General features: G+C 41.7%; 1 long non-coding RNA gene across 1 annotated transcript; it reads left to right on the forward strand.

The window, feature by feature from the left end:
- The first annotated feature begins 60,175 nt into the window (after positions 1 to 60,175).
- Positions 60,176 to 110,459, forward strand: LOC107983738 (uncharacterized). Its single transcript, XR_010005861.1, has 4 exons — positions 60,176 to 60,449; positions 60,711 to 60,779; positions 105,523 to 105,649; positions 108,137 to 110,459. It is a non-coding gene; the product is annotated as an uncharacterized LOC107983738 (long non-coding RNA).
- Positions 110,460 to 144,179: the final 33,720 nt, after the last annotated feature.

A 144,179-nucleotide genomic window follows, 5' to 3' on the forward strand; every position in this document is an offset into this window, starting at 1 on the left:
GTTGTCCGCAGACACCTCCAAGGTCATGTGGCCACCATGACTGCATGGAGCGCTTTTACCCTCCTGTTGGAACAGTACCTATTGATCTATTCACATTTGAATGTTTTTGAACTGCTAGGTTGGCAGAGGCTGGGGCCAACAGCAGGTGCTCACTCTGCTACACACAAACACATACAAATAGACGTATTTTGTGGAAATCCTGCTTTCACAGTCAATCTTATCAGTCCAATCTCTCTGCAAAGCAAACTGCTAGAATAGAAAGAATGAGCTGGTTAGCACACGTCAAGTTCTTGGTCCAAAACACTGGGCTGGAACAAAAGATACTGGAGGGATTATCAAGACAGAATAATGAGATGTGGAATAAATAATGGGAAAAGGACACACATTTCAATCAGGGGCAGCTAACGACTCTGAACAAAGGATTTCCCCAGGCCAGGATGTGAAGCTCAGAAGGCCATTTAATGCTAACAAAGGTGATTAATTACAACATTCACACTGGCCTCCAACAGACAAGAGTTCTTCCCCCCATCCAGGAACTTCCACATGTATATTAACCTTCCTTGCTTAGTTTCTCCATACCTCACAATCTCTGAGGATGCCTGCCATAGATGTGAGTGAAACGTCAGGAGAGAATACTTCTGGAACATGGCCATACAGCCTGGAAAACATACAACAACTCTGTGATCCCAGCCATGAAAGCCTTCGACAACACAATCTATGAATAATTAATCTTGCAAATGTGGAGGGCCAACTGCAATATCACAGATGTAAGGGAGCTAATGTAGATAGTAGATTTGTGCACAGATTCGTTTTGGCCATTTGCCATCGGCTTCTTTGGCTTCTTTGAATGCCTGTCATGGCAAGAGGTCCACTGTCATGTTTTTTTGACCAAGCCAAACCATGTGGCTGCTGGCCATAGCTCTAGCATTGAATCTTTTTTATTTTCTTTGATTTCCTTTTATTTTCTTGATTCTTTATTTAGTGGGACTGGGAATTGGAAAGTGCAGGTGGGTGGGTGACATTTGGCGACTTGTGGGTGGGTGTGCTTTCTTTTAGGTTGGCTCTGAGCTTTGAGTCACTCTTTATCCTCTAATAAAGTCTTTAGCTTCTTCTCTGATCTCTCCTCCCTCCTCTCTTTGGGAAAGTAATACTTTTAAAAGATAACTGTTATTAATAATCATAGAAATTCCAGCAAATAACAAAGCCTCATTCTCAGAAAAACTACCAACCAACCTGCCTACCTAAACTTACCACCAATACCTAATAATTTATTTCCTTTGCAATCTCATCACAAGTTATCTCTGCTTATATTTCTTTCTATGCTCTCTGCCTTCTTTATTTCATGTAATAATAATAATTTGGATGTTGCCACGGCTTCTGAGGAAGCTTTCCCAAGCAAACAGAACCCATTGTCTCTCTCTAACTTCAACCTCCATCAGCACATTGAGAATTTTCAAAAGATTTTATTTCTAGAAAGAAAAGAAAATTCCTAAAAATCAGAGGATGTCCTTATTTTGAAACTTGGTTGGGTCTGAAGTGGTAGATATGTCCTCCAAGTGTGGCCATTTTCATCTCAATAGCTTTACAAATGGTGGGAAGTGGAGTCCATTGTCGCCGATGGGCCAGATCTAGCCGCATTTTTCAGCTGCAGACCAAAAATGTCCTTTTGGACATCCACCCATTTTTGGGAGGTGCATGAAAATTGATACGTGGCTCCCCCAAATTCCAGATAGCAGAAATGATTTGAGGTTGAGCCGAAATGCACAAGCCTAGTAGATGGGTAACACAAACAAGATGCTAGCAGAAATGTTCAGCCATCTTTATTGTGCACACTCCCAGTCTTTGTTTCCCAATGATAACCTTGTGGAATGTGCATCTATTTTTGGTCCACCAGGATTGAGAATCCGTTTTTCAGGATTATGGATCTTAAACTGCCTGCAAGATATTGTTATCAAGAGCCAAGAACACACTCACATACATTTGGCTGAACTGGATTTGCAGCTCATATTGTAAAAAAATTCCACAAGTCAGCAGAAATTCTCCCCCCAACTCTGCAATAGCGCAGTTTACAGTGAACCGATTAGGTGCCTGATAAAAGTTTCTCAACAATTTCTGACCATGTTAGCTATATTTTTAAAATGTAATAACATTTTATATGCAGGGAGAATTCCAAAGTTTCTGGATGTATTGGTCACTTGTTTTATAAATCAGCAGGAAAGTTTGTTGATAGCATTTTTGTTGCACTCCAAGAAAAAAAAAAGGAGATGCTAAAATAATGAACTAGACAAAGAGCCATATTATTTTTTACCATATATAATCTCAGCTGCATTATGTCTCTGAGAGGCTAATGAATTGCTTCTTGCAGTGGGCGGTTTAAGAGAAAGCCAGCTCACTTGAGGATAGTAAATTCAATTACTTTGCCTAGGACATATTTGGGATGGTACCTGGTTTTACTGCCATTAAATTTAACTGCAATGTTTGTGTATCTTCATCCAACCCATTTTATGGAGGCCGTAAAAAGTAAGACACCACATTTTGGGTGGATGGAAAACTTTCAATTCAGGGTTCTATTTAAAGCAGCTGAAGACGTGGGGTGACATCTGGACACCTGAAACTTGGTGGGAGACAGCAAAAAGAAGGAAAGTCGCTTATTAAAAATTATTTATAACAGTTACAAAAAAGGCATTCCATTTATGACTGAGGTTAAGTCATAGAAATGAGTTACAGATGCAGTGCCATTTGGCTGGATATTTGGTTGCATGACATTGTCAATCGACACATGGTCATTCAAATACAGTTACTGTTTCTTTCTTTATTAAAAAAGAAAACTGATTCCTGTACCTTTCATGTTTGTATAGAAGAGGAGATTGTAGCAGGTGTTGTTCATAACCAATTGCATGGCAAGTAATTACTGCTGAAATTTACTTTTCTAGAGAACAATAGAAAATACAAGAGCCATATCCAACTTTTATTCTGTTTTTCTTATATGTTTTCAGCTCATTTATGATTTATGTCAACCCTAAGGTGAACCTAGCATGGGTTTTTCTTGGAAGATCTGTTCAGAGGGGTTTTGCTTTTGCCTTTGCCTTCCTCTGATGCAGAGAGACTGCCTTGCCCAAAGTCACACAGTGGCTGAGTGGGGATTCAAACCCTGTTCTCCAGAATCAGAAGGTGCATCTACACTGTAGAATTAATCCAGTTTGATGCCACTTTAATGACCTTGTGTCCATGCTATGGGATTTGCAGTTTAGTCTTTCCCCAAACTACAGTTCCCATAGTTCCATAGCATTGATCCATGGCAATTAAAGTGGTGTCAAACTGCATACATTCTACAGTGTAGATCCACTCCAATACGCAGACCGCTAAGCCAGTGTGGATTCGAACTTACAGCCTTTCAAACTCAGGAGCCAGCCTGCTTTATAGTCTGCTTAACCCATTAAGCCATTCTAACCGAAGTATACTAGTGCCTATTAAAGGCATTGGATCCTGTCTGGTTTTGGAAACTGGTTGGCTCTGTTTAATACTTGAACGGGAGACTGCCAAGGAATACCAGGTGCTGCATTTCAGAGGAAGGAATTGGCAAGACACCTCTGAGTATTGCTTGCCTAAGAAAACCTTATGAAAAAATAATGGAGTTGCCATAAGTCAACAGGTGATTTGAAAGCACACACACACACATACTTGACTCTTGGCAATAACACTTCTCAAAAGATTGGTCCCACTCCCACTCAACAGAGACCGGGTTCTCAGAAATTTTGTTTGCACACAGAGAAAGACATAAAAATTAAAATATATGGACACTGCAGGAAATTAGCAAACAAAATGAACAAAGCACCATGTAGATACAGCAGGTTTAGGACCATAACGATGGGTTTTGATCTGATCCGTGGATAAGCTGAGAGTAATTCCACAAAGAGGGAAAAGCACCAATGGGATTCAAGGGGCCAGCTATCCCTCAACGGCAAGCCCGTAGCCAAGGAGAGGAGGTTTAGTGGTTCAAACCATCCCCAAAAATTTTCAGGTCAATAAACAAAACATGGTTTCTTCAAGAATTTTAACTGGTTAACCAAATCACCATGCCAAATATATGAGAAGCAAAAATTAGAGTCCCTCCAGAACTGCAAGCACTAGCTCAACCAAATTTTGATTATTCACACTATCATCACCTAGCTTTCTATCAATTTACATTGCAATAGCAGCAATAGCTGACATAGTGAAAGCAACCAAGTTGGCCTTCCTGCAGTCGGCAGGCAAAGCCTAAGGCACAGGGCGGTGGTGGTGGTGGTGGTGGTGGTGGGGATTTAACCTGCATTGCAGGTGGAAACTGAGGAAACTGTAGAAAATGCAGTGTCTCCAACTGGTTCATCTAATCCAAGCCTTGCCAAAGAAACCATGGAACATGAGCACAGACAAGACACTTGTCTTGTTAGACCTTGGACTTTATATGAACAAGACTGTTTCTGATGACCAAGTGATGACTCAGTTACTGCAAAATCCACAGACTCCATTGCCAGGATATGTATTTTTTGTGCATAAGAAGAGGCATCTAAGTTTTCAACCCAAATGGTTCAGCAGATTTCCCTGGTTAGCCTACTCATATCATGTACAAGGTGCACTCTGTTAGAATGGTGTGGTGTTTGGAGGAGACGTTGAGGGTAAAGGTGGCCATCAGAAGCTTAGTGCATAGGTTACTAAACCATTTGTTCAATGGAAAGATGCAATAGAAAAAACAGAGCACCATCAGACCAACTTGTGCTTGGCTGAAAACTTCTTGCTAATTCACAGTGGAAAATATCCTGATGTAACATGATAAATGAAATAAAACAGAAGAAAACAGAAATAAACTTCTGTCAGTTGTGGAAACGATTGTCCTTTGTGGCTAACAACAACTGACTTAAAGAGGGAGCAATGATTCAGGACTCTATTACCTGTGAAAAACCTTTGCACAGTGATGGTAATTTAAGGGCCTTGTTGAGACCTTGTGCTAGATCAGGAGACTGGCCCGAAAAGTCATCTTGGGGGGGGGGGGGGAAGTTTCAACTCATCCTAAATTGTTGTTCTGGCTACAGGCCTGCTCAATGGTATCACTATTTTCCTCATCCATGTATTCAAAAAGGGTAGAAGCAGTAAAGAAAATAGAAAAGATCTGTGCTTTTTTAGGTTCTCTGGAGATGCACTAAGCAATTGCCTTGCACCACCTTCTACTCAGAGAAGGGAATGGCTCCTTTGTGACATGAGGGCGCATCCAGACAGCCCCTTTATTTATTTATTTATTTACAGTATTTATATTCCGCCCTTCTCATCCCGAAGGGGACTCAGGGCGGATCACATTATACACACATAAGGCAAACATCCAATGCCCATAGACACATCAAACAGAGACAGACGCAGAGGCAATTTAACCTTCTCCTGAGGGGACGTTCGATTCTGGCCACGGGGGGAACAGCTGCTTCATCATCCACTCTGACGGCACTTCCCCATTCCAAGTCGTAAATTAGTTAAACTTGCCTCCCCACTTTTATAAGTGGTACCTTATTTCCTACTTGATAGATGCAACTATCTTTCGGGTTGCTAGGTCAGCAACGAGCAGGGGCTATTTTTTTATTTTTAATTGACGGTGCTCACTCTGCCACGGGCTGGCCTCGAACTCATGACCTCATGGTCAGAGTGATTTATTGCAGCAGGCTGCTCAACAGCCTGTGCCACAGCCCGGCCCAACTCCTGCCACAAAAGGAGGCTGTCCAGATGACATCTTTAGAAAACATTAATTAATTCACCACAAACCAAGAAAACTCTGGTTTGTGGTGAATTAATTTGTTAGTGGCACATCCACCACACATTGAGGCAGAGAGTTCCACTGCTGAACAGTAGTTCTTATGGTCAGGACGTTCTTCCTAATGTTCAGATGGAATCTACTCTCCAGTAATTTGAACCCATTGCTCCGAGTCCTCGTTTCCGGGTTAGCAGAAAACAAGCCTGGTTCCCCGTCCTTATGAAATCCTTTCGGATATTTAAATATGGCTATCATGTCTCCTCTCAGTCTTCTCTTTTGCAGGCTAAACATCCCCAGCTCTTTAAGGCACTTCTCATAGAGCATGCATTCCAGACCTGAGTGATACAAGCATGAAAAAGCAAGACAGTTGAAAATCTGTTAACTCTCTTCAGTGTAAGGAGGTTAGAATTTGGAGCTAACATGTTACAACTAATAAACTTACCTGTAAGACATTATTTTATTTATTTTTGATAATGAGGGCACAGTGTTGTTGTTCAGTACTGTTTCTTGACTCATTTTTAAATAGAGAGAATCTCTAGGTCCTCTGCTTGAAGGTGACTGTACCATGTTACTGAAGGGCTTACAAGTGCCTAGAAAAGTGTTCTTATTATTATTTACTATGCTCCCAAAATGCAGACACTTCAGTCTTAGCCAATTCTCTTCCATTGGAATTTCAGAGGCAAGGTTTATATCCTTTTTAGATTCATTTGTATTAAAACTTTAGCGTGAACAATTTAATTTACAAAGTAATATGAAATCAAAAATAAAAATAAGAAAAGAGTGCACAAGAACGATATACAACAATACCCAATAGTCTCTAAACCCACCAGTCCTGGTTGCAATGAAAAGGGGGAAAACATTATTCTACTGTTACATATCCAACTAAATAATCCTATTAGAATTACTAAAAACCATGGCAACAGATTATTGCTTTCCTGGTTGCTACTAAAAAAATCCATAAATGGTTTCTAGGCTTTCAAAAAGTTTTCAATTCAAAAAGTCTTCAGTCCTTTAGAATTTAGAATTTGTGCCTATTCTGTAGCCTTCCCAAGCAATTCTTCCATTGTTGGTGCTTCCAAGCAAAAATGTCAATGCCACTGTTGTCACATATAGAAGAAGTAGCTCATATTTGCTATCCAGGTTTACACATAATGCACAACATAAACATTTCAAGGGGCATTGCAAAAATTTACCTTCAACATTAACATAGATATTGGCTGCAATCGTGTAGCATAGTCGCTCTGAGAGAAACTAAGCCAATAAGCCATTGCCACCACCAGATTTCCTGGTCTGTGGAGAATTGGCAGGATTACAGATGTATCTACATTTTAATAATTAGATGTAAAATGATTACGGCAATGCTGAAGGCTCTGAGGACTTTGGTGGATCTCAGTATCGATGGTGATCATAGAATCACAGAGTTGAACTGAATGATCGCAAAGGTCATTCAGTCCACCCTTTTGCCATGAAGGAACCTACAATCAAAGCACCTCCAACAGATGGCCATCCAGCCACAGGCTAAAAACCTCCAGAGAAGAAGACTCCAACCAAGGAATGGGGAAAATTCGACCTCTGGGTATTTTGGACTTCCACATTTCCTAACAGCCTACCGGACACCGAGGAATGGATTCAAATAGCCGGAAAAGAGATTCTGTCTAAACATTAGGAAAAACTTCTTGCTGTTAAGAGCTGTTCAACAGTGGAATAAATTGCCTGGGAGTATGGTTAGGACAGGCATGGGCAAACTGTCCCTGTATTAAAGTCAAGATATTTCCAAACCATTTTCTGTACATTTCTTTGTATCCAAATTGATCTTTTTAACAGCTCTATCAAATATGGGATTTCCTCCCTGAAGTCCCAATGGGCTCATCAGGTACTTATTTCAGAAAATGTTTCAAAATGTTTGTGTTAATCTGAGAGGAGCTTATTTATTTATTTATTTATTTATTTATTTATTTATTTATTTATCTATCATGTCAGAAGCAAATTGAGGGTAGAGCTATCATGTATTTAAAAATATAAAGTTAAAAACTTGGCATTGTACTAAATTTCCTTTGACTAGAAGCTGGCCACTTGGAGTGCTTCTGGTGTCGCTGTAAGATGGTTCTCCATTGTGCATGTGGCCAGGCTCAAATTGCATTGTAGTAAGTGGCCTGTGATTTGCTCTTCTCCACACTCTCATGTCACGGACTACACTTTGGAGCCCCATTTCTGAAGATTGGCTCTGCATCTCATGGTGCTAGAGCGCAGTCTGTTCATCACCTTCCAAGTCGCCCAGTCTTCTGTGTGCCCAGAGGGTAAGTCTCTCATCTGGTATCAACCATGGATTGAAGTTATGAGTTTTAGCCTGCCACTTTTGGACTCTCACTTGCTGAGATGTTCGTGCAAGTATCTCTGTAGATCTTAGGAAGCTGTTTCTTGATTTAAGGCATTAGCATGCTGGCTGATATCCCAACAGAGAATGGGTCAGAGATGTCACTGCCTTGGTCTTTTCATTATTGGCTATTACTTCCCGACAGATGTCAGGTGGTGCAATGCCGGCTAAACAGTATAGGTTCTCCAGTGGTGTAGGCCATAGGGCCAATGATAATGTGGCATGTCTCATTAAGAGCCACGTCCGCTGTTTTAATGTGGTGAGATGTATTCCACACTGGGCATGCGTATGCAGCTGCAGACAGAGTAGCAAACTGCAAGAGCAGATGTTTTCACTGTGTCTGGTTGTGATCCTCAGATTGTGCCAGTCAGCTTTCATGTGATATTATTTCTAACACCCACTTTTTTAATAGAAATAATATGAGAGGAGCTTTGGAAAGGGTTCCCATTTTGACTTGTGAGGATGTTGTGGTCCTTTTAGAAGAGAAACTTAATGCCCTGCAGAAAAATCCAAGGGTGGAGCACTAATCGGACTTTCCGCCCAGGATTACTTGGTGTGAACAGCATCAGGTTTCCAGGACTGATCCCAAGAAAATGGTGTGAATACACCCCGGGATGCATTAAACTTTTATAGTATTAAGACATTTCTTTTTATTTAATTGGGAGCTGCAGGCTTTGGGGCAGGAAGAATCGGGCCATGATTTCACATCCTGAATTTTACTAGGAGGGATTTTTAAAAAGGCTTACCCTTTTTTTCCCTCAGAAGGTCAATTGAAAAAGAGCAGAGAAATTTGTCACCCTTTGGGAAAATCATTTTCCAGCATGAAACTGAAAATGGCAAGAGAAGTTTCAAAGCAGCTCTAATGAGCAGGAACAGAGAAACTGTCAGGTTTATCCAGGCCCTGCAGCTCCACCTGAAAGCGGCATATCGACTCAATGTGACACATTCAACCTAAATGAAACCTTTTCCCTTTAATTTTGGCATGGAAAACTTAAGAACCTAGATAATAAGAACAAAATCATGATAGGAGATACCTAAAGTTGCATAATGCCTCTTTAGGTTCAAAAAAATCAATGACTTTTAAAAGTGCCTGATTCTAGTTATTTTCCTCGGAAATGGTAGGACTATACATCTGATTAAATAAGTTTTTCAGTTGATTGCCATTTTGTACTAATAGCACAGACTCAGGAACATTGTCAGTTTAGCAACAAGGCACACAAACCCCAACTTCCCCTTTAGCATCTCCATTGGTATACGGTGACTTTTCTTCATAATTAGGCCCCAGGGTTTTCGGTGCTCCAAGCCACATGCTATGCTTATTTTGGGCTTCAGTATGCTTATCACACAGTCTGATCATTACAATGGATGTGTCCTGACTACAAATTAATGGGTTCAGAATTGGGGGAAAAAACCCTTTTGCAATACCAGCCCAGGAACATCAGAGCCCAAAGGGAGACCTTCCTGCCAAGCACTCCCTCTTTTATTTTATTTTATTGCAAATACTGTGTCTGGTCAGGACCATCTCTGGGATCTTTTGGTCAGAGAATAATAGACTCCTCGGGGGCATACCTTTACTTGCATATATGTACATAATGAGATATCTTGGAGATGGGGCACAAGTTTAAACATAAAATTCATTTTTGTTTCATATACTGTATATACAAATAGTCTGACGATAATTTTATATACACTCTTTGTAATAGATTTGTGCATGAAACAAAGTTTGTGTACACTGAACCATTAGAAAGCAAAAGTGCCTCTATCCCAATCACTCACGTGGATAATTTTTGTTTTTTGGAGTATTTTGGATTTTGGAATTTTGTTTGCTTCTAAAAGTGCAGTCGCACTGCAGAATGAATGCAGTTTGATACTACCTTAACTATAATGGCTCAATGCCATGGAATCTTGATAAGGAACCAGAACTCTATGACAGCAAAGGAAGAAAGCCTTGTAAAACTGCAACTCCTTTGATTCCATAGCATTGTTCCATGACAGTTCAAGTGGTGTCAAACTGCACTAATTCTACAGTATAGATGCACTCCTAAAATCATGGAGTTTGAAAAAAAACTACAAGGACCATCTAGCCCAGCCCCCTGCCATGTTGGAATACACAAGCAAAATAATTTTAATAATGTCAATCCAACCTCTTATAAATATCTCCAAGGGAGATTCCACCATCCTTTAGTGGTAGTTTATTTTACTATCAAGCATTTATTATAGCAGTGGTTCTCAACCTGTGGGTCTCCAGATGTTTTGGCCTTCAACTCCCAGAAATCCTAACAGCTGGTAAACTGTTTTCTTGCCCAAACACCTGGGGACCCACAGGTTGTGAACCATTGTCTTATAGTAAGTCCATCCTAACATTTAAGTGGAATCTCTTATCTTTTCATTTGAATCTATTGGTTTGTGGAGTAGCAGGAAAAAAGACTGCTCAATTTTTACATGGGTTTACTTTAGATACTTCACATGTCCATCATGTCCTGTCTTCTCTTAATTAAGCACATGCAGCTCCTTCATAAGCCTTGGCTTTCAGAGCTTTTATCATCTTGAACACTCTTCTCTGGATGCATTTCAAGATACCAATATCCGTTTTGAACTATGGTATCCAGAACTGGATGCAGTATTCCAAGTGAGCACTGGCCAAAGCACAATATAGTGACATTACCACTTCTGGATCTGGATGCTATACTCCTGTTGACACATTTTGGAGACATCTTCCTCAAATTCTCTTTCTGTGAAGGACAACTATTTGAATTGCCTCTAGTGCCTCCAATATAATGCATTTTTAACAATCATGGGGAATGTAAATGCCTGCTCCCAAATATTTAGTGCTATTACATTCCAACATTGGTAGATAAACCTTCCATGTGTGCCTAAACCTGAAGAAGTTCCATCTTGTTTGGACACACTGTTCCGAGGCCTTAATGCATCTCCATTCCAAGGATAATACATGATCACATGTTTAAAGGAGAAGAAAAATATGTGGGTTTATATGGGGAACAGTTCCAGCTTGTTTTCCATGCAGATAAACATATTTTATTGCAGGGTGGGTAACTTCCAGGAACTGGTTGGCAAGCTTGAATCCTTCCCAAACTTTCCAGAGCACACACAATCCATGGAGATCATGTTGCCAATCCCTGTTTTAGGAGGTTTCAGGTGGAGGAATCAGTCATGTGATTTCCTCCTTAACAAATTGATATCCCCAGGAGTGCATTAGTTGTGTTCAGTTCTGGGCACAAAGGTACAGAAAGATATTGACAAGCTGGAATTTGAAGTATTATAGGATTCGAAAACCAAGACCTATGAGGAATGGCTTAGGGAGCTGGGAATGTTTAGCTTGGAGGAGGGAAGAGTGAGAAGTGACGGAATGATTCAGTGGATCTACTTCAGAATAGAATTCAGGCTGGCCTCTTTAAACATTTCAATACGGTGGGAGATGCTGAATTCCAGTTACCATCATTGCTGACCATTGGTCACCTAGATGGACTAATGTGAATGGAAGTCCAACATCTGAATAGCCATAATTCCTCACCTCTAGCATACAGCATGATGATGAGAAAGAAAGATATAAAAGAAGTTTGGAGCAATGAATTGGAAATCAAAGCCCAAAGTCATCTCAATAAGCAATTCAAAAGAGAACAGAGTGCAAGTGAGAGAGTGAAAATACATGAAGGAGATGAAAGGGATGCCAAAGATGAGAGGGAAAGGCCAATGAGGGATTAACAAAGCAGCCCTAGACATGTCTGCTTAAATGTGTGTCCACTCCTCTTTAATTCATCTAACCCTTAGGTGAGTGAATGTAGGATTGCAGAACTAAAAATTGCATTATCTTAAGTGATATACCCTTTCCCATGAATGCATCCATTTAGAGCATACATCCGCAATTACTTGCTTGCACATCAATGTCAAAATCTTTTATTTTTTGTATGGAAAGTGAGAACAAGTTACAGAATGCTTTCTTTGTGGGGTCAGCCATTTGAACCAGCACATAGCAATAAAAACAGAACACACATAAAATTTATTTAAGGGAAAGGAAATAGAACACACGTTCACGCACAAACACAAATAATTTTTTTTGTATATTAATGTTTTGTCTTTTACTGAACTGTAAATCGTTTGAACTCTATAAATTATTCTTTCAAATAACACACACACGTATTTGTATGTTTTAGATCTGTATTGTTTTTAAATAGTTTGTTAGTTGCCTTGAGTCCCAGTATTGTGGAAAAGATGGAGTATAAAATGACAGCAACAGCAAGTAAACAACAATAATACCCATCGAAGCCTCCCAATCCCGTAGTGTTCCTCTAACCCACCTTGGTGTTATGGGTCTATTACGCTTCAGTTTCAGCATGCCAGCAGTAAAGTCACATCAGGCATCAGGATTCTCATCCACTCCCACAATTGTGCTGAAATTGCAAAATGGCTCTAAAAAAATAAATAAATTACAGAACAGTGACAGTGCAGGAAGGTGTGATTATGAGGAAATACAGAAGTATAATTGTAAGCCCATGACTTGCTAAATTTGCACAATTGTGCAACTGAAGAGAAGTGTAATAAATATAATACAGTAGGTGCTCAACCTGATCTGTATTCACTATCAGTGATAGCATGTTGCAGTGAAATACTGGGTCTGTGCAATAAACTCCTTACTCACAACTTTTGCCGAGGCAGCTGGTCAGTCAAAAGTTGATAAACCTAAGATGCCACTTGGAGGCAAAAATCCAGCAGCTCTCTTGTAATAATTTCTGATCAATGGGCCAAAGAACGGATTGCTTTGCCTGACCCACCTCTTGTATGATTAAGTGAGACAGCAACCTTTCCCGGGGGGATCACTCCAACATATGCCAGGACTGGTTCCTCTCCTAAATTGTAATTTACCACGACATGCTGAGGCTTCCAGGATTTCTCACCAGACAAATTGATAGTTGGGAGGAAAGCTCACTATCAGGCACTTTAAGTTTCTACAGTCTTTGTGTTCATATTCACATCATTATTGTGAAGCCAGAGAATCTAAGTAACACCTTAAATTGAGAGAGGTGTTTTCTGTTCCCCTAAAGCATTGATTTTCCTTAATCCTAAGAATGCTTTCTACATTGATACATCTGCTGAGCAATCACCGTAGGAGCACATCTACATGTGCCACTTAATCCGAGGACAGTCTGGAGTAGCAAAGCTGGGAGGGCAGTTACACTACATGTATTCATTCCACAGAAGCAAAACCAAAGTAGTTTGATCCTGGTGGATGCTCACCTTATCTTGGGTGTCTCCTGTCAGAGTATTTGCAGCACAGCAGTAGTTGGATGGAATCAGTGGAACGCAGAACGAAAAGATATCCAGAGATGTTGGTAAAACTATATACAAGTTTTACTGTAAGCAGTAATAATCAAGACAAACAGAATTGCAGACAATGGACACAGGACTTGACTCTCACTCTAAGCAGACAGCACTCAACTCAGCTCAACTCAGAACAGAACTGAACTGATGTAATCAGTAATGCACACACTTGTGTCTAGACACTCAAGGTCATCATAGCTTCTTAGTATTTAACTCTTTCCAGACTATAGTACACTCTGGATGATGCAATCAGTATGCAATACAGACAAGACACAAATTTCATTTAAACACTACCAATACACAAATCCCACATTAACATCTCCGTCATCATTACTAGATCTCCATGGAAGTCAGAGAGAGCTCTTGCCATGATCAGGTGCCTTTGCAGACATCAAAGACAGCAAAGATACTTCTGCAACCAAGGAGAAAGAGAGGGCAATGGAAGGGTGGCCCTTATCCAATCCAATTCTCCTTTCCCTGCAACATGGAGTCCAGGAGAAAGGGAATGATGGTGCCAGCATGTGTGGACAGTGGACCAGTTTGTCCAAACTATCTCCAAAATGTGGGCCTGCTTCAAAGTTCTGCTAAAAAAACTCCAGAATATTCACCATTTTCTTGTAAAGTCGGATAAAACTGGGTTAATCCAGAAGTCAACTTCTGGTCAAAATTGAGATTTGTGGCCAGTGTAGACAAGCTGTGGGTCTGCTATGGAACTTTCACATATTCCAAGAAATTTTGGAGGTTGTTTTAGGACCTCTTCACATGGAGAAAAATAGCCCCATTTTTACACTTTTATTTGCGGCTTGGACACGGCCTGCCGAGCACCATGCACGGCAGGCCCAGCCAAAGAGAAGGGGAAGCACCAGAAGCGCACTTTTCTCCCCTTTTCTTCATATGATGGGGACAGGGTGCCAACACACCCTATCCCATACCCACCATATGATGGGAGACGGAGGGTTGTCATAAACTGCCAAGTGTGTCTTCCTTTTCACTGGCAATTGCCAGAGAAATACTATGGCCTGAAAGGGTCATGTGAAAAGGTTGCAAGAATGTCTTGCATTTTCTGGTTGATTCTGATATATTGTGCCTTCATTATCACACTGTTTTCATCAGTCCTGTTCAGACCCAAGATTGTGGCTTCCCAGACTGCTTCTATCCTCCTATAATGTTGTCTTCCTTTCCTCCTTCTGCCTTCTATCTTTCTAAGCATTATTGCCTTTTGCAGTGACAAGCCCAAAGTATGACAGCCTCAGTTTACCAATCCTAACTTCTGGAGAGAGTTTAAGTTTGATTTTCTCTTGAGTAAATTCAATTGTGTTTAGTGTTTATTTATTTATTTACAGTATTTATATTCCTCCCTTCTCACCCCAAAGGGGACTCAGGGCGGATCACAATGTACACATACATGGCAAACATTCAATGCCGTATGAACACAGAGACAGAGCAAAGACAGAGACACAGAGGCAATTTAACCTTCTCCAGCTTCCAGCTTCCTAAGGGTATGCTCTATTCCTGCCACAGGGGGAGCAGCTACTTCATCATCCACCGTAACACCGAGTCCTTGGATACTTCCTCATTCCAAACACTGCTGGATGAATTTTATGGTGTCGTAAATTAGTTAAATTAGCCTCCCCACATAAGTGGTACCTAAATTTTCTATTTGATAGATGCAACTACCTTTCAAGTTGCTTAGGTCAACAACGAGCAGGGCTATTTTTTTATTTTAATGGTTGGGTGCTCACTCCAACACAGGCTGGCCTCGAACTCATGACTTCTTGATCATAGTGATTTATTGCAGCTGGCTACTAACCAGCCTGCGCCACAGCCCGGCCCATGAATTCACATGTGTTTACTCCGAATTTCATTTGCTCATGCATATTTGCTTCCTGTTTCTTCCAGTCCATATTTAGCTATTTTCTTTATATTTTTTTCTCATCATCCCCACAAAATTTAGGATTTAAATATATGCCTGTTTTTTTAAAAATAGAGAGCTTTGGACAGAGTACACATTTCCAGACATTTTCCTCTCAATGGATGCTTATTTAATACTGTATATCCTCAATTCTAAGACACCATCAATTGTAAGAAACTTTCAGTACCACCAACAGAAAAAAGCTATCCACATACATATTCTAAGATGCACCCCATTTTAGAGATATTTATATAAGGAAAAAGCACATACTAGAATTGAAGAAATACAGTAATTGGATTCAGAATGTTGGATAGCTTCTGAAATATTTATATGAAGCCATAGTGAGATTCACTGCACCCTGATGTGGAGCCACCAGCCTCTATTACGTGAAACAGAGGGAAAAAGTGAGTTTGAAGCTTGTCAAAAGTTTTCCAAGAGTTGCAGTGAAAAAGCTGGAGATAAAAAGTACCTTTCCCTCTGGCCAGCTGAAGTATAGCAAGAAATAATTGGATTAAGCTGAAGGAGCCAAGAAGCTAAGTATTATGTTTGCTCCCCTGCTGAACTGGTCTCTAGTCATCTACTGAGGTATTTCTTCACTCAGTTTAATTGTACTTAGTTCTTTCCTTCTCCAACCAAGGTGTAACCGGCAAAGGTGGAAATCAATGCACTAACTTCATCTGCTCTCCTGGTGAAACACATGCCCATCACTGCACCATCTGCAGCGTCTCTCTTAATGAACTTTGACATGTTATTTCCCAACCTGGTGAAATTGTTGTGGCAGTTCAGAGGAAAAGTATATCTCCCAGAGAGCAGAACTACTGTGAAGGCTTTAAGGACTTTTAGAGTCATAAAGAGGAATCAGATTGCTGGAACCGTGATGAGTCCTGACATTTCTAGGTGCAAATATTCAGGATGAACTGGCCTGGACTCGATAGAGGGATAAAAAAAATGGTTTAAGGTGTATTCCATTATAAAGATTGAATATCCCTTATCCAAAAGGCTTGGGACTTGAATTGTTTGGGATTTTTCTTTATTTTTGAATACCCGCCTTTACATATATGTACATTATCTTGGAGTTGGGACTCAAATCTAAGCATGAAATTCAGTTATGTTTCTTAATATGCATTATACATATAGCTTGAAAGTAATTTTATACACAATATTTGTAATAATTTTGTGCTTGAAACAAAGTTTGTGTACACTGAACCACCAGAAAGCAATAGTGCCATTATCTCAGTCGCTTGTTTGGACAATTTTGAGTGTTGGCATGTTTCAGATTTTGAGGTTTTTGTTTGCCATAAGGGTGATCTACACAATAGAAATGATCCAGTTCAAGACTACTTTAACTACAAGGGCTCAATGTGATGAAATCCTGGGATGTTCAGTTTGATGAGACACCATCATTCTTTCACAGCAAAGGCTAGCCTTTGTGAAACTACAACTCCCAGGACGGTATTGAGCCATAGTGGAACCAAACTGCATTAATTCTGCAGTATAGATGCTTTCTGGGGTATGTGGTGGTGTTGGAGGATCTGGGCTATGGAGATTTGGAATTTGGTGCTCTTTTTTTACAAACCCAAACCAGATTGGCACAATCAAAACTTGGTAAAAGTTTCCTTTTTGGGGGAATAAAATTCCCATCATCGTCGTCATCTTGAGTTCTAATAAATGAGCAAAAGTTCTCATAAAACAAGACCAAGCCAGAAAGAGCAAAGGCATCAACAATAATTCTAAAATGGGAAGATCAGCTGGTTCTAATAAACATGCACATAACATGAAGACGCTCACATAGCTGAGGCTATCTACATTTTAAATTCAACTTGTTTTCCAATTGTATTTAGAAAAGAGCCACATTCTGTTTTGGGAATATGCTTTTAAGTAGGTTTCCAATGGCTGACATGGTAGCCACTTTCAATGGAAAAGAGGCAAAAGGCTTTCAGGTTTGCACCTACATGGCAAAATTAATGCAGTTTGACACCATTTTAATTGCCATGACTCAATGTTACGGAATCCAATCAACTGTAGGATTGCAAGTCCTTTAGCCTTCTCTACCAAAGACGGCTTATGCCTAACCAGACTACAAATCCCATGGTTCCATAGCATTGAGCTATGGACCATTTCTCCCTAGGTGTGCCTAAATGAAAGGGTGGATATGGGTCCCATGCTTACAGGAATATTACTGTACTTGCATCCGCTTGACCTACAGCTACTGCAAAAGCATTTGGCAATTGTAATAGTGTTTTCATATGGGTAAACTAACCAGCTGCTGTTCCTCCTAAATCATGTTTCTTATTATCCTGCCATTTCCATCCCCTGACTTGTTTGGGGAAAAAATACACATTGCATAGCACCTCATGAAAGTGTTTGACCTTCTGGTCTAAAAGCCTGCGCTATTCAATTAGAAAACATGAAAATGGAGCCGTCGCTACAGCCATACTTCACTGCTTGTTTGCAGCCTCCAGCTTTTTATCGCTATTTCTGTATTTTAAAACAAATACAGGTTCCTATAGCTTGTTCAAAATGTTTGGGACCAAAATTTCTTTGAATTTCAGGGGTTTTAAAAACAGAATTTCAAATATAAAAAGACTTCCATAACCACAGATCCCATATCTGCGAATTAACTTATCTGTGGATGGAGAAAAATAGTCTTTAGAATCTGCTAGGTCTTCTAGGTGATTCTATGATACACTTTCCCCCAAAGTCCCAATAGAATTGCACTGGAGGTCTGAGCAAATTATTAGAGAGGATGCCTCTCTAAAAATCTCTAGTTGAAATGTTTTCATGGACTTCCCATTCACCAACAGCCCAAAGCACTCTGTCTTCCTAGGTCTTCCCGCTCCTTCTTTCTCTTTTCAGATTTCTCATAGGAATAATTTTGGCAGCTCATAAACTTAGTTTTTTCTCTTCCATACGTTTGCTCATTATCCCAAGCCATGAATGAAAAACAATCCCTCTTCCCAGCACATCCCATCATCCAATATTACATAATACAGTAGAGTCTCGCTTATCCAACGTAAACGGGCCGGCAGAATGTTGGATAAGCAAATATGTTGGATAATAAGGAGAGATTAAGGAAAAGCCTATTAAATATTAAATTAGGTTATGATTTTACAAATTACGGACCAAAACATCATGTTATACAACAAATTTGACAGAAAAGTAGTCCAATACGAAGTGCAGTAGAGTCTCACTTATCCAACATTCGCTTATCCAACATTCTGGATTATCCAACACATTTTTGTAGTCAATGTTTTCAATACATCGTGATATTTTGGTGCTAAATTCGTAAATAGAGTAATTACTACATAGCATTACTGCATATTGAACTACTTTTTCTGTCAAATTTGTTGTATAGCATAATGTTTTGGTGCTTAATTTGTAAAATCATAACCTAATTTGATGTTTAATAGGCTCCTCCTTAATCCCTCCTTATTATCCAACATATTCGCTTATCCAACGTTCTGCCGGCCCGTTTATGTTGGATAAGTGAGACTCTACTGTAATGCTATGTAGTAATTACTATATTTATGAATTTAGCACCAAAATATCATGATGCATTGAAAACATTGGCTACAAAAATGCGGAACATTGGATAAGCGAGTGTTGGATAAGTGAGACTCTACTGTATACACAACAAAGAATCCCTCTTCTAAGCATCACCAGCAACATAGCACATCTCATCAACTAGCATTATAAAGAATGCTGTAATTCACCACATAATACTCACCACCTCAGAATCCTCACACCCCTATTTTCAGGTCCATAAATTGGTTTCTAGCCTTGGCTCGCTTAATCGTCACAAGGATAATTCTAGCCTAAAATTTTCAAGGCATGTGCATTGTCAATGTACACTCTAGCTATTATGAAGAGATGTAAGACTTATATTGAGTAAGAGCTCTGTTCTGTTTGTTTCCTCTGCAGTGTTGTCTTCCTCTATCTCTTTTGAACCCTCCCCTCCTCCCTGCTTCTCTACAGCTTCATCCATCCTCCTATTTTCCTTTTGTCCATCTGTCTATCTTTCCCTCCCTCTTCTTCCTCCCCTTTTCCTGCCCCTGATCTACTCCCATTCCTCTCTGTTGTCTCTCTGGTGACTGCCTTTGGACCTCCAGCCACCGCCTTCAGAAAATGTCCAAGCAAGGCAGCTTCTATAAGCTACTAACACCTGAACCCCATGGGCTCAGGCACAAATGGCTCCATATGGTAGGTGCACAAAAGGGAGACAAAAGAGAAGAAGGCCTGCAAAAAGACATTTTTCACTAATACTAGCACGTTTTTTAAAAAGCTTCACGTAATAGTCATACAGCTCCTTTTTTTGCAAAAAACGCACATAGATGCGACTATTATGTGGTGAAATATGGTATATGGAAAATCACTCATCTTCACAGCATCACTAGCTGTGTAGCACATCCCATCACCCAGTGTTATAAAACATATATGACAAACAATCCCTTTTCCCCAGTATCCCACCTAATAATTTGCTATGTCCACAGTGCAACTCTATAGGAACATTTGAGAGGAAGCATACCATAGAATCGCCCGGAGGACCTAGGACCTCATCCCATTTGGGGCAAATAGTGGAGGCAATATCTTATTTATTTATTTATTTATTTACAGTATTTATATTCCGCCCTTCTCACCCCGAAGGGGACTCAGGGCGGATCACATTGTACACATATAAGGCAAACATTCAATGCCATATACACATAGAACAGAGACAGGGACAGACGCAGAGGCAACTTAAACCTTCTCGAGCTTCCAGCTTCCTGAGGGTATGCTCAAGGGGAGCAGCTGCTTCATCATCCACTGTGACGGCAACTTCCTCATTCCAACGGCGGCTGGATGATTTTTATGGTGTCATAAATTAGCCTCCCCACATATAAGTGGTAACTAAATTTCCTACTTGATAGATGTGATCCGCCCTGAGTCCCCTTCGGGGTGAGAAGGACGGAATATAAATGCTGTAAATAAATAAATAAATAAATAAATAAACTATCTTTCGGATTGCTAATAATAATAATAATAATAATAATAATAATAATAATAATAATAATACTTTATTCTTATACCCCGCCCCATCTCCCCGAAGGGACTCGGGGTGGCTTACATGGGGCCGTGCCCAGACATAACAATATAAAAAGCGAACAATGCAATAAAACAAATCAATCAACAATAAAAACAACAAAATTGATAAAAACAGTCATAAAAGGTCAGCATACAAAATAGGTATTAAAAACATGAGTTGAATTCACAGATCTGGGCCAAAGTGCAAAATATGTCAAAGTCATCAGGGAGGGGTAGCTGACATAGTCATTAAAGTGCTAAGTGTAATACTGAGAAGGCATACCTATGGGTCTATGCTCAGGGGGCAAATAGGTCAAACCTACAGGGTCAATCATTAAAGGCCTTCTGGAAGAGCCAGGTTTTCAGGCTCCTCCGAAAGGAGAGGAGGGTGGGAGCCTGCCTGATCTCCCTGGGGAGTGAGTTCCAAAGCTGGGGGGCCACAACGGAGAAGGCCCTCTCCATCGTCCCCACCAACCACGACTGCGAGGGTGGTGGAAGTGAGAGGAGGGCCTCCCCCGACGAGCGAAGAGATCAACCGGGTTCATAGGGGGAGATGCGGTCTCTAAGGTAGGTGGGTCCCAAACCGTTTAGGGCTTTGTAGGTGATAACCTGCACCTTGAATTGGGCTCGGAAAATAAACGGCAGCCAGTGGAGCTCCTTGAACAGTGGCGTTGAACGCACCCTGTAGTTTGCTCCAGTTAGGAACCTTTATTTTTAATTGTCGGGTGCTCACTCCGACATGGGCTGGCCTCGAACTCATGACCTCTAGGTCAGAGTGATTTATTGCAGCTGGCTGTTAACCAGCCTGCACCACAGCCCGGCTTCTTATCATAGCATTTCGTGCCTTTCTGTTTTTGCAAAAAATTGATAATTTATTCACCCACCCACCCAATCACATTTGATGGACTCCATCCATTTCTAGACAAATCTGTTTATTGAGCTATCACACGTGTATTCTCCATGCATACCACTTTCTTTTTTGTTTTTTAATATAGCAAAGGGAAATGTCACAATAGTGGAAGTTAGAAATCAAAATTAAAATCCTCTGAAATACAGGTTACTGCTTCAAGGACTTCAAAGAACACCCTGGTATTTTATTTCCATTTTTTTTAAAGCATCCGGGGTGGGGGGAACGGGGGACAGTAATATGCTATCCCCAAATTGGGAAATGTTGTTAGCTGCCCTGAGTCCCCACAGGGAGAGGGGAGGGATACAAATAAAGTATTGATTGATTTATTGAAATCCCAGGTCTACAAAATGGGGGAGCTATAGCTGCAACAAACTGGTTATATATCGAAATGGCTCAATTCCCAAAATATAAATTATTTAATAACATTATTGTAAAAATTTCATGTAAAAAAATTAATGGCAGGAAAAGGAGCATCAAGGCCGCTATCGAGATTGCCAATAAGAACAACTACTCTTTAACATCATACAATAACAGGGGAGTCTGACAGTTCCCATCTCATCTTAAAATAAGCAATTTTAGCTGTTTCTGGACGAATTGGAAAATCTGAAGACAATTGCTCCCCAACTCCAAAAACCTCAATGTCTATACACTTTAAAAACATTTTAAAGACAGAGTCCCACAGGAAACTGCCAGAAGTACTTGTTTGATGGGCTCTATGGGATTTGTATTTTAAATGCTCTTTAAATATGTAGAACAAGGAGGAACCCTGTGTTTGATAAGATCCCTAGTCTCACTAGCTGTGTAACACATTTCATCCATCCAGTGTTATAATATATATATGAGAAACAATCCCTCTGCCCAGCATCATCAGCTGTGTGACACATCCCATCATCCAGTGTTGCAGAGCCCATATAACTGACAATCCTTCTTCTGAGCATCACCAGCAATGTAGCACATCCAGTGTTATAAAGCATATATGACAAATGATCCCTTTTCCCAGCATCATCAGCTGTGTTACACATCCCATCATCCAGCTTTACAAAACATATGCAAAAGTATGACAGCCCAGCATGATAGGACCTATAATTCTAATGTCAGATACCTTCTTGTTTGTTGCTTCTAGCAACAAAACGTCTTGGGCTAAGCCTTGAAACAATGTTTTTTCCTCGTCAAGTTAAAGGCGATTATTTTTTAAGAAACTCATCCAGCTTTGAGATCTACCAGCCTCAGCTCTGGCACAAATGGGATTTGTTTTCCCCCAATTGTTTCCTGTTTATCAGTGGGAAGAAAGTGGATGGCTTCACACACTGCCTGAACCAAATGGGCCTAAATCAATTTCTCTTGCCACGTCATTTGACATTTGAGCAAAACAACAACCAGGGCAATTAGCTATCGTTTCACCTCCCTATGCAAAGGGCAGAAAGGTGGGTTGTCCAATGAACAGCGGTGCTTCCAATTGCGCCTGGGAAAGAAATCCATAAATCCCATCTTGATTTTTGCATCGAAATGCCACTTTTGTTTTGGTTCACTCGCAGATGATGTTCCAGGCTTCTAATTAAAGCTGTTTGTTTAATTTCTACCAGAAAAGCAAAGTGAAGCAATGAAGGGAAAGTACCCTATGATTGTCATGGGCCCCATTGCGTTGCAAGTCAATAGTTATCTCTGAACGGTTAAGATAGCATTTTAGTTCAAGGGGACGGACCTCTCTGCCTTGGTAATGACCCTTCCTTTGTAATTATACATAATGGCTCGCATTTTAGGGGGGGAAAAAACCTTAATTACAGCACTTAGATATAATGGGCACATCCACTTAACTCTACTGTATCCCTCTTTTAGCTTTCCTGTGGATTCTCTTTAGCATCCAGCATAAAAAATATCATATGGTGGAAATACAACACTTTCTTATTATTCTCTTTAAAGACAAAAAAGAAATACTTGTAAACTGCCAAGACCAAACAGAACAGTAGATAGTATAATAACTTCAATTCTAAGTTCTTTTTGATATTACCACTCCTCAAACCTCCTGAATGGTATGGCCAATGTGTCTTTGGGTCAGATTAGGAATAAGATATACGAGAGCATACTGTATAGGGACTACAGTTCCCCAAATCCCCCGTCTATCATAGAAATTCATTTTTCCTACGGTCTGAAACAATTATGCTCTGAATGCAACTTAGGTCCTGGACCAGGTTATTCCAAGGTATTTCTGTCCTAGATGCAGCATAGGTAAAGGTAAAGGTTTCCCCTGACATCAAGTCCAGTCCTGTCTGACTCTGGGGGTTGGTGCTCATCTCCATTTCTAAGCCGAAGAGCCGGCGTTGTCCGTAGACACCTCCAAGGTCATGTGGCTGGCATGACTGCATGGAACACCGTTACCTTCCCCGTACCTATTGATCTACTCACATTTGCATGTTTTCAAACTGCTAGATTGTCAGAAGCTGGAGCTAACAGCAGGCACTCACTCCGCTCCCAGGATTTGAACCTGGGACCTTTCAGTCTGCAAGTTCAGCAGCTCAGCGCTTTAACACACTGAGCCACCGGCGGCTCCATAGATGCAGCATGTACCTGCTAAATATGAGGCCAATGTCCGTACAGTGCAGCCTATCCCATACTGGCTTGTCCCCTTGTTGCCACCACTGCCGATGTCAGAACAGGACACCCATAAAATCAACAAAGAACAGTGTGATTTAGCAGCTGAAAAAGCCAATACAATTCTAGGCTGCATCAGTAGGAGCATAATGTCTAGACAGAGGGAAGTAATAATCTTACTTTAATCTACTTGGTTTGACATCATCTGGAATACTGTGTCTGGTTCTGGGCACCACAATTCAAGAAGGATATTGAGAACCTGATACATGTTCAAAGAAGGACAACTAAAACGATCACAGGTCTGGAAACCAAGCTCCATGATGAACAACAAAGGAGCTGAGGATCTTTCGCCCAGAGAAGAGAAGGCTGAGAGAAGACATGAGAACTATGTTTAAATATTGGAAAGGATGTCACATTGAGGAAGGGGAAAGCTTATTTTCTGCTATTCTAGAAACTGGAACACAGGGTGATTCAAATTGCACCAAGAAAGATTCACCAGTGTGAAGAAATTCCTGACAGTAAACTGGAATATGCTATAGCCTTGGGATGTGGTGGAGTCTCCTTCTCTGGCGGTTTTAAAGCAGAGGCTGGATGGTCATCTATCAGGAGTGCTTTGACTGTGTTTTCTTGCATGGCAGAAGAAAGTGGACTAATAGTCCTTGTGGTCTCTTCCAATTTTAGGATTCTATGATTATAAAGGATATGGTAGATAGCATTCTAATCTCATCATGATTACACTCGGAAAAGTTTTCGGGGAGTTTTCACTGATACATGATAAAACTGGTTGTCCTCTTCCTTGATTCTAGACAAGGCCTTGCTCGGGTTACTGGTTATACCATCAGTGCAGTACTTTCTAACATTTTTGAAATCCTTAATATAGTGTTTCTCAACCTGGAGTCCCCAGATGTTTTTGGCCTTCAACTCCCAGAAATCCTAACAACCAGTAAACTGGCTGGGATTTCTGAGAGTTGTAGGCCAAATACATCTGGGACCGCAGGTTGAGAACCACTGACTTAGTATAACCCAGATTGAAAAATGTGATCCTTTTGAAAAGAAGGAATAACACTTTTAAAAAGTACAAATCTATGAAAATACACTCGGTTTTTGAACAGGCTGCACTCAGTATAACAGCTGGAGGCCCACTAATCTCCATTTCCAAAACAGTGCATGCATTTTCAGTTTTTCAAATCACATGGACATTTTCAAATCCCTTTCTGCATCTTCAAGTATGTACTTGTTCTTCCTATGAGCTTTCCTCAAATTTGCTTTGCCTTTCTTGCTTGGATTTATTTCAAGGCACCGTTTGCCACAGTTGCGAAGAAAGCTTGTGTTCACCCACAAGCATTTATATACATGCAATGGATTGACTTTTGGCTTGTTATTTTGGGCAGTCATTCCATTTCACTCAATCAGCTATGTTATTAAAGCATCTTACTCATCTCATTTGGGAAAAGCTCAGGTTTGATAGAAGGCTGCTGCAGAATTGCTATTTGGAGATTTCACTTACATTTGAAAACATGGCTCCCATTGTCAAAGCAAGGATATGCAATCCCAGGTACAGTAGAGTCTCACTTATTCAACATAAATGGGCCGGCAGAATGTTGGATAAGCAAATATGTTGGATAATAAGGAGAGATTAAGAAAAAGCCTATTAAACATCAAAATAGGCTGTGACTTTACAAATTAAGCACCAAAACATCATGTTATACAACAAATTTGACAGAAAAAAGTAGTTCATTACACATTAATGCTATGTAGTAATTACTGCATTTACGAATTTAGCACCAAAATATCACAATGCATTGAAAACATTGACTACAAAAATGCATTGGATAATCCAGAACGGTGGATAAGTGAGTGTTGGATAAGTGAGACTCTACTGTATTACTAGAAATCTTGCCTTGTCAGACTATACAATTGGTAAATTTTTGTAGAACATTCCAGCATTGTACCTTGCACCCACAGAAAGTCTTATGTGCTTCGGATGAAACTTCTTTTTGGCGTAAGAAGCAATTTGCTGATGAAGAACTAATAATTAAAAATCCATACATTAAAATCATAATTTAAAGATAATCTACATATACTTCCTGGAGGAGACATGGAGAAATTGATTGTCTCTCAAAGAGCAAGGGAAAATGAAAATGACACCCTCCCCCCAAAAAACTAAAAATTCAGCTAACTTAAAGCTTAAAATTAAAAATAGCGGAATTTCTTTTCGGGGAAAATTGTTCTGCTTTTGTAAAATGCACAATACGTTTAAAATAAAAGCAGTCAACTTATCATACGCAGCCTGAGAAGTAGTCAGGACTGACATTTTTATATAGTTTCTGTTATGATTGAGCCTCATGGCTCTGTTACTGACAGACGTGGGCGTAAGACTCCTCGAGAGTCAGATACTCTCGAGGAGCGAGAGAGAAAAAGACTGCGAGACATATTTGCAGCACCATCTGACGAAGAATCTTTCGAAGGGTTTACGGAGAGAATGGAGGAGGGGCTGGTTAGCTCAGAGGAGGATGAGATGGATTGGACTCGGGTAAGGGAGGAATTGGGTGCCACTGGCCATGATGGGACAGAAGATGAATGGGGACCTTCAGGATTAGACCCATGGCTTAGCTGGAGGGATGGGACGGGATCCACAGCTGGAGATGCTGTTGGGCGTAGTCAGAGGTGTTCCAGCTCTGACGAGGAAAGTGATGAGGAAACGCCCGGGTTAAGGAGGACAGCTGACAGTGATGAAGATTTGTAACTGGCATAAAATGGGGCTTGGGAGCAATTGCAAATTGCGTCGGGCAAGGTAATCTGGGCAAACGCTTGGGATCCGTGTGTGTGTGGGACGCTTCCCTGAAGACTTGTGTGCTTTCCTGTGCTGTGACGTAAGTTGATTGAAATCCAGGGTCAGACGGCGGGAGGGATTGTGTGGGCATTTGTTTGTGCAAACCTGTGCTTACTCTTATTAGCTTGACCTTCCGTCGTCTTTCTGACGGACGCCATCTCCTGCTTTGAGAACCCGGACTGAACTGACCACGGCTTGTCTTCCCCCCTTCTTGGACTTGGAAAAACTACAAACGTCTGCTTCTGGCTTTGATTTACGGAACGGAACTGGTCTACTCTACTTCTACAATCCCTGGCTGAATTGCTCGTGTTGGAGATCCTGTCTACTGTGTGTGTGTGGGAGCGACGCAAGTTACTCTAAGCACAGTGCTGGCAGCAGAGAGGAATCTGCTGCCAATTAGTTGCATTCTTTGTATCTTTTGTTCCTTGGCTTTCGTTCTGTTAATACCTAGGCTGAAGCAAGCAGTTTGTTTTTACCCGGATTAAACTCCGGTTTAATCCGGTTTATCTTTTGAACATTTACTTTTGTCCCTTTTTGCTCCTAAAGGCAAAAACTGCCTGGCCCTTGTGTTTTTACGGGCATTTTTGAGTTCTGTAATCTAATAAACTCTGTTACTTTGAATCTTGTGGCGTTCTGTCCTTGACAGATTGCCCGACGCCATTAAAAAGTTTATTGCAGCAATAAACCCGTCAGGAAGACGATGGATGAGTTAAGAGCCAAAGTAGACCAATTGCAAACGGCCTTAAGCCAAACAGCTTTTGCTGTGAAAGGACATGTTTTGACTCCTGAACGCTTTGACGGAACCAGGTGCAAGTTGCCAACCTTTTTGGCACAAGTGGAGCTTTATTTTTCTCAGCTCAGTGCTCATGCTTTTCCTACTGACACTAGCAAGGTGGCTTTTATTTTGAGTTTGTTGACCGGTCCCGCAGGACAATGGGCCACTAATTTAATTTTGGGAAATGACCCAGTCAAGGACAATTTGAATAATTTCAAAAGGTTGTTAACTGATACTTTTGGGGATCCTCTCCGCACGGAGAACGCTGGGTGGGCTCTGTATCGGTTGAAACAGGGAAAGGGGACTGTTTTGGATTACTTAAATAAGTTTAACCTGTATCGCCACCAGCTGGATTGGGGGGAAAATGCATTCATGCTTTTATTTACTGCCGGGTTAAGTGATATGCTCCAGGATGAATTAGCACGCTTGGAGCCGGCTGAAAGCTGGGACGCCTTAGTAGCTAAGGTGTTGCGTTTAGACGCAAGGTTCGAGGCTTGTAAACACTCAAAAGCAATGTGTGCGCCACCTATGCATGTAACCAGGGCACCTGTGGTGATGGGGGAAGAGCCCATGGAGCTTGGGGTCTTTAAAAAACTGTCTACAGAGGAAAAGAGCCGTAGGAGGCAGCTGGGCTTGTGTTTGTACTGTGGGAATGCTGGGCATTTTGCCAAAAATTGTAATGTGAAACCTTCCCAGCTTTCGGGAAAAGGCCAGCCCTAGTGCGACGTGAGTCCAACGCACTAGGGCTCCTCAAGCAGTCAACTGAGGGGAGGAAGCATGTTTTCGTACCCATTACATTATCTGTTGGGGGAAGGGAACTTGTTTCTACTCTGGCACTGCTGGACTCAGGAGCTACGGTCTCCTATGTAGATATTGAGTTTGCTAAGAAGCATGGCATTCCTAGAGTGCGCAAGGCATGCGACGTGTGGGTGGAGGGAGCAGATGGGAGACTGCTGGAGACTGGGGTGGTTAACCAGGAAACCTCAGCAGTAACGTGGGAGGTGCAGGGAGTAACGGGAACGTTTGTGTGGGATATTACGAGCTTGCCTAGATATGATGTGATCCTGGGGATGGATTGGCTAGCTGTAGTAAACCCACAAGTGGATTGGGCAACACGTAAAGTGATCTTAAAGAGGCAGGATTGTTGCACTCTAAACGTTACTCATGCTGATATGGAGGGAGTGCCTGCTGAGTATGGGGAGTTCTCTGATGTATTTTGTAAAAGAGAAGCGGACAAATTACCACCGCACAGGCCATATGATTGCGCCATCAAGTTGGCAGAAGGTGCGAAACTGCCAGCAGGGAGGCTGTATGCCTTGACTGTACCGGAAAGGCAAGCTTTGCGGGAGTTTTTAGATGACAATTTAGCCAAGGGGTTTATTCGCCCATCTAGTTCTCCAACTGCGGCACCAGTATTCTTTGTAGCCAAAAAGACTGGGGAACTTAGGCTGGTCTGCGACTATCGGATCCTAAACAAATACACCATTCGGGATAGGTACCCGCTCCCTTTAATCTCGGAACTGTTATCAAGGGTGCAAGGGGCTAAGGTCTTTACCAAGCTTGACCTGCGGGGGGCCTATAACTTAATCCGTATACGGGAAGGGGATGAATGGAAGACGGCATTTAACACGTGTTTCGGATGCCACGAGTTCCGAGTCATGCCTTTTGGGCTTTGTAATGCTCCTGCGGTCTTCCAGAGGTTCATGAACGATGTGTTCAGGGACCTAATTGACCAATTTTTAGTGATTTATTTGGATGATATCTTGATTTTTTCTAAGGACGAGAAAGAACATCGTCAACATGTCAAGCAGGTTCTGCACCGACTGCGGGCTAATGGGCTTTTCGCCAAGGCTTCCAAATGCGTCTTTCATGTGCCTGAAGTGGAGTTCCTAGGTCATGTAGTGTCAGGTAGGGAACTTAAAATGGACCCACATAAGGTTGACGCCGTCAACTCATGGCAGGAGCTGAAAACTAAGAAGGATGTACAAAGGTTCTTAGGTTTTGCTAATTACTACCGGGAGTTTATTCCGAATTTTGCAAAGCTCACGGTACCTTTGACGCAGCTTCTGCGCAAGAAACAGCCATTTGTGTGGGGGCGGGAAGCTCACGAGGCGTTTCTACAACTTAAGTCTAGTTTTCAATCAGACAACATACTAACCCATCCTGATGTTGACAAACCGTTCGTGGTAGAAGCGGACGCTTCTAGCTACGCGTTGGGGGCTGTATTGTCTCAGAAAGATTCCTCAGGGACCTTGCGTCCCTGTGGATTTTACTCGCGGCAACTAACACCCTTCGAGCAGAACTATACCATATGGGAGAAGGAGTTGTTGGCGATTAAGGTGGCGTTTGAGGTGTGGCGGCACTGGCTTGAAGGGGCACGGCACCAGATCGTGGTCAGATCTGATCACAAGAATTTAGAGCACTTGCAAACAGCAAAGAAGTTAAACCAGCGTCAAATCCGATGGGCTTTGTTTTTCTCCAGGTTTAACTTCAAGGTGCAGTTCGTAGAGGGGAAGGCAAACTTGCGGGCCGATGCTTTATCCCGCAAGCCGGAGTTTAAGACCAATGAGCAGGTTGTATGTCAGACCATCTTGCCTACTGCCTCTCTGTGTGTTGTAGATAATGAGCTCGGGTTACATGACCAGATCCTTGAGGCTCAGAGGGATGATGTGTGGACACAGGAGCAACTGATGCTGCTCTCAGCAGGTAATCGTACCATACTGCCGCATCTACAAGATCAAGACGGAGTATTGGTACGCAGGGGGCAGGTCTACGTACCAGTGGGGGCCCTCAGGTTGGAGGTGATTAGAGCCCACCATGACGAACCCATGGCTGGGCACTTTGGCAGATTCAAGACCGTGCAGCTCATTACCAGGAGCTATTGGTGGCCAAAGATGCGGCAAGACATTCTGCGCTTTTGTGACAGCTGCGCCGTTTGCCAGCAGAGTAAGACGCCTGTTGGGCGCCCTAGAGGGTTGTTGTCGTCTTTACCTGTTCCGGACAGGCCATGGCAAATCATTTCCATGGATTTCATTTCAGATTTGCCTAAGTCTGGGGGTTATACTTGTATTTGGGTGGTGGTGGATTTATTTAGTAAACTGGCTCATTTTATTCCTTGTTCAACCATTCCGGCGGCCCCTACGTTGGCCTTACTATTTACTAAGCACATCTATCGTTTGCACGGAGCACCCGAGGTGATTATTTCAGATAGGGCTCCGCAATTTGTGTCACGCTTTTGGAAACATTTCCATGAGTGCTTGGGGACTAAGTTAAACGTTTCTTCAGCCTTTCATCCGCAAACGGATGGACAGTCGGAACGGGTTAATGGGCTCTTAGAGCAATATCTGCGTTGTTTTTGTTTAGATCAACCCACGGCTTGGGTGAAGTGGCTACCGGTGGCGGAATTTGCTTACAACAATGCGGTGCACACATCTAGTCAGCATACGCCGTTTGAGCTAACTTATGGTTTTCACCCACGGGGAGGTGTGGCGCCGTCGACCAATGTGGTCTCTTCGGACCCTGTGTACCGCTCTACGGAAATGGCTGCATTGCATGATGTTGCCCGTCGCTTACTGCTGGAAGCTAAGGCAACGCAGAAGACTCAGGCTGACCGCCACAGGCAGGCAGGGGAGGAGTTGGAAGAAGGGGATTTGGTGTGGTTATCTTCCAAACATATTAAACAGGCTGGGGGAAAGTTTGCGCCTCGGTATTTGGGTCCCTTTCCTATCGTTAAAAAGATTTCTTCCGTTGCGTTTCGTTTGCGTTTACCGTCTAGTTTAAAGGTCCATCCAGTCTTTCATCGTTCGCTGTTGAAACTTGATACCTCTAGTCGTCGTGGTGCTATAGCGGAGGGTATCACTGCCACTTCTCCGCCATCGGGGGAGGAGGCCTTTGTGAGAGGGGATAGTGTTATGATTGAGCCTCATGGCTCTGTTACTGACAGACGTGGGCGTAAGACTCCTCGAGAGTCAGATACTCTCGAGGAGCGAGAGAGAAAAAGACTGCGAGACATATTTGCAGCACCATCTGACGAAGAATCTTTCGAAGGGTTTACGGAGAGAATGGAGGAGGGGCTGGTTAGCTCAGAGGAGGATGAGATGGATTGGACTCGGGTAAGGGAGGAATTGGGTGCCACTGGCCATGATGGGACAGAAGATGAATGGGGACCTTCAGGATTAGACCCATGGCTTAGCTGGAGGGATGGGACGGGATCCACAGCTGGAGATGCTGTTGGGCGTAGTCAGAGGTGTTCCAGCTCTGACGAGGAAAGTGATGAGGAAACGCCCGGGTTAAGGAGGACAGCTGACAGTGATGAAGATTTGTAACTGGCATAAAATGGGGCTTGGGAGCAATTGCAAATTGCGTCGGGCAAGGTAATCTGGGCAAACGCTTGGGATCCGTGTGTGTGTGGGACGCTTCCCTGAAGACTTGTGTGCTTTCCTGTGCTGTGACGTAAGTTGATTGAAATCCAGGGTCAGACGGCGGGAGGGATTGTGTGGGCATTTGTTTGTGCAAACCTGTGCTTACTCTTATTAGCTTGACCTTCCGTCGTCTTTCTGACGGACGCCATCTCCTGCTTTGAGAACCCGGACTGAACTGACCACGGCTTGTCTTCCCCCCTTCTTGGACTTGGAAAAACTACAAACGTCTGCTTCTGGCTTTGATTTACGGAACGGAACTGGTCTACTCTACTTCTACAATCCCTGGCTGAATTGCTCGTGTTGGAGATCCTGTCTACTGTGTGTGTGTGGGAGCGACGCAAGTTACTCTAAGCACAGTGCTGGCAGCAGAGAGGAATCTGCTGCCAATTAGTTGCATTCTTTGTATCTTTTGTTCCTTGGCTTTCGTTCTGTTAATACCTAGGCTGAAGCAAGCAGTTTGTTTTTACCCGGATTAAACTCCGGTTTAATCCGGTTTATCTTTTGAACATTTACTTTTGTCCCTTTTTGCTCCTAAAGGCAAAAACTGCCTGGCCCTTGTGTTTTTACGGGCATTTTTGAGTTCTGTAATCTAATAAACTCTGTTACTTTGAATCTTGTGGCGTTCTGTCCTTGACAGTTTCAGGCTTTTACACCAGAGCTAGGTAATAAACAAAGAGCTGAGGATGAAGTAAAGTAAGTGAAAATGTCATCTTTCTGGATGATTTGAAGTTGCTGCTAAATTGTTGGCTGACATTAAGAAAGGCTCTCTCTATAACTAATATAGGAACAAGACGTGGGTTGGTTCAAGGGGGACAAGCAATTTGTCAGATGGAAGAGCCTCTCAGATAGGGACGCGCTCTGAGCGGATGTGATTTGTCAAAACTTTAGTTGTTAAAAGTAGGATACAGGACTCTGCAAGATGAGTTTTGTCACTGCAATCCATATGAGAAAGGGGGAAGGGTTTCCTTAATAAAATACCCCTTTTAGGCAACTGACAAGTAGTGAACATTGAAAGTTATTGGTATCAATATGAAGGTGTTCTGCAATGGCCTTCTGTGTTTCTGGCTGCGACAGTGGATTTTTCTTTTTAGGTTCCTCCCCTCTACAACAGCATTAAATTGAAACCTGGCGCAGGATTTTACTACCAAACAAATGCTGACCGTGATGACTTGCTTGTCAAGGCCGCAGCAAATACACTCCAGTTTTTGGATAGTTTAGGAGCTGACCAAAGTGCTGAAACAGTTGGGGGAAGTGTTCAGAACTTTGGACAGCTCTTTTATAATCTACTTTAATGCCTATGGTGAGTTACCAGCTGCCACTGCTACTAATATGTGAACCTCCGCAGTTTGGATATATTTCAAGTAAGTGCCACATCCATTTATTGAGACTTGATGGAGTTTCTTTCCCATTCCCTTTGTCCTCAGCTACTGCCAAGGTTCAGCAAATTCTATTGTACTTTGCAGAATGTTGCTGTAAAGCTCAAGACTATGGCAACTCTTTTGAGCCCAATTTTAAATTGAATCTTCACCTTTCCTTAAACTTGAAAGTTAGTAGTCTCTGTTATTTCTTAAAATATTTATATGCCATTCTATTTCCAGGGATCCAAGGGCAGCAATATAAAATAAGAAGCAATGGGAAAATACCTTGCAGTCTTAAAACACATTCAATAATCTAACAAAACAGGTTGAAAACAGTTAACACTATTGTTTGCTTCCCTATGAAATAAAATGAGAAAGAGAAGCTCAAGGATTTAATATGAAACTATTTTTATGAGGCTTCAAAAAGAAGTCAATATCAATGCCAAATGGCATTCTAGGGGCACATCTACATAGGAACTATAACCCAAAGTGAGTGAGAATCAGCTCCATGGTATTTACATGATGTGAAGCCAACATGACCCTAAGCAGGACACAACCATTTAATACAGTTGTGCCCTCCCTTTAGTAAAGGCTCCAGAGCAGCCCCACACTTTGTGGTAGTGTGAACATCTGGGCTGGTTTTGATTTGGAATTGGCCTCACTGTTCACACAAGCCAGTTGTTTTAATGGTGGTAGTCACTATGACAATGTAAATACAGACCAAACTATTGCTGATGTTTTAACAGAAGCTCAAATTTTCAAGAGGGTTTTTTCATAGAATCATAGAAACCTAGAGTTGGAAGAGACCACAAGTCCAACCCCTTGCCATGCAGGAACACACAATCAAAGCACCCCCAACAGATGGCCATCCACCCACTGCTTAGAAACCTCCAGAGGAGGAGATTCCACCAAACTCTGAGGCAGCATATTCCACTGCTGAATTGCTCTTGCCTTCTGTAAGTTCTTCCTAACATTAAAATGGAATCTCTGCTCCTGCCTTTTTAATCCATTGCTCCATGTCCTAGTTTCCAAAACCAGTAGAAAACTGGTCCTGTATTGCCCAGAACAGGATACAGTGTAATTCCAGATCAGATCTGACCAAGACAGAAAAGAGTGGGACTATTATTTCCCGTGATCTGATATTATGCTTCTATTGATGCAGACTAGAACTGCATTTGGCCTCTCACTGCCACATTACACTATTGACTCATGTTCAGATGTTGATCTACCAAGATTCCTAGATCCCTTTGGTCCAGTGCTAATACTTACATTGATTTCTGGGTTTTAAAAGAAGAAATCCGCATTCAGTGTCCATTATCTGTGTATGTACATTCTGCATGGATGCATATGTGAGGGCCAGTGTGGTACAGTGGTTTTGGTGCTGGATTAGGACTCTGGACACCAAGGTTGGAATTCCTACTCAACCATATGAAGCCACTGAGTGACCTTGGTAAGTCACACTCTCCGCATCAGGGGAAAACAATAGTAAACGGCGCCCCTTCTGGACAAATTTTGCCAAGAAAACCACATCATAGGTTCTTCTTAGGGCTCCTATAAGCTGGAAATGACTTGAAGGCACACTTCTGTGAATTACATATAGATGTCCATGCTCATTTGGCCATACACTGGCATATATGCTCTCTTGGTTCACTTGTGCAATGTTGCCATCCAATGCAAATGTAGCAGAGTACAAGGAATGCCTAAATCTGCATTTACTGATTGATTGCAATCATAGAATCATAGAATCATAGAGTTGGAAGAGACCTCATGGGCCATCCAGTCCAACCCCCTGCCAAGAAGCAGGAAGATGACATTGAAAGCACCCCCGACAGATTGCCATTCAGCCTCTGCTTGAAAACCTCCAAAGAAGGAGCCTCAACCACACTCCGCGGCAGAGAGTTCCAGTGCTGAACAGCTCTCACAGTTAGGAAGTTCTTCCTAATGTTCAGATGGAATCTCCTTTCCTGTGGTTTGAAGCCATTGTTCCACGTCCTAGTCTCCAGGGGAGCAGAAAACAAGCTTTTTTCCTCCTCCCCATGACTTCCCCTCACATATTTATACACGGCCCTCATCATGTCTCCTCTCAGCTTTCTCTTCTGCAGGCTAAACATGCCCAGCTCTTTAAGCTGCTCCTCATAGGGCTTGTTCTCCAGATCCTTGATCATTTTAGTCACCCTCCTCTGGACACTTTCCAGCTTGTCAGCATCTCCAACTGCGGTGCCCATAATTGGACACAGTATTCCAGGTGTGGTCTGACCAAGGCAGAATAGAGGGGTAGTATGACTTCCCTGGATCTAGACACTATACTCCTATTGATGCAGACCAAAATCCCATTGGCTTTTTTGCCACTGAATCACATTGTAGGCTCATGTTTAACTTGTTGTCCATGAGGACTCCAAGATCTTTTTCATACATATTGCTGTCGTGCCAGTGGAGACTATGGATCAATAAAATCCTTGGGTAATAGTTCAGTGACATTTTGTTGTGCACCAAATTACATGACTAAACAGCAGCAACAACAACAACAATAATAATTTTATTTCTTACCCTCTACTCCCCAAGGCAGGTTATAACATCGCTAAAAATTACATTGTGCAATGAAGAGGAATTTTTTTAAGTCTGGCTTTGCTCATACAAGGGCTGTCACATGTCTCTACACTTCTGCTATATGTCACCTCAGGACATGTGTTTTGCCTGAGGCAAGAAGCAGATCTTGGAGTAGCAGCCAGCTCTTGTGTTTAGAGAAATGAAGACTTGTTATCAGCATTTTATCCCAGGATGCACTGCTTGGTTTGGAAAACAATCTGATACCTGCATGTTTGTTAATGGCTCATTCACTTTGCATACTGGAGGAGTCAACTTAAGTGCAGACTTCATGGCTGCAGCATCTGGCCTCATTGTGTTGACTTTGCCATTTTTCTCTCATCCTCTGTTTTTGATGCTTTCATGAAGAATTCTGGACAACTTGGAAGTTTTTACACAACTTTGTGGTATGCTGGATGCCGTTCTCAATTGTGAGCTTTTGGGGATGTGAGTCCTCCCCCCTTCCATCATTATAGAGTAGCACATACACTTGTTAAATAAAAATCACAACTTTGGTTTAAAAATTAATTTGCTACTATTGATTTTTAGCAAGCGGGAAATTAATGTATTGATGTTAATGCTGGGAAAGTGGGTGTTTAATTGGATGCATCGATCAGTAATGAATTCGCTTGGGAAGTTGTTTATTTTTAAAGATGCAATCACATTTTTGGAGTTTTTAACTTCCAGAACCTGACAGTTTCCAAAGGCATTTGCTATACCTTTCACCATCTGTTTGATGATTGGGGATAATGGGGACAACAGTGCAATGCATCTGGAAAATGCCAGATTGAGCACAGCTCAATGTAATAGTTTGTTAGAGTAGTTTTGGCCTTTGATATGCCCTGCTCTTCTTTTCCTCCAATTTCAACTCACGACTGCCAGCACATCTGTTATTCTCAACCATCCTTCAGGCACAATGGATTGTTTGTCTGGATTGGAAAAATGATGAAGGAGTGATGAGTTTGTTCCAATTACAAGACACGCTCAGCTGGTGGTCCATAGGAAAGTATATCTTCAACTATTTCATCCTTAGATGCAAGAGTAAATAATTAAAGAAGTTTTCTCTCTGCTGGCGGAGAAAATGAATACCTCTCTGTAGTATTCTTCTCATATTCATTTTTGCATGTTTTAATATTTATTGGTTTTTTAAAATATATATTTATTGTTATTGCATAGTCAACATAGGAACATTATTATGCTTCACACAGAAATAGCCCTCACACATTATGGACATCCTGTATCACCCATATCATATTTCTTTATTTTTAAAAAAGGAGAAAAAAGGAAAATAGATTCTTTTTCCTTCAGCTCCAAAATGAAAAAAAGTTTAGATTGAGTCGCTGTGAGTTTTCTGGGCTGAATGTCCATGTTCCAGAAGCATTCTTTCCTGACATTTTGCCCACATATATGGCAGGCATCCTCAGAGGTTATGAGGTCTGTGGTGCCTACCATAGATGTGGGTGAAATGTCAAGAGAGAATGCTTCTGGAAAACTCACAGCAACCCAGTGATTCTGGCCATGAAAGGCTTCAACAACATAGTTAAGATTGACCTTCCACCTACCAGGAAGTAGACTTAATTTGGAAAAACTTATACAAAATGTATGCATTCTCTCAATGATCTACTTTGCACACTGATATTCAAGGTAAACATCATTCTGAATAACTAGTTACATTTAATGATTCCAAATCTCACATGCAATGAGTGCTGTTGACTTATTAACTCTGAAGTTTGCAGGTGAAAGGAAAATAATGCATTGTCACACAAATAGTTAAATTTAATTAATTGTGTGGCAATTATATTTTTCTCCTTTCCTCTCCTAAGTTTAACTAGTTAGCTTAAAATGCTACTTTCAAAATCTTTTATGTCTTCTTTCTGGGTTTTTTTTAGGAAAGGCATGTTCATAGTCCTTGTTACTGAAAATTAAGCTTGAGAGTAACGTATGCTGGAGTTGGGATTACATGGAAGCAGGGACAGTCAGTTGCTTCTGTGTCAAAGGAATAGGGAATCTATACTGGGTTTTACATTGGACTTCAGAGGATCTATCCAAGGTACTGGAATCTGTTCTCGAAATAGGTTCAGCACTTTGGACCATGTCTTTTCCGATTTGCCACACCATTGCCAGAAAGTGCATCTAGACTGTAGAATTAATGCAGTTCAGCACTATGTTAACTGCTATAACTCAGTGCTATATAATCATGAAATGTGTAGTTTTACAAGGTCTTTAGCCTCCCCTGACAGCGTGTCTTACCAAATGGCAAATCCTAGAATTCCATCGCATTGAGCTATAGCAATTGATGTGGTGTCGAATTACATTCATTTTTCAGTGTTGATGTAGTCTGAAAGCCATTCCGCAGCTCATATATAAGGGTTGTTGAGTAGGAATAAGCTCCAAGAATGGCACCCTAATGTCATGCATAGTATTTTGCTCCTGCCAGGATTATTAGGACTATCATAGTTGTGCAAAGGAAACAGACAGCCTACTTTACTGCAAGTTCATGGAGGGAAGAGCATGTTGAAGCAAGAGATATAAACTTTTAAAACAATCCTAGATCCAGTTATCCTGATAGGAAGTTCAATTTCCTCACAAACTGCTGACGAGCAATGCAAACCCAACTTTCATTGCCTTTGATCAACTCCTGGAAGGGAAAGTATCATCTGAAAAATAATCGCTGGTGGTGGCAGTCAAAGACAAGTCAGGATGGAGTTGCTGTCGCTGATTTATCAAACAGCGGTTTTTGATGTGAATGCCAAAAATACGTTTGATCGAGACTCTTCTCTTGCTTTCAGGGCCTGCGAAGGGGAGAAGAGCAGGGAAATGTTTATCTAGCGTTATATGCAATCCATCACGTAGAGTTGCTCAGACTCCGATGCACATCTGTTTGTAGATAAAAGTGAGCAGAGACCTTTCAAGTAAACCCCCAGGATCTGGAAAACAAAAGATGATATAGGAATGAGGAATGGGCAGAAGGGGAGCTGACCTAGATCTGTTAGCATTAGATAGTGGATTGCAGAATGCAAGTATGGGAAAAACATACCAGTGCCCCAGTTCTTCGGGGCCTTCACCTTTTCACCTTGGCCTGGAGCAGAGATATGATTAAGCAACAGCCTCCGGAAATAGGCTTAGCAGCTGGAGGCTGGCTGGTGTGCAGTGAAGAGGCACGTGGAGGCATCTAAGCGCTGACACTTTGGGCGATTAACAAAGCTATTTCAGTCTTTTTCCTGCCTAACAGCAGGGCTGTGCAGACAGACTGAAAGGTTCAACAACATTTCTGTTGCATATGAGAGCCAGAGTGGTGTAGTGGTTTGAGCATTGGACTACAGCTCAGAGGACCAGGGTTTGAATCCCTGCTCAGCTTTGGAAATCCTTTGGGTGGGTGGCTCTGAGTCATGCTGTCTCAATCTTAGAGGAAGGCAAATGTGACCCCCCACCCCCAAAAGATCTCTCCAAACAAACCCATGATAGATTCACTTTGGGGCAAATATAACCTAGCATAAGTCAAAAATGACTTGAAGGCACTCAACACACAATGAAGTCCCTCGCTATGTTGGTGTGTGAAATAGGGCAATGCTAGGGTAGTAATGGATGGAACCCTGGTGGTTGTGTAATGGAAGTTCTGGAGCCCCGATGGCGAACTGTGTTAAAGCGCTGAGCTGCTGAACTTGCACACCGAAAGGTCCCAGGTTCAAATTCCGGGAGAAGAATGAGCGCCCACTGTTAGCTCCAGCTTCGGCCAACCTAGCAGTTCGAAAACATGCCAATGTGAGTAGATCAATAGGTACCGCTCCGGCAGGAAGGTAACGCCGCTCCATGCAGTCATGCCAGTGGCCACATGACCTTGGAGGTGTCTACGGACAACAGCAGCTCTTTGGCTTAGAAATGGAGATGAGCACCAACCCCCAGAGTCAGACATGACTGGACTTAACGTCAGAGGAAATCTTTACCTTTTTTAATGGAAGTTCCACAGGTGTAACCATTGCAATTTCTTGGATGAGGTAACCATTAGTGCCTTCAATATACAATTTGATTCCCTGAGCAATAGGCAAAAAATAAGCGCATTTAAGATAAAAAAAAATTAGTTGCCCAGTGCTAGTATTCAATTCAATACAAGGTTGGAGTAAATGAACCATCAGTTACACAAGTTTAATTATGCCGTCACGGTATGAAATCTCAGAGAAAATGTTACCTGTAATAGACCACCAAACCTGCTCTTGATTTATGCATGAGGTTGACGAATACACGATTACTGTATATACAGTAGTTTAATTCTGTCTTAATTTTGACCTTTTGCATGTTTTCATTAAATGAGGGTGCTGTTGGTTTTTATCTGCCTTGCACTCCAATCTCATGGAAAAGGTTTAACAATAACAACACTTCAAATTTGTAGAATGAGCAGTGATTTACATCTATTACTTGGTCAAAATGCATAATTTGTGCATTATTGAATATTGTAAACACAAAAGTGTATACCACAACATTCAAGTCCACATTCACTTCTGTTTCTTATCTGGGCAATGAACAAAGTTTTAATGGATGTACAGTAGAGTCTCACTTATCCAACACTTGCTTATCCAATGTTCTGGATTATCCAACGCATTTTTGTAGTCAACGTTTTCAGTACATTGTGATATTTTGGTGCTAAATTCGTAAATACAGTAATTACTACATAGCATTACTGCGTATTGAACTATTTTTTCTGTCAAATTTGTTGTATAACATGATGTTTTGGTGCTTAATTTGTAAAATCATAACCTAATTTGATGTTTAATAGGCTTTTCCTTAATCCCTTCTTATTATCCAACATATTTGCTTATCCAACATTCTGATGGCCCGTTTATGTTGGATAAATGAAACTCTACTGTATTTGTATGCTATCTAGACAATATATGGACTCTCTATGATCAATATGCAATTCCTTGATTTCCATGGATGTCTATCTCTGCTGACTAGGTAAATATGCAAAATCACCTGTCAATCTCCACTATGCATTTTTGTCGTCCATGTGATTGCTCCTTTATACTCAAATGGCAGCATCACAGGGTGCTTGATGTTAGACTGGCCTCCTTGTACACAACCATTCCCACTTCTTAGATTCAGAGGCTCAAAGACTGTAACCAACATCCCTGTGGAGAGGCTGGTCTGTCGGTTTCCTTTCGTGAGATGGCAGTTGTAATTAAGTGCATTTTCCATCCCATTCATTTTTCTCTGGGCACAATCACTTTCAAGCCTGATCAACCCTTGGAAATTAATTGCTAAGAGAGCTTAGAAGCCTTCACAATGAGTGATTGCTGGCAAGTGCAAAGAGCTTACAGAGATGAAGTACAAGTGATCTGGAATTCTCGCCTCACATATCCTGTACAAACAGCTTTTTATCAGAGAGTTGCAACCTCTTATCCACAGTATTTGTTGGAATGCAAAATATGTATTGACAAGAGACTCCTTGGCTTGTGTTTGCAAGCTCAAACTGAACATAATATTGTGTAGTTGCAAATCAGTCTCTACACATGCATGTCAGATTAATATTGTGGTCACTGTAATTTTATTTGTATTTCACCCGCATTAAGATTCAAGGTGGCTTACAAATTAAATCAAAAATACTGGCTGATATCTTCTTAGACATTTATAATGTCGATACCCTATAATCAACAGATTCTATTAATTTTAGAAACTAAGCAGGATCAGCTCCCATTTGCAGGGTTTGGAAATGATATCTTTTGGGGTTACTGACTCCCAAGCCAGCATGGAGATGAGAGCAAATTCTTGGTATCCACTGAGTTTGGCTCCAGGACCTTTCATGAATATCAAAATCCATGGATACCCAATTCCCATTATATACAATAGTGTGGTAAAATTGTGTTTTGTTTCGGGGGATTTTAAAATATATATTTTCAAGCTGTGGATAGCTGAACCCACTGGTGCAAAATCTTCTGATGTGGAGAGTCAACTGTACTTCAACAACAATGAGTATTTTCTCCAACATCTATTAAGCAATGTCTCCCTCCTCTTCCCATGAGACTGCACTAACTACTTTTAAAAATTTCTTATGGAAAGGAAAAGAAAAACTTCATTTGCTGAATACTCCTGCTTGCCAGACATGAGTAAATCGGCAAAAACCTTGCTTTTTTAAAAAAAGGTTGTCTGTCTTCAATTTTCTGACAAAAATAAACCAGAGATGATTTCTAGGGAGGAATACAACCATAATTCCCTGGGGCAACATTTTTGTTCAGGTGTTTATTCCTATCATCAGGTTTCAGATGGAAGGGAGAGGATTTTTCCGCAGACGTAGGAAAGTAACCTCCACAATCAACAGATCCCAGATATATCCCATGTCCCTTTTTTTGCTTCCCTCTGCAGATTAAGTTTCTTCCTGTCTTGGCAAAAAAAATCATGTAGTTCTCTGTGATTAATAAGACAAATAGGAAAAGTTCCCCTCTGTTCCTCACAGCCTTGGAAAATTTGACATATTTGGTAGTACGTGCTTTTTTCATTCCTCTTGGTGTCTCCACTGACTCAGCCCAGGAAGCAGGAAAGCAGTGAAATCTGACTCTCCCCGCATTAGCCAGGTGTTGCTTGGCTGAATATCTTCAGGATTAGACCTAGTTTATACATTCCAGCAAGAGCACAGGAATGTTACACACCCTCCAACATTTTGCAGATGAAAACCAGAAAACACATGGCTAAGCAAGATCAGTTTGTGGTCAAATCGGCAAAAGTTATTCATGAGGAAGAACGGTGAAGCCAGGAGGCAGTGCCGCAGGTTGCTTTTGCTTTAGCCTACTGGGAAAAGCAAAATTCCACTTCTCCTCTTTCCCTGCTGAATCAGAGGAGTGCAGAGTACTTTTCCACTGTGAACTCAATTTGCAGCAACTTTTTTTGCGTGTCAGGAGCGACTTGAGAAACTGCAGTTCACTTCTGGTGTGAGAGAATTGGCCATCTGCAAGGACATTGCCCAGGGGACACCTGGATTTGTTTATGTTTTTACCATCCTTGTGGGTGCTCCCACATGGAGCTGGAGCTGATAGAGGGGGCTCATCCATGCTCTCCTTGGGTTGGCTTGGACTGGCAACCTTCAGGTCAGCAAGCCAACCTTGGAGTCAGCAGTCCTGCCTGGCACAAGGGTTTAACCCATTGTGCCACCGGGTTTCCTGCAGCAACTGAAGTAAGTTGAGGATGAGGAATGGAAACGAGAAGAGAGGAGAAAAACTGGAATGTTTCAGAATTTGTATGTTTGCATATAGAGTTAACCCTCCACATTTGCAGGTGTGACTTATATGATTTGATTAATCATGGGTTCAGTGCAACTCTATAGTGTCAGTTTCTGCCAGAAGATCACCATAAAATAATGCTGGAGGAATAAAAATGTGAGACAGAATACCCCTTAAGGTAGGTAAAGGTAAAGGTTTCCCCTGACGTTAATTCCAGTCGTGTCCGACTCTGGGGCCTGGTGCTCATCTCCATTTCTAAGCAGAAGAACCGGCGTTGTCCATAGACACCTTCAAGATCATGTGGCCAGCATGACTGCATGGAATGCCGTTGCCTTCCCGCCAGAGCAGTACCTATTGATCTACTCACATTTGCATGTTTTTGAACTGCTAGGTTGGCAGAAGCTGGGGCTAATAGCAGGAGCTCACTCCGCTCTTCGAATTTGAACCTGGGACCTTTCGGTCTGCAAGTTCAGCAGCTCAGCGCTTTAACACAATGAGCCACTGGATGCTCCACCCCTTAAGGTACTCTAGTACAATTCTTTAATTAGCTTCTGGTGGAAATTGACAATGAAATTGTGCTGAAAAACCTAGAGATTTCTAGAAAGTTTTTTTCAGGTTATAAATTGGTATTTTTATTTGCAGTTTTTCACTTTCACAGCGGGCTCTATGTTTCTAACCCCAGCAATTGTGAAGGGCTGACTATACATACATGAAATAACGTTGAGATGGGACCCAAGCCTAAACATGAAATTCATTTATGTTTTACATACACCTTATACTCATTGCCTAAAAATAATTCAATGCAGTCTTTTAAATGATTTTGTGCATGAAACCAAGTTTGTTTACACTGAATCATAAGGAAGCAAAGGAGCTGCTATCTCCTCCGCCCATGTGGACACTTTCAGATTTTGGAGTATTTTAGATTTCTGAATTCCAGATAAGGGATCTCAACCTGTGCCATTACCCATGCTGGTGAAAAGGTCCTGCTGCTTTGACCCTGTGTGTCTTGGCTCCACTGTACCACAATCCCTCTTTGAACAGATACTGCCAACAACTGCCAACAGACTCTTTATCAGAATGTTTCCAGATCACGATAAACCTCACATCGGCATTGTAGCCACTGCAAAACTTCCAGCTCGTACAAGGCCTGTCACAAAGCAGCGGAAATGCTGCCAAGCCTCTGCTTCAGAAAATACGCCCAATGCTCTGTATCTGTCTCAGGTGAAAACCTAAGCTTTCTGTCTTCCTCCCACCCTGCCACTGTTCGCATCACTCATCATGTCAATTCAGGGTTCTCGTGTAATGGGAAGAGCAGAGGTCCCCTCGTACTTTCTCATGCAGGCTTCAAATCATGTCATGAGCGCCATCCGTCACCAGAGTGACAAGTAGAAAAGGGGACCTGGTTTATCCATCAAAGGTACAAGTAAACACCCATAACCTTCAAGCCGAGAGAACCCTGCATGTCCAGATCATTCGAACTGAAACCCTATTAACATTTCCCAACAAAAGCTGACACACTGTTAGTTTTTAATGCTCTCACAAGTACCCTTAAGTGATAGTATTTTTCTGCACAGAAAAGGTTATTGGCTGTACAGAAAATTGTTTTCTATATAAAACTATGATACATGAATTACGTGCTTGCTATGGACTGTATTGCACAAGGCGGACAAACCAGCATTGAAACTGGATCTTCGCCAAAATTCTGTATCACAAGATGCTTTATGTATCCTGCTGCTGGTCTGCCTTTTCCTTGCAATTGACCTGTTGCATTGCTACTGATGAAAACAAAAGGCGAATAGCTTGCAGTTTCATATCACCTACCTTGTGTTATGGATCCATTCCATTTCTGTGCTGGCAGTAAACTGACATCAGAAAGCAAAGAAAGATCTGAACAAATGGGAATTTTTACAGACAGGAACTTGGTAAAGGTAAAGGTAATGGTTTTCCTCTACATTAAGTTCAGTTGTGTCCGACTCTGGGTGTTGTGCTCATCTCAATTTCTAAACCGAAGAGCCGGCATTGTCCATAGACACCTCCAAGGTCATGTGGCCGGCATGACTGCATGCAGTGCTATTACCTTCCCGCCGGAGCGGTACCTATTGATCTACTCACATTTGCATGTTTTCAAACTGCTACCGTGTTCCCCTGCTCACTCTGCTCCCCGGATTCGAACCTGTGACCTTTTGGTCCGCAAATTCAGCATCTCAGCGCTTTCACACGCTGCCCCACTGTAGACTTATTCTTCACAAAATTCACATCTAGGTCGTTTTGTGTGTGCATGCATGCAACATACACAAAAAATAGCATTTCTTGTGAAGAAAATGCTGTTTCCTTTGCAAAAAAATCTATGTGTGATTTTTTATTTTTTGCACAATTAAGACTTTAAGAATATCCTTCAAAAATGCCATGGTTTTCTAAGACTTCCTTGCAGTAGGAATATCATTGAGAAATTTGCTTGTTACTTTCGCTGTGGCTGAAGTTAATAAAGAATGCCATCCCATATGCTGCTATAAGTGCCCCATTGTTTCCAGAGGCCCTTTTGGGTGCCTTGCAATTTTGAGGTGGGAACAGTAAAGAGGCCCTACTCTCTGACTCACTCACATTCCTGCTTTTAGAAACAGCAGTTAATGAACAGAAAGGATGATATTCATTTGTATCTGCATATACAATGCGCTTCCCATAGGACTACTGAGTAGTGGAAATGGGATGGAAATTTGGGAGATGGGAACCAAAAAGGCTGTAAACGGAGTCCGTTGGTAGATACAGCTGCTATGTAAGGTTCCCTCACAGGCTGCACTGCAGGTAAAATTACAACATAAACATTCCTTTCTGTTCATATCATCTCTCTTTCTGTGAGTATCAAACAGCCAGCGTGGAAGGCTAGGACGGAGATCAACCAAACAGTGATAGCATTGTAACCAAGAGTCTGGCTTAGGAATCCTCCAGAGCAAAGAAAGGAATGCTCAGCTATTTAATTTTTTTTAAAAAACTCCCAAAAGGGCCAAAATGCAGCTCATATTTAATAGATATGGAATGTTTAAGAGCTTTTCCAGATCTGGAATGACTTTCCAATTTTCATGGGAAAGTTTGCTCCCACGCATATTGGCTCTGTTTGCATATCATTCAGGTTTATGGGGGATGGGATGTGGGGTGCATGTAAAATGTAAAATTAATATAGTTTGATACCACTTTGATTGCCCTGGCTCAATGCTATGGAATCCTGGGAGTTGTAGTTTTACATAACCCTTAGGCTTCTCTAAGGGTTATGTAAAATGCTGTAAAATGCTCTAATGCTGGTTTCTCACTAAACTTCAACTCTCAGGAGGCCACAGCATCGAGCCAGGGCAGTTAAAGTGATGTCAAACCACATTAATTCTACAGTGCAGTAGTACCTGGGAACAATTACAATCAACAACAACAACAACAATAATACTTTATTTTAATTCTACAGTGCAGTAGTACCTGGGAACAATTACAAACAACAACAACAATAATACTTTATTTTTGTATCCTGCCACCATCTCCCCGAAGGGACTTGGGGCAGCTAACATGGGGCCAAGCCCAGAAAAACAAAGTGTAAACAAGTTAAAATATAAAATAGAACAATAAAATAGTAAGCAACAAGCAGTATAAAATCAAAAACGAATTCAAATTTATGTATTTTACAAATACATAAAACAAGATAATATTTTTAAAACAATCCTCTACCATCCCACATTTTTAGCTTTTTTTTAAAACTATCCTCTTCTCCTTCCACTTTCCCACTTTATCATTAACTTGCTTTAACTGCTGCAAAATACAAAATTAATTTCCACTCCAATCAATGGAGACAGAGAATAAAGAAAGGCAAACTCTTGCCATTCCCTGTAGACTCCGGCAAAATGCTGCAGCTTCTTTTAGCTCATGTCTTCTTCCTCATTAATATATTTTGTCATTTTGATCATTCTTTGATATTGTTTGGCCTCTCATGTCTCAGGCCCCATCTACAATGCCACATAAAATCCTGATTACCTGCTTTGTACTGGATTATATAATGGTTGGCATCCTTGAAGTGACTGGCTTGTCCTTGAAGCATCTGGGGGTGGCAGGAAGCTCTGGCATGGGCTGGTCCATGAGGTCACGAAGAGTTGGAAGCGACTGAATGAATAAACAACAACAACTGGATTATATGTCAGTGTAGAGTCATATAATCCAGTTCAAAGCAGGAATTCTGGATTATTAGCTTTGATAATCTGGATTATATGGTGATGTAGCCCCAGCCCCAGTGTTCTCTGCACAGGAATATTATTATCTGCACGTAAAAAGGTATAATTGGTGACTCATTCTATGTAAAGCCTACATGGTTGTTGTGTAGAAGATAGCATTTCCTTAATGGGAGATAAGACTTCTGAACACATTTCTGCACAAATTTATTTAAATTTTGTACAAATCCTAAACTACAGGATTTTCCGCACTGCTGCATATAAAACTATATTTTCCTCCATAGAAAAAGCTGTTTTATGTGTAAAATGGCAGTGTGCAAATTTTTGGAAAAATTAATATTCAACCTTGGAAAGTACTCTTCTCATCAGAGTTTCCCAACACTTAAGAAATGTGGTTTTGACTGTTTTTCAAATATTCTTTCCATTCCTGATTCTTCATCCAAGATTATAAATGTAAAAAAAAGGTAAAGGTTTCCTCTGACGTTAAGTCCAGTCGTGACTGACTCTAGGGGTTGGTGCTCGTCTCCATTTCTAAGCCAAAGAGCCGGCGTTGTCCATAGACACCTCCAAGGTCATGTGGCCGGCATGACTGCATGGAGCGCCGTTGCCTTCCCGCCGGAGCGGTACCTATTGAAATGTGAGTAGTCACATTTGCATGTTTTCGAACTGCTAGGTTGGCAGGAGCTAGGGCTAACAGCGGATGCTCATTCCGCTCCCGGGATTTGAACCTGGGACCTTTCGGTCTGCAAGTTCAGCAGCTCAGCGCTTTAACACACTGTGCCACCAGGGGCCCCATAATAAATGTAACTAGCGTGTTTCCCCGAAAATAAGACAGTGTCTTATATTAATTTTTGCTCCCAAAATGTTCTAGGTCTTATTTTCAGGGGATGTCTTATTTTTCCATGAAGAAGAATTCACATTTCTTGTTGAACAAAAAAATGAACATTTATTATATACTGTACAGTAGTTGTCATCACAAACCAGCATAACCAGACAAACTGTGAATCCTATCAAGAATTTCTTGTTACTACCATTATTTCCATGTACAACACTCTATGGTACGTACATTTACCGATCCTGCATGCTCTGATGTTCTGTTCCTTGGACATGCTTCCAAACAAAAACTTTGCTAGGTCTTACTTTCAGGGGAGGCCTTATATTTAGCAATTCAGCAAAACCTCTACTAGGTTTTATTTTCTGGGGATGTCTTATTTTAGGGGAAACAGGGTTGATGGAATAAAAGTCCTAGCTACGGGGATCTCTTTTTCTGACATTGTATGCCTTGAAGCCATTTCCAACTTTTGATGAGCCTTAAAGGATCTTTAAAGGGCCTTATCAAAAAGGCCCATGGATTTGCTGTGCATAAGGGCAATCCATGGGCTCCCGGCCAGGGAGGCGGTGGGGGAGAGAACCTGCCACTTCCTACCCTGCATCTCCTGCCTTACTTTCCTCCTTATCCCATGGGGCAAAGCATTGCTGTCCAGCTTCCCCTCATTGAAGGGAAGGCTCTGATATTGCCTTGGTGGGCACTGTTTCATCTTCCTTTTCAACATGGATTCCAGCTGGAAGTGCCTTGACGTTGTATGAAAGGCACCATGCCAAAAAGCTAGGTGATGCAGCCTATGATGGGCAAATTGGCCTGTTTCACGAGGTGACAAGAGAGTCTGACTCTCTTAATGTCATCAATGAGTTTCTATAGCCAGTATTACACGCTGAGTACTGTATCCCATATCTGAGTAGCTTGGGACAAGAAGTGTTTGAGTTTGGATATTTTAGAATTTTGAAATACCTGTATTTGCATATATAAACACAATGAGATATCTTGGAGAGGGAACCTAATTCTAAACATGAAATGCATGTATGTTTCATATACAGTGTTCCCTCACTACTTCGTGGTTCACTTTTCATGGATTCGCTGTTTTGCAGTTTTTCAATAAACTCTAAAAGACTGTTATAAATCATAAAAATTACAATTTACAGCCTAAAGAAGGGAGGAAGGAGAAACCAAAGGGAGAGAAAAGGAGCCCAAGTGGCAACGGGAGGAGAAGGAGGCGATTTATCAACACACAATTGGTTGATAAAGATTTAAAATAGTGTATAACTACTAAAATAATGTATAAATATTAAAATAAATATAGTGTCCCTACTTCACGGATTTTCACTTATTGCGGGTGGTCTTGGATAAGCGAAGGAGCACTGTGCACTTTATACACACAACCTGAAGAGAATTTTATGCATATTATTTTATGCATACAATTTTCAAACATTTCAGATTCCAGAATTCCAGATAAAGGATGCTCAACCTGTACCATCATGCCTGCTAATCAAACTGTCTTGGTGCTTTGAGCCCTTGTACTCTGGCTCAAACTGCATTGCAGTCTCCATCCACAGATATGGCCAACAAATGCCTACAGGCTCTTTATCATTTTTTTTCAAGATCACAACAAACCTCTTGTCCCATTGGTATTGTAGCCACTGCAAAACATTATCTTTGCAAAGGAGCAAAAACACTGTTTCACTGCCTTTTCAAGGAAGTCATTGTGGGACTCTTGTCCATACATATTTTTGTTTAACCCATTTGGAACCCTTTCCTCTCCTTTCTGGGACTGGATAAGTATGTTTGATTGCAGTTTTAAAGTTAGAGAAGAAATGTCAGAAGGCAATGGGGGATAAGACAGAGGAAGCATAAGCACAAACAAATTGCCAAATCCAAACTGCTCTGAGTGTCATGCAGCATGTCCACGCTTCTGCTTTTGCAAATGCAAGATATTAGGCTCAGGACTGCCATCCCTTTTCCTCAGAGTCAAACTTTAAAGTCTTTGCCCTGAAATTCTGAAAGGTCTTTGCAAAATTACTTTTGCGGACCATGACTCCAAGATTCAGAGAGCTGTAATGAAAAAAGGTAACTTTCTTAAAATCTGAGGCTTGAACTTTCCCCCAAGGTTCTCTTTTTGCCACTGGCCCTTTGCAAGCTGGGAAAGTGTCTGTTGTTAAACGTCTGCTCAGGGAACAATACGGTAAAGCAATCTTCTCGGTTTCCACTTGGGCAGCTTTCATCAGCATTAAGTTTTTGAGTATTTTGAAATCAAAGCCACAGGGAAAAGGAAATAAAAGCCTCCGTCACATAGAGTAGCATGAAGCATGTACACATTAGCCATAATGGGTCCATAACGCTGTCTTATTAAAGTCATCTTTATAATGGAGATTTATTATTTGGTTAATCATCCGTAATGACTCTTAGCAAGTGGATCGTAGGCTGTAGATGTTCACTTCTGTTCAGACCAGAGTCACTCTTTGGCCAGCATACTATTGTATTGATTCTCTTTCCATTATATTTCCATCCTTGGGCTCAGCTTAGATTGTCACAGGCAGTGCCATTATAAGCAAGAATACCATGGTAATGTTTCACTAACAAAGACTAATGGAACCAAAACTTCAAGCTCTCTTCTTTGCAGATCATGTCTAATGGTCACAGAAATGAATCAGTTCATGATGTCATTGGGTTCGACTGTGACCTTCTATTCAGGGATCAGAAAGAAAATGATTTATAATGAATTTATTCAGCTGTGATATGGGAGGCTATTAATGAAAGTGTGTGTTGTGCTTCAGTTTTCTGTCACATGCGGGTCAGATTCGTTCTTATTTTATTTGTAAACCATGCACACATAAATGTGCATGACCAAAACTGCATGCATGTGAAAATTCACATTTTATTGAAGTGGATTATGAAAAAATGTGAGGAACAAGTACATTTAGAGAAATGAATAAACCAGGTATAGGTTAAATACCCAACAGGGACCAAATATTAGAAGCTAAACAGGGTTAGCCTTACTTATTACTTGGATGGGATGTCGGCGAGATGCTGGTACTTGATTTATATTATTCCAATCATGAGCTCCCTGAAATGCTGCACACTGGACAAACAAAGCCACAGTAGCAAGCAAAGATAGCAGAGTCCATTCACAGCAGAGTATAGCTAAACAGCTTTTCAGCAGAATACAATTATTACTTCTGACCTTTTTCCTGCAAACTGTTTAATAAACTCACAGAGTCTGTACTTGCCATCCAAAAACAACAGATGACTTTAATCTTCAGTAGTTCCACTATTTAAAAGTAAAAGTTTTCCCTGACACGAAGTCTAGTCGTGTCCGACTCTGGGGGTTGGTGCTCATCTCCATTTCTAAGCCAAAGAGTTGGCATTGTCCATAGACACCCCCAAGGTCATGTGGCCAGCATGACTGCATGGAGCACTGTTACCTTCCTGCTGGAGCAGTATCTATTGATCTACTCACGTTTGCATGTTTTCAAATTGCTAGGTTGGCAGAAGCTGGGGCTAACAACAGGAGCTCACCCTGCTCCCTGAATTTGAACTGCCAACCTTTTGGTCAGCAAGTAGAGCAGCTCAATGAGCCACCGGGGACTCCAGTCTCACTATTTACAGCTGTACAGTTCAGGATACATCCAATCCACAATCAGGCATATACTTAAAAGATGAGATTCACTCAGCAGTGACATACAGCAATATAATCTCAGGTACAAATCACAGATCACACGAAGAGAAGAGAGAAAGAGTGAGCATTTCACTCTCCTTATATGGCCATCTGGTGACTTGTCATCAATAAGGGAGAGCCCAAAAGTACTTGTGGCTCTGAGGTTGGAGAAAGGTTAAGTGACATTTTAATGTCACACATCATATTCACAAGCCTTGTATCTAAATTCAAATTCCACTCTTTCTGACTAAGCAGAACAAACTGCAGCCTTCCACAACTCCAATTAGGTCGAGTCATGATGTCTAATGAAAAGAAATGCAGGAATTTCCATCCAGCATCTGGAGGGTCACACAAATAATACGGTGAGCTGGATTTGGTCTGCAGGCCCTTGGTTGGACATATGATATAACTAGAAAATTCCCAGTGACCATTTTATCCACGTGGCATGGGGAAATGAAACCTCAGATATGGGTTTTGCAATGATGGACACCTTTCTATGCAAGAAGGGAAAAGTTGGTATAACAATTCTGCCCATCTACCTGGTTGCTGCTGCATTTAATGTTAGTAACAGCTTCTGACTGGATTGTACCCAAAGTGGCCTGGTGGCCTTCAATGTAGTTGTGAATAGTTGTGAATACAGGGGAAAATATTTCTGTTAGTCTAGTATAGGATGGTTCATTGTGTCCTGTGATGAAAAAGATTTGGAACATTATTTCCCTTTTTCTGATCCTCTTACATGTGACAATTGTTGCGATTGCCAGATCAAGAACATCCCAGGTCTTGAGATTTCTGAATCCAGACCCTTCGGTCTATGAATGTTTCTTAGAGCTTTCGAGTGGTAGAGAAAGAGGGATGACCCCTTGAAAAGTCTACAACAGATGCTCCAAAGCAGAGACAGCAACACATAACAATATGCATATACATACAAAGACAGACAACATATTTTTCAAGGCAGTATTCTCATCCTGAAATTGTCCCCCTTCTTTATGAAGACTGAAGAACGGCCACAAGGCCCTGAGACTCCAAGGCAGGCCCTGAGATCTGGTAACCCTATTTGCAAGGCAAGTGCATGTAAGATGAATTATGCTCTTTTAGTGCTGGTAATAAATCAAATGAAAATGAATGATCTGCCTTATGCTGCATATTTTTTTTCCCAAAGTCAGCAAAATATAACCTGCTGTTTCTGGCAGAACTGTGCAACTCTGAACTTCAATCCTCCTTTTCGAGAAGACAGCCAAGGTTTGCTGCATGAGGTTGGAGAGAGGCCTTTTACCATAGTGCTAGATATCAACTAACCCTTCCTACTGAGGCCAATGGCATCTCTTGCAAAAACTTATTCTCTCAGAAACTTGACAGTTGGCTCCAGCCATATCCATCCACATTGATTTCAATGCTAAAGGCACTGCTTCTAGTTTATTTGAAGCCAAAGAAGGTCAGTCATTGGAGGAGAATTATATTTCATGCTCCAGTCCTGATCCACAGGAAACCTTCTTCAATCCCCTTCCATGTGTTGACCTGACCTTATTTCAGTGATATGATTCAAACACAGGCTTTTATTATTTTTTCATTATTTTTTCTGTTCTCTCTGTCTCCCCAAGGGATTTCAAACCAAGCATGTCCCTGCCATTGAACTATCAGTGGTTTGAAGTCTTTGCTCCACTAATAGGTGAAATGTTCCATGCAAAAAAGACGGCAGAATGTTTCATTAATTCATCTGTATAAGCCACTGAAACTTGTCCATTTTGCCAGAATTGGAATAATTCAGAAGCAAAAGGAATAGTCTGATCCTCACTAACCTAGATGTTCTCATCTTCTCTTATCATACAATGCAAACTTTTAAGAAGAGAACCCATTATTATTCTGTTTTCTTCTGGCCTGTCTTTCCATGTCCTGTTTTTCCTTCTCCTCAAGCTGTTTTTCTTACTGTCTCCTCCCTTTCCTCTGTCTCTTTCATCACATTCATTTTCCTCTTCTCTTTCACAAAGTTAAAAAAATAGAAAAGAAGGTTCATGTTAACAGTGCAATCCTAAATCAAAGATGTCAGCTGTAAATAGGATTTGACTCAAGTTTCTTCTGCCAAAAGAAATAGGTTTGTTTTCTGCCAGCAGAGCCACTCTGCCATTAGTAGATGGTAACTTCCATTTCAGTGGTGCAGCGAGTCTATTAACCTGTACCTGGGTAGGATATTTAAGGTGCTAAATCTTGTTCTCAGAAAGTGCTTACACCTTGGATTATTCAGACTATGACCCAAATCAGATTCGCTGCCTGCTGACATGGATGTCACCAATTATTAGCATCCTGCTAAACAAATTGGCAAAATAAACAAAAACAAGGGTGAGTCAAGAATGGAATCAGGATAACCCAAAGACTCAAGACACATATATGATGCTGGCAAAACATTATGTCTGGGCAAAGTCCATCCTTATCAGAGCTTAGCAAGTAATGTATTGCCACAATCTGAAAACCACCTTCTCTCATTGGTAGCCATAAATTATCTGTGTTTTCATTTCCAGCATCTGATGGAGAAAAGTCACTTAAAATCAGTCATCCTCGGAGATGTTCTAATTCATCTCACATCAGTCTATATAATATCTGCAAACAAGAATGGCTATGATTTTTCATGAGAAAGAGAGACAGAATGATGAGTTTGAGAAACGGAGGCATTTTTATATAAGCAGCACAAGACAACTTTTATTTGTAATGGTTGCTTGCCAAACTGATGTCCTTATCTGAACTTTCAAACAACTCAGAACTTTGAAAACTATCTATCAAGGGATGTTTACCAAAGCCTAAGGGGATACCTTAAATTGAAACAGAATATTTGTTGAATCATTTCTACAGGTCTCTAGGGATGCAAATCGCTGCCTGCTTTATCTTCACATGTGAGAATGAATTATATGTGCAGATTATTCCTGCTGTGGGAGAAAATTAATATTGTTGCATAGGATTCTTCCTGTACCCACCTTGTTATGAAGTGTGCTAGGGAATTATTTTTGCATGGAAATACACATGTTTTTTCATGCCAAAAATTGCAATGATTTTTGATAATGAGAACATGGTTCATGTGCAATGAAAGCATGTTTTTCTGTGCAGAAAAAATGGCTCAGATCCTGCATTCGAAATGTACTTATGATATCATAGCTAGTACACTCTATCTGGTGATAAAGCCCTGAAACCCATCTTAAAACCCAATCATGATGGAGTTCTGTAGGGTGATGTAATTAGCACTTTCCACCAGCAAACAACTATGTGGTCCTACCTGCACCATTGTTTGCAAATGGCAAGGGGCTGGTTACACAATGCAACCCACACAATGCAACACCATCACCTAGCTGGCTGGTTTTCAAGGTGCATTTCAAAGGCCTTTGCGGTTTTAGCAATGGTGCCACAACTGTAGAGCCAGTATGGTGCAGTGGTTTGGGTGTTCGAGGTCGACTCTTGGGAGCAGGATTCGATTTCCTGCTCAGTCATGAAAACCCATTGGGTGCTTTGGATGAGTCACACACTTTCAGCATCAGATAAACTCATTATAGGATTGCCCTAGGGTTGCCAGAAGTTGGAAACAACTTGAAGGTACACGATGGCAAACCACAATTGTACATATGAATAGGAAACAATTGTACATATGAATAGGAAACAACTAAAGAGTAATAAATTTAATTTATAACATTGCAATTGATAACTTCTTGGCGTAGAAAAAACATGTGTACAATTGGTCTTCTGAATCCATCATTCTGTAGTCATGAATTTCACCATCCACAACTTGAAAATTTCCAGGAAAAAAAATCCCAAAAGCAAAACCCGATTTTGTCAATTACTATAAGGAACACTTTTTACTAAATCATTGTATATGATATGTGACCTTCCATGGATTTTGGTATCTGCAGTAGGTCCTGGAAATAAAGCCACTGGACACCAAACACCCATGGACAAAAGGATTCCCTGGAATGCTTGCTAATACCAAGAAAAAAATGAAACAAAAACTGGCTGTTGTATTATCCTTTTCAACAGTCTCTTGAATGGTGGGGTTGTTGTATGTTTTCCGGGCTGTATGGCCATTGGCCAAGTTCTAGAAGTATTCTCTCCTGGCGTTTCACCCACATCTATGGCAGGCATCTTCAGAGGTTGTGAGGTATAATCCCTTGAATAGTCTCTTGAATGTCTCTTGAATGTCAGGAACAGCTTTTCTCAACCAGGAAATGAATAATAATGAATACTCTTTCCACTCTTGGCCAGTAGTGACCTTCCAGAGTCTTAAGAAGATATCTTTAACTCAACCAAGGACAGTATAATTACTAATACTACATCTGGGACCTTGTACATGCAACACATGAACTCAGCCTGCATATGCTTTGCATTCATGAAGTACGGTAAGTCACCTTGAACTAGGTAGTTAAGAGACCATCTTTTCAGAAACTGCCAAAATGTTCCAAGGGGGTGAGAAGACATTGAACATGGTCAGCAGGCACTTACTTGCTGCTTGTGAACTTGCCTTAGAAGTAGAAGCCATTGAAACGTGGTAGAATCTTTCTTCCAAGGATTCTAGTGTTTGTGGCTCTCCTCCTTACTTCCTCCTTTCAATAAACTTATGAGATAGATCAACCAATGAGTGTCATGGCTTAAAGAATGACCATCCAAAGGTCACCCAGTGAGTTTCATGACCAACTGGAAGCTTGAACCTGGATCTCCCAGGCTTTTTAAAATCATAGAGTTGGAAACAAGGACAAGGTTTCAGCCAATTCAAACCCCTGTCATGCAGGAAAAGACTACTACATAAAATTGAATTTCTCCATCATTTGCATTCTTGCACACAATGCCTGGTTCAGCCCCCAAAATCATCATCTGAAAAGGAGTGGGGAAGCAGATAGCAAGAAAGACCTCATCCTGAGACCCTGAATGTATGAGAAAGTCATTTGTCCCCTCCTTTAGTGCCATCCTCAAGGATGTTATTTTTGGAGACTGAGAATCTTGTTTTTTATAACACATCTTTCCCCATAATGAATTCATGAGCAGGTCTATTATTATTCCAACAACAACAGAAACTTTAAAGCAAAAGAAAGAGCTATTAACTGAATCCTCAAAAGAAATATAAAGAAATATATATAATCTGCTTCAGACTATCTCAATGTTCATGCTAACTCAAAACATGGCGCACATTGATGAAGTGCATTTCCTTTTCGAAATGCATGAATACACAAATGAGAAGAAAGCATAGCTACACAAAGGCTAGAGCTGAGGCAGTAAACGAAGTAAAAGTCAAGAGAAAACGAGTGGTTTTAAAAAGAAAAAAAATGTAGTATTGTGGTATCTTTAATATTAACCTTTTTTTAGTAGAACTGCTTAGATTCCCTGCATCTGAGAAACATGAGTATGAATGTTTTGCGTTTCCCTCCTGTTTCCTTTTCTTTTTGTGTCATTTCTTTTTAAGTCATACGCCTGAGGTCAGGAACTGTGTTGTTGCTTTTTGGAATGATGTATAAACCGCTCTAAGAGGCCTTCTAGGTGCTATAAATAAATTACTGCTTCTAATTTCAATGCATTTTGAAAATACATTCAGTGACTTCATAAGTACTGAGCACTCTGCTTTCTGATGGTGCATCTTCACTGTAGAATTAATGCAGTTTGACATCACTTCAACTGTTATGCCTCAATGATATGGAATTATATGAGCTTTTTTTACATGCTTTTTAACCTTCATTATGAAACAGTGTTGGCGCTCACCAAACTAGAACTTCCAGAATTCAAAACGATCGTAACAGATTAGAGAGATGGGCCAAAACTAACAAAATGAACTTAAACAGGGACAAATGCAAGATACTCTACTTAGGCAGGAAAAATGAAATGCAAAGATACAGAATGGGGACGCCTGGCTGTACAGCAGGACATGTGAAAAGGATCTTGGAGTCCTCGTGGACAACAAGTTAAACATGAGCCAACAATGTGATGTGGCAGCTAAAAAAGCCAATGGGATTTTGGCTTGCATAGATAAATAATGCCGGCCACATGATCTTGGAGGTGTCTACAGATAACTCCAGCTCTTTGGCTTAGAAATGGAGATGAGCACCAACCCCCAGAGTCGGACATGACTAGACTTAATGTCAGGGGAAAGCTTTACCTTTACCTAAATAGGAGTATAATCTCTAGATCCAGGGAAGTCATGCTAACTCTCTATTCTGCTTTGGTCAGACCATACTTGGAATCACACTGTGTCCAATTCTGGGCACCACAATTTACGGGAGATGTTGACAAGCTGGAATGTGTACAGAGGAGGGCAGCTAAAATGAGCAAAGGTCTGGAGAACAAGCCCCATGAGGAGCGGCTTAAAGAACTAGGCATGTTTAGCCTGCAGAAGAGAAGGTTGAGAGGAGACATGATAGCCATGTACAAATATGTGAGGGGAAGTCATAGGGAGGAGGGAGCAAGCTTGTTTTCTGCTGCCCTGCAGACTAGGACGCGGAACAATGGCTCCAAACTATAGGAAAGGAGATTTCACCTGAACATCAGGAAGGACTTCCTCACTATGAGAGGTGTTCAGCAGTGGAACTCTCTGCCCCGGAGTGTGCTGGAAGCTACTTTTTTGGAGGCTTTTAAATAGAGGCTGGATGGCAATGTCAAACACAATTTTCCTGCTTCTTGGTAGGGAGCTTGGTAGGTCTCGTCCAACTCTATGATTCTATGAGTCATAGCATTGTGCTGTGGCAGTTATAGCAATGTTAAATCACATTAACTCTACCTTGTAGACACATCCTAAGGGTGACTTTGTGCAAAAATAAGTCATGTAGGAATAATAATAATAATAATAATAATAATAATAATAATAATAATGAATTTATTACCCGCCTCTCCCTCTGCAGTGTTCTCATCTTGCAACCTCAGCCAATATTCCTCAGCAGCTCCATGGATTCACTTCATCCCTTTTCTGTCTATACAACATATTCAATGTCCCTTTTTATGTTCTGCGTTTCCTCATTTGTTATTCTTGGCCTGTGATCTCTGAGTATATTAATACCATCTGCTGGCTGGTTTTTTGCACAAGATATTTTAAAAGCATTTCTTTCTTCTTCTTCTTTTTTCTTCTCTTCCAAAGAACTGTTTTAATAATGGAAGCCAATGATTTACATCAGTGTGAGGAAAAACATTATTTCACAAAGGGACTGGGAAGAGTGTCCCTCCCATGTGCTCTCTTCCCAGAAATAAATCTTACATCGTAGTGACTGATGATTATGCTGCCCATTAGCAGGCACTCGATGCCCTGCGGTGACTGCACATCTTTGTTAATTTGAAGATAAAAGTGTAAGGAGGGCTCAGCTGGATCCATCCACAGCAGCATCAGATTTCTCATATAGTGTATCTACACTGTAGAATTAATGATGTTTTACACCACTTTTACACCGTTTACACCATTTACCCTTTACACCGGAGCCCCGGGATGGCTCAGCGGGTTAAACCACTGAACTGCTGAACTTGCCAACTAAAAGGTTGTCAGTTCGAATCCAGAGAGAGGGGTGAGTTCGCGCTGTTAGCTGTAGTTTCTGCCAACCTAACAGTTTGAAAACATGCAATGTGAGTAGATCAACAGGTACCACTCCAGCGAGAAGGTAACAGTGCTGCATGCAGTCATGCCAGCCACATCACCAAGGAGGTGTCTATGGATAACGCCAGCTCTGGCTTAAAAATGGAGATGAGCACCAACCCCTAGAATTGACATGACTAGATTTAATGTCAGGGTAAAACCTACTAAACACCACTTTAATTTTCATGAATTCTATGGAAATTGATCTGCCAAAGAGTGTGAGCACCTCACCAAACTATAATTCCCAGGATTTTATAGCCATGGCAATCAAAGTGGTGTCAAACTGCATTAATTCTGGTGTAGATGCACCCTAGTGGCCAGATCCTTGTTCCACAGATTGATCCTCAACTTCTCCATGGGTTCTATCAAAATTCATGATTTTGTCTGCAAAAAGATTGCCCTTGACTTCTATATGAGGTCGATTTATACACATTTATATCCTCAGCGCATTGCTGTTATTGGAGTGCATCTTGACAGGGCAGAAATGGCAATGCTGATCTGGATCAGAATTATGGGAGGCTATACTCCATGCCCCCAAGCTGACTTGGGAGCTGGATGGAGGCTAAATCGCATGGTCCCAAATCCCCCCCCCCATGGTGTCTAGATAGCCAAGTGGTGCTGGAACCAGTTTGGTGTCACACACCTAGGATCCTTACTTTGTCCCCTCAATCTGTTGTTGGCGATGCCCACCAGGCATGAAAATGGCACTCTCCTTCACTCAACACTGGGAACAATAATATCCAAACTGACAAAGTAATGTGAGAAAGGAGAGGAAAGAGAAATCTGTCAGAGTTTTATATTATTTAGGTCATTTCTTATGTGAAAATGGATAAGTGTTTGTAAGAATCATGTCCTATCCATGTATGACCAGCAGCAATCAAGACACCTGCTAAAGACTGAGTGCTATTAATAGAGACTGAGTAAATCTTGAGTTAGTGATTGTGATAGTGAATGTGATTGTGATGGTGAATATGAAGGTGATGGTGTTGCTGTTGGAGTGGAGCCGAAGAGAGTTTTGAAGACGGAGAGTCTGGAAACCAGAGAGTTAAAAAGGTTGGAGCTGAAGAAAGCTTGAAGATAACATTTTGTTTTGCCAGTTGAAAGCTGCTGATAAAAGCCAAGGACTGTTATGTTTGTATATATTTTCATATAAATCTTTCTTTACTAAAAGTCAGTTTGTTTTGGGGTTTTCTCCTTGGAGGAAGGGTGCAGCTTCCGCAGAAGGGGTTGAATGTTTGGAACCCCAGTTTGATAGCTGTGACAGAATCATTCCCCCATCCATTCACCAATTACCTGTCACTCAATTTTTTTCAGGTCCCAGGCAGTCAATGGCACCATTTTTGTCTCTAATGGACAGCACAAACAACAGATCAAGAGGACAAGGTAGGTGCCATGGCTGTGTAACTAACCATTCATGGCTGCTTCCTGAATAGGTGATGGCTTGTGATTACATGTACCCAAAGTCATGGTCTACTCTACAGCTTTGGGAAAGCTTCAAAAGCATCCTATGACCTTTGTTAGTATAGTTCAAGGCCATGTTAAAGCAAATCAACTCTGTGCATAATGTCATTGGCACAGAGAAGATTTGTCTCATCTTTGGTGTAAACTGATGGTGAATATGTGCCCTTGGTGACCCTGCAGAGTGCTATTTATTCCTCCGCTTCTGTGTGCTTTCACAGGTATGCCTGTCCTTTTTCATGAGTCATGAGCAGTGAAAGGCTTTCAAAAGCCGGTTCCAAATAACTAGGCAATGAAGGGTGGCTGGCTTTTAACCTGACAAATTACGAACTGTCTGCTCTTTCATGGCATCCATGAGACAGGAGGAGCGGAACACCAAATGGCCGGTTGCAACCATACAGCATAATCACCGCCGTCTAGTCAGTGTCCTCATTAACAAAGGTGGAGCTGGAAAAATTGGTCCCTAATGCATATTGGTCATTATTTCCCTAGAACAGCCATTTCAGACCGGATTTGACAGAGAAAATAAGTCTTAGCATTACATGTGTGTATATATGTCATAATATTTTATAATAATAAGTTACATCTCTTGGGTTGGCCTTTTTCAGAAAGTATGCTCATATTTGCTTTTATTATTTTATACCTGTAAGTACTTGCCCTACACTGAAAAAAGTCTCTATGCACCTCAGTGCTAGAGTCAGCAAGCTCTGACAATGTGGTGTAGTAGTTTCAGCATTGGATTATGACTGTAGAAATCAAGGTTCAAATCTTGACCATGAAACCCACTCCCTCAGCCTCAGAGGAAGAGAATGGCAAACCATATCTGAACAAGTCTTGCCAAGGAAACCCGGTGATAGATTTGTCTTTAAGTAGCCAAAGGGTGGGAATGACTGGAATGGACACAACAATCACCTTTGTTTATTTCTCTTCTAGACCTTGTCGGTGAGTGAGTTTTTTTAATGGTCATTATTGTTCAATTCCTGCCATTAACATTATTCTATCTTTAATATAACCAGGCACCAGATCATGTCTGCTCTTGGAAATGAAGCAGTGTCGGCCCAGTTAGTACCAATGAATACCAGGTGTTGTGGGCTTTATTTCAGAGGAGAAAAAACTGTGTATTCCTTACCAAAGAAAACCTATGAACTCAAGTGATCTCCAAAGTCCAGGGACACCATAAGTCAAGTGGTCCTTTAACACACATAAAATTACTCTGACCATGAGTAATGAGTTCAAGGCCAGCTCGGAGCCTATGTTTGTCTTGTCTTTGTTCTATGTTAAAGGCATTGAATGTTTGCCTTATATGTGTAATGTGATCCGCCCTGAGTCCCCTTCGGGGTGAGAAGGGCAGAATATAAATACAGTAAATAAATTATATGTATATATATATATACACACACACTATATATATATATATATATATATATATATATATATATATATATGGAGCCCCTGATGGCACAGTGGGTTAAACTGCTGAGCTGCTGAACTGGAATCTAGTTCAGTTTGAATCTGGGGGGGTGAGCTCCTGCTGTTAGCTCCAGCTTCTGTAAACCTAGTATTTGAAAGCATGCAAATGTGAGTAGATCAATAGTGGGGATGTAAATGGCGCTCCATGCAGTCATGCTGCCACATTACCTTGGAGGTGTCTACGGACAATGCCGGCTCTTCGGCTTAGAAATGGAGATGAGCACAAACCTGCCCAGAGTCGGACATGACTAGACTTAATGTCAGGGAAAAACCTTTACCTTTACCCCCCCCCCCCCTATATATATATGTGTGTGTGGGTGTATTTATATGTCTTTTTGCTCACAAGTAGTGCTATCTATTGTTCACATTTTGTAGGCAATTTTTTAATATTCTTAACAGTACAACTGTATTTTAAAAATAATGCTTCTGTATAACCTCATCAGTGCACAGAGAATATCACAGACTATATGTGTACATACAGCATTGTGAAATACAGTTCACAATGCTATACACATACATTGTCAACTTTTCACACATTAAAATTTGGGCACATGTGACTACTCAGCATCAGTGTGCAGCCATATTGGCAAGCTAGGGAAAGCTGCAGCAGTTTGCCTTGGCCAGATCCTACTGGGAAGAGTAAGATTTCACTCCTCCTGACCTCTCTTCCCCCAGTCAATTGAGTGCAAACTATTTTGGTACTATGAGCTTGAAGCAACAGAAATAATTTAAGTGCAGAATGGAAAGATGGGAAGGGAGAGAAAGTGGGGCATTTCAAAAGGAGCTGATCGTATAAGAGGATAAAGGATTAATTGTAACTGTCTCTTCCCTCCCAAATCAGGATTGCTGGTGGGTATGGGATCAATAAACTGAAAGTTAAAGGCGATTGGGTAAGAGCCAAGTGAGTAGGGTTGTGTCCAGCAAGGTCTTGTGAACTCAAATGAAAAGGCAATCTCTCTACGCCTCCTCCACTCATCCCGGCTTCCAAATTACATCCAGTAATTTTGTTGTTAGGGAAACGGAATGAACATAGTGTCACAGTATGGCCATTGTTATTCTGTGAGGAAGATTTCATAAAAATGACACATGGTTCACTTCACAGCACTTCTTAAACACAGGAAGTCATTTAAGCTGCCTCTGGACCATTTGGAAAGTCAAGATAAAGCCCCGAGGCAATGGACTGTCTTCAATTAACAAGTGTCTGGCCCAGCATGTGCATTTAGTTGTGCGCTTATTGACAAATATAAATGGAACTGGCTTTATTAATCACAAAAGATAATAGAATTGCCTGCTGTGATCTATGATGACTGTGTATAATGGCTGCACATGACATTGTTTGCCTGAGTAAATGAGGAGACATAAAATCATTAGATGCATTTTTCTGTTCTCTTTCTCTTGGTAACTGCATTCCATCCTTCCTATAGCAAATTTGGAATTGATCGATGCCAAAACAGACTATCTCAGACTAACTTTAAGGCAATAAGAAGGACTGAGTGATAATCTAATTTGAAACTTTCACATCTGGAAAAAGTGAAACTGAAATATTTGCCCCTTTATTTGGAGATACATACGAAGTCCTATGTTGATCAGAATTTCTTACAGTGAAAAAAAGTCAAAAGTAGGAGAAAACAAACAGATGTCCTATTGCCCATGAGATAAGATGTAATAGGGACTGTGCTGTGTATCTATTGCCATCAACAAATTGTCAAAGCTCCTTAAGAGCAGCATTCTTTTTTTCCTCTTATTGTGTGGCTCCTTATTATGTGGCAACCGCGATGAATATCTTTGATCAGATTATCTTGGACTATGGAGCTCTGAGCAGGAAAGAGAAGAATTTAGAAGGACGAGAAGTATCCTCACCAGTTTTACCAGTAAAAAATAGAGGATCACGCAAGGACAGAAAGTTCTGCTGGTGAATGACTGGGGTCTATGGTGGAGGTTTAGCTTCTGGTACCATTGTCTTGGAGCCCCCGCTGGCACAGCAGGTTAAACCATTGAGCTGCTGAACTTGCTGACCGCAAGGTTGGTGGTTCGAATCTGGGGAGTGGGTGAGCTCCCACTGTTAGCTCTAGCTTCTGCCAACCTAGCTGTTTGAAAATATGCAAATGTGGATAGATCAATAGGTACCGCTCCAGTGGAAAGGTAATGGTGCTCCATCAGTCATGCCACCCATATGATCTTGGAGGCATCTACGGTCAACGCCGGCTCTTCAGCTTAGAAATGGAGATGAGCAGCACTCCCCAGAGTTAGACGCAACCAGACTTAATGTCAAGGGGAAACCTTTACCTTTCCTTACCATTGTCTTAAATTATTAGATGGACCTATTGGCTTCAGGTGGCCTAGACCTCAGGAAAACCAGAAAGAATGTATTTTGCAAAAAAAAAATGATACATCTGGTCAAGAGGGCTTTAAATTAAAATCTTTAAAAGTTTGCGATGATTGCTTAAACATTTGTACAAAAACAAGCTCTTAACAGAAGGATGTGAAGTCCAAAGGGGAAGCTGAGGCGGAGAATATGAGCCAAAGAAAAACTCTCCATAGAATAAAATATGAGAATAAACAACATTTCAGTGCACTAAGTTTGAGAAACAAATAAGATGAACTTGAAATTCTTGTACATGATGGTATAAGAGAAACTTGGTGAGAGAACTCCCATTATTTGGAAAACAATTGAAGGATATAAACTATTTAAAAATTAATGTAGAGGAAAAGGAGAGAGAGAACCATTACATATGAAAGACAAATTCACTATAGAAGTGATCAAATGGGATCAGTGGGAATCATTTTGGTTAAAAAAACGAATGATTTTTCCATATTTCAAAAGGGGTTTTCTAAAAAGAAAAAAAAATCAAAGTAGCATTGGAAAGACACAAGAAAAATATAAATAGAACATGAGGGCATTATATGAAGGCCTTATAAAATGTGAGTGAAGGAATCATTGTGATTCCCAAACAAAGCACCATCTGGATGTAGACACAATTTTCCCAAAATGTGTGTAAGTCCCATAAAATGTGAATAAAGGAAGAATTGTAATTTCACAATAAATCCTTATATGGATATATGATATGCCATAGACATACTAAATGCTTGTGAGATTGTATTAAAGTTTAAAACAACACATGGCCTCCAGTGGCTGGAGCTGGGATGATTTCAGACCATTCCAATTAGTTCCTTAAAGAGTTTGGCACTAAATTTTTCAGGTGATACCCAGCTTCTAATGAAGCCATATGTCTTTGCTCCAAAAACACTCCACACAATTGCAGGCTTCTTGTTCTTGTCACCATCATCAATATCATTAGCAGTGAAGTACTGTAAAAGCCTGTCTGCATATTGCATATTGAACCAAGTCCCAGGTGGCCTCGAAATTTCTCCATAATTCCAGGTTGACAAATTCTGTCCATGAACAGCTGCATTGTATGAAAAACCAGATGAAACGTCTGCTTCCAGTTTATTCTCATCACCAGCACATATGGAGTTCACACAAGTAATGCCAAGTAATGACTGGATTTTCTATCACTTTGGAAAAAGACTCCTCTAAACACAGTTTCACCCATGCCTGGGGACACATGGTCTCTCTGGGAATCCATTAGGTCCTCCAGGCAATTCTATGATATGCTTCCCCTTCCCTCACCAAAGGCCTGGAGGTTGTCTAACACAAAAATGATAAATATGTGCAGCTCTGCTGTTCAGAGCTACAATTGGTGAGTCTGAAACATGTTCAAATTACAAGAAAGGAGATTCTCACATCAAGAATACAATGTAAAATACAATACAATGTAAAAAACCCACTCTGGACTCTTTGAGTTTTGAAAATAGACACTGCATGTCCACCAATCAGATGCAATAACATCAGATGTGCTACATCAGCAAAGAATAGCACTAGAAGTTCTTTGAAGTAAATTTTGAACAAAAAATAACAAATAGAAATTTTCCTAATCAAATTTTCCTACAACTGGAGTGGCCTAAAGATTACATATTGCCATGTGTGGCTGGGTAAATCCAAATACTACCCAAGGTTAACACTATTAGCCTACTAGTAAGCAGAATCTAAAGGCAAGGCCAAGACCATAAATGAGGCCAAGAATGGGATGCATATGAACCCAACACTGTTTCTGTGGCCCTCAGCCCCTTGAGATGCTCAGTCTGTTATTTTTTTTCTGGCTTCAGAAAGGGTACTATACCTTTCCCCTTTTAAAACAGGTTTCAGAGTCCACCATTATTTGCATCCATGTTGTCCCAGATGGTCTCACGTGAAGAAAATCCACCCCCCCCCCCAACCTCATCACGGTTGCTTGTCATCATCAGACATGGTGGAGGCAGATAAGAAATAGATCATAATTCTGGAACGATTATCCTGGCAACTAGGACTGAAGAGCAGGAATGGTTCACCTAGCATCAGAGTTAGAAGGAGACTGCACCTGTATAGTTTGAACAGTAGAAAAGTCAGAACAGAAAATTTGAGTAGCCTGGTCCTTTAGAATCCTACCTGAAAAGACCTATATATATTTAGTCCAATATTAAAGGTTTATCTCTCTTGAGAAGATCTTGAAGAACCCTCTGCATTCATTGAAAAATCTTCATTCTGATAAGCGTGGAATCTCTGCCCTCCTAGACATACATTGAACTTCTTGATACTGGCACTCTCTCACCCTCTTGGCCTGATTGGTTGCTCAACTCCACTGAGAAAAAAGAGGTCCTCCTCAATAGCCTTGCCATAGGTGCTCTAGGTCTGATGTTGTTGCATTCCCAGGAGTGGGCTGTGGCGCAGGCTGGTTAGCAGCCAGCTGCAATAAATCACTCTGACCAAGAGGTCATGAGTTCAAGCCCAACCCGTGTCCAGTGAGCACCCGACAATTAAAATAAAAAATAGCCCCTGCTCGTTGTTGACCTAAGCAACCCGAAAGATAGTTACATCTATCAAGTAGGAAATTTAGGTACCACTTATATGTGGGGAGGCTAATTTACGACATCATAAAAATCACCCAGCTGCCGTTGGAATGAGGAAGTTGCCGTCGCATTGGATAATGAAGCAGCTGCTCCCCCTGTGGCTGGAATCAAGCATACCCTCAGGAAGCTGGAAGCTGGAGAAGGTTTAAATTGCCTCTGCATCTGTCTCTGTCTCTGTTCTATGTTATATGGCATTGAATGTTTGCCTTATATGTGTACAATGTGATCCGCCTTGAGTCCCCTTCAGAGTGAGAAGGCCAAAATATAAATACTGTAAATAAATAAATAAACAAATGGAACAACATTCCCCTCACACCACTTTGAGTCTCCTTTGTGGAGACAACAACAATAACAACATCAACAACAATGGAATTAAGAGCAGAACGGCGGGGGGGGGGGCATTCAGGTCCCTTCCACACAGCTGAATAAAATCCCACATTTTCTGATTTCAACTGGAATACATGGCAATGTGGACTCAGATAACCCAGTTCAAAACAGATATTTTGTGATTTTCTGTCTAGATATTCTGGGTTATATGGCTGTGTGGGAGGGCCCTCAGTCTCAAATTCTCTGTCTGAGAACAAGATTTCTTATCCTAGGACTGACACAAGGGTCTGAATGTACTGGCTATACTTGAATCAAGGCATCTAATATTTTTAAAGCTGCATTTGGAGACAGCGCCTAACCAAGCAGTTTGAATTTTTTATGGGCTTTGGACAGCAGGAAGAAGAGTTTGTAACACTGCTGTGCGGAAGGCTAGATAAAATAAACCTTCTGAGTGGGAAAAGGTCTTGTACATGAGCTCAAAAAGGTATGCAAATATCCCAGCGAGATGACAAGAAATATGAGCTACATGGCTATTTGATCCCAAGGTCAATAAAAGAACAAAGGCATCTGAGCATGAGATAATATCCATCTTGGAAAGAAACTTTAAAATATAAAATGAGATGACCCCAAGGTTAGCACCACTAGCAGTTCAAAAGTACGAGGGAATATGTGTGTTTTATAGATCTCGTAACATCCTCCAGGATTTTTTTTTATTGAAACTATGACTTTTCTAAGTTCTTAAGGGGAGAGGCAACCTTGAAATATCTTGGGTGGACCTTTGCCATATAGGACAGAGATAAGGCAATTTCATAAACTCTTTCCACAATAATTGGGGAGCATTGCTGGTATGACAGGAGCTGAAAATAAAGTAGGAGTTTTATTTATGAGTAAAAAACAAAACAAAACCAGTCAACAAAAACATTCCCCGAGGGGTTAAACAGGACAGCCCTCAAAAGGGTTCGAAATCTGTAATGGCCAGGAGAAAACCATCTAGCATTACTTGTTCTTCTATTTAATATTAGAGTCCATTGTTATTATTTCATCTATTATTTAGAAATTCTTTAATTCATAAATATGATTTTATCATGCAGTTTTGTGAAATACAACAATATGTCTATCAAAGCCTAAGCCTCCATAAAGCTTCAGAGAGGTCCAATCTATGAAACCAGATAAAGCAGGGCTGGAAAGGGAACCACAGTCCCCATTGTGCCCAACCATTTGATATGTTTGAGGTTAATGGGAGTTGCCATCTAAGAGAACATATATAGCCCAGCATTCTATTTAATACTAGCTTTGCCCAGCCACACGTTGCTGTGGCTTATGGGAATCCTTTGTTGGCCAGGTGGAATAGCAGTGAATAGCCTTGCAGTCTCAAAGCCTGGCCGTTTTCTGGAGTAGCTGGAGCTTTTTGTTGTATGAACGTAGAGGCATGGATGAGGGGTTGTGCTGCCAAGTTTAGTGTTTCTGGGGTGTGTAGTTTTGTAGTTTTGTCCTAGGCCGAAATTTCATTACTCTTTTATATATATAGATTAAATGCAGTGGTTGGCATTATAGATGGCAAAACAGAGAATGGAAAAGCTTAAAGAGCTTGGAGACTGAGTTTCAGTAGTGCTTTTTATGGAAGCTATTATTGCTTTTGGGGAGCTCAGAATATATATGCAGTTCCATCATATATGTTCAAAATGCAACAGTGATTCTGAGGAAGATGTCCAATTAAGTTCTTTGCATTGAGATAATACAGAACTAGATTAGAATTAGAACAGCTTCATTCATGTGGAAGAAGAACACCAAGGAAGCTGTCCAGTTAGCTGGGATGCTTTTCTTATTCACCGATCAAAGCTCTGCAGTGCTCAAGGCAGCTGTTTCTTTGCAGCTGTGAGACGGCCACAACGCAAGTTCCTGCTAAGATTTTATAACTGTCTTCCAAATAAAAACAGTGTCATTTTCTTGTGGCCATGACTGATGAGGAGCACGGAAAAGCAATAGCTGTCCTCGGTGTACAATATCACTTGACACTGAGCGACAGCTTCTAAGGCTTGGGGCAAAACCAGTTAATTTGTCATTTTTGAAGTTTGATGCTGATATGTCCCAACAACTAGCTTCATGGAGAATAGAAGCCATATTGAATCCGATTTTATTTCATACAGAATAGCTCTATATGCAGTTCAAGGCTGCAGATATGGAGTTGTGTAAGTAGTGTCACGTGCATGTGTGTGAGTTGTGCATGGAAACACAGTGTCCTTTGTGTATTTCTAATGGATAGGTATTAGGCCTATGTGCACAGTTCACTTCATTGTAGACTGCGGATCTAGTTGCATATTCTCTGTCTTGTTCCAGTCTCACAGTGTTCCCATTCAACACAAGATTGTCTAGCACAGTGACTTGGAGATTTATTTTTTTACAAACCATTAGAGGATGTGGATACAATGTAGAATTAATGCTGTTTGATATCATGTGAGTTGCCATGGCTTAATACAATTGTGTCATGGAAGTTGTAGTTTCACAATGTCTTTAGTTTTTTCTGTCAAAGAGTACTTTGGATTCCATAGCATTGAGCCATGGCATTTCAAGTGGTGTTAAACTTTAATAATTCCACAGTGTAGTTGCACACTCAGATATGAACATGATATGAATATTCAGCAGCTTAGAAAGCCAATGAGATTTTGGACTGCATCAAAAGGAGTATAGTGTCTAAATTGAGGGAAGTCATGGTGCCTCTCTATTCTGCTTTGGTCAGACCGCACCTGGAATCACACTGTGTCCAATTCTGGGCATCACAGTTCAAAAGAGATATTGACAAGCTAGAACGTGTCCAGAGGAGGATGACTAAAATGATCAAAGGTCTGTAGACCATGCCCTCTGAGGAGCATCTTAAAGAGCTGGCTATGTTTAGTCTGCAGAAGAGAAGGTTGAGAGGAGACATCATAACCATGTATAAATATGTAAAAGGAAGAGGGAGCAGGCTTCCTTCCTGTTGCTCCAGAGACTTGGACTCAGAGTAATGGGCTCAAATTACAGGAAAGGAAATTCCACCTGTACATTAGGAAGAACTTCCTGACTGTAATAAGAACTGTTCAGCAATGGAACTCTCTGCCTCAGAGTCTGGTGGAAGCTCCTTCCATGGATGCTTTTAAACAGAGGCTGGATGGGCATCTTTCAAGAGTGCTTTTCCTGCCTAATAAAAGGGGGTTGGTCTGGATGGCACATGTGGTCTCTTCCAACTCTGTTATTATATGACTCTATGATAGATGTCATAATACAGGGTGAACAATGAAACAGACCAAATTATAATATCTGATCTGAGACCCAGACCTGCTCCTAAAACCTTTTTTTCTAGTATCCCTTATCCAAAATACTTGGAAGCAGAAGTAATTTGGATTTTTGGATTTTTTGGTGGGACTGTGGAATACTAGTATTCCAATATACATGCATAATGAGATATCTTGGAGTTGGAATCCAAGCCTAAACACACAATTAATTTATTTTTCATAGATACCTTAACCACATAGCTTGAAAGTAATTTTGCACACTATATTTTAATAATGTTGTGCTTTAACCAAAATTGTGTGTACCATCAGGAGCAAAGATATCACTATTTCCGCCATCCACATGGATTTTGAATTTTTGAATTCATGATGAGAGATGCTCAATACTTCGGTCTGGGAAGTAGGGATACATTTAGGTTGTTTAAATATGAGGATGGAAGAAAAATAATTGCCCCATTCCACTCTCCAATCATAATAAATTGCAAAAAATATTGAATTTGTTATAATATTCTAAAATCAACAAATATGCATGTGCATTTATGTTGCATGGCTGCCTTCATATCTTATAGCCCTCTGGATGTGCTGAAATATAACACTAATCATTCCTGTGTTTGCTGTGGATGATGGGACTTGCAGACCAAAACATTGCAGTGCTGTGGGAAACTATATCAATCTATTTATCACAAGCCATTTTTCAAAAAATTCTGGAAATTGAGATAATTCCCTCACATAATTCTTTCAGAAGTAAACATAGGCTGTTCCACCCCTTGTTTTTGAAATGATTTTGTCATTTTTCAGCTGTTGCTGAAATGGTTATAAATCAACTCCGCTTTCATGAAAAACTCTGGATTGGAATTATGTCCTCCTCTCAACCATGATTAATTTCCACTGCAATGCTCTGTGTGACAACTGAAACGACACTGGAGTTTGCTTTTAAGGAAGACAGAAGTTAGACATGTTACTTTTGAGGAACATTGGGTGCATTGACACAACTTTGACTGTTATGCATCAAAAGTATTTTTGAAAATATTTGACATATTGTCAAAGAACATGATTTCTCAAGTTTTGGCGAGAAGACAGCACTGACAAGATCTTGGCAGTTCAACATTTATTCTGGGAAAAATTAATGCACATTTTGTACAGAAAACTGCACCTTTACATAGAATAGATGCTATTTTCTGGGCAGAAAAGGCTGTTTTCTGTACAGCCCCTCATTCATCACATGACAATTTTGTGCAAAATAAGTGTGGAACTACCAATATTAATTGAAAGTAGCATGCTTTTTAATGACTTCTTTGCAGCAGTGGAACAAAATTTTGAAATCACATGTTCAAGAATAAAATTAGTGAAGAATTACTTCTCTGCAGTATAACCAGATTTATACAGGATGTGAATGGATCAATACATTAAGAATATTAAATTATTGCATAAACATGGGAATCACCAGTCAACACTAAATGTTCTGTTCTCTTTCTCTGTGTAAATGTGTAAAGCATTACATGTGGCTGCAAGTCCTAGGAATCCTGCTCCAAAAAAGGAACTTTTCCATCCTCTAGGTGTGTCCTGGAGAGACAATGCCTTGGGAAAGAGTGCACAAGAAATGCACTCCTGGTCCATAAGAGCATATCAAATCCACAGGCAAAATCAGATCCAATTCTGTGATTATTCTATTGTTACATGCCTTCGTCAGTTTTGACTAACAGTAAATGTGTCACAGGGGTTTCTTCACAAAATGTGTTAAGAAGAGGTACGCCTTGCCTTCCTCTGAAGCTGAGAATGACTTGCCGAGTGTCATCCAATTTATTTATTTACTACATTTATATCCTGCTCTCTTTCACCTCAAGGGGGACTCAGAGTGGCTAATAATAATAATAATAATAATAATAATAATAATAATAATAATAATAATAATAATATGATTTTGTGATACGAAATCCAGCATATCTATCTTGTTTGCTGTGTCATAATAAAATAATAATAACTTTATTTTTATATCCCACTCCCATCTCCCCAGAGGGGACTGGGGGCGGCTCACATGGGGACAAGTCCAGTTTCAACGTACAATAAAATACAGCATAATTAAACCAATGAAAAACAAGTAAAATAGTATAAACATACAAACCAGCATAAAACATCATTAGAGTCTGAATATAATATACAAACTGTAAGATAAAATTCAGCAGACTCTACAAGAGGGAATTAAGGATCTCATTACAGAGTTCAATTAGTAAAGGTAAAGGTTTTCCCCTGACATTAAGTCTAGTTGTGTCCGATTCTGGTGGTTGGTGCTCATCTCAATTTCTAAGCCAACGAGCTGGCGTTGCCCACAGACACCTCCAAGCTCATGTGGCCAGCATGACTTCATGGAGCACTGTTCCCTTCCCGCCGGAGTGGTACCTATTGATCTACTCACATTTGCATGTTTTCAAACTGCTAGGTTGGCAGAAGCTGGAGCTAACAATGGGAGCTCACCCCACTCCCTGGATTTGTACTGCCAACCTTTTGGTCAGCAAGTTCAGCAGCTCAGCGGTTTAACCCTCTGTACCACCGTGGGCTTACAATTGGCAAAATCCAATGGGCTTCTATGGCTAAACACTGATTTAACCATTCCATTGGTGCTCATACATTTTACTTTTTTGTAGACATATTCCCAAGAGACTATTAGCCAAATCATTTATAATAAAACCTCTCCAAATCCCATTTGATTCTACCCAACCAGAACAATATATGTCTGTCAAACTCAAAACTGGCTGCAGCGAGCATTTCAGAAATGGAGATCAATGTTGCGATGATAAAATCCAGACAGGAACATCAAGAAAAGCTTTTCTAAATATCTAAAGGGAAAGAAATCAAAAGTCAGAACTGTCTAAATGCAGTTATGTTCTATCAAGTGAGTTTCGGATTGCATTGTATCCCAATTCCGAGAACTCGGGACAGGAACAAATTACAAATTGGGACAGGAAGTGGATATTCTTTCTCAGCCGACATAACTTGAAATGACTGCCAAAGCTGCAAACAGCTTCTCTTCCCCTGAGAGACGATGCAAGCTGACAGGTTAGAAAATAGCAGGTATTTGCTCAATAGAAAATTTGCTCATAGAGAAAGAAAGCCAAGCAAGATTTCCTATGATGGGGAAGCAGACACGTTTTTCTTAGTATAGTTCCTCATTCGATAAACTTTTAGTCACTTAATGAAACATGGAGACTTGGAAAGTTGTCTCTGCCAGAGACTTTGAGAAGAGTGGAATGGAAAAGTTTCAACACTTGAGGCTGCATCTTGTAGGTCTTCACATGTTGGCTTGTGTTGATATAACCTTGTTCTAATTCAGTTAGACACTTAAAAACAATGGACAGTGTATGAAATACTCTAGTTACTATAAAACCAGCCTCTTCTATGTATAGTTGAGTAGAACTTGACATTGGAAAGAGCTCTTGTCCTTCACTCTGCTGAAAAGTGCCAGGGTGCCTCCAGAGAAGAAGGAGCCCCAGCTCAGCCTCGGAGAATGACCTTTGGGTTAAAAGAAAAATACACGTCGATGTGACCATGAAATGCAATTGGATAAGAGATTAACTCAATGAACGGAGAACAAAAGAAATGAGGGGAAGGAATCGAATTGTACAATTGATGAGGACAGAAGAGCGGGGATATTAAAAGGGCACATAAAAAAGCATTTAGCAAAGGAGACCTTTAAAACCTCAAGCTGCACAAAGCAATCGGCTAATATCAAGTTAAATCAAAACACAGGCAGGCACAAAGTCCTTGAACTCATAATTTCTCCAAATAGGTCCATTGACGAAATGTCCCCCATTTCAAGGCATTAGGCGCCATTCAATTATTCTTGGGATGAGAGAAAAATGGCTTATTCCAGGGTTAAAGGCTAGGATGATGTTTGAGAACATCATGTTGAGTCTACAACAATCACAAAGCCACAATTTTGACCTGCAGAAATCTGCTCCTCGTACATTCCACCCAAATCTCTAGATCAGACAGGAAAGAGGTCTCCATGGGACTTTCTAAATGTGGTCTTCTCCTTTTGAGAAGGCAGCGAAAAACATTAATAGGTCTGGGAATCAAAGTTATGCCCCTGGGATCTTCAGGGGAAGGCGTCAATTGCCAAACATGTCAACAAATGGGGGAAATGAAACTGGAAACAGGCAGAAGTTGATTTAGTAGGGGTTTTTTTAAGGAGGGGAGTATATATGTGGTGCAGTGTTTTAAAACGCTGAGTTGTTGAACTTGCAGACCAAAAGGTCACAGGTTCGAATCCAGAGACCAGAGTGAGCACCTACTGTTAGCCCCAGCTTCTGCCAACCTAGCAGTTCAAAAACATGCAAATGTGAGTAGATCAATAGGTACCATTCCAGTGGGATGGTAATGGCGCTCCATGTAGTCATGCCAGCCACGTGACCTTGGAGGTGTCTCCAGACAACGCCGGTTCTTCGGCTTAGAAATGGAGATAAGAACCAACCCCCAGAGTCAGACATGACTGGACTTAACGTCAGGGGAAACCTTTACCTTTGCCTAGGTATGTTTTAAATAATAGAGTACTGGATGACCCTACATGTGATTTAAAAACTGTACTGCTACCCCAGAAGCCTTTTAAGAAAATGAATTAACCAGTACCAGCTAATACCTTTCACTGCAATCCCAATTAATCCTCTGCCATCCCAATACTTTTAAAATGCCCTAACTTTGCTCTCCTCCTTCCACTTCCCTGCCTTTATCCCTAGCTTGCTTTAATTGCTGCAAGCCAAATTCAAAGTGCACAAGCAATTAAGTCACATAGAGAGAGAAAAGGAGTGAAACATTAACTTTCTCAGTAGACACAGACACAAGCAAACTGTTGAAGCCTCCCTTGGGCCCCATCTACACTGCCACATAATGCATCTTAAAACTGATGGGTCCTCCTTTTGAGTGCTTTTCCTTATTATTAGTTTCCCAATATTGACTATACTCTGTTGTTGTTTGGCCACACATTTCACAGTCCTCACCTATAAAATATTGGTGGGTATGACCTTTGGATAGCTCATCCTAAACCCAAATATATGACTGACTGCAGGGATGAAAATCTGGGTTTATATCATATTGCCATAAATGCATATCATTTCTGATAAGGGCCTGCTGTGGTTCTTTGACTTCAGGCTAGGAAAACAGCTTGCTGCTGAGAAAACATTATTTCCTAAAAGCAGTTGGAGCCTGTTCAAGGTAAATACAGCAGTATTTGTCAGCCTGCTTTTGTTTATAGATGGATTCCATTTGACCCTCAGGTTAAGAGTTGAGAATTGCTTAGCCAGTTCTGTGGTTGTTTTTTTTTTTAAAGCTCACTACTTGTATAATTTGCTGAACTCTTCATAAATGAGCCTGCCAAAGGATGTTTGCATTATGTTAAAGGCTATTTAGCCTTTAATATGCGGGATGCTTTATGTGCTAGCTGCAGTGCAAAAATTGTTTTTTAAAAAAATCCTCAAAGGCTTCAAAACAGATATTGTAACAGCTTACAGGTTTGTTTTTTTTTAACTTTTCCTTGTTGTCTGGTGGCTTTTATGCCAGTAGAGTGGCAAATTTGCTCCATTTTCTAGTCTGAACTTTAAAAGAGACATTAAAAGTGCTGAAGTTTGTCCACAAAAGAAGTTCAGCACCTAATATAACCTCTTTAAAGGTCAGATATAAATGTGAAGAGGATTTACTAAACCACTAATTTATGTACCACCAGCTGCTACTTTAACACAGTTATTGTTGTTGTTGCTGCTACTGCAGCGGCTATGGTTGTTGTTGCAGTCCTTCAAGTTATTTCCATTCTTAAGTAAGAAATTGAGCTTGGTCTCTTAGGGTAAAGTTTCTTAAACTGGGGATTGCGATCCCATTTGGGGTCCCTCAATTGAATGAAGAAATTGTGTAGCTTGCCACCTAGTATCTGTTTCAGATATTTACATGGATCTATTAGCAAAAACATGCAGCAAATACTTCATCTGTACTTGATAAAAAAAGGAAATTAGTTCACTTTCTTTAGCAAGCCTTGCAAATTCTGATTTTACTGGGTAGGTATCTTTTCGATTTAAGAAATACTTAACTAAATTGGGCTCCTACACCAAAGGGAGGTGAGTCTGGACCCATTTCAGGCACATGGCCCACTTTGCAACCTGGTTCCTTTTATGTTGGAGGTGCAATTATGTGTGTTTTAATTGTGTTGTGTCCTGCCTTGAGGAGAGGTAGGTAAGAAATTATTATTATTATTATTATTATTATTATTATTATTATTATTATTATTATTATTATTATAAACATAAAGAGTTCTTGCCAGAGAAGTCATGTACTATAAAATTATCCCATAATTCTTTTCCTGTTACTCATCCAGTAAAGTTCTATTTTCATCTGCAACTTTATATTCATATTTTTTCCTCAGTTATGTTATGTTTTCCCACCCAAACTTTATTTTTCTCCACCACATAAGGGAAAAGATACCCATTTGATCTTTATCTTGACATTTCCAACAAATGTAAGATGTTCCTTTGTATAAACGTTGCATATTCCGTTTGCAGCTCTGCTTTACGTTAACACAGTAACACTGTAGAACCAGTTTATAACTCCCAGTGGTTCCTAACCTGTGAGTCCCCAGATGTTTTGGTCTTCAACTCCCAGAAATCATAACAGCTGGTAAACTTACTGGAATTACTGGGAGTTGTAAGCCAAAACACCTGGGGACCCACAGGTTGGGAACCACTGCAATCAAAAAGCTGTGTTCCATCTCTTCAAAATAAGACTTCAGTTATATGTGTTGTCAAAGGCTTTCATGGCTGGAATCACAGGGTTGTTGTGTGTTTTCCAGGCTGTATGGCCATGTTCCAGAAGTATTGTCTCCTGACGTTTCACCCACATCTATGGCAGGCATCCTCAAAGGTTGTGAGGGATATGGGGGGGGGGGACTAAAAAAAGGAAGGTTTATATATCTGTGGAAGGTCCAGGGTTGGAGAAGAACTCTTGTCAGTTGGAGGCCAGTGCGAACACAAAAATGCTGGACCATTTGTGATGACCCATGGGCCTTGTAGTCCTGCTCAGGACATTGTAATTCCTGATGAAGATGAAAACTTGGGTTTTTTACCTTCCCAGTCTGAACTGGATTCTTCTCAGCCAGATCTTTCCCAGGCAGATCTGGGAACCTTGCACCTGCAAGAAAGTTGTCTCCCAGAAGTATGTCAAACAAGCCCAGAGCCTACTTCTCCCGTGTTCTTGCGCCGGGAGTTTTGTAAACAACAGAGAAGTTTGGAATCAGCTTCGCGCAGGAGTGCGAGGATTGCAGCTAAGAATGTGGCCAATTAAGACTGCTTCTCGTGAGAATCTTTGGGGAGTCTCACATCTGGTCTCAGAGTTTAGCTTTCGGTTCTGATTCCCAGAGAACTGCTTCGGCGGGAAAGTTAGACTCTATTTAGGTGTTTTACCCGCGTAGTAACTTCGCGGAGTCAATTCGTCAGCCTACGGAGCGAGTTGTGTCTGGACAGCGCGCTCCGATTCAAGCCTCGCTCCTGCTCAAGCCTTGCCTTGCTATCCAGCCTTCGCCTTGCTTCCCAGCCTTTGTTTATCTACGGACTTTGCCTTGTTTCCCAGGATCAATCCTTGCCTTGTTCCACGGATTTTATCAAGTTATTCCACGGACCTTGTTCTTGTTCTTAGTTACCTTGTTCCACGTTCAAGCCTTGTTTCAAGTATCAAGTTATTTCCTAGCCTCGCTCAAGTTTCATGGACTAAAGGACCTTGCCATCTCCCCTCACTTTGCTTGGCAAAGTGAGTGTTTCGGTTATTGGATTACAACTTTGGACCTTAATATTTCTTATTGGACATTGCTTTTTTGGACTAATTCTGACCTTTCCTGAAAGGTCTAATTCTGGACTATTTTCTACACTTGTTTTTATTAACTTTATATATTCCTTCAATAAAGATATTAGATAGATTCTGGCCTCTGTGTATGGTTATTGGTGCTCTGCAGCCTGGGTTCTGACAGTTTGACTCCGCCACCCTAAGCACCAATTAACCTCGGCCAGAATGTCTACCGGAGTCGTACCTGGGCCGAGCGGCCAGCCGATTACCTACACCATCGACAAGGATGAGGTGGACCGAATCCGTGATAAGCTCAATGCACAGGATGGAGAAATAAGGGGTTTGAAGGAACGCGGAATTCGTCTTCCGGCCATGGCGTTGCCAACCAAGTTTACTGGAGAAGCTTCTAAGGTTCATGTCTTCCGTCGCCAATGTCAAGCTTATCTAGAGGCCCGTGCTGCCGAGTTTCCCCAAGAAGACATCAAAGTGGCATGGGTTTACAGTCTTCTAGACGGGCCAGCGGCCAGCTGGGCGACGGCACTGTACGACCAAGCCTCTCCACACCTAAGATCAGCGCAACACTTCTTGGACCACCTCAAGGAGACTTGGGGAATCGAGGACAATTTGGAGGCAGCCGGTCACAAACTCCGTCGCCTTTTCCAAGGAGACAGACCTATGTCTCAGTATATAGCCGAGTTCCGAGTGCTGGCCCACAACACCGGCTGGAACGATGTAGCCCTCAGGGGACAATTCCGGGAGGGTCTCAACATTGAAATGCTGGAAGAAATCTCCAAGGTGGATCCTCCCCAGACCCTCGAGGCACTCATTGATCAATGTTTACGGGCTGAAGTCATGATTGCCAACAGGAAACAGTGGGTTCGAGGCCAGGGCGGTAGAGCCGGGGCAAAACCCCCCGCTCCCGCCAGCGTTCAGCCACGTCCGGTCTGGAGACCCCCACCGCCAACCCCATACCCCAGAGGAGGCGAGGAGGTGCCGATGCAGTTGGGCAATGTGCGTCCCAGACTAGATGCCGCCGAGAAGGCCCGTCGTCAACGCTTAAACCTCTGCTGGTACTGCGGGAACGGGGGCCACTTCGCCAGAGAGTGCCCAGCCAAAGGGAAGCCTGCCGCCCGTCTTGCGGCGGCGTCCTCCACGGAGACGAAGACGTCTGAGCCGACTGGCACACAGCCGGCGGGGGAAGCCAACGACCGGGTGTAGAGAGGCTCGCCAACCCGGTCAAAAAATCCATCCAAGAGCCGCCAACCGGGGTCCTGTTCCTTCTCGTGGTCACATTATGGTCAGCAAAAAGGGGACCCGTCATGATCCACGCCATGATAGACTCTGGAGCTACCAACAATTTCATCGATAGAGAGTATGCCGACTCTCTGGGATTACAATATCATGATTTCAAGAATGCCCGTGTGGTGCAAGCCATAGACGGCCGCCCCCTCAAGACGGGCCCCGTAAGTCAGTGGTCGGAACCCACCAGGATGTGGATAAGGGAACATATGGAAGAGATTTCCTTCTTTGTTACCGAGGTCCCCCATTTCCCTGTGATTTTGGGAATTCCATGGCTGACTCTCCACGACCCTAACATCTCCTGGTCCAACAGAGAACTGCAGTTTGCTTCACCGTACTGCCAAAACCATTGCCTCGTAGCCAAGGTATGCCACGCCACAGACACCGAGCCCATCATCACCTTGCCAAAGAAGTACTCCGAGTATTGGGATGTATTCAATGAGAAAGAAGCCGAAAAATTACCCCCACATAGACCTTATGACTGTGCCATTGACTTGGTGGAGGGGGCCCCGATCCCGCGAGGGCATCTCTACTCCCTGACTGAACCAGAGCAAGAAGCTCTCAGGGAATTCCTAGAGACAAACCTTCGCAAGGGATTCATCAGACCCTCTCAATCCCCAGCCGCCTCCCCAGTGATGTTTGTGAAGAAGAAGTCAGGGGAACTACGCTTGGTGGTGGACTACAGAGCATTGAACAATATCACCAAGCGGAACAGCTATCCCCTGCCCTTAATCTCGGATCTACTGGATCGGCTTCGAGGAGCCAAGGTTTACACCAAGCTGGATCTTCGGGGGGCTTACAACTTAGTTCGCATCAGGGAAGGGGACGAGTGGAAGACCGCCTTCCAGACCAAATTCGGATTATTCGAGTCCCGAGTTATGAATTTCGGTTTATGCGGAGCCCCCGCAACGTTCCAGCATTTTGTCAATGACATTTTTCAGGACTATCTAGACAGGTTCTTGATAATCTACCTGGACGATTTTTTGGTGTTTTCTAGATCACAATCAGAACATGAGAACCACGTCAAAATGGTGTTACAACGATTGCGGGATCATGGACTTTATGCCAAGCTGGAAAAATGCGCCTTTGATCTACAAGAGGTAGATTTCCTTGGTTACCGCATCTCGCCTCTAGGGCTTTCCATGGATCCAGCCAAGGTTTCAGCAGTATTGGAATGGCGGGCGCCAACTAACAAGAAAGAGGTGCAGCGTTTCTTGGGGTTCGCGAACTATTACCGCAAGTTCATTCCAGATTTTGCCCGCTGGTCCGACCCCATCACTAGCTGCATCCGTGGAAAGCAGCCTTTCCGCTGGACTGATCAAGCAGAGAAAGGGTTCCAGCAACTAAAGAAACTATTCACCTCCCAGCCAATTCTACAGCACCCAAATCCTGGAACCCCTTTTGTGGTGCAAGCGGACGCCTCTGATGTGGCAATTGGGGCTGTACTCTTACAACCGGTGGGAGATCACCTCCATCCCTGTGCCTTTTATTCTCGTCAACTAACCACACCAGAGAGGAATTACACCATTTGGGAAAAAGAACTACTGGCCATAAAGGCAGCCTTTGAAACTTGGAGACATTGGCTAGAAGGGGCCAAATTTCCCATTGAAGTCCACACTGATCATCGTAATCTAGAACATCTAAGAACTGCCCGCAAACTAAATCAGAGGCAGCAACGTTGGGCTTTATTCTTTGAACGTTTCAACTTCCAGATCCATTATGTGACCCCAGCCCAAACCAAGCAAGCAGACGCCCTGTCACGTAAACCGGAATACGCTGCAGGACGCAAGGAGACCTTTGAATCCCAACTGCTACAACCCGAGAACTTTGCCACGCTCACGGTGGGGAACACCAAATCCATTCCCATTGGTTCAACTTCCCCTACTCCAGGACCCATCTGTGCTCAAGAAATCAGGGCTAGTCAGCAAGCAGATGCCTGGGCGCAGGACCAACTTCGCCAAGGTCTGCACTTTCCCTTTTCGCTTAAAGATGGGCTGCTCTGCTATAGAAATCATGTTTATATCCCACCCGGACCGGGCAGGGAAAAAGCGCTTCGTCTGTGTCATGACTGCAAACCAGCAGGACACTTCGGACTATTTAAAACTATGCATTTGATCCTAAGGGATTTTTGGTGGCCCAAGATCCGCAAGGATGTGGAAAAATATGTCAACACCTGCCCAGTATGCCAGCGCTCCAAGATACGAAGGGAGAAGCCCTCAGGGCTTTTACACCCCCTTCCTACCCCATCTCGCCCATGGGAAATAATTTCCGCGGATTTCATCACTGACCTACCACCTTCCTGTGGATTCACCACGATCTTGGTGGTGGTGGACCTTTTCACCAAGTTAGCCCATTTCATTCCCTGTGAAGGCCTCCCCACGGCCAAAGAAACTGCGGATCTATTTCTTCAACATGTTTTCAGACTACATGGATTGCCCAAGAGTTTAGTCACAGACCGTGGATCTCAATTCACCTCTCGTTTTTGGAAGGCACTACAAAAACTATTGGGCATAGACTCTCGCTTATCTTCAGCTCATCATCCCCAAACAGATGGGCAAACGGAGCGCACCAATGCCACTTTGGAGCAGTATCTTCGCTGTTATGTAAACTACCAACAGGACAATTGGGCTTCTCTGTTACCACTGTCTGAGTTTGCCTACAACAATGGAGTTCAAGCTTCTACAAAAGAAACGCCGTTCTTTGCAAACTACGGCTTCCATCCACGTTTCTTCCCCCCTGTCATTGAAACTTCAGAAGTTCCCGCAGCAGAGGATTGGCTGCAGGAACTCACAGCGGTGCAACAACTTTTGCTCCAGCAACTGGACCAAGCCAAGGAGGACTATAAACGCCACGCTGACAAACATCGCCAGCCGGGCCTCGAAATCAAGGTAGGAGATCGGGTTTTCCTGTCCACTCGCTTTCTGCCCTCCCACCGCCCTTGCCGGAAGTTAGATGCCCGTTTCATTGGCCCCTATCCAGTGGTGGCGCAATTAAACCCCGTGACTTTCAAACTCCAACTTCCGCGTTCAATGCGCATTCACCCAGTGTTTCACCGTTCCCTGCTCCTTCCGGCGGATGGTGTGCGACCTGATACAGACCAACCGGCCCCCCCTCCTGTTTTGATGAATGGGGAGGAGGAGTTCGAGGTTGAGGACATTTTGGATTCTCGCTTTCACCGCCGCCGCCTACAATATCTCATTGACTGGGTGGGTTTTGGCCCTGAGGAACGCTCTTGGGAAGACGCCTCCACAGTCCATGCTCCTGATCTAACCCGTCGCTTTCATCAGACCTATCCCACCAAACCGCGACCTCGCGCCTCGGGGAGAGGGCCCCAGTTTGGGAGGGGCCTTGAGGAGGGGGATAGTGTGATGACCCATGGGCCTTGTAGTCCTGCTCAGGACATTGTAATTCCTGATGAAGATGAAAACTTGGGTTTTTTACCTTCCCAGTCTGAACTGGATTCTTCTCAGCCAGATCTTTCCCAGGCAGATCTGGGAACCTTGCACCTGCAAGAAAGTTGTCTCCCAGAAGTATGTCAAACAAGCCCAGAGCCTACTTCTCCCGTGTTCTTGCGCCGGGAGTTTTGTAAACAACAGAGAAGTTTGGAATCAGCTTCGCGCAGGAGTGCGAGGATTGCAGCTAAGAATGTGGCCAATTAAGACTGCTTCTCGTGAGAATCTTTGGGGAGTCTCACATCTGGTCTCAGAGTTTAGCTTTCGGTTCTGATTCCCAGAGAACTGCTTCGGCGGGAAAGTTAGACTCTATTTAGGTGTTTTACCCGCGTAGTAACTTCGCGGAGTCAATTCGTCAGCCTACGGAGCGAGTTGTGTCTGGACAGCGCGCTCCGATTCAAGCCTCGCTCCTGCTCAAGCCTTGCCTTGCTATCCAGCCTTCGCCTTGCTTCCCAGCCTTTGTTTATCTACGGACTTTGCCTTGTTTCCCAGGATCAATCCTTGCCTTGTTCCACGGATTTTATCAAGTTATTCCACGGACCTTGTTCTTGTTCTTAGTTACCTTGTTCCACGTTCAAGCCTTGTTTCAAGTATCAAGTTATTTCCTAGCCTCGCTCAAGTTTCATGGACTAAAGGACCTTGCCATCTCCCCTCACTTTGCTTGGCAAAGTGAGTGTTTCGGTTATTGGATTACAACTTTGGACCTTAATATTTCTTATTGGACATTGCTTTTTTGGACTAATTCTGACCTTTCCTGAAAGGTCTAATTCTGGACTATTTTCTACACTTGTTTTTATTAACTTTATATATTCCTTCAATAAAGATATTAGATAGATTCTGGCCTCTGTGTATGGTTATTGGTGCTCTGCAGCCTGGGTTCTGACACCATTCTATCATGTCAAACTACACAGAGAAGCCATTGAAATCCACAAGCATTTGGGCAATTTCAACAGAAAGGAGGAAACCATGGAAATGAACAAAATCTGGCTACCAGTATTAAAAAACTCAAAAATCAGAACAGTAAATAAGGAACAACACTTCAAAAACAGAGGAATTGAAGACTTGAATCAATCAGGGCCAGCTAACGACTCTGAATGAAGGACTCCCCAGGCAGGAAGAAGCCAGAAGATGAAGCTATCCAATGCTAATTAACGTGATTAATTACAACATTCACACTTGCCTCCAACTGACAAGAGTCCTTCTCCCACCCTGGACCTTCCACAGATATATAAACCTTCCTTTCTTAGTTTTAGATGTGGGTGAAATGTCAGGAGAGAATACTTCTGGAACATGGGCATACAGCCCAGAAAACACACAACAACTTCAGTTATAGTTTTATCCTAAGTTGCCCCATTCTCCTTGCTCTTTTAGTGTCTTCCAGAATCTTGAAATGATATTTTACAAAATCCCTGACAACAAGTCTAAAATTCTCTTTGTATAGAACATTTCCCCCTGCCACATTTAAGACTGCTGTGACCTTATAACACTTACTTTGGGGTAAGGCCTACAGAGCTCAGGCGTGATTGCTACTGAGTACGTGGGGGTAAATTAGTTTTAATGGCAGTTCTTTGGCTTGATGTTCTGCTAGCCCTGGTATTGTACACCGGAGACTGTGTACAGTGTCTGGATCCATATTGGCAAAGTCATCCATCAACATACTGCCAGTTCTTTACATTAATTGTACCTCTGGGTTTCTGCAGGGTCTGAGTTGAGGATCCAGAAAGCATCAAGACGCTCTTACTGGAATGCAACCGCCTTCCCACTTCGCCTAAAGCAATTCCAGTCTGACTTATTCTTCTTCATTTTAGACAAATATTCATATTGCATAACTAAACAATGCTGGTAGTGTTAAGGGCTCTTTTCTGGGATAATTGGGCCAGGCGATAAGCCAAAATCAAGAGGAATGCATAGTCTTATGATAATCAATTAATTCATAATGCACATCCAAACAAAGAGGCCAGTGTGGGAAATTGGACTCCCATTCAGCAGTGACTGGTATATTCGTCAGCTAATGCCCAAGGCATTCTGCATGGTCTACTGCCTTTGAAACTGGAGATTGTGCAGCTCTTCCTTTATCTCATCTCAAGATACAGGCTGAGATTCTACGTTGGAATTTCCACCAGTGACGTTATGTTTTAATGGTGCTACACAGTTCTTGGATTGTGTGGCAATGCTGTGCAACAGCACAGAACGTGCCACTGAATGCAAACACAAATTCCCCCTATGCGCAATAGCATCACATGAGCTCAACACTGGACAAAATTGTTCAACAGCTTTCCAGGGAAAAATAATGCATGGTTAAGATAATAAAAAGATTCTTAACATAGTTATATGAACACCTTTGGTTTCTCATTGAAGGTATACAGTGTTCCCTCAATACTTCGCGGTTCACTTTTCACAATAAACTCTAAAAGACTATTATAAAAAATAAAAAAATACAATTTACAGCCTAACGAAGGGAGGAAGGAGAAGCCGAAGGGAGAGAAAAGGAGCCCAAGCGGCAACGGGAGAAGAAGAAGGCGATTTATCAACACACGATTGGTTGATAATGACCTAAAATAGTGTATAACTATTAAAATACTGTGTAAATATTAAAATGAATATAGTGTCTCCACTTCACGGATTTTCACTTATTGCGGGTGGTCCTGGAACCTAACCCCCGCGATAAGTGAGGAAACACTGTACATTTAGTTGAACAATTAGACAGGAGTTGAACTTGCCATCAGTAACTGCTAAACAGTGATATACTACAACATTCTGGTCAATTAAAAATGGATTACACACATTCAGTAGAATAAACTAAAGAGCTTGAGGTGAAATTCAAGAAATGAATAAATAGGGGTTTTCCCTCAAAACAGAATCCTCCGTTCAAAGTACTTTGAGTTTCATCTTAGGAGGAAGTCAGGATATAAAATAAATAAATTATTCAGAGTTTTATCAAGGTACCCTTGACCAGACAACTGTTAGTGACATACAAGGTACCTGAAAGATAGCTTTTCTGCCACCATTGATAGTTTTAGTACAAAAGGAAGTAGTATGCAGTCTGTACCATACATGTTTATAAAATAACCAGTCTTGCTCTTTTCTAAATATGGGCCTTGCTTCTTCCATTGAGGTTCTCTCTCATCTTTAAAGTTACTTCATGCTGATTGTGTTTATAAAGAATGAGTTAGGAACAATCTGATTATTCCATCAACACCATTTATGTTTTCAAAAAGGGAGAAAATGAATGTAAAGCATGTCGAGTGGCACTCAGGCTGCAAGAGAAGGGATTAGCATCTTATGAAAGTGTTAATTAGAAGCAATTACAATTAAGGCTTACCTGGTGGGACACCACTTCTTCTCAAAGAGATTTAGCCTATCTCATTGATGCAGGCGAGGGAGTGGGAGGTGAAAAAATCACACAAGAAAGCAGTCCTGGTTTCAAATTGCATTAATTTATTGAGGCTCTTCTGCTGTTTTAGTCCATTTCAGTGCTTTAGGTGGATCCTTTGTGATTGGCAGCTCTTGAAACCAACAGTTCTAAAAACTAGACTAGTGGGATGTCGGATTCAGAATACTTAGTCCTCAAAGTACATGATGATGATGATGATGATGATGATGATGATGATGATGATGATGATGATGATGATGATGATGATGATGATGATCTTTATTTTTACCCTGCCACCATCTCCCAAAAGGGACTCGGGGTGGCTTACAAAGTACTCATAATGTAACCATATATACAGTGAAATAAATACAGATACATCAGTATCAAAGGAAAACATAATTCACATCATCAGTACATAACAATACAACAGTAAAATCCATCAACCCTAAAATACACATCAATAAAATGTTATGGTAATTGTAGACATATAATGAATAACAATCAACCAGTCATATAAGGACTTTCAGTGAGAAAGCCAATGGGTCTACAATTTGAACCTTTTGGGCTTTATATCTCTTGCAAAGCTTGGTTAAAGAGCCAAGTTTTAGGTTGGACTGATGATGACCTCTAGATTCACTGGACTTGTCAGACATTTATCCATGTCTGAAAAAATATGTCCTCTCTAGCCATTTCTAGGTCCTCCGGCATGACTCACAAGTAGGAAATGCATTACTTCAGTAGCGTGTGCTGATATCCACAGCTCCACATATCCATGCAAAATCTGTAAACATATCCTTCATGGATATAGAGGCCATAGTGTAGAGACAGACTATACTTCAGGAATAATGCCAATTTAGTTCCTGCATGTTGCATTTAATTATTAAAATGATATAGCACTGTACAGCATGGATTACTGAGAAGCATGGATTACATTGTGAAGGGCATCTTGCAACCAAAAGTGTGCCTTTGGTCAACATCCCAAAGTGAACTTCTTCAGTGAAATAACTATGTAGTAGTTTTATTACGTAGAGAGAGAATTCAATGTGAGCTTAAGGGGGAAACAAAAGTAATTAAACAAGATTGCTTTTGTAAGTCAGAAAGGAAAACATGTTCACAGATGCAGGCGAAATGTTGGGAGATAATGCTACTGGAACATGGCCATACAGCCCAAAAAATCTCACAAGAACCCATGTTCACTTTCTTGGTTACACATATTCTTTATGGAGATAAACTATCCATTTATGGGTTTAAAGCACCATGGCTACTTGTTTCCAGGACAAAGAGAGCAGAGACAATGCTAAGGAAGGGCAGGAAGACTTCAGCTGGTAAGGAGAAAACAAAAGGCTTCAGCCTACGGATTCATGGACAGGAACATGTAGTATCTATATTAAGTATTGCCATGACATTTCCAATTTCAATAAATTGTTGACAATATGGAAAACTCATGGGAAGATCATTGTTCATAGAAACACAGAACTGGAAATGCCCCCCAAGGGTTCCCCAATCCAACCCCCTACCATGCAGAAATCAAAGCATTCTCAACAGATGGTCATCCAGCCTCTCTTTGAAAATCGCAAGAGAATGAAAGTCCATCATACTCCAAGACAGAGTACATTACTGTTCAGCAGCTGTTACTATAAGGAAGAAGTGGAATCTTCTTTCCTGTAGTTTGAATCCATTACTCCGTTTCCTGGTCTCTGGAGCAGCAGAAATCAAACTTGCTCCATTTTCCATATGATATTTTTTCAAATATTTTTAAAATGTCCATCATGTTTTCCCTTAACGTTTTCATCCCAAGCCTCAATGTACCCAGCTACCTAAGCTACTCTTCATAGGGCATAATTTCCAGACATTTTACCATTTTCAGCGCTCTTCTCTGTACACATTTCAGAGAATCAGCTCATTGAAAAGTAACACTGAGGAAAAGTTCTAAACATAACATAAAAACAGATGGGTCATATGGTAAATCGAGACTGTATTCTCTCTAGAGGTCAAAACATCCAAACTAAAGCTATTCTATTTTGCACCTATCTACAGAACGAGCCAACAAGATTCAAGCCATGCAGTCATATATGCTTAAATGAACTATTTGCTAGTGTTTTTGTGTCCCATTTTATGCAGTGGGATTGCAGTCTGTAAAATTCATGTGCATTACCTATTGCCATGCATAAAGTTAATCTCCATTCCCCATTGTGCCAAGGGGGGAAAAAGTAGAACACTGGCAGATACACAGTCAGTTTACAATGTCCATATTCAGGAAAATGGTGGTGTAATGCTAATTACATGTAATTACATTAGTGTAGTCGCACAATGAAAGTCAGGGTATAAGCCTATGAGTATTTCTGCAAGGGAGTCGTTTAAGCTGGAGACGAGGAGGTGATACAGAGAACTGCTGTTCTGAAAGCTTTGTCCCCTGACATAGACAGATGACCAATTCTTTTGGCTGAGCAATGGCTCCTAATAATGCTTAGTGGTGCTTATCTAGCACTTTGTATCTTCCAAGAACTTTACAACTCAATGCACGGTTAATCATTGCAGGAATGGCAAAGTTCAGGTCTTTAGACCAAAGAAATTTGTCATAAACAGGATGTTTCAATGCTGTAGTCTCTTGCAAAAGGAATTCAAGAGATAATTTGATGGCTTTACATTTAAATGTAGAGCCTGTCCTGCTTGGAGCTCAGTTTCCAAGATGAAATGCTGTCAACCACCTGGAAGTCCATGTTTTTTACCTCAAAGTCCTTCATCCCTCCCCTGATCTATGATGGCTGCTTCTGAATGCATGGTGAGCATGATAAAATTAACTACATGTACTCAAAGTCCATGTCATCATTATTTTATGATCTGAATCCTATTGTTAGTCTCAACTACCATAAAATCATTGTATCATTGAGACTTACTTATGTGTTGGATCACCATTCAACAATCAATAGTATTCATGGAACCATAGAGATGGAAGGAAGTTCATGAGTCATTGAGTCCATACCCACACTTAATGTAGAATTTCCAACTGGAACATCCCCAGCAAGTAGCTGTCAGCTGTTTTTTTGAAGATGTCTAGAGAACAAGACCAGAGAAGACGGGGTTTCATTTATTCCGCTGCCTCAGAGTAAGATTTAAGTTGGAGAAAGATAGATTTCAACCAAACATTAGAAAGAACATCAAGGAGATGTTTTTACCTAGTATGGCCAATTTGTTTCATCCACAACCTGTGTTTCAGGCAAAGGTCCCTTTGAGAACTGAAGATGGGACTGTTTTATGAAGCAAATCTGACTTCATCTTGATTGTTATATCCCTCTGAAGAACAGAATCAGAGCTGATCTTCCAGAAACGGACATGTTCCATGAAGATGATAAATGAATTCAGCAGAGCATCCTTGCAGGGGAAAGGAAACAGAGTGATGTTTTTGTCCATTCATACCACCTAAACAGATAACAACAACAACAACAACAACAACAACAACAACAACAATCTATTTATATACTGCTCCTTCTCCTCAAGAGGATTCAAGGCGGTTTCCGGCATGTACAAAAAGTCAGTTGTCAAAGCAACATACAACAGCATGAATGAACAAACATAATAAAAACAATATCATAAAACAGCAATAAAAAGAGTTCCATCTAAAATGAACACATTTATAGTACCAATCAACATGAAGGAGTCCAATACAGTAATCAGGGCTGCGAGGTAGACATAATCAATTAAAAGATAGGTAAAGGCTTGTACTTCAGAGTGTCATAGGACCTGGGGGTGGATAGTGTGTAAACCTAGGTCAACTTGTTGAACAGTCAACTAATCTTGCTCAAAGGCCTCCTGGAACCACCAGGTTTTTAGTTCCTTGCGGAAAGAGGGCAATGTAGGGGCTTGCCTGATCTCTTTGGGGAGGGCGTTCCAGAGCCGGGGGACCACCATCGAGAAGGCCTGCTCTCTCGTCCCCACCAGCCGCACTTGGGATGGTGGTGGGAGCGAGAGAAGGGCCTTGTTACACCCCAAGGCTGCAAGAACACCCTGAAAACCAGACAGGAGCCAGTATCACACACAAGCAGTTTATTAAGATATATATATATATATATATATATATATATATATATATATATATATGGCTTGTCCGATCGATGGAAAAAATGTTTCAATTCTCGTTTCTAAAGTAGGGGGTGCCGGCTCTTCGACATAGAAATTATTTCTTAATGTTTCACCCAAAATTTTCGGATATTTCCGAAAATTCGTAATGTTTCTAAAATGTTTCTAAAATGGTGGACGCGCATGCGCAATCGCCAAAAAACAGGAAACCAGGGGGGACTTTTCTGGGGGTCTCCCGCCCTCATTTCTTGAGCTATTCTCATCAAATTTGGTACAGTGGGAGAACACATTCCACACTCTTTGCTCAACAGATTGCAGAATGTTTCCTGTCTCCTATGATTTTTGGCGAATTTTCATAACTTTTTATAATACACTATTTTTCAATATTTGAAGAAACCTGTTCCTGGTTTGAAAGTCTTATTTCCTGTTCAATTGGGTTCTTATCACTGTAAAAGTCCCTCTTCTACTTGTGTAGACTTTGGATTAGAAATGCAGCACACGCCAAGCAATGCCTTGGCAGGAGTGCCACTGTCCTTTGGAAACTATAAATTGCCTTTGAACCTTTTGATCAATGGTGCCACTGGCTGACCTTGTGATTGCAAAAATGAAACTCTGGCTGAGGACTTTGGATTAGAAATGCACCACATGCCAAACAATGCCTTGGCAGGAGTGCCACTGTCCTTTGGAAAGTATAAATTGCTGTGGACCCTCTATTGAATCAAATCAATGTCTGACTTTGTGATTGCAGAAATAAAACTCAGCCCAAGGCTTGGGAATAGAAATGGAGCGTGAGGGAAGCAAGGCCTTGGCAGGTGCCCCACGTCCTTTGGAAACTATTTCTTCCAATGTACCCTTTAGGTTTGAAAACAATGTGTGTCTTTGTGATTGCTGCAATAACACTCAGCCCGGGGGCTTGGGATTACAAACGGAGCGGGAGGGAAGCAATGCACTTGCAGGAACGCAGACGTCCTTTGGAAAAAAAAGTTTCCTAAAGCCAGCCTCAGCAAGGACTCTGCCCCAAGCCCCCAGCCAATTTCCCTCCCAAAAAAACACAATATCGAACCAGCAACAACAGAAACACTCTACCCCCAGTCACTTAGCCCTCTCTCCCCCAAGCAAGCAAGCAGCTTCCCAGCACGTGCGAAACACCCTCTCTCCTCGGTATCCCAACCCAGAATGGCTTGGCTCAGTTGGGGAGGGGATTTTTAGAGAGATCCTCCACGTGGACGCGGAGGACACTAGCCCCACCTTTTTCAGCCATCGTGGAAGTCTCTGATTGGCCAGGGAGCGGTAGCCATGTTAGGCTGCGCTAGGCTCCCATTCATGTTAGGTTGCAGAAACAAAAAAAAATTAAAAAAAATTAAAATATATATTTTTTAAAAAAATTTGGAAGGCAAAAATTTAACGAAATTTTTAAGAAACAATTAGAGAATGGGCCAACGATGGTTCGAATTATATTGCCAGTTGCGCCCAGGGAAAATGTTTCAATACTCGTTTCAAAAAACGAGAACAATCCGAAATAATTACGAAACGAGAAACATAACGAATATTTGGACAACCCTAATATATATATATATATATATATATATATATATATATATATATATGCAGTTAGCGTATAAAGTCAGTATGAGAAATTGTCCTTAACAGTTCAAAACCAGTTCAACAATGTCCCAATTGTAATCCACAAGTGAAACTCATCAGTTCCATCAAGAAATTGAAGTTAGTCCATAAACCAAGAAACAGGAACAAGACACTGCAAATCTGCAAATTGTAATCCACTTGGAGAGTCCCGCCACAGGAAAAAGGAACGCAAGGTAAACAAACAAGGTCTACTCGAGAGTCACAGGGAGCGGTGTGGCTTGGATGGAACGTCTTGACTCAGGAAAAAGGAAAGCAAGGTAAACAAACAAGGTTTACTCGAGAGTCACGGGACGCGGCGCGGCTTGGATGGAACTGGAAACCAGGCATGGGAACAAGGCAGGAAACAAGGCTAGGAGCTGAATACTGGAACCTCTTCCGAGGAAAGTAAAGTTGACACCGTAACGAGAAACACAAAGGAGGACACCTTTAAGGATATCCTAAGGTTGCAAGAATATGGGAGTGCATGACACACAAAACTTCACATGGGAAAGTTAGTCATTATCGAGCCTGAGAGCTAACCTTTTACTTCTTCTCACACCCTCCCTTCTGCTTCTATCTCTCGTGAAAGATTCCTTCTGATTAAAAACCCCCTTGTTTACATATTGTTCACTGCCTTGAATCCCAGTTGGGAGAAAAGAGGGATGTAAATAATGAATGTAATAATAATAATAATAATAATAATAATAATAATAATAATAGGCTTTTTTTTTCAATAATTCATACCAACTCATGAAATGTCCAAAGTATGACAGCCTCAGTTTAGTCATCTTGGCTTCTAGGGAGAATTAAGGTATAGTTTGGACTAGGACTTACTCATTTGTCTTCTTGCCTCCCCATTCCTTTTTTCCATTTATATTGTGTGTTCTGAGTCCGTAAATCAGGTGTCAGGGCTTGTCTCATTTTTCATTATCTCCATGCCACCTAGAAGGTTTTAGGGACTTTATAAATAATGACAACAACGTTTTGGTTTTGACTGGTGTGTTTTTCTTTCTTATGTATTGCCCTTCCATTTGATAGATGCTGGCACATCTGAACTGATTAAAGAATCCACCAAAAGGTTGTCCTGTCCTCTTTAATCCATGTCTTCTGTTTTATTCTGAGAATATTGGGAAAGGAATGTGAAAGTGACAGGTTGTGTGTTCCGGGATGAGTTTGTTTTCTCTTTTAATTTCCAAAACCCTCTCAGAAACCAGGCACTATATACAATAAATAAGAAGTCCTGAAAGCATTGCCTCTGTTATTTATAGGCAGCTGATTGTGGGAAAGATGAGATTAAACAATAAAAAGCATCCACAAAAGAAGCCAAAAAGAAATCCTTTCATAAAACCTGCAGTGAAAACAAGACAGTCTTGGAAGAGAGGAGGAAATAATATTGCGTATCTAGACTAGTTCTGGAAACAGGTAATTTGCATCCAATGTATATGTCAGCATAAATGTGGCCTGCGTCTGTGTTTTTATCAGGTGGTTTGGTGTCTATTGAAATGACAAGAAAATCAAGCCAGACACTGTCGATTATACTGAAGAAGCATTGTGATTCAAATTCAGAGGGATGTGTTGTTCCACCCATCATTTTAGAGACTAGAATACCAAATTGAAGAGGGAGCCTGTCTCTTGATGTTATCTGTCAAGTCCCATCTTCACTGTCTTACATGCTACATCCGTGATATAATTCGAATAAAAGTGTACGGTTTCTCACTTCCTTTGTGGAACTGGTGTAATTCCACAATATGAAGAGAGCTGCAATCCTAGTTGTGATGGAATCAGATTTAACTCTGTAAGGCAAGTGGTCAGTTTAAGCAGCAAGAGGGCACTGAAGTGGGAGACATATAGATACCACCCAACTTTTTTCATCAGTCATTCAAGCAAAGATACCATTTAAGGTTACTAAAGAAAAAATAAGCTGTAAGTCCATTCAACTTTGGTATGTAGAATGGCAAGGGCACTTTTTTCTAATAAGGTGGACTAATTATTGTAGATCAAGCATCCTCAAACTGTGACCCTCCAGCTTCCAGAATTCCTGACCTTTGAAGAAGCTGGCTAGCGCTTCTGGGAGTTGGAAACCCAAGCAGTTGGAGGGACGTAGATTGAGGATGACTGTCACAGATGTTTCACAGTGGTGGTTGATTGATATTATTACTGTTGTATTGACTCTTGTTTTATTGCCTTATTGTGTTTTATCTTTTGTATATTGTGTAATGTATGTATGCTGTTGTTTTTGTAAACTATGCTGATCGGGCTTTGCCTCATGTGAGCCGCCTCGAGTCCCCGCGAGGAGATGGTGGCAGGGTATAAATAAAGTATTATTATTATTATTATTATTATTATTATTATTATTATTATTATTATTATTATGTATTTGAACACCTTTCATGGGATGTGAAAAGGGTCTAGGGATCTTAGTAGGCTACAACTAAACATGAGTCAACAGTATAATGGAGGAACCAAAAGGCCAATGCAGTTCTCAATTGCAACAGCAGAATTATATTATACTAGAATACTCTAAGGAGCCCCGGTGGCGAAGTGTGTTAAAGCACTGAGCTGCTGAACTTGCAGACTGAAAGGTCCCAGGTTCAAACCCCGGGAGCGGCGTGAGCGGCCGCTGTTAGCTCCAGCTTCTGCCAACCTAGCAGTTCGAAAACATGCCAATGTGAGTAGATCAATAGGTACCGCTCCGGCGGGAAGGTAACAGCGCAATGTAATTGGATTGCTGCTCCCAGTAGCTGTAACCAATAGGCTTGTGCAATATGGGTAAACCACTATCCATTTTAGTGTTTTGGATTTGGTGGGGGTCCAGAACGATTTTTCAGGAGCCTCCCAAATTCAGGAAGACAGAAATCCACTTCTGATCTGGGAAGCTGAAAGATTTGTTTCCTATCCAACCCATTGGGGGGGGGGGGCATCCCGGGCTCCCCTTTCTTTCATTTTAGATATTGTTTGTCCATATATCCTTCATTAAGACCTGGTTAAAAAGCATCAGAGTTAAGATACCACTATTTCTGTGATCCTTTCCCTTCTCTCTGTAGAGGAGACCTAGGCTTAATGCTTTATTAAAGCTGTTTCTACTTTAGAGGAGACAGGTGTGGCAGGTGCGTGCACTGAGCAGCTCTCTCTTTCTGCAGGAGGCAGTTTTCCAAGGCATTTTAAGGGGCCCTCCCATTTCCCAGAGAAGGAAGAGGGATCAACTCCAAGGTATCCGACCCTGGGCTTCCTTTAAAAAGACCTCCCTTCCCTTGATTTGGAGGTGCCAGAAAGGAGAACTGGCGGTGCCTTAGAATGCCTTTTTCTCTCTCAGTGCTTCAATTGCCTTTCTGCTTCTAAAACAAGAGAGAAGTGAGAGCTTAGGAAACCCTGCTTCCTGGAATCCTTTCCCTTCTGACTTTAGAGACAACCTGGATTAAATGCTTTGTTAAAGCTATTTCTACTCTAAAGGAGACAGGAGCTGCAGGTGTATGCAGCTCTCTTCCTGCAGGAGGCAGTTTTCCAATGCATTTTAAGGGAACTTCCCATTTCTCAGGAAAGGAAGAGGGATCGATCTGGAGGTATCCTACCCTGGGCTTCCTTTAAAAAGCCCTCCCTTCTCTCTTGATTTGGAGGCCCCAGAAAGGAGAACTGGCACCTTATCAGCATGCGCTTCAATCTTCTTTCTTCTTCCCTCCTCACACTCCATGTGCAACCGAAAGAAACCGAAAGCAGCCAGTTTTTGACAGCCATTGTTCTGTTGCAGTCATCAAAAATGGCTGTGGAGCCCATTGCTGTTAATGGCTTCCAAACAAGCCTAACAAGCTGAAGACAAATGTACAAAATGAATCCATGCACAAGCCAACCAGCACAGCCATTTGATAGGAATGATGGAAGCTGTAGTAGAGCAACATTATTTAAATATGTGATATATATATATATATATATATATATATATATATATATATATGGCATTGAATTTTGTCATTTATTATGTTGTAAACCGCTTTGAGTCCCCCCGGGGGTGAGAAAAGCGGTATAGAAATGCAGTGAATAACAACAACAACAACAACAACAACAACAACAACAACAACATCTAGAATGGCCCATAATGTGCCTATGATATTGAGAAATATTATCTGTGACTCCATTGGAAAATATAGCAAGCCACATAGTCATTTCTAATCACCCTAAAGTAACCTTTCTATGAAATTCCTTAGAAAGTCCCCAGAATGTGAACTCACCTCACCCTTATCTAGAGAAAATCACTATACACAATGAATTAGGAAGAATGGGAGAAAGATATATAATGAATTTGAGTTAGAGCTTTTTGGGTCTCCTTTATCTATCTGGTTGGTTGGCCATCCATTGGGAGTGCTTTGAATGTGATTTTCCTGCTTCTTGGCGAGGGTGGACTGGATGGTCCACAAGGTCTCTACCAGCTCTATGCTTTTATGATTGTATGATATGATCTGGGTTATTTGGGGAATGTTCCCTTTCCCCAGAACTCTGTATCAGCCCCCTATTGATTAACCAACATCTGACAGCATCTTATTTTCCGTTTAGATTCATCCCATTGTGTCCACTGACCTGAGACTATTACGCCCATCATGAGCCCATTGAAAATTGCCACACCACATTCCTTTCTGATAAATGGACTAACTTTTCAAAATAAACCAATGACAGTTTATTAAATTTCCTGCCACATGAAAAGCCAACCAGTGATGACATCAAATGAAGTCCTGAGCCACTCAGGTTGTGGATCCTGGCTGGACAGTTCCTGGATGAATCAGGAGCTGATGCAGGTTTCTTGAATAGCTGTCAAATGAAATAAAAATGCTCTATATTTGCAATTGTAGTATGTCAGTGCTTTGGAGTGATTTCTCTGCTGACATTCTCTCTGGCCATTGAGAATAAACCTCTGCTTTTGCCTTCTATCCATCTGTATCTGGTTTGGCATTTTGGAAACCAAAACATCCCAGGGGCCCAAAACCCATTATTTTAGTGGAGCTGAAATCACTCAATAATAACAATAACAATAACAATAACAATAACAATAACAATAATAATAATAATAATAATAATAAAAACTTTATTTATATACCGCCCTATCTCCCGGATGGGACTCAGGGCGGTTTACAGTCATAAAAGCAACACAAACATTACATAACAACATTATTAAACAAAGTAAAATAATACAATTATAACAATAAATCACACTTACATGACCAGATCAAGGGGATGGGAACCATAAACCCAATATATTAAAATGTATCATTTTAGGCTAGGGAAATCTTGTGCAATATATTCAACATCTATACCAAGAATGTCTTTGACCTCATGCCTGTCCATCTGTGCTCTGCATTCACTTCTAGATACAATCCTATAATCCTGTATTTCTTCAGTGTAGTACTAGCTAAAGTACTTTTTTTAAAGCAACTCCACCCCCATACTGCAATTACAATGAATTGTGCCAACACTGCACATTTCTGCTTAGGGTGAAAGAGTCTGTATAGATTTTTTTTATGGGGTTGGGAAAGAACGATAGAAAACAACCAGCCCTATCAATACTCATGCCTTTCTGCATCATTTTCCAAATCCCTCCTTCTAAAAGTACCCGAAGTAGGTTTATCAGTTAATTAAATGAGCCCGTCTTATTATAGTAATAACCTCTGTGTCTCCTCTCGTCCGGGAGAGAGTCGAACTTCAGAGTCTTGATGTAACCGATCCATTAAGCAATAATGGGATTAGTGACCGTCTGGGAAGTACCGATGGCCTCAGATTCAGCGTCAAACCATTAATCCCAGCTGGTCATTAGTCTTCAGGCAACGCCCTTGCCAAGGTCATTGGTAGTGCTACGAAAAGGAAAAAGGAAAAAAAAAAGAGAGAATCTGTGGATGCATATGTTCGGTCTAAGTTGGGAAATAATTTGTCAATGACGGAGCATGTCCTAGGAATTTGCATTGCCTTAGTCATCTTCCAGACTCTGGGGAGAATTAAAACATTCTTGTACTAAATAGGATTTCCTAAATCTTAGGAAACTTTGAAAGATTGTTAATTCACCCTCATCCAATTTCCACAAATCAGGAGACAATGGGCTGGATCCGGGCTTAATTGTCCTTAGGACAGATGCAATGAAATCAATGGGACTTAAGTGAGCTGTGATTAACTTGCCTCATTGATTAGAACAGGTCTAAGAAGAGTGCAGTCAAGCCCTGTTTTCCAGGATCAAACTCAAAAGAGACATGTCATTAGGAAAATCATCAATATTAGGGCCAAATAATGTGCCCTTTGTCCATAGGAGGAAGTCGCTATAGTTTGAATCTATAGGATCACACTAGTAGGATAGCTACAGTTCTAAACTATAGGGTCATGAAAGCTGAGTGATGACAAACCTTTAAAACAACATATGTCTAGTCTATAACATCAGTAGTATTCTACAGTCAGATCATTGAATTAGTACTGCTTACATAGGCCCCATCTACACTGACCATTTAATGCAGCTCAAAGATAGCATCAAACTGCAGAAACCAGACAAAAACTCCCTTAAACCACACAAGAAAAAACCCTTAAAGCATACCAGCATTTTGTAGTTGTGCAACCATCGTCTGAGCCTGAACTGGTTCCAGGATTTCCTATGTAATCATCTGCACAGATCACATACAATTCACCTAATTTGGTTCCATATCAGAACATAACATTCCTAAGCACTCCAATTCAATGATATGGGTGTTAACCATAAATGAGGAAAAAGGCAGACAGTGTGTTTCCAAAATGTTTATACAAGCAAAATGCCAAGAGGGAAAAGGGTGCTAGGTTTTGCTTATTGTCACCTCAAGCATGCAATATAGGACAAGAATTTTACTAGGGCTCCTCCATTTGCAGTACTATTTATGTTGTGGGATTATGTGAAATCATTGAAATTACACAGTCAGTCATCTCCAGCATCTCTTGTTCATTAGTTAGGTTCAGCTGTGCTAGTAGCAGATCATGAAAGAGCAGTGGGTGGGGTTTTCTTGCAGATAATTAGGTATTTTTCTTGGTCATTGTCTTTTTAATTCCCTTTTGCCTGACTGAAAAGCCTAAATGAATGTTATATTTGCCTTTCTTGTTAATATGTTTGCTTAACTCTCTCTGTGTGTTTTAGGTAGTGACAATTACTCACCCGAACTTACTACAATAGCTTCTAGTTATTGTTGATTTTATACGTTAGATGGAAGGCAGGAAGTCTTAGGCCCCTTCTACACTGCCATATAATACAGATGATCAAAGTAGATTATCCACATTATCTGCTTTGAACTGGATTATATGAGTCTATACTGCCATATAATCCAGTTCAAAGCAGATAATCTGGATTATATTTATTTACAGTATTTATATTCCGCCCTTCTCACCCCGAAGGGGACTCAGGGCAGATCACATTATATACATATAGGGCAAACATTCAATGCCCATATACACATAGAACCGAGACATAGACAGACGCAGAGGCAATTTAACGTTCTTCTGAGGGGATGTTCGATTATGGCCACAGGGGGAGCAGCTGCTTCATCATCCATTGTGATGGCACTTCCTCATTCCAACGTCGTAAATTAGTTAAATTTTCCTCCCCACGTTATAAGTGGTACCTTATTTCCTACTTGATAGATACAACTATCTTTCGGGTTGCTAGGTCAGTAAAATTAAATTAAAATTTAATACATACATAAAAGCATAATTAAAATACATTCCAATGTTAAGACACGTCATCCAAAAGCAAGGTCTAAGACCGTTCCATAACAGTTGCAAAATTTTCATGTCAACGTATTGCACTGTGCTATTTTTCAAAGGCTTGCTCCCAAAGCCAGGTTTTTACTTTCCTTCTGAAGGCCAGGAGGGAGGGGGCTGATCTAATATCACTGAGGAGGGAGTTCCACAGCCGAGGGGCCACCACTGAGAAGGCCCTGTCTCTTGTCCCCACCAATCGTGCTTGCGAAGGAGGTAGGATCGAGAGCAGGCCCTCCCCAGACTATCTTAGACTCAGAGATGGTTCATAGGGGGAGATACGTTCAGGCAGATAGACTGGGCCGAAACCATATATATGGCAGTGTAGATGGGGTCTTCAAGCTCATCTGCATTGTAGAATTAATGCAGTTTGACACCACTAACTACCATGACTCAATGTATGGTATTTTTGAATTTGTGGTTTGATAGGGTACTCTTCAGCAGAAAAAGCTAAAGACCTTGTAAAACTACAACTCCCATGATTCTATACCATGGCAATTCAAAGTGGCATTTGCACTGCATTAATTATACAGTGAAGAGGCACCCTTAGATAATCAGAAAAATTTAGATTTGGACTGCAACATTTATCTGTTCCAACCACCTCCCATGTAGGAATATGCAGTTTCAGCATTCAAATGGTGTCAAACTGCATTAATTGCAGAGTAGAAGTACCATAATATAGGGGAAAGGACCCTTCAGTTATCCAAGTGTTGTTGGACTCCAAATCCCATCATCCTGGGGCAAAAAGTTGTGATAAAAGGAATTGGAGTCCAACAACTTCAGGCTCCCTACTCTTGCTGGATATAGTTGGAGAAGCTTCAGTTACGTGTGTCTCTGTTCCTTTTCTCTCTCTTTTTTCATTTTTCTTTTCTCCGATGAAATTGGAAAACTGCCTGCATTTTAAACTATCCATTGTAGCAGCCACATTAACTATTGATCAACATCTGCTCAAATATTCTGATAGAATCCTACCCAACAGTCAGCCTGGTCTTATGTGTTTTACTCCAAAGTAAGTCCTTCTTTATCCAGGGAGATTTACTCCAAGCTAAAAGCACGTGGAATTGAAGTTTTTGCAGTACCTACCCTCTTCCCTTCCAGATGTGCTCTATCAAGAAGCATAATTCATGAAACTGGTTCATTTATTTAAAAACAGCTCTAAAACCTCCCAGCAGAAAGACAGTTTGAAATAGAAAAAAGAAGAGAAAACAGCACGAATGCAATTGTTGAAGAGACGGTCTAAGAATGACGGGTCTAAGGCACGGGAGGAATGTAGATAATCAATATCAAGATAACTCTTCTCCAATAGAGAATTCCTTATCTCAAGGACAAAGATGTTTTTGGAGACAGGCAACCGAAGATTGGATTCTCTTTTGTCAAAAACACAAAGTGTGTGACCTCTGCTAAGAGGGGAACTGCTTCAATCCAGATCTCCTTCATTGAGGGGAAGGGATTTTTGGAGCCGATATGGGAATCAAGCATCTCTTGGGGTCACCACTGATGCATGAAAAGCCCTGACACACCTTGCCCATTTTTCCAGTCATTGAAAAGTCATTTCTCGGCTGAAAACCATGGGATGATTTTTCTCTCTGTCTCACTACATTCACAGATACATTTAGTAAGAACATATGAGAGAGCCTTCTCAACGGCTGCCCCAAGCTTGGATACCTTTGCTACAGATGTTGGAGTTGCCCTCTTCTTACTATTCTTTTGTAAACTTAGCAAAATTATGGGGCAATATCAGCAATGACAAACATGTGTACATCCCCTATGTACATGCAAGATACTCCACTTAGGCAGAAAAAATGAAATACAAAAATACAGAATGGGGGACGCCCGGCTTGACAGCAGTACATGCGAAAAAGATCTTGGAATCTTCATGGACAACAAGTTAAACATGAGCCAACAATGTGATGTGGTGGCAAAAAAAAAGCCAATGGGATTTTGGCATGCATAAATTGGAGTATAGTGTCTAAATTCAGGGAAGTCATGCTACCGTTCTTTTTTGGTCAGACCACACCTAGAATACTGTGTCCAATTCTGGGCATTGCAATTTGAGGGAGATGTTGACAAGCTGGAATGTGTACAGAGGAGGGAGACTCAAATGATCAAGGGTCTGGAGAACAAGCCCTATGAGGAGCGGCTTCAAGAGCTGGGCATGTTTAGCCTGCAAAAGAGAAGACTGAGAGGAGACATGATGAGGGCCATGTATAAATATGTGAAGGGAAGTCATAGGGAGGAGGGAGCAAGCTTGTTTTCTGCTGCCCTGGAGACTAGGATGCGAAACAATGGCTTCAAACTACAGAAAAACAGATTCCACCTGAACATGAGGAAGAACTTCCTCACTGTGAGAGCTGTTCAGCAGTGGAACTCTCTGCTGCAGAGTGTGGTGCAGGTTTCTTATTTGGAGGCTTTTAAACAGAGGCTTGATGGCCTTCTGTTGGGGGTGCTTTGAATGTGATTCTCCTGTTTCTTGGCAGGGGGTTGGACTGGATGGCCCATCTTCCCTCATCCACTACGTATATGCAAAATCTGAAATCCAAAACCCTTCTGCTCCTATGCATTTCAGCATTACTGTTGCTGCTGCTTCTTCTTCTTCTTCTTCTTCTTCTTCTTCTTCTTCTTCTTCTTCTTCTTCTATCATTATCATCATCATTTCCTTTTATAAAAAGCCCAATGTGTTTCCGCTCTCATTTTATTGATTGAGCTTCTTCAGGAGCTATATCTATTATAAAGTCATCCTTCCACATTCACTGAGGTTAAAAAATTAAATGCTATATTTTTACTTAAGGGTATATCCCTCTGGATATTTTTAGGTCTTCCAGCATGACTCTATGGTCAACCTCCCCTGTAAACTGGCCATAGAATCACATCGAAGGATCTAGAAATTCTTAGAGAGACGTCCTCATTAGAAATATCTAGGTCCTCCAGCATGAGCAGAGAAAGGCATATTTCAGGGATACTTTGACTGTGTTTTTCCTGCATGGCAGGGGGTTGGACTAGATGGCCCAGGAGGTCTCTTCCAACTCTATTATTCTATGATTCTATGAAAGTTGTCCAAGAACTCACAATGGAGAACTGTGAAATTCCTGGAGAGAATATTTTTAATCTATGAATAATCAAATCTGCAAAAGTCAAAACCGAAGGATGACTGTTTCTCTTCTTCTTTTTAATGTTATGCTTTTATCTGCCTTGGATTTTTTCACAATGTACCAGCATTTTTAATTGTATGATGTAAACTTAATTGATGTATCTGTATTGGCATTTGTAAGACGGCTTGAGTTCCAAAATGTATTTACACTGTAGAATTATAGCACTTTGACAGCACTTTGAGTGCCATAGCTTAATGTCACAGAATTCTGGGATTTGTGGTTTTGTGAGATGTTTCACCACCTCTTCAGAGAGATCTGTAAGACTTCTAGGTATCTCATCCAATTAGAGGTGGCAATTTGGCAACTGAAATGCTATCCCACTGTGATACCTTTCTGATGAAGAGGCACTCTCTGTCATTGGACTCACTTTGGCTGCCCTGTAGTAATGTGAAATCATTAATGAGGAAATCAGTGTGTGTGCTCTCACATGACAATAAACCTGCCTTGGTCATTAACACAATTTTCACATCATCATCTACATTTAATTCTTTATTTGAAGTGGAGTTATTAATAATCCCCCGGCTCAGGAGAACAAAGGCTCTCCGAGTGACTTAGGTACAATCAGCTTTCAGAAACCAAAGTCTCTGCTTACAGGCATAAGGGATGGTGGGGACAGGTGCTTAATGATTAGCATTTTAATATTTTAATTCTATGTGACCAACATTAATCCAGGGATTTTTGATGCCGTTCAAGTCCCGCACAGGCTTTTTAAACATGAGTAAGTTAAAAGGAGCCAACGTGGTGAAATGACTTGAGTGTTGGACTACAACTCTGGAAACCAGGGTTCAAATCCTTGTTCAGCCATGAAGCCCTCAAGTCATGATTTTTCAGCCTCAAGAGGAGGCATTGGCAAACCATTTCTGAACAAACCCTGTGGATAGATTTGCTATGGGACCACAGAAGGTTGGAAATTTGAAGGCACACAAAAACAAAGCTAAATATACTCTTCATCTTGGAGAAAGAAGCCTCAGGCTTCTTTCCTGGTGTTGCTTTTCATTTTTTAAATAAAATAATTAGATTATGGAATCATCCTTATCAAAATTCAGATGACACCTGATTGGAGACAATAGCTGATACTCCAGAGGACATAACAGATTGGCAAGTTGTGCCAAAGCTGACAATTTCAACAGAGATAAATGTAAAGTACTGCATCTAATTAGGAAAAATTGAATGCATAAATATAGGATGGGTGGCAACTGACTCCAAAGCAATACATCTGGAAAAGATCTAGGAGTCTTAGTAGACCACAAAGTGAATATGAGTCAACAGTGTGATGTGGCAGACAAAAAAAGCCAATGCAATTCTTGATTGCTTCAACCAAAGTATAATGTCCATGTCGAGGGAAGTAGTGGTCCCTCTCATGTGGAATATTCTATCCAGTTTCCACACAGTAGGAAGAACTTATTTTTAATGTCAGATCCCATCAGCAGTGAACAGATTGTCTTCAAGTGTAGTGGACTATAAAATTGTTTAAGAAAGGATTGGATGGACATGCATTAGGAATGGTGTAAGTGTGTATTCCTGCATGACAAGAAACTAGGAATAGGTAGCACTTTTGGTCCTCTCCAACTCTAAGATGTTATGATTCTATGAACATGGATCCCATTTTCCAATGCAAGCATAGAGCAAAGAAGAGGTGAACAGAATGTTCACACTTTTTCTAACCCTCAACAAGAAAAGGTATCTTAATAACACACTCAGACACCCTGTAAGAGCTATTTGACAGTAGGATAGATTGTCTCTGACAGTGATGGATTCTTCATCTTTGGAGGTCTTTGAACAAAGGCAGCTGCCAGGAGTGCTGTAGCGGCATAATCCTACATAGTACGTGGTTGGACAAGATGACTGTTGTGCTTGTGTCCAAATCTAAGATTCCCTGATTCCCTGATTAAGAAAGCTAACAGATGAGAAAGTCTGGGTACAAAGATGGCAATATATGCCTGTTCTTTTTTTGTTTGTTTTTGTTTGTTTTTTTTGAGAAGAGTAAAAAAGTTTGCATAAAATAATTGCTTTCAGGTAAAAAAAAAATGTTTCATGAAAAACAGTGTATCTTCTGCTGGTAATTACAGGGAGAGAGCCAGGACAAATAAAAATTATATGCTCTTTCTGCTCACGGCTTCTTTCTTTCAGCTTATCTCCTCTTCTGACTTGACAAGGACAAGATATCAATGGGATTCCTTAATCAGAGTGTGGGGTTGAAAATACTTCCCTGGATCCATCTGTGGGCCACACCTAGAGCATATCCATAGAATCAATGGTAATTTTTATTGATTACTAGCTTGGGGATCCAGCCATGCCCAAGTTATTAGAAGAAGGCATTGTTTCATAGAATCATAGAATCATAGAATAGTAGAGTTGGAAGAGACCTCATGGGCCATCCAGTCCAACCCCCTGCCAAGAAACAGGAAATCGTTTGTTTTGGAAAGTTAGGTAATATCACTAAAGTTTGGTCCAGATATGTCGTTGGGTGGGTTCAGGGCTCTCTGGATAAGACTGAACTACAACTCCCAGATCTGAGGTCAATCACCCCCAAAGCAGGCCTGTATGCTCAGTTGGCCATGTTGGGTCTGTGTGCCAAGTTTGGCCCAGATTTGATGTCAGCTGGATTCAGTGCTTTCTGGATACAGGTGAACTACAACTCCCAAAATCAAAGTCCATTCCCCCAAACCCCTGCAGTATGTTCAGTGGGTCATGGTGTTTCTTTGTGCCAAGTTTGATCCCAGTCCATTTTCAGGTGGGGATCACAGTATCAAAGAAGGTACTGCAAGTCCCATTATCCATGGTAAGTTTGGTCCAGATACATCATTGGTTGGGTTAACAGTACTCTCTGGATGGAGGTCAAGTACAACTCCTGTAAATCATGGTGTGAATTCTCCCCAAACCTCTTGTTCAGTTGCTGATCAATTCCTCTGTTAACTGTGTGCCATAGGAAAGTGTAGGAAAGGGTTAAGGGAGAGACAGTGGGCGGAGTCATGCAAATTAGGAAACCCTGGAATGTCCAGTCTGGAGGAAAACCAGAACATCTAGGATGAAATTGTCCCCACATGAAAACCTTTGCTTGGGTGGGGGGCAGAATGGTATTTGTGGAGGACACTGGCAGGATTTGGGTTACATGTTCATGGCGCTCACTATAACCTGCATGTCAGTGGAGGGAGGGCCATTGGTGTCTTCTGAGCAGTGAAAACTATAGCTATTTGTGGAGGCAGGAGACTGTCTCAGTAAGTGGACATTCCCCATGCCACATACACACATACACATTTTTCACTTTTATTATGTGTATAGATATGGATCAACTCAGATTCGAATGAATAATTAGACCTGAACCACAGATTGTCTCTGATCAGGGAGCACCAAAGAGCAATTTGGGAATAGCACAGACTACAGGAAATGGTATACACAGAGGAAAATGCCTGTGCAGTCTACATAGGGCTTGTTCAGAGCATCTTGAATTACATACCACATGGCCAACAGACACAAATATTAGAATAGTATTCCTAGTAATGGTATTGGCACGCAAGTAACAACAAACACAATCATGAATAGTCTGTGTGTGTTTGCTTCTAGAAAAAAAAATGTGGCCAAAGAAAAATTGCTTGTAGTCATGAAGGAGGACATTCTGACCACACATGAAGGCAAAATCCATTGTATTTAGTCAGACTGTCTTTATGGACCAGATGAACAACCAGATGTAGTTCACTTTAGAAAAAGCAAGGAGGGTATTTGCTCTTGCCTTTAAGCAGATGGAGGATTAAGACATGCAGCAACCAGAGATTGTTTGAAATACAGAGGAAGACAAAGCTAGATGAGTCTGGAAGGAACTGGAGCAAAGAGCCATTAGGAATCAAAGTATGTTTTCCAACATATGCACATACTAAAATACAAGAAACAAATATTTTATTTAAGTTATCTATTAGTCTCAAGACCCACTGAATCAATGAAGACTTAGAGTGTAGCTATAACACTTTAACCTCTATGATTTTTTTTTTCAATCGTGTCAGAAGTGACTTGAGAACATACTGCAAGTTGCTTCTGGTGTAAGAGAATTGGCCGTCTACAGAGACGTTGCCCAGGAGACTCCAAGATGTGTTACCATCCTGCTGGGAGGCTTGTCTCATGTCCCCATGAGCTAGAGCTAACACATAGGAGCTCACTCTGTCTCGTGGATTCAAACCGGCAACCTTCAGGTCAGCAACCCAACCTTTAGGTCAGCAGTCCAGCTGGCACAAGGGTTTAACCCATTGTCCCACTGTGGCTCAATGTCTCTGTGATTCAGTGCAATTGAATCCTGGACATTTACAATCTCTGTAGACTTTTCTGTCAAAGAGTACTGGTGTCTCATCAAACTATATGTCCCAGGATTCCATAGCATTGAATAGCATAGTTAATTCTACAGTGTAGATGCACCCTTAGTCAACATTTATATTACTTCCATTGATAGAGTGTGTCTAACTCTATTTGGGCTTTAGGCCTTGACCTAAGTGACCCTCTGGTCCTCTGGATATTTTTCCTTATAGCCCTAATGGCACCTTGCTATTGGCCACTTTAGATTAGACATCTAACTAAGTAGCTTAGATGGCCAAGATTTCATAAGCTGAGCTTTCTCCTAGGTGAGACGCCTCTTGTATAGGACAGAACAATCTCCTTGCATATAAGGGAAGAAAGGCAGTAGTGTCTGGGCACTGACAAGACATGGGGACAGCAATCCATTTTGATTTTTTAATCCAAAACCTATGTTTGGTTTCAGAACCTTGGACAGCACCATCGGAGTTTGGTAAAACCATAAAGCAGAATCACAGACCCACACTGACAGGAAATCCACCAAGCACCATTCTCTGGGACAGGTGGTGCTGTAAATCATGTCCTGAACTTCCAAAGTTGCCTTCAGATTGAACCATACAAGTTCAATTGCCTATCCAGGAGTCAAATTCTGTATGAAGAACGGGAGAAAAGAACTGCTTTGCTATCTGCAGCCGCAAAATATTTTGGGCCAGCCCTGTGGTGAAGGGTAGAAATAGGGTCATGTTGGGTGATAGCAAGCAAAACCCAGGAAGAGTTCGAAGTTTAGGCTGAACCTGAAATGTTCGTGCCAGTTTCAAAAATCTTGCTCGCAGCTTGGACTGGAAGCCGGCCTTATTGGAAGATCAAACCCGCACTCTCACAAGGAGACATTGTTATCTCTGAACGCATTGCCAGCCAGTTGAAGGGGCCTATGGCAGAATCAGAGCCTCATTATCTCACAGCCATTGATTCTGATGCGGCTCATTCCCGAAATGTTTTCTCTCTTTTGCTTCTAGAGATTTAGGGAGGGACGGAACCTTTCAAAAAGCACTGGAGCTTTGATATAGTACAAATTACCAGCTCTTTATCTGCCGTTGTATAACCCTGCGCTGGAATACAATGCAGAAAGTTTCTTCAAAGGGACTCATTATATTGCCACACAATATAATCATGTCGAGATGGGTTACAGGGTTTTGCTCTAAATACTCTTTGGTGCTTTTACTGGAGTCCTTTCATCGGGTTGCCTATCCTAAATGGCACATATGCTCCCTTCCATTTAGTTCTTATTCTGAAATGACAGTTAGCTATATAAGATATATAACTCGATTACAGGAACCTTACTCCTTAGCCTACCATCAAGATCGGCTAGATCAGTAATTTCCAAACTCTAGATCTCCAGGTGTTTGAGACTTAAAATCCCAGAAACCTTGGCTGCTTTGGCCAATGATCAAGTATTCTGGGAGATGAAGTCCAAAACAGCTGACTATGGGAAACAATAGGTTAGATCAGTGGTTCTCAACCTGTGGGTCCCCAGGTGCTTTGGCCTACAGCTCCCATGTTGAGAACCACTGGGTTAGATGGTTAAGCACAGCAAGAGATGGGGCTTTTTCAGTGATCACATCTTACCTGCAAACCTTCTACTAAAACAGTGGTTCTCAACCTGTGGGTCCCCAGGTGCTTTGGCCTACAGCTCCCATGTTGAGAACCACTGGGTTAGATGGTTAAGCACAGCAAGAGATGGGGCTTTTTCAGTGATCACATCTTACCTGCAAACCTTCTACTAAAACAGTGGTTCTCAACCTGGGGTCCCCAGATGTTTTTGGCCTTCAACTCTCAGAAATCCTAACAGCTGGCAAACTGGCTGGGATTTCTGGGAGTTGTAGGCCAAAAACATCTGGGGACCTCAGGTTGAGAACCACTGCACTAAAAGGATATATGTCCTTCTCACAGATGATGTGGGTTCTCCTTCTTTTTGGCTGACAATTTCCAACACCCATAACATGGCTGGCAGAAGATTCTGAGAACTATAAAAATAAACTTTCCTAGACTGGTTAGTCTCTTTCTTACCTATTTTAAAAATAGGTATGTTTTTAATTATTTCTCTTTAGCTGGGGTGGATTTAAGAGTGGCTCCACATATGAGGGATGGTCGTTTTTTGAACTTCCAACTGAAGGAGGAGCTCACCTGTTTTTTCCAGAATCTCATTGAAAACTTACATCTTCATAAAAGGACTTCCTTATGTGGGAATCAGAACTATGCAATTAAATGACATCCATATGCTGTAGAGGGTTGCTTTTACTATATAGCAGAGCCAACATGGTCACTGATGCCCATTGATATCTGACGCATTATAGGATTATGGCACAATGGCAATAATTGGCAACAGTATCAATGTGCCCTGTATTGGTCTTGGTGAGCATTTGACATCATTTCACAAGTCAGTAAAAGAGTTTCTTACCACCTCTACTTCATTGCTAGGTGGGTACACATAAAGTTACATAACAGGTCATTTGGGATTTTAGCATGTGTCCCTTATTGAGCTGGAAGCTGTCCTTTATTATAAGGGATGGTCACTACTTGAGGACTGGAAAGATTTTCCTTTGATATAGAAGAAACAAAATGCAGAAACAGTCTTGATTTTTTGATGTAGATGCTTCGTAAAGACAGAAATATGTGCACCATGCATTTATGGATGCAAACAATATATTGAATTTACAGGGAAATATGCAATAAGTTATCCACATTTGATGGGGTTAGGGGGTGCAAGACCCTAACAAAAGTGTGAAAATGGCAAATAAAAAACTTTTTAAACCTAATAAAACATTTCTCTATGAATCTATAGACCCTTCAGTGAGAGTCTGTGGTCACCTTCCAGTAGAAGCTGAACAAAGAGTTGCACTGGAGGAGATAGAAATTCTTAGAAAGAGCACATTAATCAAAATCCACAAATAATCAAATCTGCAAAAGTCAAATCTCCATATGTAAAAGTCCAACTGAATAGCTAAGGTGCCGGCGAGGTGGCGTATCACCCCAATCCTTCAACAGTTGCACTGGCTTCCGATTGAGTACCGGATTACTTTCAAGGTGTTGGTACTAACTTTCAAGGACTTACATGGTCTGGGGCTGGCGTACCTGAGGGCCCGCTTATCCCCTTATCAACCCCAGAGATTAGTTCGGTCTAAAGACCAAAATTTGCTTGAAGTCCCTAACATCCGGACCTATCATTTGTCTTCCACTAGGCAGAGAGCCTTCTCGATTGTAGCCCCTTATCTATGGAATGCCTTGCCAGTTGAAATTCGAACTACCCAAGACCTACTTGCCTTTCGGAAAGCCTGTAAAACCTTTCTCTTCTGACAAGCCTTCGAAGGGTGAAAACTTGGGGCTATGTCCGTTCTTATTGTTATTTAATGCTAACTGTATTGTTTTATCTTTTCTATGAGCTGCTCCAAGTCAAATTGGGAGTAGCGGCATACAAGTCCAATAAATAAATAAATAAATAAATAAATAAAACCAATACTACTCCTCGCCCCCCACCCTCTCCGGTCTCTTGGCATACCTTTTTTTACATGCCAAGAGGACTGAAGGACCACCTTAATGGCAGCCTGGTAAATTAAAAAAAATGTTAAGCTTTGTTTTGGGGGACTTTGGAGTAGTTACTGGCATCTAGACACCCCACCGAGAAAGCCCGAGTTGGGGAGGGGGAGAGAAATACATGCCAAAGCAAGCTTTAAAAACCCACTTTGGCACACATTTCTGTCCTGTGTGGAAGCACCCTAATTAGGGAATGAAACTCAGGCTTCCTGAAGCCTGCTCTGATAGTCTAACCACTGGATTCAAAACCAAGGTGGGGGAATTGGGGTATAAATATAAATAATGATAGTAATGGTGAAGAGGGGAGGATTGCCATTGGTTGTCAACACACACAAAAATGAAAGGACTGAGTGAAGAAAGAAAGAAAGAAGCCAGAATCATCTTATTAAACCTTCCTTTAATGAAGCCTCCTCCATCCTCTTGTATGTCCTGGAGAATATTTCAAAACACAGGTGATATCACTGATAAGTCCCTGTTCTTCTGCACCATCTGCTCCTTCCCACTTAAGAATTTTGAATGAGATTTCTATTCTGCTGGCACTGATAAGTTAAGGAGACCATATGCAAGAGTTTGTGGTAAAGAGCAAATGTCTACACATGTGTGGGTTTTCAGTTTCACCCTCTGGATGGCTGTCATCAGCTTAATCCCCTCCTTCCTCCAACCCTCAGGTGAATTCTTTTTACACACCACTGGAAATGCATCAAAAACACCAGCTCCTTGAAATAGGCAACCAATTCATAATGTAAAATGACATGTTTGGGAACAAAATAATTGCAAAAATGTTTGATACATTCCTTTCCTTTTCCAAAAGAAGGCGCTTTCCCTGGAACCTATAGGGTGCATTTTTAATGAAATAATACAACTTTAACCCCATTGCATTTTTTCCAGACTTATGCCTGCCAAATAATTCAAAGTGACATCTCAAGAAGTAGCAATGATGTAGTCCCACAAATTGATAATTATGTGGAATGACATAAATATGCTGTTTGACAGGCAGTAAATACATCCCCCAAATTCTATTTCACAAAGCAGTATTGGTAATTAGGACGAATGAAGGGAAATATGTCATCTGATGCAAATCAGAAATGGCACTTCATGAATAATGCAGCATTTTCTTCTGTTAGGCACAATATACTTTTTAAGGATTTGTCGTTTCCCCCCCTTTCATATCCTTTTTTTTTCTTGCAAAAGTCCAGCAGTGAGTGAATTCAGCAATTCAACATAGAGTTTGGATGGAGCCTGGGATTCCACCAGCAGGAAATGAGCAAACAAAAATCCATGAAATGAAGTCCTTCAAACCAAAGGAGAGATGTAGCTAATAGTTATGAAGGTGTGAGAACCCACCTAATTTCCTACAGGAAAAGGGATATCTCCTAAACATTAGAAAAAAACCTCCTGAAGGTAAGTGCTCTTGGACAGAGGGATATGCTACCTCAAAGTCTGGCAGAATTTCCTTCTCTGGAGGCTGGATGAACATCAGTTGGGTGTGCTTTGATTGTGTATCCTTGCATTATGGAATAGAGTTGGACTGGATGGCTCTTGTGGACACTTCCAACTCTATGATTCTGTGATGTCATGTAGAAGATGGAGCAAGCTTCTTGTCTGGTGCTTCAGAAACTAGAATGAGAAACAATGGATTTCAAAGGAAATCTATTAGGAAGAACTTACTGATGATAAATGTTGTCCAACAGTGGAATACACTGCCTTGGAGTGTGGTAGAATCGCCCTCTCTGGAAGTTTTTAAACAGAGATTGCATGCCCATCTGTTCGGAATGTATGGATTTTGCATCCCTGTGTGGCAGAATGGGGTTGGACTTTGTGGTCTCTTCTAGCTCTATAAATCGGATTATAGGAAAAGATAAAGATTATATTGGGCATGCTGGAATTCAGTCATAGACCTGAGTTTTCAAGACCTGAGCAGGGAAATTGGTAACCAGGCATCTTGGAGGTCTCTTCATAGGGTTGTCATACATCAAAGTCAACTTAATGACTAATAACATCATGTTTTTCTTCAGTTCCCAATCTCTTGCATTGCAGTCCACAGAACATGGTGATTTCAAGGTAGCAATGAATCTATACAATTTGACTATGTATTTTAAAGAACTTTCTGAAGTACTGAACCCATTTGGCCAATAGCATCCAGAACCTTGGATAGCTCCTTTTAATGTCATCCAAAGCCAAGATGGATTCACTACCCTCACTGACATGGGGACTCACCAGCTGTCCCTGGCAGCCATCTCCTCGTCCATACATATGCACCGAACATAATAATGCTCATTTTCTTTGCTGAGAAATGATTTAAAATCCAGGGTTCTGGGAACAAATCCAACATGACAGCTGGAAACTATTTGACATTGGTACACTATAAAAACAAGTACCGATGTACAGACAGGGAAAGAAGAAATGGTTCCTCCCATTCTTCTGTCCCAAAAGCAGCTTGTCTAGGTTTCATGGTGTCATTGTGCCTGATCCTTGGCATGAGAACGGAACTATAAAAGTCATCCTATTTAAAATGTAAAATCAAGGCTTGCGGTTCATTATTGGGGAGGAATGGAGGAATAGGGGCCTTTTCACACTACAGAATTTTAGCGCTGATATTCCATCTATTGATTCCTGGGGTTTGGCATTTGGGACAGCACTAAAGGTCTCTGCCTGAGAATACTAAATGCCGTTCCCTAAACTACAAATCTTCAAATTCTATACTATGTGCACATGAGGCAGGAGGTAGCAGAACAGCATACAACACATTCTTGAAATAGCAAAATAGAAAGTTTTTTTCAATCTGCAAATCATACACTTTGGGGGAAATGATAATGCCCACTGCACCTCCATTGAGATGTGGAAGCTTACCTCAATGTGAATTTGCCAGATCAATGGAGAGGACAAAGGGGTGCAGTTGAATTTTCCCCACATTCTCCTGATATAACATCCCTTGACTTCTACCTATGGGGGACCTTAAAAGATATGGTGTACTGTAGAAAACCAGCTACACTGGCAGTACTTTAGGAAGAAATTGAAACAGTATGCCGCCTTAGCTTCCATAAGTGGACACTTGGGTCAATGTTGCTCAGGCAATAGTTTGCTATAATCAGAAGTGTCTGGACACTGATGGTAACCACTTTGAGCACCTCTTGTAATTGCAGAAGCCAAATATGACCTGTATTCATCGTTTTAATAAGTCTATATTAAGGTAAAGGTAAAGGTTTCCCCGGACGTTGAGTCCAGTCGTTTCCGACTCTGGGGGTTGGTACTCATCTCCATTTCTAAGCCGAAGAGCTGGCATTGTCTGTAGACACCTCCAAGGTCATGTGGCTGGCATGACTGCATGGAGCGCTGTTACCTTCCCGCCGGAGCGGTACCTAATAATCTACTCACATTTGCATATTTTCGAACTGCTAGGTTGGTAGAAGCTGGGGCTAGGTTGGTAGAAGCGCTCATTCTGCTCCCCGGATTCAAACCTGTGACCTTTTGGTCCGCAAGTTCAGCAGCTCAGCACTTTAACACACTTCACCACTGGAGTACCTATGTCTATATTAGGTACTACAATTTAAATACATTTTTTCCTTTCTTAAAATGTGTATGCATTTTGGCACCTTTTGTATTATTACAGTGCAGATTGAAACCATCAGTGTGTGATATACATACTCTTTAAAATGATCTGTTGAGTTAAAACCCCTTTAAAAGCATGATAGGACCATTAAAAAGCCTGTACCGTCCATTTCTTAAATCCAGGTGGAATTAGAATAGTTTTATGTGTCCATAGAAAGAGAACAAGGAAGGAACCATGCAAACTTTCTTAGGGAGGGAGCCAAGAAGGTCGCCTCTCCTTTGCTTGCACCAAACAAGGCTGAAAAGACCAGAAAGAAGGACTTCACCTGAAGATCTTAGAAGTGAAAGTATAGGGTCCTTAACAGTTTGGGCTGGAGCTACATAGGGCTTTGCAGATTATAACCTGCATTTTGAATTGCGTTCAGTCCACACCTGGAACAGGCATCTGCAACATGTCCTGAACTTGGTGTTAAGTGTTTGGCTTTACTTTATCCAGCACGAATCACATCATGCTAAGCGCATCATTCTTTGGGGAAATCACCATCTAGTTTGACAATAAACTCAGCATGCTTTGTAGTCTAAGTAAGCCGTTCGCCTTCAAAGGCGGGTTCATTTGATCTGCCGCTCTGTTTCCATGTTCCCATTAAAAGGCAATAAGACACGCTTTGTTGGAGATTGAGTGCAAACTGAGATAGACTTGAGCTTCCACATTTCTCTTGGTGACGTGTTAATTTTGGATGGTGGCCAAGTAGGAAAGAAGTGTTTGGGGACATAGATAGCTTGAGGATGGAGTAAACTGAAAAATATGCATTACCTGAATTATTTGGAAAGGCGGTTGCCATCAAAGCCTGGAGGTAACTAACTGTAAATAAGTAATTGACTTGAATTCATTCCTTTCCCCAGCAACTAAGGCATAAGTAAGTTTTACTGTAATCATAATTTAATTGAAAAATAATGAAAAGTAATGGCTACTGTTACCACTATAGTTATGAAGTTGTGGCATCGGTAAATTTTGGAGCAGGTTTTTATCTCATGAAGGTACTATTCCATGGCATTCATAACATCACTATCACACCTATCTGTAGTCACACAACTGCAACAGTTCATAGTCCTGTAGACATACGTCTATTTAGCAACAGAATTCCACCCTCCCACAGTTCCAAAGCTTTGTAATGTTTGGGGTTTTTTAAAGAGCTTTGCAGTTTTACCAAAGGTTAATTTTTAAATAAACGTGAAACTTTAAATAACTGAATTATTGCAAGGAGGAGTGGAGGAGAGTGAGGGAGGAGGACAATCCTGCTGCTTGACACAACTTCAGTTCTGGCATGCTAGCATAAAAGCAAAGTGGCTTCCTCCCCAGGTAAGTGAGGCTATTGAGGGGTTTTCCCATCACTTAAAGGTGATGGGATTATTGCGGTGATCTGGCAGATTAGGGGTTGTGCCATAGGAATTGTCACCAAACATGAGGGTCCTGCTTCAATGCTGGTTTGCCAGCTTTGTGCAAAAAAAGTCCAAAATGCACTAATCGCCTTTAATCTTGAAAGCTAAGCAGGGTAGCTCTGGTTTAGTATTTGGATGGAAGATTGCCAAACAGTATCAGATACTATAGGACAGGACTTCTAAAAATATTTCCAGTCAGATCTCTGTTGGCTAGAGAAATTTTAACAAGAACCATGAGTATATAAAATAGCTATAAAAATCAAACATTAACTACGGTAATAACAAATTGGTATTTGCAAGCCTTGCTAAACAGGCTGATTTTATTCAGCAGAGTCCTTTTTTGGGTGTGAGGAGCAACTTGAAAAATTGCAAGTCACTTCTAATGTGAGAAAATTGGCCGTCTGCAAGGACATTTTTACCATCCTTGTGGGAGGCTTTTCTCATGACCTCACATGGAGCTGGAGCTGATAGAGGGAGCTCATCCGTACTCTCCCCAGGTTGGATTCGAACCAGCAACATTCAGGTCAGCAACTCAACCATCAAATCAGCTGTCCTGTTGGCACAAGGGTTTAACCCACTGTGCCACTGCAAACATAGCACATCAGATACATATAAAACAGACACTAGGTGATGTTCAGAAAGAAATGGGACCCCAACATGGACCTAATTAGACAAGAGTTTTAAGTATCAGTGTCATAGGCTAAATATCAAAGGAATTCTCTAAGTATTCCTTGGCTTTAAAAACCCTATAAACTTCCAGAAGTTGCCATAAGTCAACATGTGACTTGTGGGCATGTACACACACACACAAGATAACATAGTTTAAGGACTGATTTCTGTAGGTCATCTATGGGATGGTCAAAATTTCCCTTTAAAAAACATGGGGCATAATGGGCTGTTTTGTAAATTTAGTAATTTAAATCTTATTATATTTTTGGATAGCATTTCCACTGTCCACCTTATATTATTTTGAGAATTTTGTGATGGGTTTGCTGTATTTTTATGGCTCCATATATCACATTGTATTTTCAACATTGTTGTATATCACGCTGTCATTGCCTCTGAGTTAGTGAATTGATATCCAAGAAATCTCCAGGCTAAAATATGAATCGGTCAGACTTAAACTTGCTGCTGGATTCCTTCTTCTCACTTTTTACATTTTATGTTGCGATAGACAAATGTGGCCATTGCTTTGCAAAGGCTTTATTCTGAGGAGGTTGGCCGCAGAGGACCTAGATATTCCTAGAGAGAACATTTTAATCAAATCTGTGAAGAATCAAACCCGCAAAATTCAAGCCCACCAATGCGGAGGGCTGTCCAATGACATGTTATTTGACAAATATAGTACAGCAGCTGCACAGAGAAATCTAGCGACCTAAGGAGAAAATTGTGTTGGAAAACTCAACTTGAACCTTATGTTCAACCTGGCTATGTTTCCTTTTTCAATGACACATCATTTGAATATACCAAACAATGCTGAAATAGTACACTTCACTGCAACAACAGTCAAATAGGAGACACTACATTTGACCTCATTGTGGTTTGTGATGGAACGTGGAGTGAAGCCTGCAGAGATACCCATTGTTTTGAGGTTTAGGCTTGGAAAGAAATAAGAACACCTCCTGCTCAGCCACACAAACCTCAGATATATAAGAATCTGAAGCAGTAAAAAGATAAAAGGAAAGTGGAATAGGTGCATAAGAAAAGATGTTCTTACCATCAGATTAAAATTACTGATTTGTGGATGTGGAAGACATAACAGGAAGATAGCTATTGACTCTCCCCTCAACCTGTACAATAAAGACAGAAAAATAATAGAATTTACTTGGTCCTGAATACCACTTTTGTAGCTTCTTGTCTATCCAAATCTCTTTTAAGCTTTGTAGAATTGTAGCAGTCATACACCTCTTTATCTACCATAGCTCCATCCTATAAAATCCTGAGATTTGTGGTTTATTGGTGTACCAGTGCTCTACAACAAAAAAGGAGAAATCCCAGAATTCCATGAAATTGAGCCATCACATTTAATGTGGCACCAAACTCGTATAAATCTGCAGTCTGGATGGATACCAAAGCCATGAACAACTTCAATTTTATTTTTTGTGTGATTTCTGGCTCAAAACCATGATGGAAATCCCCAAATGCCCAGAACCATTAGAAAAACCTTTCCATCTCCATTTCTTTTTGGCCATATCATATACAAGGAAAGATATATTTTTGTTCTATTGGCCGGGCTGTGGCACAGCTGGCTAGTAACAAGCTGCCATAAATCACTACTGACCGAGAGGTCATGAGTTCAAAGCCCGGATCGGGTTAAGCCTCCGACCATTAATAGCCCCGGCTTGCTGTTGACCTATGCAGCCCCGAAAGACAGTTGCATCTGTCAATTAGGGAAATTTAGGGACGCTTTATGTGGGAGGCTAATTTACAACACCATAAAACTGCCAGCAAAACACGAGGAAAGGAATGAGGAAGTACAGCCACGACTGGACGGTGAAGCAACAGCTCCCCCTGTGGCTGGAATCATGAAGCTGGAAAAATGTTAAAAATGCCTCTGAGTCTGTCTAATGTATGTTGTTTGTCTGTTGGTATTGAATGTTTGCCATATTTGTGTTCATTGTAATCCGCCCTGAGTCCCCTTCGGGGTGAGAAGGGTGGAATATAAATACTGTAAATAAATAAAAATAAATAAAATAAATATTACCAAGACCATGGGGTTTCCTTGTCTTATTGTTGCCTTCACTCCTCTTATTTTGCCCACATTGTTCCAAATGTCTAATCTGTCCCTTCTCTTCTACATAATAAACATTGCACTAAACATTGTCTTCTTTTGGTTTTCCTCCTAGCAGAGCACTCTCTCTGTGTGTAAACACCCACTTTGAATTTCAGTCTAATCGGGAATAATTAGAGTGCCCGCTTTTTCCTCTCCTTTGTCAACCGTAATCCAGTTTGCTTATTGGAGGTATAATCCTTTTTTCCTGGTACATTATCCACTCCGAAACTAGATTATCTCTTCACAAAATGACGTTATTCACACAGACGGTCTGCGCAGTTAAATCATTGTTGATGTAGGGATTAGACCCAGAAGAGGAAAGTAAATTATTTGGAAATGTTTCAGTGTTTACAACATTGGGTGCTGTTTAATTTCAGACAAAAAACCATTGGGGGGGGGGAGAATATGGAAATTGCACAAGTTGTGATTAGGTGTAGATTTTCTCCTTTTTGTATAATACTAAAACTGGAATTTGGAAAAAGTGAGGCTAACAATGGGAGAGGAAGGACAGATTAAAGCAAATATTACAGGTTCAGCATCTTTTATCTGGAATTACAAAATACTTGTGCACATCTCTAGTAAATATCGTCTAAGGAATTTGTGCCTAGGTGGGAATTTTCCAGCCCTCAAGAAGCTGCAACATGAACCACAAGAGCTGATCCAGGCGAATCAGGGCTGCCAGTTTTAATTGCTTTGGCTGATTAATTAGAGTGGACCAACCTTAATCAGTAAGTGCAAACTTTCATTTGTATGGTTATTCATGAAAAGTTCACTTAATCATTTGTAAAAGATATTTTGGTTCCAGGGTGTCGTGGTAAATGGGAGCACAAAGGAAAATGTCACAGATGAATTTTTAAAGTGGTAAGTAGTATTGCGGCTGCAATTCCTTCTCCACCTCCCCTTCCTTCCTTCCTTCCTCCTTCCTCCCTCCCTCCCTCCATCCTATGTTTCCTTATGGATCGAAGTGAGGAAGAGCAACTGATGAAACAAATTAATCAAGGTAAGCAAAATATTTGGAGGCAATGAGAATTTTAGGAAGAGAGCTCTGGAAGCCATGTAGTTTGTTTTGTGCCCACAAAGTTGACTTGCTGCCTCTAGGACCCAGAGACTCCTTGGCCCATTCCACCCAGTGGTATAACATTCACATAATCAGCTTTGAATTGGATTATATGGCAGTATAGGCTAAAATAATCCAGTTCAAATCAGGTAATGTGGATTTTCTGCTTTGATAACCCGGATTATCTGGCAATGTAGAAGGGACCCTAGAGAGGCCTTTTCTCTAGGAATTATTAGTAGTGGTAGTATTAGTATTAATATCCCATTTTATCTCTAGATTGAGATGCAAAGTGGCTCGCAACATTAATAAAAAGTGCAAATTAAATCTACAGCATACAAATATTAAAATAGAATTGAACACCATCAATTGAAATCCCTTAAAATACTTAAAATTGTTAAATTAATCAAATAGTCAAAATAGGAGTCACTTGGTCATCCAGTCAGGCTGGAGGATGTACATCAGGCATGGGACAATTTGGGCCCTCCAGGTGATTTGGACTTCAACTCTCACAATTCGTAACACTTAGAGGGAGGGCTGAAGTTTGCCCATGCCTGACCTAGAGATTCCTAGAGATAATTTTTTAACCAAATCTGCAAATTATCAAAATTACAAAAAGTCAAATTTGTAAATGGAGAGTTGATTGTACTGCTTGTATGGCAAGGACCACCCACTCTAATTGCCTCTTCTGCACACTCATTAAAGCAGTTGTCCGTGGACCACCAGTGATCAGCAAAAACTAAAATATGGTCTGCAGACTCACCATTACTACTATGAAAAATAACACAGACCAAGCAAAAAAAAAAAAACCTTGATGTTTTCATTTTTAGGCCTGTTCCTGGAATAATTTGGGGTGCTGATTCAGAAAATTGCATTGAATCATAGAATAAAATCATAGAATCATAGAGTTGGAAGAGACCTCATGAGCCATCCAATCCAACCCCATTCTGCCAAGAAGACTAAATGACTAAACCTAATCTAATGTTTACCAAAAATTGATTCGAACCCTTTTGGTACTAATGTTGGTGAGTGGTTCCTGGTCAAGTGGTCCCTGGTCAAAGTGGTCTCTGGTTAAGTGGTTCCTGGATAAGTGGTCGCTGGTCCAAAAAAGGTTGCATTAAAGGGATAAGAAGCTTGTTTCTTATTCCACTTGGAAACTTTACTGACAGTTTATCACCCCATTTTGTGAAATCAAAGGAACTTTTATATATGTGCAGAATCCACGGCAGTGTGCTGTGCACACACATCCTCCAGTGGAGGCATTAAGCCACTGCTTCTGACTCTGCCTACAAAAAGGGCTTAGCTCTTGAAACCTGTGAGCCACAGCTTCACACAACATTGTGTATAACATTTAAAAAAAAAACAGAAAGAAAAGCAAGAATCTTTCCTTTTTTTTTGCTCAGTACACAACTCCTTCATTTTGCCTGATGTTGGTTTCTTACATTTCAAGCATTCAGATACCATCAGTCCCTCTGGCAGGTGGAAACAAAGTTATTGCTTTGCCATATTTGTGTATTTGAATGCTTATCTGGTTTCCTCAAGTCTGGGAATGCTTAGCATAAAGAACTTTGATTTCAGTCTTGCTCGTTTCCTGCCTGAATGTGGATGATTTCCTCTTCTTTGGCTTTGCTAGACTTGTTAGCCTTGCAGGTACAATCGGGCCCTGATAAAAATAAATGAACAATTTTCACTCCATCCGTTAGGTTGGCTAAGATGCGCTCAACAAGGACAAGAAAAGCAAAAGGAGACCTCAGGCAGAAAGATAAGGCGCTTTCACTGTTATTACTGGTGCCTAGTAGAGAGGAAAGAACTCTTTACCTGGCATATTTGGAACTCAAACAATTAATTTCAAGTTGGGCTTCTGATTAAGCAATTTGTATGCCTGTTATTCTGATGAGTCTGAAGTGGGTACAGGCAGGGCATATTCTCTGCTGTTGCTCTCGTGCTCCCAGCTCTCTCTGAAATCTTCCTTGCAATTATGAAGTTGACTGTAATGTAGAGATTAGCACCTTTTGGTCATTGGATTACAACTTCCATTGTCCACCCCCCCACCCCCATTGACTATGTTGATTACAAATGTAATGCAATAACATTTGGACCACAATGTCCCTGCTGTAATTCTCATGTCTTAGCCTTCCATGGATACCAGGCATGACTATTAAATCTGTTGCCATGGGAATGGTAAATCACTTCAATTCCAGACCGCAGCTGTTTAAAGTTCTAGTTGGAGGTACCTTACTGGTGAACTTTATCCGTTCCAACATTCAACCATGGGAGAGCCCCCAAACAACGCAAACAAAACAGTTGTGAGAGTAGTAACTCTAAAATCAGGTGGTGGAGATAGGAAAGAGATGTTCTGAAATATTTTTGCATGGAGGTGGAATATAATTTTAAGTACTTAACTGAAGTTGGTGCAACAGACTGGCCAACATACCTTTTGGTACCTCAAATGTTCGACCTGTTTCTGGATATATTTGACTTTCTGATTCCAAAAATGGCACACGTTTCCTCCTATCAGCTCTAGTTGTTTCTCAACAACTAGAGCTGATAGGAGGAAACGTGTGCCATTTTTAGAATCAGAAAGTCAAGTAAGAAGCACTGTACTGGGTATTGTGCAGTGAACCATTGAGTCTACTAAGTTTGACCCTTCCCAATGTCATGGGTCAGGGCTTGGGCCAGAACGCCAACTCAGATTTTGAGCCTGAGGTGACTCATGGAGCTCTCAGCATAGTCCATCTACCAGTTGTGATCTGCTCAGCCATAGAAAACCATGATAACCATATCTAAGAAACTAGAGCTGATGAAGTCCATCCAATGCAATTTTCTGAATTAGTGCCCCTAACAACCCCAAGAACAGATGCAAATGCTAAGACACCAAGATTTTGGGGGGGGGGTGTTACTGTGTTATGAATAGAATCAGTACCACATTTTTGCAGACCAGAAAAGGCAGGAAAAAATTAGCTCAGAGTTCTGAGATAATTCAGGCCAGGGAAATATATCAACAGGGCTCAGAAAGTGTCCTTGCCAGTGGGAATCCATTTGTCAAAGGCCAGTCTAGGCTCCAAGGATCTGACAAGGTCAGCAGGCAGTCCAGGGTCAAGTCAAAGAAGTCACAAAATAAGAACATCAACTGGAAAGCAGACAAGTTACTTCCAGCAATCAGCACCAGCTAAGAGTGGGCTCTTACATCAGGAGCATCTGTCATGTTGCCTGGCAAGGAACTTCATTGAGTGCCTCTGCTCTGCTCTTGCTTCATATGCTAGGTCTATGGACTTGTAGGTCATGTTATTTCCCCAGTTGCATCCGCTGCAAAGTCAACTCTGCAGGTGAGTCCTGCCTGTATTCGTCCTCAGGCTGAGACTGTTGTTTAATGCTGAGAGCTCCATGAGTCACCTCAGGCTCAAAATCTGAGTTGGCGTTCTGGCCCAAGCCCTGACCTGACATTGGGAAGGGTCAAACTTAGTAGACTCAATGGTTCACTGCACAATACCCAGTACAGTGCTTCTTACTTGGAGGAATGTGTTTTTACAACTCATACTTCAACAAACTTACAATTGGAACTAATACCCCAGAACATTTTGTAGATTTTCCCTGTGTGTGAATCTCCACAAAAATGAACTGGAATGTCTCTGAAGGAAGTAGGGAATTATGACCTGACTGGCTCTGCCCATCAAGGATTAGTTGTTAGCTTTCTTGAACAATAAATATGATAAAAATGTTTGAATTAAGTTTAAAAGGCAACAGTAGTTCCAGGTATTGGACTTATTTTCTGATGCTGCTTTCCAATTATTCATTCTTTTTAAAAGCCTGTTTAATGTATTATTGACAAATAACAATCTGACCCACATAAGTCTCATATCCATACAATTCCATGAACAGACCCCAATGGATACGGGGAACATACTGTACTTTTTGGCACCTCCACATAAAGGCTCAAGCAGCAGTGATGGAGAGACTCCTTCTGTCATCTAAACCAGTCCTGTGCCATGTAAGAATACATAACTAAGCATTTGCACTCTCTGTTTAAAGAGAGCCAAAGATGGCAAATTCACCATCCTCCGAAGCAGTCTATTTCACAATAGAGCAATTCATACAGTTAAAGAAGTTCTTCCAAATGTTTAGGTGAAATCCCTTCTTGTAATTTGAATCTACTTATTCTCATTCTAGTTCCTGGAGAAACAGAAAAGAAGCTTAATCCATCTTCTGCATGGCATCCCTTCAGATGTTTCAAAATACTGATCCGGGGCCAGGCTGTGGCGCAGCTAGTTAAGTAGCCAGCTACAATAAATCACTCTGACCAAGAGGTCGTGAGTTCTAGGCCAGCCCATGTCGGGGTGAGCACCCGACAATTAAAATAAAAAACAGCCCCTGCTTGCTGTTGACCTAAGCAACCGAAAGATAGTTGCATCTATCAAGTAGGAATTTAGGTACTACTTTGTAGGGAGGCAAATTTAACTAATTTACAACACCATAAAAATCGTCCAGCTCCCGTTTGGAATGAGGAAGTATCCATCAAGATGCCATAGTGGATGATGAAGCAGCTGCTCCCCCTGTGGCCAGAATTGAGCATCTCCTCAGGAAGCTGGAATCTGGAGAATGTTAAATTGCCTCTGCGTCTGTCTCTGCCTCTGTCTCTATGTTTATATGGCATTGAATGTTTGCCATTATATGTGCACATTGTGATCCACCCTGAGTCCCCTTCAGTGAGAAGGGCAGAATATAAATACTGTAAATAAATACATAAATAAAATAAAATCACCCCTCAGTCTTCTCTCCTCCAAGCCAAACATGCCCAACTCCCAAAGTCAGTCCACATAAGTTTTGGGTTCCAAACCTTTGACCATCTTAGTCACCTTTCTCTGTTGATATCTGTGATGAATTACCATGCTCAGAATTGGGTACAACATTGATCTGGACACTATGCTCCTGTTGATGCAATCTAAAATTACATTGGTTTCTTTGGCTGCCACACCATAAAAATAAAAATAAACAATGCACTCAGGAATACCACATGCAGAAGGTATTCTCCAAGACCTCCAGAAGATGTGAACCTCTGTTGGTCTGGCATAGGTTTTGTCAATGTGACTTTAAAGATATAGCTGGACACTCCCTGCCTCACCTAAGGCACTAAATGTCTGTGGAAAACTGTAAGTGAGAGACAGGTTCTGTGGACAGAGGCATCATTGCATAAAGCAAGTAGTGGATTCCTTTTTCTGCCATGCATTTGACATCATACCTGCTTATGTCACCAACAGGATGCCAGCCAAAGTCTTTCCCTCCAGCTTGAGGCATAATGTAGTCCTCCTCCTTGGCTTTCAGATTCATCAGCACAAAGCAAATAAACAGAAGTGCTCATTTGCTCACTGGCAAAGGAGACAGCTTCTTCACCTCTGTTTACTCTGCTGTTCAATAAGCAAGCAGGGACATTGGTCTGATGATTGCCAAAGCACACACATATTACTTTCCTCAATGATTCAGCATCTCCAGCTGCCGTTCCTTCCAGACAACAACTGTTGTGTGGGCCGAGGAGGAGGTGCTTATTTTTCAAAATTCACATTTTATTTATTTTTATTTTTATCCCCTGGGAGAAAATAGAAGCAGGGATATTAATAGGTGAGTTTATTTACTTTTACCCTAACCGCAGTTTGCTTAATGTTTGGCTAGCAAGAACCAACAGTATTCATTACCACAGACACCAAAAGTTTGCAAACATACAAGCTGGAGTGCTGTAAAAATTATTATTTGCAGGACAGCTGGAAAGCCTGTGGGAAGAAGAAATGTGGAATCGCAGAACTGGTTGGAAGCCACTGCATCATTTTGGCTGGCTAGCCCTCCTCAACATGGAGAAGGAAGAAAAATGGAATCAGCTTGACGCCAAATATATCTCCCAGTAATCCATTTGCTATCTCACATGTCTAAACAGACAAGTAGCATTTATCATGACTAATTGTTGATAACAGTGAGCACAAGCTGTGGAAGTTACTCTTTGGACTACAGTTCCCAACAAGTAGGGGATTCTAGTAACCAGAGTAAAAAAAAAAAAAGGAACTCTGGCAGTAAATTAACCTTTCCATAGAGCTTCCATCAAAATATTTTGGACCATAAGCCTTTGGATTTGTAGTTTGGTGAGGCACCAGCACTCTGGAAGACTTATGAACATGTAAAACTATAGTTCCCAGGATGAGATTGAACCATGGCAGTTAAAGTGGCATGAAACTACATTAATTCCCTAATAGAGGCGCACCCTTAGGCAAACAAATATAATTCAACATTGCTGGGAGAGATTATAGCACTGGCTGGTGACTTCCATGTCAATGAAGCAATGAAGTCATGCCAGGTTTTACTCCTCAACCTAAAGGTGCTGAAGAGATTGTGAAGACAGGATTTGACACTCTGGAAGTTCAGCTTTTAAAGTTGGGAACAAAATCTGGAACAGAATCAGTACATGAAAGACACAAAGCACACACAAACTATTCATCAAGTTTTTCTTCATGGTCACTTTGATTCCATCCTTCAGGGTTGATATATCCTATATAAATTAACTGGGAATAAACCCCACTGAACTCATTTGGATTTACTTCTAAATTTATGAGTAATATACAATTGTGCTGGTGGCCTATTACCTTAAATTCATGTTTGTTCTTGTTCTGATCAAATGAGCAAATTGATTTATTGGCCAAATATTTGCCACTCTTCATAGCTTTCTTACTGAGTCTTTGGGGATTCCCTAAAAAACTTCTCTACTGAATTTTGTGAACTAAATCCATTGTTCTAGATCCATTTGGGACAGACTCATTGAATTAATGGGAATTTGGTTTAAAAACGAATTTAAATTCTATGAATTCAATAGATTAAGTCTTATAGATTTCATGGATTACGTTATGCGAATTCATCTGGAAGAAACAATTGAATTTCGGTATAATTATTGTATTAATAAATGTTATGCACCACCCTGGAATGCAGATAATTACATAATTGTAGTGATACTAATACTTTAATAAAGATCACATAATGACTTCTTTGTGTACAACAAGTAAGTGCCCTTTTAAAGGCTGATTCATAGAAAAATTTGGAATCACACACTCTTGAAGCATTTGTGCTTAATATTTAAGAGCTGAGATTTTGTACACTGTTCTTTCCACATTTCTGGAGATTCACCCTGAGCACACAGCAGACGCCGTAGCTGAAGTTCCCTGGATCAAATTAATTCTCCAGCATCTTTTACAACCCAGTCATCCCAGTCCTGGGTCACTTGTGGACTGGAACATAGGCCAGCCTTCAACAACACATAGGACAGACTCTAATTCATGATGATTCTTTCCTAGGGTTTTCTTTGTAAGACCGATTTTCTCCACAGCTAAAAGAATGTGACTTTCCCAGGATCACTCAATGGATTTCCAGAAGAGAACAGGGATTCAAACTTCATCTCCTAGTGCCCAGGTCCAATACTCAAATCATTACACTACAAGGGCTCCTTCCAAACCATTCTTTTTGTGGCCAAAGGGTGGAAACAATGCATCTTCTGGAAGTCTCCAAGAGGGGAAAGTCACATTTTGATTTTGTTGCAAGAGTCCATACAGCCTGAAAAATGTACAACAGTCCTTACACTGTTGAACATTTTAAAATGGATCTTCACCATTTTTTTTTTTGTTTTGTCAGCCTCCCTGCTCCTAAAAAACTCCAAAACAGAAAAATGGCTTGTGAATTCTATATAGTTGCCAATCCTGATCAGGTATTAATAAGTCCTGCTCTTTTTGCCAGCAGACTACAACCATTCCTATTCTGGCAGACCTTTGACTTACATCTTATGCGATAGAAAGGGTTTTTTTAATCCGTCTTTTTTAAAAATGATGTCTGAATTGTGTTTTAACTTTGTATTTTTAATCAAACTGTAGTTTAACTGTGGGGTTTTTTTAAATGTTTATATAATGTGGTGCACCAGGTTAAACCACTGAGCTGCTGAACTTGCTGACCGAAAGGTTGGTGGTTCAGATCCAGGGAGCGGGGTGAGCTCTCGCTGTTAGTCCCAGCTTCTGCCAACCTAGCAGTTCAAAAACATGCAAATGTGAGTAGATCAATAGGTACCGCTACGGCGGGAAGGTAACAATGCTCCATTCAATCATGTTGGCCACATTTCTTCAGCTTAGAAATGGAGATGAGCACCAACCCCCAGAGTCGGGCACAACTAGACTTAATGTCAGGGGAAAACCTATACCTTTACCTAAAATTGTACTCTGCTTTTAAAATACTTGCAAACCATATTGGATCTTGTAGAAGGAGAAAAGTAGGATATAAAATTAAGCAATTAATCAGTGTCAACTAAACTGACTTTCAACAAAGCTAACACAGTTAAGACCTCAATCTTATTTTAATTTACCATATAGATTTAAAGTAATTTAAAATGTGAGTGGGAAAGTGACTTTCCTTCATATAATCAGAGAAATCCAACAATGCAGGGAAAAACAATACTTGGAAAAGTTACTTTTTTAGACTACCACTTCCCAATCATGACTTTGACTTTTGGACCTCAATTTCAGTGATGCTGGCTGTTTTTTTCTGTGTAGTGCAGTCCAAAAATTGCCTTTTCCATGTTTAGGAGAAATAATCTGAAACTATAAAAAGGAAACTGTGAGGTGAAGGAAAGGAAACTGGTGGCACCTTTAAGACAAACAGATTTATTTTTAGTATAAGGTTGGGATATTTCAGTCTTCAGATGGAGTGTATTGAAGCCGCGGGTATTTAAACATACCGTAGTTACCTAATTGCAGGGCTGGGACCAGAGTGTAGTGATGTGCAGAAAGATGCAAATTGTGTGGCCATGAATCTTTCAAATGTTGTGTGAGTTGATAAAAGTATATCAAGCAACTGGCCATAATCTTGAGATGTCAAAGCAATGCCACTGAACCAGGGTACCTTTCTGAGGACAATTCTTCTGTTACATCTGGAATATCTGTGAAAACTCATAAATTTATATATATAGTGTACCAAAAAAAATTGTCTCTTTTCGTATCTGCTCTATGGATTGGAATTTCAGAAAATATCTCAGTTTTGTTCTTTCTCTTTCCAATTTCCTTCTATTTTTTTTCTTTTTGTTTCAGAACAGCTACCTTGAAGGTTTTATGTCTCAGAGGGTTAAAACGAAAGCTTATTTTGATGCACAACTTCCCTTTTTTTCTTACACGCAAGTCTAACTGTTAATCATTGACTATTTTGTGATTTTAACATGGGAATTTCTTATTTTCTCTGCAATGAATGAATATTTTTGTATAGTTTTCAGCCTGCACTTGCACATCCTGAAGTGTCGAAGTGAAATAATTCTGTACAAAAATATAGTGACAATAACAGAAACCCTTTTTTCAGATACCTTTTTTGTGCTTGCGTTTTTAAAATTCAACACCCCATGAATTCTCCCCCCCCCAAAAAAAATAACATGTTTCTGTACAAAATAATTACATGAAATCTTTCAAGAAATGTGAATCCTGGGTTAAACCAGCAGAATATTTTTGCCTCTGTGTTACTCTTGAAAAGGTTTTCCAAATGTCAGGAAAAAAACATTTTGGGTAGTTAGAAAAGGAAGTGTATGTCTTCAAGAAATTTCTGGCTTATGGGGATTTCAAGGTAAACTTACTGTAGGGTTTTCTAAGCAAGTTTAGTTCAAAAGGGGTTTTAACATTGACTTCCTCTAATTTCGCCAAGTTCACCCAATGGGGATTTGAACCCTGCTTCTCAGAGTCCTAGGGTGCATCTGTATAATTAATATGGTTTGATAGCACTTTAACAGCCATGACTCATTGATACAGGATCATGGGTGCTACAGTTTGACGAGGTTTTCAACCTTCTTTGCCAAAGAGTGTTGATGTCTCTCCGGACATCAACCATAGAATTGAGCCACAGCAGTTAAAATGAGCTAAAACCATATTAATGCTATAGTGTAGAGATGCACTCTTAGCCCAAAGCATAAAGCCATCTCCCTCTTAGGAAATAAATGATGGTAAATAATTCTTTCCATTCCTAACTGCAAGCCACTGTGAAATCGATGGACATTGTGCATATCAGCAGAAATGACTGAGAGCAAGTGGTTGCCGTAAGGTACATTTAATAATAGATGTTACTTCACTTCAAAATGTGTTGAGCCAGCTCTGAATCCTTTTCTGGAAGGCTCATGCAGATGTTGCTGACTAAGAGGCTAAAGTGTAGCCCCATCAGACACCCCAATTGCCCCATGGGTGGGTGAGAAATTCTGGTGCCATAGACATGACCAGATGCCTCATGAATCAATAAGGCAATGGGAGAGGATTGATCAAGGTATCTATCTAACACCACCCCAGTCCTTGCCTTATCTAATGGGTATTTTTTTTTCCAAAAAATAACTATTAGATCCCAACAGATTTTGTTTCTAAAAAATAAAACAGTTTATATGCCCACTTTACATATTTCTCCTTCTCTCTGACTGCTGGGTTTTCCATTCTATTTCTTTTCATTTGAATGATTTGCTCCATTCATTTTCATTGGCAACATACCTCAAAAATATGCAGCAGAGAGGCGGAATAAATGTGCTACCCAGGCATTCAGCCCCATGCTGCCGTAATTACAAACTGCTAGCTTGGAAATACGGCGTGACAGCTTCTCCAATATATAATGTTTGAGCGTATTTGGTGTATGCACGTCCTTATTGCCTGAGAGCAAAGCATCATGTTCAAGTAGGATTTGTTGTTTTGCTCGAAAGAACACAGGCATCAGCTTCTTCAATAGCTCTTCACAGCTTGATTGTGAGGTAGGTACTGTGAACTCAGGAGATGTGTAGATGTTTACTCCAAATATTGTCTTGTATTCCTTCTACTAAGGGTCAGGTATGGCCTGGATAGCCTTGATTATATCACCAATGAATAGCAGATAATTTAGGTTATATTTCAGAGAGGCAAATTGGGAAAAACTACCTCTGAGTATTCCTTCTAAAGAAAAAAAAATCCTATGATTTACATGGGATCAACATAAATCAACACATGACTTGAAGGCATGCAAATATATATCATTGGTTCTCAACCTGTGGGTCCCCAGATGCTTTGGCCTTCTACCCCAGAAATCTTAACCCCAGAAATCCTAACATCTGGTAAACTGGCTGGGATTTTTGGGAGCATATATAGTCCAGAAAAACAATGTCCAATATGTGATATTAAAGTCCAAAGTTATAATCCACTTCACCGAAACACACACTATTTGGCAAGCAATAGTGTGGGGAACTGTCCATAGTCTTTGAGGCTTAAAGTAAATCCGAAGGAAACTGGGAAACTGGGAAACAAGGCTTGAATCTGAGAAGCAAGGTCCGTGGTTTAAAACGCAAGGCAAGGCAAGAATTGAGACTTGGCAAGAACCAACTTGAAGCAAGGCAAACATGAATCAAGAACTGAGTCCATAGAAGTCCATGGTACAAGGCTGGGCTGGAAACTTGATCCGGGATCTGGGAACTGGAGTACGAAGTCTACACACGATCTCACTCCTCAAGCCGACGAATTGACTCCGCAAGGATTCCTTTGTGGCCAAACACCTCTATAGGAACTTGTTTTCCCGCCATTCTCTGGGGAACAAGAAACGAAACCTATTCTGTGTCCAGATGCAGGACTCCTTAAACTTTCCCAAGGGAAACAGACTTAATCATCTAATTGTCTGGCAGCTATCCTGGCGCTCCGGCGAGTCGCCTCCCGAGCGCTTCTATCTTGATTATAATAAAAACGGCGAGAAAATGGGGGAGATTTCTGCTCAAGGCTTGTTTGGCTGACTTCTTGTGGGCAAACATCTTGCAGCTGCAAGGGCTCCAAATCTGGCAGAAACGGTGGGAAACCCAAGTTTTCCTCTTCATCTGTCACAACAGTACTAGGAACGGGACTACATGGCCCATGAGTTATCACACTATCCCCCTCCTCAAGGCCCCCCTCAACAATGGGTCCTCTTCCCGAGGTGCGGGGCCGCGGCTTGGCAGGGTAGGCCTGGTGGAAGCGGCGGGCTAAATCGGGGGCATGGACTGTGGAAGCGTCTTCCCAAGAGCGTTCTTCGGGGCCAAAACCCACCCAGTCAATGAGATACTGAAGGCGGCGGCGGTGGAAGCGAGAATCCAAAATGTCCTGAACCTCGAATTCCTCCTCCCCATCCACCAAAACAGGAGTGGGGGCCGGCCGGTCTGCATCGGGGCGGACACCATCCGCCGGAAGGAGCAGGGAGCGATGAAACACCGGATGAATGCGCATGGAGCGCGGAAGTTGGAGTTTGAAAGTCACGGGGTTAAGTTGCGCCACCACTGGATAGGGACCAATGAAACGGGCATCTAGCTTCCGGCAGGGACGGTGGGAGGGCAAAAAGCGAGTGGACAGAAGAACCCGGTCTCCTACCTTGATCTCGGGGCCCGGCTGGCGATGGCTGTCAGCATGGCGTTTATAGTCCTTCTTGGCTTGGTCCAGTTGCTGGAGCAATAGTTGTTGCACCGCTGTGAGTTCTTGCAGCCAGTCCTCCGCTGCGGGGACTTCTGAGGTTTCAATGACAGGAGGAAAGAAACGTGGATGGAAGCCGTAGTTTGCAAAGAACGGGGTTTCTTTAGTTGAAGCCTGGACACCATTGTTGTAGGCAAACTCTGACAGAGGTAACAGGGAAGCCCAATTGTCCTGCTGATAGTTTACATAACAGCGAAGGTATTGTTCCAGAGTGGCATTGGTGCGCTCAGTTTGCCCATCCGTTTGGGGGTGGTGAGCTGAAGATAAACGAGAGTCTATGCCCAATAGTTTTTGTAGTGCCTTCCAGAAACGAGAGGTGAATTGAGATCCACGGTCTGTGACTAAACTCTTGGGCAATCCATGTAGTTTGAAAACATGCTGAAGGAATAAATCTGCAGTCTCTTTGGCCGTGGGGAGGCCATCGCAGGGAATGAAATGGGCCAATTTGGTAAAAAGGTCCACCACCACTAGGATCGTGGTGAATCCAAGGGAAGGTGGTAGGTCAGTGATAAAATCCGCAGAAATTATTTCCCATGGACGAGATGGAGTAGGAAGGGGATGCAGTAGCCCTGAGGGCTTCACCCTTCTTGTCTTGGAACGCTGGCATACCGGGCAGGTATTGACATATTTCTCTACATCCTTGCGGATCTTGGGCCACCAAAAATCTCGCAGGATCAAATGCATGGTTTTAAATAGTCCAAAATGCCCTGCTGGCTTGCAGTCATGACACAGACGAAGTGCCTTTTCTCTGCCTGGTCCTGGAGGGATGTAGACGTGTTTTCTGTAACAAAGTAACCCATCCTTAAGTGAGAAAGGGAAACGTAGTCCTTGGCGAATTTGGTCCTGAGCCCAGGCATCCGTCTGTTGACTGGTTCTGATTTCTTGAGCACAAAGGGGTCCTGGAGTAGAGGGAGTTGGTTCAACTGCAGTGGATTTGGTGTTTCCCACTGTGAGTGTGGCAAAGTTCTCGGGCTGCAGCAATTGGGATTCGAAAGTCTCTTTGCGCCCTGCAGCATACTCTGGTTTCCGTGATAGAGCGTCTGCTTGCTTGGTCTGAGCTGGGGTTACATAATGGATCTGGAAGTCAAAGCGTTCAAAAAACAAAGCCCAGCGCTGCTGCCTCTGATTTAACTTGCGGGCAGTTCTTAGATGTTCCAAATTACGATGGTCAGTATGGACCTCAATGGGAAATTTGGCCCCTTCTAACCAATGTCTCCAATTTTCAAAGGCTGCCTTTATGGCCAAAAGTTCCTTCTCCCAAATAGTGTAATTTCTCTCTGGGGCTGTTAGTTGACGGGAGTAAAAGGCACAAGGATGAAGATGTTCTCCCACTGGTTGCATGAGTACCGCCCCAATTGCCACATCGGAGGCGTCAGCCTGCACAACAAAAGGGGTTTTAGGATCAGGGTGCTGTAGAATTGGCTGGGACGTGAACAACTTCTTTAGTTGCTAGAAACCTTTCTCTGCTTGCTCCGTCCAGCGGAAAGGCTGCTTTCCACGGATGCAGCTGGTGATTGGGTCAGACCAGCGGGCAAAGTCTGGAATGAACTTGCGGTAGTAGTTCGCGAACCCCAAGAAGCGTTGCACCTCTTTCTTGTTGGTTGGCACTCGCCATTCCAATACTGCTGAAACCTTTGCCGGGTCCATGGAGAGCCCTAGTGGCGAGACACGGTAACCCAGGAAATCTACCTCTTGTAGATCAAAAGCGCATTTTTCCAACTTGGCATATAGTCCATGATCCCGCAATCGTTGTAACACCATTCTGACGTGTTTCTCATGTTCTGATTGCGATCTAGAGTACACCAAAAAATCGTCCAGGTATATGATCAAGAACCGATCTAGATAATCCTGAAAAATATCATTGACAAAGTGCTGGAACGTTGCGGGAGCTCCGGATAAACCGAAATTCATGACTAGGGACTCGAATAATCCAAATTTAGTCTGGAAGGCGGTTTTCCACTCGTCCCCCTCTCTGATGCGAACTAGATTGTAAGCCCCTCGAAGATCCAGCTTGGTGTAGACCTTTGCCCCTCGAAGTCGGTCTAATAGGTCCGAGATCAAAGGCAGGGGGTAGCGGTTCTGTTTAGTGATATTGTTCAGTGCTCTATAGTCCACAACCAAGCGTAGATCCCCTGACTTCTTTTTCACAAACATCACTGGGGAAGCGGCTGGGGATTGAGAAGGTCTGATGAACCCCTTGCGGAGGTTTGACTCTATGAACTCCCTGAGAGCTTCTTGCTCTGGTTCAGTCAGGGAGTAGAGGTGTCCTCGCGGGATCGGGGCCCCCTCCACCAAGTCAATGGCACAATCATAAGGCCTATGCGGGGGTAGTTTCTCGGCTTCTTTTTCATTGAAAACATCCCAAAAGTCTGAGTATTTCTTGGGCAAGGTGATGATGGATTCAGCGTCTGTGGCATGGCAGACCTTGGCTACAAGACAATGGTTTTGGCAATGTTTAGAAGCAAACTGCAGTTCTCTGTTGGTCCAAGAGATGCTGGGGTCGTGGAGTGTCAGCCATGGGATTCCCAAAATCACAGGGAAGTGAGGAACCTCGGTAACAAAAAAGGAAATCTCTTCCATGTGTTCCCGTATCCACATTCTGGTGGGTTCAGACCATTGGCTTACTGGACCTGTCTTTAGGGGGCGGCCATCTATGGCTTGCACCACCCGGGCGTTCTTGAAATCATGATATTGTAATCCCAGAGAGTCGGCATACTCTCTATCGATGAAATTGTTTGTTGCTCCTGAGTCTATCATGGCATGGATCATGACGGGTCCTTTTTTCGCTGACCACAAGGTCATAGGAATAGGACCCCGTTTGGCGGGTCTTGAGTGGGGTTTCTGACCGGGTTGGCGAGCCTCTCTACGCCCGGTCGCTGGCTTCCCCCGCCAGCTTTGCGCCAGCCGCCTCGGCCGTCTCCATCTCCACGGAGGACGCCGCCGCCAAACGAGTGGCGGGCTTTCTTTTGGCTGGACACTCTCTGGCAAAGTGGCCCCCGTTTCCGCAGTACCAACAGAGGTTTAAACGTTGGCGGCGGGCCTTCTCGGCAACATCTAATCTGGGACGCACATTGCCCAACTGCATCAGCACCTCCTCGCTTTCTCTGGGGTATGGGGCTGGTGGCGGGGGTCTCCACATTGGACGTGGCTGGATGCCGGCAGGAGCGGGAGGTTTTGCTCCAGCTCTTCCACCCTGGCCTCGGAGCCACTGTTTCCTGTTGGCAAGCATGACTTCGGCTCGTAAACTTGGTCAATAAGTCTTTCAAGAGAGTTTGGAGGATCCACCTTGGAGATTTCTTCCAACATCTCGATGTTGAGACCCTCCCGAAACTGTCCTCTGAGGGCTATGTCATTCCAACCGGTGTTTTGGGCCAGCACTCGGAACTCGGCTATGTACTGGGACAAGGGCCTGTCCCCTTGGAAAAGGCGCCGGAGTTTGTGACCGGCCGCCACTAAATTGTCCTCGATCCCCCAAGTCGCCTTAAGGTGATTCAGGAAGTTTTGCGCGGAACTTAGGTGTGGGGAGGCTTCATCAAACAGCGCCGTCGCCCAATTGGCCGCTGGCCCGTCTAGGAGACTGTAAATCCACGCCACCTTGATGTCTTCTTGGGGAAACTCGGCATGACGGGCTTCTAGGTATGCCTGGCATTGGCGACGGAAAACATGAACCTTGGAAGCTTCTCCAGAAAACTTGGTAGCGCCAGGGCAGGGAGACGGGCTCCGCGTTCCTTCAAGCCCTGTATTTCTCCCTCCTGCGTATGGAGTGTATCTCGGATTCTGTCCACTTCATCCTTGGAAATGGTGTAGCTGAGTGGTTGGGCTTCCGCCCCGGTTCCAGTAGACATTCTGGCCTAGGTTAATTGGTGCTTAAGGTGGCGGAGTCAAACTGTCAGGACCCAGGCTGCAGAGCACCAATAACCATGTGCAGAGGCCAGAATCTATCTAATATCTTTATTAAAGGAATATATAAAGTCAGTAAAAACAAGTGTAGAATATAGTTCAGGAGTAGACCTTTCAGGAAAGGTCAAATATAGTCCAGAAAAACAATGTCCAATATGTGATATTAAAGTCCAAAGTTATAATCCACTTCACCGAAACACACACTATTTGGCAAGCAATAGTGTGGGGAACTGTCCATAGTCTTTGAGGCTTAAAGTAAATCCGAAGAAAACTGGGAAACAAGGCTTGAATCTGAGAAGCAAGGTCCGTGGTTTAAAACGCAAGGCAAGGCAAGAATTGAGACTTGGCAAGAACCAACTTGAAGCAAGGCAAACATGAATCAAGAACTGAGTCCATAGAAGTCCATGGTACAAGGCTGGGCTGGAAACTTGATCCGGGATCTGGGAACTGGAGTACGAAGTCTACACACGATCTCACTCCTCAAGCCGACGAATTGACTCCGCAAGGATTCCTTTACGGCCAAACACCTCTATAGGAACTTGTTTTCCCGCCAAAGAACACTTTCTCTGGGGAACAAGAAACGAAACCTATTCTGTGTCCAGATGCAGGACTCCTTAAACTTTCCCAAGGGAAACAGACTTAATCATCTAATTGTCTGGCAGCTATCCTGGCGCTCCGGCGAGTGGCCTCCCGAGCGCTTCTATCTTGATTATAATAAAGACGGCGAGAAAATGGGGGAGATTTCTGCTCAAGGCTTGTTTGGCTGACTTCTTGTGGGCAAACATCTTGCAGCTGCAAGGGCTCCAAATCCGGCAGAAACGGTGGGAAACCCAAGTTTTCCTCTTCATCTGTCACAACAGTACTAGGAACGGGACTACATGGCCCATGAGTCATCACAGTAGGTCAAAATACCTGGGGACCCACAGATTGACAACCACTGATGTATATGGTCTGGATTGATTGGTCACCCTCTACAATACAAAAAGTTGCCTTCTACTGAATCAGATCACTGATCCATCTAAACCAGTCTTGCCAATTATGACTTGCACAGCTCACCAGAATTTCAGGCATTTTAACAGTTAAAACATCCATATAAATATACATTTAGAGGTGCATTTCAAGTCGTGATCCAGGTCTGTGCATTATGCATCATAAAATCATTTTTACAATTAATGTGTTGTAGCCCAGCCTGAAATTGGCCCCATTCAGCCTGTGATTGTCCCTGCACCTGCCTTGCAGGACTCTGAGTTTCGGCCTGAGATGAAGCCAGAGCTTGAGATGCAGCCTGAGTTTGTCCCAGTGGATTATGGGACCAGAGACAGAATGATTGCAAGCAGGCAGTTTGAATCACATTCCTCACAGCTGTCATGGTCAGATCTCCAGGTGCCAGATGGATATTCTAGTTTGGATGTGGGAGCTGATAAAGTGGAGAGGGATAATGAGTTTGACAGGAAGAAAGCGATAACTCAACAGAGGAGGGAACAGGAGTTTCTGAGAAGAAGTAGACGTTTGCTTTTGATGAAAAATAATGAGCAATCTTCTCATGGAATAAAGGCCTTGAATTTCCCTTAAAAAGGTTTGCTTTCTCTGACACAGCCAGAGGTGGTAACATTGCTAATCCAAGAGAGAAAGGTCTTTGCTGTGTGTTCCTGTGCAGCCTTGTATCTTGCTTCAAGTTTCAACCTCGCTTCTACTGTGAATCCAGTTGAATGTTCCTGTGACTTTGCCGTTTGGAATTCTGTTCTAGCCAAAACTGTTGCCTTGTGTTCCAGCATTGATTTTGTACCTTGGACTACATTGGCGTTTGATCCTGTATTTTATCCTTGTTTCCACGTTTCCAGTTTGTCTCATTCCTTGGAATCATCCTTGATATCTGGTTTAGATTCTTCTTGATACCTTTCTTGGGACTTACTTTGAAATCTGGTTTAGATTATGTTCTTTGAGTGACTTCTATTGACTCTTGCTACAAGATTTTTAAATACAGTGTTCCCTCACTTATTGCGGGGGTTATGTTCCCTGACCACCCGCAATAAGTGAAATTCCATGAAGTTGGGGCACTATATTTATTTCAATATTTACACATTATATTAGTAGTTAGGTGGCATTTCTCCCCTTTGCAAGCCTTCTTCCTGTGCTTCTTCCTCTCCGGTTCCTGCCAGTTTCCCTTTTGTGCATGCGCCTCCCTCGCGTCAGCATCCAGAGGGAGGTCGCATGAACAAAAGGGAAACTGGCACCTTTTGCGCAGGCGCACCTCTCAGAATGTGAATGTGATATGGCATCATCTGTATATCTCATCCTGTTGGTGATCCTCTTCCCAATTTTCAAACTTTCTTCCACTGCATCTACTTTTGCTTTCCACATAAAAGTCCCACACATAAATTAAAGAGACATGGTGATTGGCTGCAACAAATAACTTTGCCAATGGGACAGCATTCTGTTTCTCCATATTGACTTGGCTGTGGCACTTTGTCCAGAGTATAAGTGCCATTTCTGGACAATCAGATGCTCTGACACTTCTATTTCTTTTAGAGGAAGTCATGATTTCCAGCGATCTACAGAGTCAAAGACTTTAGTGTAATTTAAAAAGCACAGGTGGATTTTCTTCTGAAATTCTGCTTAGGTTCAAAAGCCATTCAAATCTCAACATAGTCTTCTTCCTAATTAGGGTTTGACTGCCCTAGGATTGAAAACTTTCATGGATCCCAGTGGGATTTATCCATCTCCTGATGCTGATACCACACTGCCACCAAATTTGATTCTACAAAAGCAGTTACACCTGAGGAGCTCTGCTTATACAATTCTGAACTCAATGTCAGCTGCAGACCTAATCTGTTTCTGAAAAATAAGTCCAACTTGAAGAATGGAAGAACTTCATTGAAAAAAAAACAGTACAGGCTTTGCACCTTCTTGTTATTGGGACTAAATCTTGCCATAAAGCAAAACTTTATAAACCCCTTGCATTCAAACATTTCACGAATACATTTTCATTGGTCCACAAGATCCTTCTGTTACACCTTTTGCAATCTTTCAGTAATTTGCTAAAATCTAAACATTACATCACTTGTCCAAACATCAGTTCACATGAGCTTCATTTCCAGCTCCAATTCCTCCAGACTGTTCTCCCTTATCTTCCAGATGTTAGGCAATAATTGGTGCCATTTCCCACAGACTACAATATGCTGCTGCCCATTCTAATTCCCATCTATTAGCTTAGTATAAAATATTCACAATATGCTGGAACAGGTTATAGTAGAAGCAGAAGAATAGCTAGATAGATAGCCAGCCAGATAGCCAGGTAACATTGTCAAGATTTACAGTAGTCTCAGATGACATTCTCCATACTATGGCAGATCCTAGTCAAAGGATCCTGACTAAAAACAATGGCACCCCAAGGGATCTTATGCAACACCAAAAGGATCTCACCCATCACTTTTTAATCTCATTGGTGCACACAAATCTGTTCATATGCGGGAAAAACCTGTAGTTAGTGTGGATGTGGGAAGAGAACCTGTGGCAGGCCAATCAGTATAATTCGGATACAACTGACTCTAGAAATACTTCTCTTTCCACTCCAGTGTTTTTTGACTGGCAAAGAAAGAGCAATGCAGCAGCTTCCTGTTTAAACAGGTCCCATAGACAGACAGGGGGCAAACAACTCATCTATCACACCACGTCAAACCTGCCCCAAAGGTGAGACAATCCTCTATCTCAATAGAGCAGAGTTTTGACACAGTCCCAAAGGCAAAGCTCTTGTCACTTCCTTTGCTTGCCACTGAGAAGCAAGAAAGGGAGACAGTCACTCAAAGCTGAGTCACTTAATGTGCATAGCTAAATATCACAGGGTCAAGGAAACAGACGTGTGCCAGGTAGGTTGGCTCATCTCGCTGCTGCTGCCTTTGCAAAAGAATCTCTGAGCCACTTGGTACATCACCAAATAGAGAGGCTTTAAACATTCCTTTCATCTCACTACTTTCTTACTTTATCTCAGGAATAGGAAAACTTTGGCCCTCCAGGTGTTTTAGACTTCAACTTGAAGTCCAAAACACCTGGAGGGCCAAAGCTTGCCCATGTCTGCTTTATCTAGTCATGCTTCCAAAAAAGGGTACTTTCTTACAGTGGGTTCCCTTATATTTGAGGTTTTATATGGGATTTGGCACTACTCTACCCCAAAAACTAAACAATGTGAAACACTGTCATATACAAGACCTGTTCCGTCCCCCAGGACGATGGTTTGCCTTACCTATTGGTCGTTTGTTTATTTTCCCTCCTTTACATTTTGTTTGAGCCTCTGGCTGCAAAAGCCTAGGAAAAGTGGCTTGGAATCTGCAAGAGCTGGCTGCAGTTTTCTTTGCAGTGATTGGTCAAAGAGTGCAACATCTTAGGACCGCCCTTTTTACCAGGGTCTAGTCTCCATTTTAGAGTTTCATTCTGGCTATAGTCTTCCAACGTGCTGGAGCTGTGCAAAGCTAACTGGGACAAATCATCCTCAAAACCAGGCCAATCTAAGCCTATCCAAATTAGATAAGTATTGAATTATATTGATCTGGAATAGGAAATCTAGTTAGAGGAGCAGAGTTATTCCATCGCTTCTAGAACTAATCTTTGCTGTAAAGATAGGGAAGGAAAGAGTTTCTCCTTCTAATATAGGCAGTGTGATTAGGGTATAGTGGTTTTATAATCACTTTTGCCTTCTGGAACCAGGGATAATTCTGTGACTAAAACCTATAGAAATTTGTTTCATTTTCTGCAACTTTAAGATCTGTGCCAGGTTTACAACCTTGTATGAATAAACATCCTTTTTTGAAGTTATCTAGACTCAGTCGTTCAATATCTATAGGACAGCTTATAGGGATTTGCAGTTCGCCCGGATAAAGGACAGCACGTTTCAGTTTTATAGCTTTTTATTGTCCGGCGGACGGCACAGTTTTGAGGTAGATCAGCGGTTTTTCCGCTTGAGCTAGCTTGCACGGCTTTATAGTTTTTTATAGTTTAGGAAGTTTTAGTATAGGCTGCGGCTTTTCCGCCTGAGCTCAGTCTGCATACCTAAAGACTCTACCAGCGTCTGAGGTAGTGGAGCCCGCTCTCAGACCTGAAGGAGTCAAATAGTGGGGCTCTATTTCCTTGCTATTTGGCTCGCGTGTGCGCACGTAGCCCAGTGGCTTTCTGGGTTTGCACAGGCTGTGCAGTTCCCAGCAACGTCCAGGGCTCCCTCGGCGGTAGACCTCGAGCCGCGGAGCACCAGCGACAGTTCTTTGGCTGGCTCTGAGGCGTGGAGCCCACCAGAACCAGGCTAGAACCTGGACAGGCCTGGCAACGCTGCTGCGAGTTCGGCCGGAGCACTCAACCGGCTTTGACAGCCTCTTCATCAGGAGTTCGGCCGGAGCACTTGGCCGGCTTTGACCTGCCTCATGGTCCGGCGGTGGTGACCTGCCTCATCGTCCTGCGGTGGTGACCTGCCTCATTGACCTGCGGCGGTGACCTGCCTCATCGTCCTGCGGTGGTGACCTGCCTCATCGTCCTGCGGTGGTGACCTGCCTCATCGTCCTGCGGTGGTGACCTGCCTCATCGTCCTGCGGTGGTGACCTGCCTCATCGTCCTGCGGTGGTGACCTGCTTCATCGACCTGCGGTGGTGACCTCCCTTCACAGCGGGGAGGAGGCGTCTCTTCTCTCCTCCTTTCCAAAGCCAGCCTCGGTGCTCCTTCGGCGGCAGGCCTCGAGCCGCAGAGCACGAGGTGCTTGAAAATTTGGCGAAGTCGCCATTTTGGCAGTTTACGTCACTCGGGCAAGGGAGGTAACAAGTGGCAAGTTGCTGTCAGTTGGCATTTTGCAACTTGCCCACCAAAATCTGGCGCCAAAGGTCACAATCTTTGTAAAGTATAGTTACTTAGTGATATATATTGCTATGGTTAAGTGCTGTGAATTGTATTATATATTGAATTTGCTTTTATTGTAAATTTACTTGCAGGTATATTGCATTTGCCTTTGTTGTAAATTTACTTGCTATTAAGAATACATAATGTCTATGCAATTTCAAGATGATACAGATGGCGTACCTCCTTCTGAGGCTGAAAGTAGGAATGAAAGGCCCCAAAGGATAAAGCACCCTTCAGCCAAAATGCTAGCCCATCTAATAGACGAAAAGGAGCTCCTCCATGTGAGGTTAGGTTCGGCATGGGAGCGCATCACAACATTAATGGACAGAATAGAGAGCTTGGGTATCACAAGGGTGCCAGCCATATTACAGACAGACCTCGAAGAAGCCTTCGGTCTTTGGAGGGGTTTAGTGTCTAAGATAGTCCAGGTCCTCGAGCGCATTAACGCCAAGGATTCAGAGTTAGAAATAGGGAGTGTTTTAGCTGACACTAATGAGAAAGAAAATAGGGTGAGGGCAATCCTAGCTTCCTTATGCAGCCATGAGACCAATCTTTTAAAATCACCTGCTGTGGCACTTAGTCTTAAGTCCAACCGCTCTAGCCAGGTATCTAAACTAAGGGAGCGTGCATCGTCTAAACACAGCCACTCTAGCAAGTCTTCTGCTGCTGGGAGTGCCATCTCTTCCCTAGCTGCCTTGCACATTAAGGAGGCTGCATGTCTGGAGCTAAAGAGCAAGGTAGCGGGGGCGGAGGCTGATGCTAAGGCAGCTGATCTCACCCTTCCCTTTAAAGAAGAAGAGCAACGACTGCAAATAGAACAGGCCCGTAGACAAAGCGAAATGCAAATGGAACAGGCCCGTAGGCAAAGCGAAATGCAAATGGAACAGGCCCAAAGACAAAGCGAAATGCAAATAGAACAGGCCCGTAGACAAAGCGAAATGCAAATAGAACAGGCTCGTATAGAGATGCTTAGAATAAAGATGGATGCCGCAGCCAAAAGGGTAAGGGCTGAGACTTTGGCCAAGGCCCTAATTGAGCCACTCACAGAAGAAAATGTAAGCCAGTTACCAATACAGGACCCTTCTGCCAAAGTGTTTGCGCACCTTGGCAGCATGTACAGCCAGTTTTCGGATGAGGAACAGGGAGACTTCTCTCCTTACCCAGAGCAGGGCCCCAAAGTCACTTTTGAGTTTCCTGCAGAGCAGAGCGTCATAGCGGGGAGCTCACCCTTGCTCGAGCTACCTGTGCCTCCTGCTAAAACCCTAGGTCAGTCAATCAGGGCCTCAAGGCCGAGCGCTAGTTGGCCCCTACAGACAGCTGCACAGGGAACCATCGATTCGTCAGTGGTCGATGTCATCCCTCCAAGAGGCCAAAGGTTGACGCAAGGTACACGGTGGGAGTCCACTCCACAACAGCAAACTCCTCAATTGTTCCCTTCGACGCCAGAGTCCCAGCTTGTCTCCATCATCAGAAGCCCCAGAAGAGATCTTAAGGACAAGGGTGTCGAAAAGTTTTCGGACAAGCCTGAGGAATTTCTTCTCTGGAAGGCCACCTTCCAGAGAGCAATCAGAGACTTAAAGTTATTGCCTGAGGAAGAACTGACTCTTCTGGCTGCATGGTTGGGCCCAGCCTCATCCTCACAAGTTAAGAAGATCTACGCAGCCCACGTAGCCGATCCCGACAAAGCCCTGGAAAAGGCCTGGGCCAGGTTGCAGCAGAGGTATGGGGCCAGCACAGAGATTGAAGCATCTCTTATGGACAAGCTCCAAAGGTTCCCAGCTTTAAAACTCAAAGACTTCAAACTCTTGTGGGACCTCAGCGATCTCCTTACGGAATTAGAGTCGGC

Source organism: Anolis carolinensis, chromosome 4 (assembly GCF_035594765.1).
Source record: "Anolis carolinensis isolate JA03-04 chromosome 4, rAnoCar3.1.pri, whole genome shotgun sequence".
Taxonomy (NCBI): Eukaryota; Metazoa; Chordata; class Lepidosauria; order Squamata; family Dactyloidae; genus Anolis; species Anolis carolinensis.